This window comes from Thunnus albacares, chromosome 21, assembly GCF_914725855.1.
Source record: "Thunnus albacares chromosome 21, fThuAlb1.1, whole genome shotgun sequence".
NCBI classification, from domain to species: domain Eukaryota; kingdom Metazoa; phylum Chordata; class Actinopteri; order Scombriformes; family Scombridae; genus Thunnus; species Thunnus albacares.
In genome coordinates this window covers 14,384,817-14,496,276 of record NC_058126.1, presented here as the reverse complement: position 1 = coordinate 14,496,276, position 111,460 = coordinate 14,384,817, and the positions used below count along the sequence as shown (strand labels likewise).

Here is a 111,460-nt window from a genome sequence, read left to right as displayed (position 1 = left end):
CTGACAATGGAGATAATATTTTCCCTTCACAAAGGCACCCAGTCTCTGCTCTGGGCGAAGGCTCAGTCGCTGTAAGTAGCCTGGGTTTTCCCATCCCTGTCAGACAGCGGCCCAGCCCAGTGGAGAAATGAGTCCCCAGGTTGCTTAAAGGCCCAACCTGTCAGCGGTCCAGAGGGATTAGCCATTCACAGCCTCCATATTGTTCTCCAGGCCACAATAGGCTGCATGGGGCCCAGCCCTTTGTCATCAACTCTGTTGTGAACTTCTGCTGGGGCAACAAAAGTGTAACACACCTGCAACTATGGATTAGAACTTTTTTTTGGCCTCTTTTTTCTTCTCTCTTGTCTTTTTCTCTTTCTTTTCTGACACATTGCCCATGGCAGTTTGGCCACATCAAAAGTAATCTTTAAGACAAAAAACAGGCTTTCCTTGTCAACACGCAGGGCAATGGCGGACAAGATATGCAGCACATACAATACTTACATTCAATAAAAGTATTACTGTTGTCTTTTTATCATAGTGATTTGATGAGGATTACCTGTGACAAAGTTCTTTAATTTAGGGTACTCTGTTGAAGTAATCTTTTACAGAAGTCCACTTCTTCAGTTTATTCAAGTAAAAGTACCAATTGTTGGACAAGCCCAAATAAATGTCAGGAAATCTATCTTTGCCAGGCATCAGTCTTATTTTGACGGCCCCGTATCACCTTTAACCTTGTGGAAAAAATATTCTGTCAAGCGTCTTCGACAGCCACATCCAAGCAACTAAATCCCAAATCCAACCTTTTTTTCTAAAAGGCTTGAACTTTTCATGACCACATCAGAAATCAAAGTGATTTCATGGTTATCATGTCGAACGTGATGTCCTAAAAAATCTCAGTGGAAGGGAGAAATTTATTGAGATGTGGTCTCTTTTCTTGTTTATTGCCTGGGAAGACTGTGTAGTCTGCACAGGTGCAACTAAAGACAATGCAGGCCTTTTAAATTTCGAAAAAAGGGAGATAACCGAATTTCTGGTTATTATGTTGGTATTAGTTTTTAATTCGTTGCTTTACAATGACTTCTTCATCGTTATAATATTTCCTGTTAAATTAATTAAACTTCTTGGATAACAGTCAAGATTCAGTCATCCCCGTTATTCATTTCAATGCTGTTGAACTTTTGTGCTGAGTTAAGGTGGAGTTCTGTAAGACAGGTGAACTCTCCTGTCTAATTTACACAGCAGCATAAATAACTTAGCAACACTACTCAAATGTTGGATTGTTGGGAAGCCTCACACACACACACACACACACACACACACATCTCATACACAGCATCAACATATTTCACAATTCAAATTACTGTTGAATCCATTTAGGAGATTTTATCATCAAATATTTCTCTTTTATTTCTCAGATAGGTTAGAAGAGCATGTGAGCTCCTTGGCAGACAGAAATATCACAGTTGGAGGGTTCTGGAGAGTTGTTTTTTTTTAACTGAATTTTCTCTTCTACTCACTCAAAGAAAGACACACTGATGCATTTTTGGTGTCTTTGTGTGCAGGCTTAAGGTAAAGGCTATGTTAATATTATAAATGAAATTACATGTCCTCATTTATTTGGTTGTTTGAGTCGTTAAGCTAATTGTTAACAAATTCAATTATATCAAAATACTCATCCACTTGTATTTCAGAAAGAATAGTTTAAAAAATGATGTAATTATTTGTATTTGTGTGAATTTGTGATTTTTTTTGTGAGGACATAAAAATCATTAAATTAATAGTACCCTACTGGTTGTGTCCCTAACTTAAAGCAGAACAGCTACTTGATCACACACAATAGAATCAGGCAAAATCTTCAAACTACACAAAGAGACATAAAACAATCCATGAGTTCTTCTGTCTGTAGAAAAAATACTAAAATCCCTTCCAAACAATTATCCCTTTAAGTGTAATACTAAGTGACCTTCAATCGGACATCATCTTTAGGATTAGTTTTATGATACATTCATTTTCAAATTGCCAAAGTGGGGATTGTCAGTATGGCCCATGAATGTCTGTGAGCTAACCTCAGGGTCACCATCATACACCAAGACACAGCTGACAACGACACTAGCCCAGTTAACAACGTTTGATGGATCACCTGTGCATGTAAGCGTGCAAGTGTTCACGCATTTGTGTGTGCATGTGCGTGTGAGATCATAGATGTACGTGTCCGTGCGTGCGCGTGTGTTCCCCTGGAGAGCCTCTATGGCCGGATGGTGTATCAGATGGCACGTTAATTACTCAGCCTTCAAAAGGGGTGGGGGGGGTGGCTGTCCTGGGTTGAAGTGGGTGGAGGGCTGATGGCTGTGTGGTGGTCAGAGAGGCTGCCTGTGGGGAAAAGGCGTGGAGATGAGGGACACATGTGGGGATCTACGTGCATACCCAGTGATCACACAGGTGAGCAATCAGAGTAGACTCATCACAAAGAGATAACAAGACTCACGCACTCTCTCTTTTCCTGTATGTGGTCCTTCATATTACTTTTCAAATTTGACATATTGGTGGCACAATCAGCAAATAATGAATAATTTACTGAGAAAACAAATTAAACCATAATCACTCTGAACACAAAATGATGCCACAAAATATTGGACATTTTTAGCGGATTAAAATTGCAATAACTGATTTTTTTTGCCACTTTTGGGCAGCAGAAGACAACATTGGCATATCACCTTTTATGATGATATTATAAACTTGTTAGCATACAATTTTATTATTTACAAGTTCAGCAAATATGTAGCAACACAAGCATTAATTTGGAGTGGTATTTTTGGCCATCTGATGTATATAGAGAATATAAGTAAAATATTCACTGTCCTTTTAGATCAGTTTTTTGGTCTCCACAGACACCTGATGGAAATATCTGGTTCTTTAAATGTTAAATGCTTCATTGTGTTCACCAGCTTGTCGCTAATTTGTCTGTCCGTCTGCTGTTTGCCACTGGTGAAGGTAGTGTAAAATGGGTTTTTAGAGCTCAACACTGAAAACAGACGCCTGCTGCAGCTGAAAATGACGCTATGAGGGCGTAGAGAGTGAACCAATACGGTAAAAGGCCAGAAAACCAAATACAATGAGCTGAAAAGTGCTGTGGCGCTAATGGAAACTGCAGAGTCAGGTGATAATTCTCTGGGCTCCTCACTACGAGTGATACCTTTTATTCTACACATGGTCATTTGATCCATTGCTATTTTATGGTGTCTTTTTTATATCTTTATGTGTATGATCGTGTGTGTGTGTGTGTGTGTGTGTGTGTGTGTGTGTGTGTGTGTGTGTGTGTGTGTGTGTGTGTGTGTGTTTGAGTGTGTGGCCAACAAACAGAAGGACAGGAGAGATGGACACCAGCCTTTGACCCCACCTGACCTGGACCATCCCCCTGCCTTTATGTCTGCTACCCCATCACACAGACAGAGACACACACACACACACACACACACACACACACACACACAGAGCTTAAAGTTCCCAAAGCCCTCTCAGACCCCCTTCTTCTGTCCATCAGATCAAAGCTTACCGGGGGTTGAGAGGGACCTGACCCGTGGGAGAAGCGGAGGACCCTGCTGTTTGGCTAGTCGGCGGTGTGGAAAGAGACAAACAGGCAGCTCCAAGGACAGCCAGAGAGCCCCTGGGCTGATGGAGCCCTAAATCCATAGAGGTTTCTCAAGGCCATGCATGACAGAGGAGGTCGTTTGTTCTGTCATCATAGAAAGACATACTCACACACACTTGAAAAGACACACGCACTGTGTTTCTCTCACTGTCTCTTCCTCTCTGCATCCTGCCTCTCTCCTCCACTATCACTACATCACGGATGCACAGACCCACTCTCTTGCTCTTTCTGCATCACATGGTTGCCATGCAGACATTTTTCATCCATCATCTTTCTCCCACTGTCTGGGCCTGTGACACTGATTAATTTGCGCTGTATAATGGAGACACAACTAATATCAGAGAAACTGCTCTGGAATCATTTAGACATTGTGATGCAGTGGAAGAAGATTATGAGACATGCAGATAAGACTACACAAACCTTTTCTCATATTCTAGATTTCTGATCAATATCAAAAAATTGGAAAACTAGATGTAGTTCAATATATATAATGTACAATTTCAACAAAAGCAATTTCTCATATTTATCATACCGACAAAATGCTTTCAAACATCAGTAATGGTTTCATCTGCTGCCAGAGACGGAGAGGGAAGCAGATTTCAAAGTTTTATTTGGCAAACTACACTCACCAGCCACTTCATTAGGAACACCTGTGCAATCTAACGCAATCCAATACAACAGCGCAGCCATAAATTCTACTTTAACGAAGCTCATACATTTTCAGTTTTTGTTGACATTGTCAGAAAGGCGATAATTCTACTTTATGTTTATTATTGAGGTCGTAGTGGGTGGTGGTGGTGTACTGGAGGGCATTATTTTTAAAAGTGTTCCTAATATTTTGCCCTACTCATGTATGTTAATGGAGTGGACAAAATATTAGGAACATTCAATATAATGCACCTCTAAATTATTGTATACTCACATGCACTCCGAGTATATTTTTTTGCTTTTCAATATACAAAGGTAAATGTATAAACTGTCTCAATATTGTGTTTGTAATTTTTTTATTATGGTGGTAATGGTGACCTCATTATGCATCCTTTTTGCACTGTGAATATTCCTCCAGCCTGCTGCCTCAGCCTGTGGCGTTGATTAATCTGCGTGGTAATGAAGACACGGCACAAACCCTGGTGGGTGTGTAATCACCATAATCATTTAATAATTATGTTGTATTCATAAAGAGCGAATGTTTAATGATCTGTTTACTCACTTCATCTCCACTTGATTAGATCTAATCACTGCTCAGTAATACAAAGATGTTTTTTTTTATAATAATTACTTATAGCTTCAGTGAATTTCTAATTAGGCCTTTCACTGAAGTGCAGGAGTGGTGATGGCTCATTTGCATCTATATTGCAAACAAAGAAAACTAAATAATATCTAATGTCAACAATCATTGGCTAGAATTTCACAATCTCTCTTAGCTGAGAACCATAAAATACAGTTTTGTAGCATGAAATTTCCTTTGAAATCCCAGAGACACCTGATGCTTGTTTGAGCTACTTCATGCGTCTCATACTTGCCTCCTCCACGTTTTTATTAAGTACCGTGCAATTTCAGACCCTGTCCCCTCTCTGCTCCCTCTGCCTCTGGTGTGCAACAAAAAGACGCACTGTAGCCACTCATTGACTTCCCGTAACTTCTCTCTCTCCTCTTTCGTTTACAAGGTGACAAAGCTCGCCGCAGTGTCTCAGTGCAGCTGGCATCCCCAGTAAACGGGGGGCTCCCATGTGATCTATCTGCATGGTGCTCATGTTATCTCCAGTGAGGGCATTTAAAGCTCTATGCCTTTTCCACATGGCCCAGGCCAGTTTAATTACCCTGCCCTGCCTCAGCATCGACTGAGAGCGCCCACCACTCTGTTTCACTATGTGGGAATCAGGATGGAGGAGGACAGGGACAGGAGGTCTGCTGCATATGCACTAATACTAATATGAACTAATACACACTAATACAATTTGTTGAAAGAGTTACAAAATTTGGAGCATTTCTATTCTGTTCTATTTTAAATGAACACATCTCCATACATGCACAGACAATGTGAAGGTCACTTAGACGTTTTTCTTTTATAGGTTTTTTTTTTTCATTTATCTTTTATGATTTCTATATATATATTTAATATTGCTAAATAAATATTTATAAAAAATATCTAATTGTCTAGCAAATCATGAAAAACAAAATAAAGATTAAAAAATCAAAACACAATGCACATACGCATATGCATTATGCCTGCATACATAATGTGCCTAATTACAAATATACGATAGGTGCAAACATGTACATTAACATATATATATACACATGCACAAAATGTATTACATTTACATTTTACAAATATTTACTGCCCTGTTTTCCATAAAGATTCTGCATAGATTATACTAATTGTCTTTCCATTTACCTTCAGTATAATCTGTACAGAATCCAACTTGTCCTACATTCTGTTTTGTTGCAGTAACACATTCATAGCGTTAATGTAGAGTTAGACTGTATAACAAAAATCCCTATCCTTCATTCTAATTTTTTTTTTTTAAATGAGGCAACCCTCTCTATCAGAATAATCAGTTCACAAAAACATGGTTCCCCTGGACTTTTCTTTGCCTCTTATGCTAGTCTGGATCATACCTGAAGCTTTCTGCTTTAATAAGTGGGACTCACTCATATATACTTCAGTCTATGATTGCAAACAAAATTATAACTTGAAAACTTCCTCTAAGAAGTCTGAAATAAAGAGCATTTCCAAAGCATATGCATGAATGTTAATCTCTGATGTTTTAACATTTCTTCTTTTGTATTCTATTGTATTCTGCTCTATTGTACTTCTATTCTACTCTACTCTAGGAGGCCTGCAATTACCTTCCTTAAAGATGAGATAACTGCTTAAAAGTACTCTCCCTACCCACAGCCACATTCCCAAATCCCCAAATTTCCTCCCAAACTCAACCATGAATTGTTTTGATTTTTAAAACATCAACCCTTAATTGGGGGGGAATTTTAGGATTTATGGGCACCATTGGACACATGAGTATTTATCTTTAATTTGCTAGGAATGCATCATATACACTACTTCATGAATCTGCAATGCTGACATGTGTAATAATGTAAACCAGTTGTTCCCAACCTCTTTGACTTGTGACTCTTTAAAACAATAGAAAATAAAGTCACAACCCCTAATAAAAGTTGCAGATTTCTATGAGCTATGAGAACTTGAAGCAAGCAAGGAGACACATTTTTTCCTTCTCAGATTATTTAATTTAATATCTTTTAAAAAGTAAAACTATCCAGTATTTTACAAGAAAGATAAGCAAAGACAAATTTCCTAAAAAACTAAACATAATTTTATGAAGCAGAAAAAATCTTTTTTTTTCTTCTTTCTTTAATCACAAGTCAAATCTCAATTCAAATCTATTCTATTCTGATGTGAGACCACACAGTGATACAATAAACCAATAAACTAAAACACTGTCAACACAAAAGCGTGGTTTAATGCATGTTTTGTTCATTGAAAAACATGATTTCTGTATGAGATTTAGAACATACAAGCACCTATGCATACAGTATATCTGCAAAAGCAACAGAAGAAACTTCAGACAAAAAAAAAGGTTGTTTGCCACAAGAACCACTGAGTGTTGAGTTCATTTGATACTGCAGGCTTGGCTCTGCCTGTGTCAGGTCTTCTTTGGCTCTGAGCAGTGTGAAAAGGTGAGACACTCTGATAGGATCAGCCAGAATGACCTTTTCACTCCTCGTCTCTCTCTCCACACCCCTGCCGTCCCCCTCCACTCCCTCCTGGCACTGTTGGCGCTGGGTGGCACCCAAGAGCCACTCGGCCGACGGGTAGGGTTACAGCAGCCAGGGCCTCAGCTCACATGTTTTAACAATTTCCTCCGTCCTCTGTGAAATTATGCAAATATTTTAGTCCAGTTTCCTTGAGTCTGGAACACCAATTAAGAGTGTCTGTTTGGTTTTCATGACAGCTGTTGAGGAGGCTTTCAGACAGGCAGGCCTCGCGCTGGAGGTAAAGGGCTCCCATCAAGCAGGCCTGGACCCAGTTTTAAGACGTGCAGATGCAGAAGAGGCTGTGGTGCACATAGAGAAGCACTACTGATGAGGTGATAAAGGGGAAAAATATTGGGATATAGAGGCTGAAAAATTAGGTTTATGAGATAAAGAAGTGATCCAGACAAAGAAAACATACTGATGACAACAAGGACAGAAGGATGAGGATAATGGAAAAGATGAAAGAATGAAACTGCTAAGAAATAGAGGAGGGAACTGGAAAGGGAATAATTACTTCCCATAGCTAACACAGCTTATAGAGAAATAACAGACACTTGACTTTGCGTTTATGTCAAGGAAATCTCCTGTGGGTGGTTTTCAACACAATGACAGAGCGGAGGCTTATCAATCTGCCTTGATGATGGTCCAACACTGCTCTTCCAGCAGCAGGTAAGGTCATATCTGCTATAACTGCCGTGTAAAACTTTCACAATAGCGGGAGGTCAAAAACCCAAACTGGCCCAGTGCTGGGAGTATGGGACTCTCCTGTCTTTCTAATCAGCTCCCCCTTATTCTCTGTCATACTTATTTTTATTCTCTCTCCGCCTTTCACTTTCTCCTTTCTCTATAAACACTAACTACTGGTCATGTCATGCAGAGTCCAGCTCAGGAAAACTTGATCTAAGGTCTAAGAAGGCTATGAAGTCCACTCAACCTCATTGGAAGACCATCTTTGCTTTAAAGACTTGCTGGCTCCAGAAATTCTCCATCATGTTGAAGAATTTGATCCAGGGATTGTGCTGTCTGGATAAAAGTTCACTTCGCTCTATAAGGGGAATTGATTGAGGTCACGGCACTAAAGCATCTCCCTCAGTTCAAAGGTGGGCATGAATGTGAGTCCTGAAGAGAGATTCATCTTGGTCAGGGGAAAACCTCTTGAAAGGAGGGCATGTAATCGTGCTATGGAGCGTGACGGACCATATCGTTATTAAACGGTATTGTTAAAAGAAATAGGAGAAAGAGGTCAAATTTGATGTAAGCCGCAGTATTGTGACATTTGAGACGAGTCCTTCACTGATGCTGGTGATAGATATAGGGTTAACTTTGATGAGCTTATCACCATAAATAATACCACAGAGGTACATGTCACTTAGGGGAAAAAAGGGGTATTTTACTAGTATTTATGCTGACATTACTTATATTTTTATACTTGTGTAATTAGTACATTTCTACATTTACTATCTAAAAATGTTAAACTCTACTATAATAATTTCAGAGAAAGAGTCCTAGTTCATAATAATGCAACAATTTTAACAATGCAGTTCTGAACTTTGGTGTGCAGCTTCTTTGCAGCTGTTATTGTCTAAGACTGACTTATCAGTTAAAGTAATAGTTTGACATTTTGGGAAATACGCTTATTTGCTTGCTTGGCTAGATAAAAAGGTCGACACCACTCTGGTATCTGGGAGTTAAAAATGAAGGTACACTAACAACAACAACAACAACCCATTAGCTTACCATAAGGACTAAACAGCTTGCATGGTTATGTCAAAAGGTAAGTTTTTTTTTGTCATTGTGGGGTTGCCTGACAACCAGCACAGACCCCAGGAAGTAGCACATAGCCCTCCTAAATTAACAATTTGCATTTTTCAAATTTATTTTTTGTAAGAATTACTTCAGAGATGATGGTAGGTAGGACTTTGTTACCTTCAAACAGAGCTCAGCTAGCTGTTTCACCCTGTTTCCAGTATGTGCTATGCTAAGATAGGCTAAGCTAAATGTCTCCTGGAATTAGCTTTATATTTAACAGACTTGCTATACCTCCTTTGTTTGTCTTTTTCCTCATCCTACTCTTCACTCTGTCTACCCCCCCCCCCCCCCCCCCCCCCCACACACACACACACACACACACATTTCCCAACTCTCCTCTCCTGTGTTGTCTCCCAGAGGTCTTAGTGTGGCTGGGCTTTTCTGCTCCAGGTGGTCTGCAGCCAGCCACCTGTGTTGTCTTTGTGGCGCTGTCATCTGTCTCCGGGCAGGCTTTGTGGGGTTGCCAGTGTGAGGACAGGCCTGGTGAGCACCGATGATGGAGATAGTGCTTTCTGCTGCTGCTTCTCCCAGACTCTCACAGGACTCCAGTGTTGCCGGACACAAGGAGCGAAGTTTACACCCCCAACCAGTCCCGAAGAGGAATCCTGGGAAGATTTTTCACTGGTCTTCATGCCTCATTGTTGCATTGTATAAGTTCATAGTGTGATGTTCTGTTTAAGGACACATATGTGAACATGTTATCCTTTATTCATGGTATAGAATTATTGCAGTAAATGTTAATTTACACACTAAATTGTGAATTACCAATGTATAGCTTCAACAGGAATAGTATTTTCAATGAGGCAAGTGTCTAAAAATAATACACACAAGAGGTAAAAGTTAAAAGCAGAGTTCAAAGGTATCACCTCAGAAGATACACCTCAAATAGCTCTGGAGTAATCTCACTCAGTGCTTGTGTGTATGTATTTGTTCAATTATATGTACTGTACATCTGTCTACAACTTTATTTGGTCCCTAACCACTCAGAAGAACATTAAAAGAGGAAAAGAGTTTCTCCCCTGGTTTTGAGCAGAATAACACCTTTCTGGCTGACAGGCACTTGTCAGAGGGGGACAGAGGAGGTGAAGACTGATCGGGTGCAGGCAGGAGGTGGTAAGATGAAAAAGCAGAGAAACTCATCCATGCTCAAAGTATGAGATCTTCCCTCTTTTCATGTGTTATACTATCATTATCATTATATTATACCATGCTATGCTACATGTAAATATACAGAAATTTCAATTTTGAGAGTATTGTGACAAAAAAGGAATAAAACGATAAAACTTGTCAGATGAGCTCTGTGATTGCTGACATCCAGATATATTGTATAAAATCTATTGCACATGATTAGAAGCTAAAGAAACACTTGACACTGGAGACACATGCTCAGGATCAAGCTAATGCATTTTTCTTAATCTCCACTTGAGGGAAACATTATGCAGCTATGACACCCATTTATCTCTCTGCCACGCAGATTGGAGCACATGTGATTGCAAGGAGGCCAGTAGCACTGCAGGCTTTACAAAGATGCTATATTCCTATTCCAGCAAAGCTTTCCACAGCTGTTATTAGTCATGACTTACAGAAAATGCTGCAGTGGAAAATACCTTCAAATAGGCTTCAGCAAAGTCATTAAAACATCAGCAGATTCGTATTTTTCTGTTCCGTCAATTTGGGAAATTAACAAAATGAAAAATAAATGATAAATAAGTAAAATAAGTTGATTTCTGCTTGGAGGTCATACTTTAGGCACTTCTTTATTTACCATTACACCATTGGATATGCTCAACATCCCAGGACACCCCCCTCCTTCCCCCTCCGTTACATATTCAGAGTTTTATTTACTCCTCATCCGGAGGGGAGAGTGTTGATAAATGACGGCGCTGCGCCCTGGGACTCTCCTGTTTAAGGAGCGGCGAGGCGATTTATGAGCGCGCTCTCGCAGGCAACACTGTGATTAATCGACGCCGTCCTCCGCGGCCACAGGCGGGGCAGGGGCCGCCGGCCTTCCACTGTTTGGATAGGGAGATAACATCAAAGCAGCCTGCTGCTTGTGTTAAGAAAATACTGCATTCTGGGTCAGCGCAAATGAATCCAGGAGGAGCTTGAAACTGTTTTTAATGGCATTGCCATCGATATATTATCACTCTGCAGAATTTGAGAGGTCACAGATGACATCTGCAACCCCGGAGCTTCCCTGAGGCTATGGTTGACTTTGATGATTTAGCTGTTTATGTTAGGCTACATTTATGAATGGAGTGGAACACATAATGTGTCATCAGTGAGAGTTAATAAATGATGAGGCACTAAAAATATTACTTACCGTTAAATACTTTGGCATAAAATTGTGTTTTCCAGACCTAAACACTCCACTTCATGGTTGAGGGTTTGGATTTAAGATTGAGGTTTGAAGGTAAACATATAATGATCCCATCTGTCAAAGTTCATACAAATTTGTACCTAATGAGTAGTTAAAGGTGTTAGCCTCTGAGATATTTACCTGCCCTGGTATACTCCTCCACACCTGCACCATTGATCACAGGTCACATTGATGGGCTCGATGCTCCAGGGCTGACATTGCTGCTCTTTTGATCTCTCTCCAAAGTGGCCTGCTCCAGCAATGGGACCAAAATCCCTCTTGTTTCATGTCAGCTTTTTGGTTTAAAAAAAAAAAAAAGTTTGTTGTAATGTTGAAATGTTCATTGTTTACCTCTCTTCACTGAAAATGTGTCTGTAGTAAAATTCATCGAGTGCAAATTCACACAAATTTAAAACGTATTTGTATTGAATTGTGTAGGGGTTTTTTTGTACTGAATGCATGATCAGTACTATTAAGCTCTTCTATAAAGCATGCTACAAAGTAAAGCGGGCCTGGCCAAAGTCTCTTTTTCTTATCTCATTTACACATCAAAATAGTTTCTCTCCTTTCCCATTGTGAGAACACCATACTCCTCAAGCCAACTGGGAATCGTTGGGCAAATTTCCGTTCTTTATTTTCTACTTCCAACTGCTTCCCGTGGTTCCTAAAAGGATGCCAATTTAGCTGAATTCAGGCTCAGTTGAAAGGCGCACTGTTACCTGTCCGCTGGGGTAGAACCTCTGCGGTGGCTGCCCTTTCCCATGCTTCCACTACGGGACCTCGACCACAGGCAGACAGAGGGGACACCTGTTCCCTTGGAGAGGTTGGCCAGCATCTGAAATCTTAGTGTCGGCCCTGCCTATTGAGAGTGAGCAGCACGATAAGGCCTCGCACTGTGATGGGGTGGAGGAAACCTGAGGAGAAAGCAGGAAAGGGGATGCCTATAGCCAGATGAATCTGGTGCAATTTGCCAAAACACAGTGCCTCCCTCCACAAGACGATTACCTACACTTGCAATAGAAAAGCCATTGTCTGGTATGAGTCTCCACTTATCTGCATATTCTTTATCGTTATGCAGAGATATAAAGGTCTGCCTGTGCTGCAGTAAAGGACAAAGTTTAGTGCTGAAAGGAGGAGGTGAAATTAAGTGTTTCTGTAGCCATTGGTGTAAATCAGCACAATTATAGTCTGGTAGGAAAAACATTGGCCTCTCCTGGAAATACCTTTGACTCAAAATCATAAATTATTGGTGCAAAAAACCCCATCAAACTCGACACTCTTTGAACTATTTGTGTGTTTTTGGCTCCACTCTGCCGCTATTCATCTCCTAAAGAAACAACAGAGCAGAGAAGTTGATTTGAGACCCAAAAGTGATGCATGCCCCATTGAAAACGCTAACTTTTTAAACATGTTGTTAAAACAGTAGAAGACTGAACGATGAACATGATCCTTGGCTTTTTTTTCTTTTTTTTTTTTTTTTTTTATCCAAGCCCATTGCCACTGCCTGTCCTTGTTCTGACTACAGCTTCTGAGCATCTTTTGTAAAGAAAAAGCAACAATATTTCAGAAACATGGGTCACAAGGGCAAACTTGCTGCAGTGAGAGTTTGTCCAAGAGGTTTCCACATGAGCCCCTAAATGAGCCTCATACTGTCTCCCTCCTCGTGACATATATCAGCCTTCCCCGCAGAGGGTGAGTCACCTTCCCCATACCACCTTTGATGTCCTAAAGATTCCAGACAACAATTTGTAAGCACTGTTGGACCAAACTATGGTGGAGCCTCATGGAGGCCCCAGTTGACAAACACTGTGATCTATAAGATTGTTTTAATCCTTCCAACTTTTTTATGGTTCCTCCCTCACTTCCTTTATTGTAACGTCTTAAAATTGCACCCTTGCTGATATGGTTGAGCTGCACAAGTTAAAGCTTAAAATGTCATGCGCCTCAGTACTCAGCTATGCTGAAGATGGACATTGCAAGACAGGATGGCCACCAAGGGGCCATTACTGAGGCCTAGGTCAATGTCTTTTGCTGCCTTCAGAAGCCATGGGGAAATAACTAGCAGCTCTGGTGGAGGGAGTCAGGAGTCTGAGAGGAGCCCAGATGCACACTCCTGAAATCTTCAAAGATTCCTTCCTCTGACTTTCACTATCAAACATATGTGCAATAAGAATGCTTTATATGATGGTCAGATCTGTAAGGGAGGAAAACTTGGAGGCAGTGTGTGATTTACACAACAGCAGGGCTAGGCTTTAAACAACAGGATGCCATTTCTTGAATGTGTGTCTCTAGGAATATAACAGTGGTGATTTTCAAAAAAAAGAAAAAAAAAAAGAGTGGTTTTGTTGTTTCCTGTGTTGCAGTCTCTCCAGTGGCTGTGGTCAATGTGAGCACAGATATTTGAACAATATATACCTAAGCAATGACAAAAATCATATTAAAGTAAACCTCATGCTTTTTTATGTAATATTCTCTAAAAATGAATATGTCCATAACTCCTAAAAAGCAAGAAAACAATCCAGTATTATAAAACAGTCTTAAAAGTCCACTATTGTTTGCCTTAATGTTTTTTATTTATGAATATGGCTTCAATCTGGACCAGTTCCTCACTGTGGTTTCTGAAAAGCACAATCACATGTTAAATGTCAGTCTGTGTTGTTCAAAGTCCTGTGTGACAGCTTAATGTGCCTTCCTAATTTATTCCCCCACCCATCCTTTGACTCAGGACTGAAGAAAAAAAATCTCTTTTGTAGAAGCAATAGAAGAGGGTATTATTGGGGACAGTCCGTTAAGCTGTCCTCACCTTTCCGCCTGACCTGAGCTTGGTTGAGATGTTTTCTAGCTGAGGCATCCTTCCTGCCGGAGAAGCAGATGGGTGATTTATGGCCCAACATGTTGACAGGGAAATGTTAGGGCACCCGCCGAGAATTATCGATCCTGGGAATCTGCAGTGAGAAAGACGTGGTGAGGAGGCATAGAAAGAGTGGAATGAGAAGGTAAAATAGAGACAGAGAAAGCCAGTCAGACAGGAGACTGATTCAGAAAGGGAGCAGAGGGCTGTGTGCAGCAGAGGCCATTAGCCTCTATACCACTTGCAGGAGAGACAGAGGAATGATGGGTGCTCTCCTGCAGAAAGAGGAGGAGTGGAGCAGAGGAGGGGCTCTAATAGGATAAACTCCCCCATTAACCCAGGGGAGCTGCCTTTCAGAGATGCTATCAATCCGAGCACACGTCTCCATCATGCCTACCACACTGTCGTCACGCAACTGCAATACACAAACTCCAGGAAACATCTGTCTATCTTCCAGTCAGTAAGTCAAATCTGCTGGAGAGGACACACTATGATGTAATAAAATTAGGTTCACTTGCATTCTGGGAAAGAAGTTTTATTGTTAATCTTCAGCATTATAAATAAAGAGACTAAGTAGTAGAGGTGGTAATAGACTACAGAAGTTTGGAGTACAGCTTTATTTCTGGGTTTACATCATTCTAATATTCACTATATGTTTACAGTACAAACATCTGCACAGAGTCGCTGAGCACTTAAGGAATTGTGCCTCTAACAGGCAAAACGTACACTTGTTTTCTTAAAGTAAACATCATCTCCATGGCAAGTGTGTTATTTAAAAGGTAACTGACAGTGCTCATAAAACTCCACGTGATGCCATTCTAGCCCCCGATTCAAAATATGATGTAATCAGTGTCTAATTTAGTGTGTTTACTCTTCGCTCGCACACAGTATAGCTCCTTTTTGCCAGACATTTAACTGCTGAAAAGGGGATACTTTGATTGCAGCGAAAGAGAAAAAATCAGGGAGAGACAGAGTGAGAGAGTGAAATTGTTAAATCCAATTTACTGTATCAGTATATTTAAGTATTTAGGAAATATGAATTTTTGAGGACATATACCTTTTTAAAAGCCAAGTTATGAAGAAAATACCAGTTGTTGTTTTTTTATTTTACTTAGGCAAACAGGTTCTTTGCTTCTTAAACGGAGCACCCACTTTGATTGAATAAGCCCCTTACTCTATTGTTTATTGGAAATGTATGAAGAACGAGTGTCTCTGGACACCTTGAGTGGATAACCATATGCCGTCACAGTAGACCAGACGCGCCTCATATTGAGAGCTCTGTTGACCTGGGAATTGTGTGGGAGGTGCAGAGCGGGGGTGGAGGGGCACAGGGGACTTGTGAGAGTTTCGAGAGGTACAAATCAAGGATTTAACTACTCCAGCGTCTCTCTCCTACTCAAAATGTGTAGGCCCGTGTTTCGACTGTGTTTTTGACTGTGTGTGGTGTTGGAGGCTTACAAATTACTACAGAAAAGAAACAAGTTATCACAAAGTGCTGAGCTGTGTGGTGGTAATGATGCTATTTGAATCGTTAAAAGTCAAATATATGGGACATTTGAATCCTGTGTGAGAGGAAAAGTGAGAACTAGTTTGAGAGACAGACAGATAGACAGAGACGGAGAGAAAGACAGATATTGCACCCGTGCCAAGGGTCTTTATTGGGCCACACATTAAATCAAAGGCAGATGTTCATCCCTTTTGACCAAACCACATCAGCTGTCGCTCTCCTTGTTTCCTTCAGCCTCCCCAATTATTTCTCAAAAGGGACAAACCATAACCAACTATCAGTAAACATGCAGACTCCTCAAATTCCATAAACGTCAAGCTACAGACAACAAGCCAACCAGCCTCTGTTTGTATAACTGGGAAACCCCTTTCTGGTTCTGACACAGTGCTACAGCTATAGCACGCTAGTTTGGGGGAAGTGTTATTATGGTTTTACATGCCAGCAGTTCTCCCTCATCATGAAACAAACCCACCAGCCTGTCAAACAACTGCTGCCCTCTTAGGGAAGCACATTGTTATTTGCTCCGTTGAAGTCTTACTTGTGGTCGAATGTTGGTACCACAGAAGAGTCAGTTTGTGAACTATCAATGCAACTGGACAAAATACAAATGTTCCTTTGTGATTCAAAGTGAACTGAGAATACACAGCAGCGAGGATCTGGGAGATTTTTACATAATGTGCTCTTGCAGTGATCAAACATTTGCAACTTGGAAATGTGTCAGTCTAAACTAAGGCAAGTGTGGGCCGATAGAGCTCACATAAAGCTGGCAGCAGACTAAAGCTGTTAGATTAGAGGTGAACCTAAAAATCATAAAGTAAAAACCTTCGCAAATCCATTTCTACTTATATTTTCATGGGAGATAGAACTTGTTCTCTTCCATTACTTTGATTGCATTTTGGGCTGTATGAAAATGTAACATTTTGAGTGTGCTGCATATTTAGCTCTTGCTGGCCCTAATGGTGCCCAATCAGTTCCACCAGGTCCGTTCCAATGGGGTAGGCGGCCTCTACCCTGATTACACTGAATTGTGGGTATTTCCTGCCTCTAAGCCTCGCATATGGATTGAGTAAGGCAGTGGCTGAGGGACTACCGTTTCTCTCCACTACATCTTCATTTCTTTCTCTCTCACTTTTTTCAACGGAAAAGCAAAACACTTTTGTTTTTTCTGGCTCTGCTGTCAAAATACTGAGCTGGGCTTTGGCTCAGTGTCTGCTTGCATGTAGCCAAGGAAAATCCCATGAGACAAGTGTGGCTAAATGCAGTTTAATCCACATGATCACTATCCGTCTGCGGACTCAACCACACCTATTGCTGACCTATTGCTATGAGGCAAACACATTTTCATTCAACCTCTCTCCTTGCGTGTTTCTCTCTTTAGGATTTAGATGTTTTCAATAGATGCAATGAATGTGTTTGAAAGTCCTGGTGAAGGTATATGTGTTATGATTAGATCAGATTCACCGTATGGGTTGTGGCTTGTTTTTACGGCAGAGGTCATTTTGTCTTCATTAAAAAAACAGCAGGGTGGATGCTTTACAAATCCAATAACACTTTTCCCCTAACAAGAAAATTATACCGTCATCATGAAATATAACGTTGTATATAATGCCATGGTAGCACCTGTAAGTGACAATGTGCTTTTAAAGCAAATACCTAGCCTGCCAGCACTATTTTTATTTGTATAATGTTTTTTTAAGTAAGAACCCTAGTATAGAAGTCTAGTAGTGATTATATTATTTTATATACCCAAAGAAAATGGCTTTTCTAAAAAAGAAAGAAGTGAATTTAGTTGGGTATGGCCATCAGTTGAATCATGTTATATCCAAGAAGAATGAATAAGGCAACCCCACTTTGGTATTCTTTATGGCATCTTGAGTTTTTAACCTTCACATGCATTACTCCACCAAAAAGGATTTTCTATTAAGGGGCAAAAAGATTCTGGCAGGGTGATGATTTAAAAAGCTGACATCTCTCTCTGCAGTGGGGGAAAAGCTCTATATAAAAACAGAAAATTCACTGCAAACCTTGGCAAAGTTTAGAGGATGCCTGTTTTATTTAGACACTACAGCTCATAAACTATGAAGACTGGGTAAAAGGGGAAGAAGAGGTCTCACATTTGGTGCCAGTTCTCTTCATGACATATTAAAAAAATCTCCACACATACCGAATAATTGTACTGAGCAGTTTTGGAGGACTTCTCCCAACTGCAGATTTCCCATACTTTATGCTATCCCACTGGACCGGGGCTTCATAAGCTCTTTTTGTGGGAGATTTTGGCATTTGATGCCGGTGCTTGTATGTTTGTATTAAACATTTTTTGGAATGGGCGGCTCATTATTTTGCGCTCCATTCTCAAACATTGGCCATACTTCCTCTCCAATATAACCACTGATAGAGGACAGATTGAACTGCATTTTTCAGGGTTTTACATACCTGCTGAAGTATTTGATTTGGCAACTGGACAGCTTTCACCTCAAGGCCATATAATGCAGGAGCAATGAATCAGAATATTTTGGTTGTTATTGTATTTGTATATTTGGGCAGATGGTCAAGCAAGTCAAACATACAAAAGTCCACCCATGAAAATTAATTACCAAAGGGCACATATGGCATGTAGAAATAAGTAAATTAGTATTTCATGTAGTTTATTAAGCATTATTATTAGATCAACAGTGCAAATTGTTTTTTTATCCATCATATTATAGCTTGTGAGTAATAGTTTGCAGGGTCTAATGGTTATAGAGCCACACATTTTAAGGAAAAAGTCTTGATCCAAATGTAAACGAGAGGGAAATCTCCCTCCCAAACTCAAAACACAGGTTTTAAACCTATCACTCTCATACACAGCAGTTTAACAAATCTATATCTAATATTATAATCAGTTAAAGAACATGAAAATTGTTATTTGTCATGAGAAATCAAAGTCAAATGATATATGTGATTATACTTTTTAATTAAACATGGAATATTGGACCTTTAATTGACTGACACGGAGTATGATATTAATGTCTTCATGTTGACTAGCATACATCCACTGTGCCACTAAGCAAGTAACTGAATACTTTTTCTTTCCTTTCCTTTCCTTTCCTTTCCTTTCCTTTCCCAGCTTCACCATTCATAAGTATTTAAGTCTGGGACACAAATGTTAAGGAAGCTTCTCTGTAATCAGAATTATGTTTCAATTCCTGTTCTCACTTTCAACAAATATAAATTTGTTATTATCTTAAATTGCTTGCTTCATAATTGGAAGGCAAAGTTGACTGCATAAAATTCTTAATACTCGGGGTTGGCATCTGTTTTGCCTTTTGTGTGTCCTCAGCTGTTTGAAAAACATTTTGTTGTCTTACTTCCTTCTCTGACTCCCACTGCTGTCCTGTGTCTAACAAAAGAGATACTGTGACACCTACTAAATTACTGGTGTACAGAATGTGATTGATTGACTAGTTGTTGGCCTGCCATGACCACTGGAATGCACCTCATGTGAAAGGTGCCTCCAACAAACACACTGGTGCATACCTACTCAGGTTACCTGAGCGGCACACCAGGTATTATAAATCTCATTGTGTGATAAAAAAAAGAGGGCAAGGAGGAGAAAAAAACAAGTCATATTTGAATAAAAACATTTTCTCCTCCCTTTTATGTATCAAAGAAAATATGTACTTTTCTCCAGGTGTGGGTTATTTCACTTTGCTTGTAATGTGATAGAAGACTAATGCAAAACACCTGAGCTCAAAATGAAATGCAGCATATAATGTAATAAAGTGCATTGTCTGATTGGTTATGGTAATTTTTCATTTAGCCACAATAACCTTAAGCTCAGCCGCCTCAAATCCAGTAAAATTACTTGAAACAGATGTGGCTCCGAGGTTCCAGATAGATCTATGAAAAATGTGTCTCGCAGCAGAGGTACCACCAAGCCTGGTCTTCATATGCGTACTGTAGGAGAGTGTCTCAAAACAGAGAAAGCATTGGTGCATTGCTATATTTTACTGTATGGCATAAATCAAAAATTATAGAGGTGCTGAGAATAAAAAGCATCTGACATTTTTAGCGTGACAGTTCCGCCGTTCCCGTGTTTAAGTGGTGGTGGGAGCTTTGTGACGCTAGGCCGAGATCTCCTCCTGTTAAGCACACATCCTGTAGGCTTTGTCCCCTGGCAGTGACCTGATCCAGCAGGAGGAAGCAACCAATCAGGAAGATATTAGATCAGCTCCGGGAAAAATTAATAAAAATTCTCTCAAGTCTGCCTCACCTACTGTACTGAACCATGAGATTCATACACAAGAGTAAAGGCGTACACTTTATATGCTTTCATCAGAGTGACTCCATTAAACTCCCCCCTCTCCAGGTTCAAATGATCTATGGGCATTATGATACGCTTGTGGAAGGTGTTGTGTTCCTTACAGCCGACGTCCAGACAAGGGTGGTCTGTGCAACCGGATCCTTTGACATCACAGAGAACATGAAAACATGAAACAGTTATTGATCACAGAGTCCACACTAATCAAATAGCACCCTGCTTTGTTTGAAGTTAAAAATGGTTACAGTGGGTGTTTACCGTTGCACTTCAGGACTCTCAAGCCGCACCCCTCTTAAACATACACAGACAGAAGTGTTATTTGTATTGTTAAATTTACATTAAGTCCATTTTAATTGCATCAACCCACTAAACAGATCTTACAATAATGGGCCTGACAGAGAAAATTGCAATCATCTGTGAAGAGCCTGCGGCAGAGTAATGGACAAACCTGATTAATTTAATCTTGTTGCACTCCATTATGGCTGCACTTTATCATTTCAACAGATGGAGCACCAAGAAATTAAAAAAATGCTCTCAAGGATATGTGGCGCTCTCCATCCGCTTGCATCCCTTTATCTGAAGGTGTGTGGGCTGCTGTGCTGTGCTGTGCTGTGCTGTGCTGAAATGAAGGCTTGGACTTGAACCTTTGGATGAGTGCATTTTCAAACCCAAATGAGATTATGTGAACAGCCAATTGATGCAACAAATCATCAGAATTGTCTTGTGATGTATTGCTGAAGGCTATTAAGGGCTGTCCATCCAATCATCTCTTCCAATAAGTTGATATTATCAAAGGAGTAGGATGACAATTGCTTTATTATATGGAGCCTCTTCACATAAGTATAAATGTTGCATTCATTCATCATTCACATTGAAACTGTTACAATTCTGGAGGTACATCTTTCCATACTGTATACTGTTGTGTAATAGTAATAGAAAAGTATGCAACCATTAAAGTTGTGGTTCCCAACCTTTTTTTGCTTGTGACCCTTTAATACGGAGCAATATTTCTTTGCTACCCCTTGTCAAAGGCTGCATAAGTTATGAGCAGTTCAATTGAAGAGTGGTTTTCCCATCTCATATTGTTTAATTTGAATACTTAGAGGCCTGAAAGAGTACATCTGATACAGCATTTTGCAAAAAAACAAGCAGATATTAAAGGACAAAAAAACAAGAAATAACACTCCATCCATCCATTTTCTGCTGCTTACCTGGCACCAATTCGCCTGTCGACCTCACACTCCATCTTACCTTCACTCATGAACAAGATCCCAAAATACTTGAACTCCTTCACTTGGGGCAGCAACTCACTCCCAACCTAAGGGGAGCAGTCCACCTTTCTCCGGCAGAGCACCATGGCCTCAGACTTGGAGGTGCTCATCCTGACCGCTTCACATTTGGCTGCAAACCGTCACAGTGCCTGCTGGAGGTCACAATGCCATCCTGGCCATGGAACAGTGGTCCAGCTCTTCACCCTTGCAGAGATACTTGAAGGGTCATGAGAGTTTGCACATCCAGTCTATATGTGCTTTGTAGACTTGGAGTAGGCTTATGACTGTGTCCCTTGGGGCACCTTGTGGGGGGTGCAAGTTGAGAATCACTGAATGAAAGCATCAAACGTCTAATATTTTGATAAATTCCTGCCCACAACTCAACAAGAAGCACCCACGTACGTTTGAAAACCATGGAACAATCTTGATAATTATGTGGAGACCTATAGGTGGCGCTCTAATTCATATCTATAACTGGGAAATAGAGCTTTGTGGGCAATGCATCACAATAGGGTTTACTACAGCAAACGCCACTTTTTAATATTTGGGCACCCTCCAAGACATTTAAAGTTATTGAAGTAGACCAATATAAAAATCACAAAGGCATATTATAAAAATTAATCTGCATTAGAACTAATTACAGTAGAACAAATTACCTAAACGTACCCATAGCCTATTAATTGAGTTTAAGCAGACTGTGTATGTCACAAGTAAAAACAACCAGACATAATTAACGAAGTGAACTGTAATACAGTGTGTGTAAAGTTTCCCTCGTGCCTGCTACATTTGATACCAGTGGGCAGCGCGCGCACAGACGCATTGGATATCATGTCAATTCACTGTAACTCTCCGACTCTGCTGCCATGAAACGTTTTTTAACAACACTACGCGTTTTATGCGGGTTTTCCGAAGTACTGTCGCGTTAGTCTGTGAAATATCTACCAGCGGACTGGGAGAGAAGCAGTCGCTGACGGGTTAGAAGACGTAAAATTCATGGTTATGGACAGGGAGACTTGTTGCATGTGGTGACAGCGGTGATACATAAGGTAGGCAGCCACGAGACGACTCAGTTTGGGGTTAGCTTGCTTTCCTGACACTTGTTTTGCTTCTTCAAATCACAAATGTTATAAATATCTATTTGTTTTCCTTGTGTGTTGAGATGACAGCGTGGTGTTGAGCCATTTCCAACATGGGCGGGGACAGCAGCAGTTGATTTGAGTCCCATGAATCCGCAGCTGTGTGCAGGTTTAAAGTAAAGATGGGTGAACGAAAGATGTGACTTTTATCTGAAAAACAACTAGTGTAATTTCAATAAAATGTGTGTTTTGTTTATTTATGTTTTATAGACCTATTTCAAATTTTTATTTATTAGGCTATTTGTTACCTGTGGGGTAAAGCATTAGGGCAGTTTACTTGGTTGTTGTGCAAACTAGTATCAGTTACTGTAAAGTAGCTACTTTACAGTAACTGATATTAGTCTCAAAAAAGTGATTAACACCATTTCAACACAATGGACTAAGTGTTATATACCTCAGTAAGCCTTATCATACAGTAGACTTGAGTGTACATGCTGTGTAACTTCAAAAGCATATACTGTAAGAATAGCATGCTTTCACTCTCAGACATGGGGGTAGGGTAGTGCAGGTACAAGTTGCATACGGGGCATTTATCAAAATATCATTTGCCTTAAGTTAACAGCAGTTGTACCTAGGTTTTACTCTCATTCATTCTGCCCCAGGCTGCAGTCATTTTTCTGTCTAATTATTTCCTTTTTTACTGTGCACCACATTTGACAGTGATGGATAACAGGTTAAAAATGGACATTTTCTCCTCCGTGTATGTTGGATTAACTCAAGCACACATGGTGTTCTTCCCTCAGACCAAAGGACCTTGGAAAGATTGTGTTCCCCTCTGCTTTTCCCATTCAAATATTATACAGTTTGTCTTCATTTTCTTCTGACTTGGAGTCCTTTCTATGATATATAGCTAAAGCACATCATCAAGACAGAAGTGTAGGTTATGTCAAAGTTATGCCATTATGATTACAGTCTAGGTTGCAGAAGCAGGCCCTCTACCAGTCCAGCTGTACTGATTGAATACGCATCTCAGTGATGGAGTGTATAAAGATGGTGGTTCCCTGATTGGATGTTTTTCTTTGTCTAACCGGAGCAAGTTGTCAAATATCAGTAGTACTTCAGTGTCTAAATGTCAATTTGAGGAGCTGCCATATTTATGCACCTGGTTAAATGTTATGATGCGGTTACTGCTGAATACTGGCTCACTTCTGGCTAGAGGTCACATGCGTGGGTCCATGGTTGCACAAACCATGCGCTGCTGTCATTACAGTACTAGAAAAATGGAACAGGGTGCACATATGATGTTTTCTTTGCCTGCTACCAGGAAGCTGAAAGTGTTGGCGATCAGATCAGATAGCATTTCATAATGCATAAGCTGAAAAGTCCAGGCTGTTGTGCATTGTTTATCATGTTTTACCCTTCAGTGTACAGACATGCACCATGCATGATCAATTGACAGTTAGGATTATCTACAATCAGTCATTTGTATAATATTGTACTACTTTTTTCACTGTGATGAAATCATCATCTGACAAGGCCACAGTTTTGTGTTCCTTGCCTGGGATTGTCTTGCAGAAATATCATCCATTTTATGAAAGATCGGGAACATGGTCAAAATCCACAATACTATAGATGACATATCTATTGTGACTTATGGCCATTACATTTTAAAGCTTTTTCTCTTTCTTAGGGTGATCTCACATCCGTTGAATGATTTATTTTATGGACATCTTTATTGACATTGCAGAATATGTTGTTTTGGTTTGACCCAGTTTCTTTTTGGTGCATTTTGTATTTTCACTCATTGAGATGGAACAGCTGTGACCTAAAGATTCAAGATCAGAATTCATTCAATTTTTTAAAAGTGTGGTAGCTCAGCAGGAATACTGCAATGTATCATGTCTGCAGCAATGAATAGGACAATTTTCATTCACACATGTACCAGATTCCCTACTGTACTGTACATGTGCTTCACATTTTCTTTAAGACTTGACTTCAGAAGAAAGTTCTCCAGTCTGTTCTCCTTACTTTTGAAGTTACATGCTCCTCCAATTACTGGGGCCATGCAGTCTCCCCTATGGTGTCCTTGGACAGCTCTTTGAGTGCCTGAAAATGTTGCGGACCATTAATTCTGGATTGTCTTCATCTGTTTGCATAATTTTCCCTCCGTAACCATTTTCCTCCCCCATTTTCACAGTCTGTGCTTTCAGGTTTATTTTTTTCTCTTTCATAAATGTTTGAGTCTTACAGAGATTTCAGTTTTATGTCATTTTTTTCAATCCCACTGACAGTTGTTAAACTTTTACATCAGCCTGTTTTATGGTATAGAGCCTGTCAGTTGTGTACTGTACACAGCATGTGTATTTTACAGCCTATGTGCTGATGTTGCCTATTGAAACTGCTCACCTGCCAGAAGATAGGTTTACAGATTGTATTCCACAATATTTTTTATTCTCTTATCAATATTTACAAAAATATATAAAATCATAAACACTAGTAAATTATCAAAACAGAAAATCAATTTTATGTTTAAAAAAAAGGGTGGGGAGTGAGGGGGTGTGTTTCCTTTAACGTTATGCATTTTTTTAGGTTTTTCAGTTAGACTAATTTGCTGTCAGGCAGGAGGTTGTTTTTGCAACTCAGGCAGACTCCAGAAATTAATTTATCCAAATAACCAAGTCCTCCTGGGCCATGGAGGTTGGGACACTGAAATGGCCCTGGTAGGCAAAGCTGCCTTTTGAAGTCTGGAATGTTTTGGCTGACTTTGAGCAGGCGACTGGAGTGGAGGGATCATTTTCACTGACCCATGGGATTTTTAACCATTTTCATATACTGAGAACAAAACAAAGTGAGGAAAAATGCCTGAGCTGATTTGCATCGACTTTGCTATCAAAAACTGAGGGGGGGAAATGAAGTGAAACTGATTTAGGGGATGCGTAGTTTTCTTCTTTGCTGGTTTGTGGACTGTGTTGGTGAAGGTATATCATACTCAGCTGCTGAAAAAATCTGAAATATCAGTGATCCACTCCAAAAGGCTGAAATTGGCATTAATTGTTAACTATGTTGTTCCCTCTTCATAAGTTTTTCCAAGTTGTTGCTATTGGCTTTATGGCTTATCTTAAAGAATCCAGCCATACAATAAAAAATCAACATTATTAATGCGGTTTGAGTGCTAATTAGGTGGTCATTTGGACTGCAGGCAAAGTAAATACAAGGGCCATCCTAATAATACAAACACGTTGATTGTACACTTCCATTGTAAAAATGCCCTCATTACGTATAATTCTTTAGATCCAGTATAAAAAAATCACCATAGTACTTACATTAATGAAATTAATTCCTATTCAGACTTGAATTACTACGACTAAATGATATGCTTTTATTAAACAAGCCAAGGAAAGGGAAGTACAGGAAACCAGGCAGTCTTGAGTAACAGGCCACTTGAGTTTCCAGTGTAATAAATAATTCACAAGTCCTGTGTGATGAGCTGCTGAGGACAGAAATCCCTAATGACAGCTTTTTATAACCTATGACTCAGCTGGCCATTATGCTTCTGACATCCCTACACAGACCACATCCCCTCTGCATGCTCAGTGCTCACTCTTCTCTCCCTCCGCACTGCTTCGCCTACCGCATGGACAAAAAGGAGTTACATTACAAAGTACTGTATACATTCACTTAATGAAAGAAACTGAAATTGAAAACATAGTAAAATTAAATTATTACATATTAAATATTTTAAAAAAACAACACATCCATTTTGTGAAAGTTTTTTAAATTTTGTTAAGAAACAACCTACTATCTTGTAAAAGGTGTGTTACGCTTTGGTTGTATAGAGACAGTCATTTGCAGTCTTGAAACAGATTATATAATGCACATTAACTATCAACAATAACCCTAGTATTAACATTTTATTAAGTAATAATTCATAGCACTGTTATATCAGTCTTTTTTAGTTAATTCTAACATGTGGTCCTTTTACAAAATTGTTTTTTCAATCAGCTTCTTCATCTCATTTGTTGTTAGAAATGTGAGAAATACAGGAAATGTGAAAATTGCAGTGAAAGCAGTAAAATGTTTTTTTGTGAATGTGTAAGTTTTCTTTCACAAAATGTATGTTATAACGGTATAATTGTGGCTATTAACTTCTTTCTTTCTATTGCATTTTCCAGCTTTAGGTCCACGCAGGAGGGATTGGGCTAACCTTAACGCCTGTTGCTACTGCTGTGTATGTGTGAGGTAAGAGACTGAATAATTGAGTTTCTCCAGTCTGCTTTAGGCCTGTGACTGATCAAGTGTTACAGTGTTTGATTGGCATAATGGCACCATACCCCCCCAGGTAAGGTCATTCCGAGCAACATCTGGGTCTATTATGCATTATGCAACTCCCAGTATGAAAGGCAAGGCCTCATATGGTATTGGTTGATATCATTATTGTTATCATTTCCAAACCCCAGCTCTCACTAAGAATAGGTGGTTAATTTTAGATGCAAAAAAAGATCCAATTACTCAGGCCTCTGCTTGTGGTTGTCCCCGGAGTTAGTGCAGGGAAATAAATCTGGTGGCCTTGATTAAGTACCTGACAATAGAGTTAGCACAGCACTAGTGGTTTATAGTAATACAGCGGACATGGGCAATTAGGCCCACCAAGTAATTTACAGTACTGCATGCAGGTGGTGACCTGGTATGAGCTGGGGACCACCTTAGTAACAAATTAGATCGTATAGGCAAGCAGAGTAGCAGCTCTGTACGACTTCCAAATAAAGCAAAGTAATCAAAGAATATAAAAAGCTTGGCGCATATTTCAAATTTGTTATGGTTTTGTTTTTGTGAAAGGAATAACATATGGCTCCGGGTTTTTCAATCCGTAATTTTCTGGAGAATGAATGATCACTTTTATACGTTGTTGATCTTTTTACGTCAGCGTGGACTGTTCTCCTCTCACTGCTACCTATTAATTATGAAATACTGTAGGTCTTGCCCATTTCATTTTACTACTTCTTCCTGCTGAACTTGGTGTGAAAGGCTGCTGTTCTTAAATAGGTGTATAAAAGTAAGAGTGGGGAAAGTTACCCCAGCACCAACTCTCTCTAGCATTATGTCATCAGAGTCAAAAAGGCACAGCTGAAGAAAAATAGCTTGTTTCGCACATGATAGACACCTCAACACATGGAGCAAATGGGAGTGGGCTATTTGGCTGCTTTTTTTACTATAGCAGAACACACAGCAGCCTTGTTAAGAAAATTCATGCGGTATTATAATCCTTGGAAGGACCTAATAGTTAACCTTTTAGAGAGAATAGGTTTCTCTCTTATCTTAAAATGTGAACTTGTGCATTTTCTTAGTAATTGATGGATGATTAGCCACAATGAAATAATAGTCCACGTGCTAGAATATGCTCTCTACATATCTCTACATATTTAATACACAGAAAGATCTGTTTATACATGCATCATGCTGTGTGTACAGTGAAGAAAAACAGTGCCCTCTTTTGCCTGCCAGCCTGCCTCTGTCTTATCCCCCCACAGATTGAAGCATTATTTCAGGTTTTGCTGTAGTTTACAGTGTGGAGACTGGCAATCTGTGTCTGTGGCTTGTCAGCCTCTTGTACAGGGTCAGGCACTAGGCTGTAGAGTGGCAGGACCCCTGGAATAACTCTGACTGCCTTGATCCCCACTGTCAACACAATGGCCTTAGTGTAAGCTGATTTCATCAAGGCCACCACAGTACGGTGGTTGCCCTGCTCCCCATGATGGACCACTGCTGGGCTGGTTTCCTCAGCAAGCCTGTTTCATTTAACAGGAACATGTTCTGTTCAGTCAATGCAGTTTCTTCCTGTGGCGCTCTAGGTGTTTGACTTAGTTTCTTGATTCTGTTTGTGGTCGAATCAGAAACAGAAACACACAAGAGCAAAAATATAGAACATACTAGGTGAGATGAATTAAACTCATTCCAAAATTAAAAGTTGTATAGTATAAAAAAAATGAAATCTCTCCAATCACAAATAAGTCATGAAGTTTAATACATCAGTGTACTGCTATTGCTTACTCCTTTCAAGCATTGGTTACCAAGTGGGTTCTTTCATTAAGACCATTATTACGCTACATGTCTGTGCAGGGAGGTCCATCTATTTTTGTGTGTGTGTCATTCATTCATGACAAACGCCCTGCAAATAGGGAGAAAAGCTAATTGGCATAAACTCCAATGATGTAAGCAGCACCACACCACTAACAGCTGTGTGTGGTCCAGCGATGCTTGCACAGCTATTTTAAAACTCACATCCAAAAGACATACACTGTGTAATTGTGCTACACCTGCAATACAACTTGGTCTTGAAGACAGATGGTGTAAGCAGCAGAACATTTTGCTTTTTTCCCTTGACAGAGAAGAGATTAGTTTTGTTGAGCTCAGTCATAATTTATGTGACCTCCTGTCAAAGCTAATATACGTGCGTTTATTAATATAAAAAGTCTGTCTTGCCTGGGATGATTTTTGATAGATTATGTAAATGAGCATTGGTGAGGACAGTTATCACACGTGTTATTCCTCTGTCTGTTAATTTAAATTCATAGAAGTACTCTAAGACAAAAAAAGAAAATGCTTGGAAAACAGTCTAATTATGATAGCTATTTCCATTCATCCAATAATTAAATTTTGCCCTGGTTATTTCTACAGATGCAAGTGTGAACTCATTGCTGGACTACTGTAACAATATTTTGCATTTCTGCTACTGATGTTTAATCTCTCATTAGCCTTTAGGTGACATGAAACAGCATCAGCCTCAATCTTGCGTTTGCCAGTCAGAAGCAGGTTGAGTGACAGGCACAGAACAGCACATCCCTTATGTAAACCCCTTCCTCTACCACCACGAAATTAGAGTGGCTGTTGCTACACACTGCCGCCTCCTGCTTCTACACAGATGAGAAAGTAAGCACTCCGGTTCAGAAGTTCACATTTTGGATGCGTGCCGGAACTACTTAAGGCCAGTGACGTTTTTCAGAGGAACAGGTGGTCAGAGTGACATAATTCTGGCTCACTGTTTAGATCCTTAGAAATTAGGCTCTGGTGCTCTAGAAGAGTTATTACTCTGTCAATATGTATAAGCGCAAGTTTATCTGACCTGTTATTAATTTAAACTGATAAAAAGGGAAAGACAAAATTACCATACTTCTTTACAGCTCCCTGTATACCATACTAGCATATATGTCCGCAAACAAACAAATCATATACATATGCACCCATCTTTGACGTGTCTCAAGGCTTGGCTGAGAAAGCTATTTATTCACATACACTGTTAACTACTGGCATGTATGTGTTCGAATGGAATGCCATTCAGAATGCAGAAAATATATTTAGTTCTCGCCAACAGACAGCAAAAGGCACCAGTGGGTCTAGCCCCTGTGTGAGAACAGTTATTTCTGTCGCAGTATGGACTTTCAATTACTGTAATCCGTTGCTTGACTCCTTCAAGAACATCAGGGCTGATTAACTATTTAGATACATCTGATGTGTCACCTACAGTGCATATCATAAAGGGACATAGCTGTATTTTTGACAATAAATTCATTTATTTTCTTTATATTTTTCTTTTTATTTAGAAAGTGCCAAATGAAGGTTTTAGGTTGGAATAAAGTATAACTTGTATGGATTTATTCTAGTCTTGTCCTCTGCCTCTTGACCTCCATCCACAATTTATATGTGAGTTATAAAAGGAAACAGGAAATGTAATATAGAATATCTGCTCACCTTTGTATTGATAAGAAATGGTTGCATCTTAGAGTTATTAAGAATGAAACATAGTGCAGCAGCTGTTTGACAGATTGTAGGTATTATGAGTTTCTTTAAGCCCATTAATAGGTAGGTGCTTATAGACAGTGGAAATACCCCACAGCTGCAGTGTAGCTGTTGCTCCATATGTGATCCTCCTGTCAGACGCTCAGAAAACACTCAAACTTCACTACCATGCAGACATACAGTACAGCACTCTCCACTGCAGCCATGCGGACATCAGCTGTCCAATGTATAATAAATCCACAGATGTTCTGCTTTTACTTACAATTACATTTATTTAAAACCTTTTTGACACCCTATTAGTGATTACCTTGCAAATATGTAATGTATGCTAGTGATGCATGGTGTAACAATGCATGTCTTTAAACAATTTCATTGACATGTAGGGTCACATGTAACTCCCTGGTAACACTAAACATTTTGGATGCTTTAATTTGGGAAACCCTGTGAGGTCTGTGCTTATATTTGGTGGAGGTTTTACCTAAAGCTGGGAAAATCTAATGGCAAAGCCATGTGATTCAACAGGGATGAACTGAGAACAATGCCCAGATAAGTGAATTACCTACATGGTAGGAACACACAAGGGCTGTGTCCTGAAGCTATAGGCAACTGGCAGGCATACTGTTTGTATTAGGAAACAGTTGAGCAGCTCCTGCAAACACAACTTATCCTGTTTAATTGGTGTGTAATTCCTGCAGTTGTCATATATGTCTGTTTTACTTGCCCTATACAAACAATAGAGGGTAGTGTGAATGGCCATTGAGTGGTTAAGTGGAGGCTTCTCTAGGAGGGCAAATAATTGGTTGTAGGGACTGTGTAAACATTTCTAAACCTTTAGTTGACAAAGTTGCATTGTTCATTTTGGAACTGGCTGAATTACAGTCAAGTCTACTTAATTGTGTTTGAGGTATAATGCCTACATATTTTTGATTACTCACAAAATGTTGAATGAAATGTTGAAATGAATTGTAAAATTGCAGTTAAACAACGTATTTGGTGTGAGCCAGCCAACTAATTTGTCAACCAGTGCTGCACAAATACAGCCTTATCAGCTGTAAAAAACAACAACAACAAAAAAACCCTAAAACAAAACATGGACTATGTACTCACCCAATAAACAAATAGTTATCAGTTTAATGTTTGACTTTTTTAAATTTTATGAATAATGTCACACCAAATTATGACCACCTGACTAGTCAGTAAGCATAATGATTAGATTAGGCAATAGGCATTAATAATTATGATTAAGTAAATAATCTTGCACAACATAACACAGAAAACAACAGCAGGAGTCACTTAACTTGTAAAAACACTAAATTAAAATTATACTAAATAAAACATTATTGTAGAATAGTATAAAGATTTATTTTAGCATCCTCCAAATTATTTTAGCCTTATATAAAAGTTAATAACATATTGGAGAAATTGAGAAATGTGAGGAAAAACTTAGTACTCACAGCACTTAAGATCTAATACTAATTCTTGGCTGTGGAAGCTAAATTGAAAGGACAGCACTAATCAAAGCTTAGATATCATCCAGTTAATGGAGTAGTCACACAGGGTTGATGCTATAACATGTTAAAAGCTTAAAAAATAATTATGTACTCTATGGTCAAAGTGACCACCACAATGTATCAGACTTTCACACATTTAATTATGTGTATTAAATAACTTTCACTGAGATGCTATATTGGTGTCTGTGGTGCTGCGTTTATGAAGTGATTCATTGAAGATATTGTAAGTGAGCATGCTATTTTAAGAGAAAGGATACATTGACTTGGCTGATGTATGTTGAGCACAATTTGATTTGGAATTAAATATGAATATAGATTAAAACAATCAGAAATTTTACATATGCAGCATTTCTCATGGCAGGTATCTATGCTGTCAGCCCAGGAACAAAATCCAGCTGGTCTGATTAAAATGATCAAAAACAGATTTAAGTCATATAGTATCTCTAATCTGCTGACGTGAGTGAACAATACCTTTACCTTCTCTCAGTACTCAAACTTTTTAAATGTCCTAGAGGAGTTCTTGTTCGAGTCCCAAACCTACTGAGATCTCTAATGAAGGCTTTACCTTCCAGGCAAGCATATTTCTCCAAATGACAGTAATTTACATATGATGTATTTAGAGAAGAGGAGGGCAGGCTAATTCTATTTAGAGATTTTCCTTTGTTTTAGGAGTCATTAGCAGCTAGCTCAAATCTAATTTTTACAATTTCATCAGGCCATCTTGGAAAGCCTCTGTGAGCTCATCAGAGAGGAGCATTTATTGCTAAGTGTTCTCTATTGCATTAGCACACAATAAAGCGGCCAGGGACTGCTACAGACGTTTATGTGGAATCCAGTTAACACTCCGCCAATTCGTTTTTTATTGGGACACAATCAATTTTTATTCATTTTAAAGCCAGAATGCTTTCTTTCATTGTGTGCCTACCCCAGCTTATTATGCCCTAAACTAATTACTCAGTTGTTTTCACAAAATGCTAATGTTTATGTTAAAGATTTCCTCTTTGAAATGCAGACACGACATATGCATAATGTGAGATTTTGTATTCAAATATAAGTCTGTCACATATGTTCTTCATTACCACACACTTTACACAACACTTTGAGCATAATAATTGCATTCATTTAATTTATAAAACAGTGAACACATTGATTTTGAAGAACTGCAATCACAATAATCAAATAGCAGCCCTTCAGTCAAATTTGGCCCTGGACCAAAATTATTTGACCCCCCTTTTGGAAACTGTTTTTTTTCCACATTGGGTTACAACATTACTTAGTAAGCACCAATCAAAGAAAAAAAAATGCAAAAAGCAAAATGTGCCACACTTTGTGTCATGCACAAGGCTTCCATGGTGCTGAAAAGAAGTCAAATAAACCAGAATCTCTTAAATTCCAACAGGAATAAAATTAATCAGTATAATTTTAGTTAAAGAGATTTCAGTTTCTTTGTAAATAAGATACACTGGCCTGACATTTATATATGAGTAAACACATACTTCTCCAATTATTCACCATTAAAACTCCCATTTTCATGATCTATTATTCTTTTGCATCAAACAAGTTTAGTAAAAGTGACACAATGTGTTGCATCTGAAGTAGAGGTGATGGCTTTAACTGAAGCTTAATGGTATTATTATTTAGAACAGCACCCCTAAATATAGGTTAGAATGCAGAATTGGTCAACCTTTGAACTATAGGTCATTCATGATCCGAGGACAGGAATTATTATTATTGCAACAAGGGCAAACAGAGGGCCAGAATGAGATAAACATAATGTATTTTTGAGAGTTTGTTACATTTCTTAACCCAGTAGATATGCATGATAGAGTGTATTTATCATGATTATCTTTTTTTATATATCATTATAATCAAAACTTAAAGCTGCTATTTATTTGAGGTTTGTGTGAATAGCTGAAAATTGATCCATGTGTGGCGAAAAGTAGCTCAAGCCGTCTCAATGTGAACTAGATGTGTGCATCTTCACTGCGGTGTGATAATTAGAGTGCTTAAGTGCTCCTGGAGACAAGACAAACCCAGATACCCTCTTCCTCTTCAGCCCCTCCTCTCATTCACTAAGAAGGTCTTTAATGGCTCCCATTTGACTCTGATATCATTTATTGTTTGGTATCAGATGTACACCTCGTACCCTTCACCATTTGCGCTGAAGCACATTTGACCTGAAGTGTAATGTAGGCAACAGGCGTCAAGTCTTACTCTTTTCTCTTCTTCCTCCAACCTCTAGCCCTCCGCTGCCTTCCCATCAGTAAAATGCGCCGGCATCCTCTCTTTGGTATTGCATTTCAGTATGCACGAACAAAGAATATTCAAAGTTGCATCCTCAAATGACCATCAGTGACATTGCTCGGTGTACAGTATGTACACACATACAGTGAGTGTGTGGGTTTTCCATATGTGCATACAGATATTTTTCTATTCCAGTTTTGGGATTTGTCCTGTAGTGGGCTCTGGAATGCTTTCAACACATTGATGGGATGACAAGTTATCATTGATCTGTTCTTACTTAGTGGGATCCATTAAATAATGTATGGGCTCCTGTGCATTACCAGGGCACTCTCCTGTCCTCTACCCATTAGAAGAGTAGGGCGCTAGTGGCTCCAGGCCCTCAGAGGTCCTCAGGGTTTCATTTAATTAAATTATCCTATAATGAAAACTTCCATAATGAGATTAATTTTAATTATTTATCGGCAGACGATTTGAGGGAGAGGCAGCATTAATTATGCATGAAAGGGCTAAACATTTTTCAATTCATCACCTTTTCCTTTTGTTAAAGGTGCAATTTATTAAGTGCTCTGCAGCTGCTAGAGGTGATGGTGGTGGAGATATGGACGACCAGGCCCAGGGGTCAGTCAGAAGGGCTGTTGAGGTGCTTGACTGTCATTTGATAATGTACATTATATTGATAAATAAACATCCCCACAATATGTGAGGTATTATGCGTTCCCCTGATGTGTTACAATAAATTATTGAATGTCTTTCAGACGATTTATCCACGTTGTGAAAAAAGAGCATGTCACATCTTTCCCATTACTCAAAAATAATGTTCTCTTTTTAATACTTGATGGATTTTATATTAATACCTAAAGGCAGAGAGGTAATCAGAATTATGCCAGTAATTCTCCTCTGATGTTTGTATATCTCCATCAGGTTGGCATGTTGATTCCCCCTGTGTGTGCACATTAGAAGATTTTGGTGGCTGGCCAACAGAATAGGGGAAGATTGTCGACTGTCACACAGTGTGAAACTGTAATTAGTTGGCATGGAAGTGTGCTTGTTTCAGTTCCCGGGCAGGAGAGATAGTAGTACAATTATGATGTGTAAGCCGATACATTGTTGAATACAACTCTCTTTTGTGATTTAAATTAGCACTTTTCAGATCTTTGTGACTTTTGTATTAACTGACAGGAAATCAGCAGGCAGAGTGGCAGAAGTGGCTCAGGGCAGGAGACAAGAATGTCATTGGGATGGTGAGCCGAGTGCATTTATCAGGCCTTCATCAATAGTTGATTAATAATTCAGGCAGAGTCTGGGGCTTCTTTGGGGCAGGGTTTCAGCTAGCTTGTAATTTTGTAAATTGCATAGTCATCATGCAATTGATGCAGGCTTCTTTGAGAGTCACAGCTGTGACTGCTGGGCTGCCTAAGAGATTTTATCAGCAGGTACAGGAGGAGTTTAATCCAGATGTGGTAGAATTGTACTCAGCCATCCACAAACAATATAAAGACAGTTGGAAGCACCTTGCTTGCCAGAAAAAACAAAATATAAAAGCTTCTGATGCACACAAATGATTGAAAGCAGACCCAGAGCAAGAGATGAACATAAACGGATGTTGTAAAATATGCAGCAAGCCAACACATTTGGAACTCAGTACTTTGGGCACAATTGTAGTCAGAGCACATCCATTGCTTTCCACTTTAACTTGGCAATAGAATGAACAGCTATAGAATACCCAAGTCTAAAATGGAAATCAATATTCAAGTACAGCTTTTTGTGAAACCACCAGTCTCATCCTTTGACAAATTTCCACCAGATACTTCCCCTGGCTTACAGAAAACAAACAGCCGTCTCTTTCCATTGTTAAGTTGTTCAAGGTGCCTTGGCCCAGGTGCAGTTTTAGCAGAACAGTCTGTGGCCAGTGAATGAGCAAACCCCTCAATTACTCCAAGCTAGCTCTCTGATAACTCCCATTCAACAAAATGGGCCCTCTAATTGCCCTGACCAGTATTACCTGTTCTGTGCACTATTCTTCCACATTGTTTCCTAGGCAACTGGAAGTTTTTGTGACCTATAAAAAGTTGCTACTCCTGTAACTGATCCGAGGCTAGGCGGTTGGTTGTTTCCATGGCAGGCTGCTGAGCTATTTATAGGTCTATCTACTGTAGCTGGTACTAGTAGGCACAGAAAACATTACTAACAATTTGATTCATTGATTTAGAAGAAAGAAGTTCTCTTTTGCTTTTGGTAGACTAAAAGTCAACTAGAGAACTGACTGCATGTTTTGAGAACCAAAAACACCTGGGGCTTCAGCAATTGAGTCACAAAGACAAGAGGAAGAGGGCTTCACACTCTCTCCCTTGTTTTCCCACTTTCTTTTCCCCCCTTAATGCAGAAGCGGATCCTTGTAACAAAACGTAATGTTTATTTTGGAGTCAGAGGCAATACCCTGGATGACTGGAATTTCTTTGTTGTGGTTTCGTTTGTGTTTTCAGGAAAGACGCGCAGAGCTGCTGGTATTGATGAATCATATGTTCATCATCAGAGGTCCTTGGCAGTTCAACACGTCTCTCTTCACTGTGTGTGTCTTTATCAAAAGGTTAATCAGGGGAATCTTCTACATTAAAGTGATAATTTACCTCTGATTCACAGGGTGGAAAAGGTGTATTAATTATCAAAGGTGTCATGAAGAGATATCCCTTAGGGCAATTGGCAGTGGTTGGAAACTTAACTCTAAATCTCTAACTTTTAGCTTACTGTCTTTATACACTACACATATAATACATTTTAATATTAATACCTCTATCTTGTCTGTTCCATAGTTGTTGACTTAATATACATGTTGCTGCAATTGTTTCATATTGTCCACCCCCCAAAAAAAAAAAAAAATCAAATTTCAGGTCAGGACCTGTAGCCGTTGGCAAATAAAATATGAGCTGCTTGTTTTATAACCAAACATGGATACAGTAAGAAAGTTTTGAGTCCACAGAGAAGATTTAAAGAGGCTATGCAATAGATGGAATGAGATGGACCCTTAAAAGAGGTGAGATATCAATGAGAATCCATTTAGTTTATGGAGCAGATACATTAACCTAACTAACAATCAATCATTTCTGCCTTTAAAGCTTTTTAAAGCACATAAATCTGACCTGTCAATACATTTTCAGCTTCATGCTCACTCTTAACACCATTGTTGTGGTTACTTATCTAAGACAGTCCGTTTGTTACTTCCCCCTTTGAAATGCACCTTTTACTGTGCTGTCTACCTCGTGATCACAGTTAAATTTCATTAATGCTGCTTTGCAACATATATAATTCTACAGTATCAGAAGATGAAAAGTTTCCCAGAAAAACTTATAGCAGAGGACTATTAATAGAAAGAGCACTCTCAAGAGCAAGGCAGACAACAGGATTATTGTTGCACTCAATTTTTGAGTTTGTCTCTTGTTGTTCAGCGTCTCTTTTTTGGTGCAGTAAAAAAGGCACATTTAAGTTAAATTATTCTAGGGTATCATGCATTAGCCTGTTAAATTATGTTAACAGAGAAATACTGTACCCCGACATGCAGTTTACTGCCATAGAAAACTAAAATATGAGAGTGTTTTTCCTCAAATCACTTGTAAGCAGTTCTAGCTAGATGAGATAGAACATATTTTTGCACAAGTACAAAGGGAGAGTGTGCTGTAAGGAGTGCATTGCAAATTCCATTTCCTCATAGAGGAAGTCACCTTTTAGCGGGGCCACTGCTGTTCCGAACACATCGAGGGGAAACAAACATGGAAAGTTGGCATATCATTTAGTTCAGTCGGTTCTATTGATGTCTTCCACAATGATATGTTTGTCCAAATGAACTGCATTAGGAGGCTGCAAAGCCTGAGATTTCAGGGAGGTGGACTAGCATTACAATTAGACAGAATTGGATAGAGTGAATTGGTGTTTACATTCAATGAATTACTGTTGTATTTGTTATTTCCTCCCATTAGTAGTCTCCTCACTTGGATAATGCGATCTTTGTTTTATCATATGTAAAGTAACTAAGACAGCTCTTCCTGTTCAATGGATATTGATAGTGCAGCAGTAGTGCTCTAGTAAAAACAATAAATGAAAGGCTGTCTCCCTCACTCGTAATGACTCCAGTGACAAGTACCAGACACATGTACAGAAGTCACCAAGAGGTACTTTGCAGTAAGGTATTAGCATATACATCAGCACTCTTCTCTCATAGTCCTAAACTGCGATTATCTCATTAGCTATTTTAGAACTTCATGTCATGCTTCATGTCCCTCTGACACCAGCATGACTGGGGGAAGCTACTAGTTGGGCAAGCTGCTGATAGTTCACACTGTCCTCAAGGCTGTAAAAAATTGTGCAGCTCAGCACGTTTCCCGCTGTCCTATAAAATGAGTGACATTTGGTGCCTAGATAATCCAAGCTTCTGCTTTTTTAAGTGCACACGCAGAAGGAGGCAAGGAAGACAGATAAGCCCAGCTGTTAAGTCTGCCCAGGAGTTAAAAATTACTGAAAACTGGTGTCCAATGGCAATGCACATTCATCACTGCAAATACCCCCGTTGTGTTTGCTTGCACTTGCTTCTTAGAGAACAAATGTGGATGTAGGTTAAATATAAGTTATTTTCCGGTGTGTAGTATTTCTGTTTTATTTATGTGGGATAGCTAGCTGATTGTTAATACCCCTGGCTTAAATAGCCTTGTCTGTGCTCTTGTACCGTCCCTTGGCACACACAGCACCATAACTTGAATGTGGAAGCATATTCTGTCAGTGAGACAAACCACTGGCTCATACAGCACTCCCTCTTTTGTAACTGTATTTAGTCACTAAGCAGAATGGCACAGACCCAATCTAAGTGGCTTTCATCTGGCCAATTCAAACAGACGTTTGACCCCAGACATTTGCCTAATGTGTTTTTGTTATGTGGACTCCTGGCTTCACAAATGTCACAGTGGCTGGACTAGTGGGGGTTTGGCGAGTGACTCAGGGGTTGGTGGAAGGGGGGTACAGGAACAGGGAGTAAGCCTTAGGGGAAGGGGGTTGCAAGCAACTTATGTCTATAACCTCTGCATTTTGTACTCTAACCCATTGGGAGTTGGTGGTGTGGTGAACATAAGTTCCCAGTGATGGCCAACAACCCCCCCCCTTCCACTGCAAGCCTGCTGATCAGCGGCCGGCCCCGGCACTCTGCTGACCTGGGCCCAACTGGGCAGGCAGCTGTGGAGGAGACGGGGAGTGCCACATTTCTGGCCGCCCGGGTTGCACAAGTCAGAAGCCAGTCCCAGACAGTTGGGGCAGCCCTGACAAATGCTGCCATTAGAGGGGTGCTGACAATTTATTACCAAACATATTGGTATTTTAGGGTGCAGCTGATTTAGATTTAGTGGCATTGCTGGTTGAGGCTCTGTGACTTAAGAACTAGCACCAGTAATCCTGGCCTTCAGGTTTAATGACACAGCTGACTCACTGCCCCTCCTCCACTTACTTACAATCACTGATATTTGCTCATCTTGCCAGATTATAGTTTTCATCAGATTCCTTAGTAGTTGTATTCACAATCAAAATATGCTGCTAAGCTATGGAATCTGGGCAGAGAAGCACGAGAAGGCTTGTTGTAGAACAGTTTTAAGAAGAAAGAACTGTTCTATCAGGTTTAAATGTGAGAAGTTGAACTCAAGTGTATAGAAAAAAAAGTATTTTTTCTGCTTTTTTGTCCTACAAACCTGCACCAGTGAGGTGAAGCTTTATCCAACACTGAGTACAGTGCATTTACGGGAAATTCATATGAGATCATTTATCCACTGGTGTGAGGAGAGTAGCTGAGAGATACAGAATGGAAGCTTTGTCGTTTTGTTGAAAACTGGTGGAGGCAAAGGGCCATACAACTTTCAACTAGATGACACAATACTGAGGACCGGCAAAGGCAGCTCAATAGAACAACAATGACCAGAGAGAAACTGAACATTTGCCTGCGATTTAAATGAAGCAAATCTAAATATGAGTATATTAATACATTTGCCTTGTGGATATGTTCATATCACAAAGACAAGCCAAATTAGGATTATTAAGTCCATATGGTGTTAAAAATGCTGTCATATTGATAATAATCTCTGGTATAAATTAAACAGTATGTTGTTTAATATTGTGATGCCGATAACAATACGGCTCAAATTTGGTCTGTTTTTATTTAAAACATTACAAAATCACGCAAGCTCAGTTTTTGCCACACAGTTTTCATCTATTGAGAATTACATAAGCCAAGCAGTTGGTAGCCAGAACAATCACTGAACTAAAGGAAATTTTAGATGACATTAAACTGCCTCTAAAAACCATTTGACATGAGATGTAAAATTGAGCATATTTTGCAACTGCATGCACTATTTATTCTCCTCAAATTTATTCAAAAAATGATTTTGTTGGAATGTTTGGGAGAAAACGTATCTGTATCAGAACTGTCCCTGTGTTTTTCCAGTTTATAAATTGTAAGCAAAGATCAGTGACAGCTTCACAAGCGATGCGGACTACGGTGTAAAAAGGGAATTGCATAAAGTGTTGATATCTTAGTTAAGCTAAAAACATTTGTTTTTAAATGATGCTTCATGCAAATGCATATTAAGCCTTACTTTATGGTGAAAGTTGAATCACATATTAATGAAGAAATTCAGATTCTAAGGATGACATGAATCTCTGTATATATATGAAACAAACCTCATTCATGTGCCTTATTAAGCTGCATTTACTCTTCTCACTTGCTTTATCTTTTAACGGGCTATATATTCTAAGTGTAATGCCCGTGGTGATACTTCCAGCTGTAGCGATGTCTCATTCTGAGTAATAGGTCTCTAAAGTGTGCTTGTTTGGCTTTTTTGGGGCCATTGGAGAGCAATAAAGTGTCTGTCTGAGGATTTTCGGGGTCCTCATAGACTTTCCCCAGGTGTGCCTCACTGGTCATAAAGTATAACTTGTCTCTCATAGTATATGGATAAATGTGTCAGGTTAGTGTTCTTTAGCTAAATACTATTTAGCATGCACTGTTATTTTTAGCACAACAAATACAAAATATAGACACTTGGAAACCCTGGGACTTTTTTCTACTTCTTTCATTCATCATACAAATGAGTATTTAACTTAATTCAAAACATGTTCTCTTTGTTTTGTTTGGAACCAAGATGGCTGCAACAATAAGGTCACTCTGTTAATTTAAGTTTGTGACGTCCACTGAGGTTAACCATTTCCTTTGTTCCTCTCTTGCCGTAGAGGAAAGCTCCCATGTATTTTCATGTTGAGGTATGCACAGTGTTTACTTTTATCACTGCTCCTCGGCGAGGCAGGCCAACCTGATGTTTATGTTTATAAGGAATTCTGGCTTCACTCGGAACTTTCATTCACCACTTGAAAGCACTTGACTTGCTACTAATTTACCTTAAGAGACTTCAAAATTATCTGTCTGCACTGTCAAAATCTTTTTTGTGGTGACAACTTATCATCAAAGATTTTCTTTAGAATTTAATGAAAGCCTGGTAGATAGATGGGTTAATGTTATATTGTATATGTTTGAATCCTACATGCAGAAAGACATCTTAAACTCAAGATAACTTGTTTTGGGGCCTCAAAATGTGGGTTGCTTTTTGTTTTTGCTTTGATTGGTTTAGCTGTCTTAAGTTAGTATTACAGACTTCACATGAAAATACAAGCAGTTGGAATGGAGGAGGAATGGAATAGTATTGAAAATGATCTTGAATTTCCCTTGGTCATCAGTGCTGCTTTGCTTTACCAAGGATATGTCACTCTGTGCAGCTCAGTTATTTTCAACAGGAAACTATGCACATTAAATAACTCAGGAATATCCAGTACCTGCACTTACAGAGCTCTTTGACAAATTGCCATCCAGCAACTTTAATGTCCCACTTGTGTCAGGGGCAAGCCTAGGGGTTGGGAGGTTTGTATTTTCTCCTTAGTCAATAGGTGAACACTTCACCTGGTAATGCCTGTATAAATATATAAAAAACTGTTATTTTATCCCAAGTTATCCCAAGTTTAGATTTCCCGTCTTGGGGGACGGACTTGAGTGTAATGCTCTGTGGAGATGTATGTCAAAAAAGGAACTTGATCCTCCCCAATGTGTGACATTGTATAAACACTGTAGTAGCTCTACCCAAACAAATTTGCAGCATATGCATATGAAAATATTGCAACTGTGTCACCAGGGTGTTAGCATTTCGTTTCATCTGTACCATTTGATCCCTTGTCACACCGGTTATGCTGCTCTCACACTGTTTATGTAATCTTTGTCAAGATAAGTAAACTCTTAAACACCAACATGTTCTTCTTTGTGGAACAACAGGAGGAAAAACTCACCACAGTTTAGGATCTAAAACTTTCCAAGTACTAGGGTTCCAGTTTGATGTACATTAACTCTCCATTCCTTATCTCAAAAACCAAATCAGCCATTTGGAAGTGAGTCTATTTTCATGTGTGTGAGAAGTTGAGTGGATAACCTGTTGGCAGTGGAGGACAGTGGAGATCTCTCTTCACTCTAAATTGCAGGCAGGCATCCCTGCAACCCCACATGAAGACCATTGAGTCCCATCAAGATAATCCTTAATAAAGAACGGCTTCACATTTAATCTTAGCAAACCTCTCAAATTTCTTACTTGATATAGTTTTTGGCAAGTGGCGTTTTAGCACTGATGTCAGTTGAACAGTATCAGTGCATCTTTTGTTAAGCTTCCATTTGGCAGATGTAGATTGTTCTATTAGGTTTTTAGGTTTTTATAGTTGCAGAATAGACTATTTTATTGTTCTAATGTGCGCATCAAATTAGGTTTTCTTTAACTGAATATGTCCTCTTAAACTGTAGTGTTTTGTACATATGAATATTTCTTATCAAATGTTAAACGAAAAGCGTTCAGCAATTTGTGCGAATGCATAATTCTAAAACTCAGCAACTCAGCTTCTTGTAAATATACATTTTCAGTTAAACCTACTTTTCATGAGATCGTTTGCATTTAACAGCATTGCATTCAATCCTGTGGAACATGAAAATAGCAATCACGAAACATCCCCAGTAAAACTACTGGGTTGATTGGAGCCTTGATTCAAAACATACCATACAGCACTGCATGCAGCTGAGGAGTGCGAGGAAAATCTGAGTTTTGTCGTTGAGACATAAACAACTCTGGATAATTATACTGTGCAATTTGAAAATAACTCACTTGCAAAATGACATCTCAAGCTAATTTTATACAGCTGCTTATTGAAATAGAGAGCGACAGAGTAAATGCAGTAACTCAATTGGCATGTGTACCCCTCCGCTATTAGAAATAGTTACTTGAGATTCCCCAAGCATCTATTAGTCACTTGAGTTATAAAGAATCTGTTCAATGTGCAATATATTTCATGCACAGATATTGAAACATGATCCTATGGATTTACCTGTGGGCAGTTGATTTGGAAACGGAGGTAGCACTTGCATTTCCAGCAGTCCACATCATTACTGCAGTGTATTTAAATCAGGAGCAGTGCAGCTCGATTCTATTTCTGTCAGCTCCTTGTTGACTGCTGCTGCAGAGGTTGGGTTTGTGTTGACCTGCTTTCAGTACGGGTTGTGAACTCTGCAGCTATTAGAGATTGAGAAATGTAGTAGTTCAGTAGTTGGTTGACCTCATGCCATACAACAAAATTATTTGAATGTGCTCTGTTAGTGCAACACACAATCATTTTTTATTTCTTATAATCACCCACTGACCAGCTGGTAACAGAGACATACAAGCACTGCATACACAGGCCAACAACTAACACAGTATACTATTCTTCTAGCCGTGTGTGTTCTTCTTCTTTCACCACTTCTTTACCATAGCAAACGTATGATTTCCTCTTTCTTGGTAATCATTTTTCAGTATTGCCATTGGTATTTCACGCACAGTTTTTATCCTGAGGAAATTAAACAAATTAGAAATGGTCCATTGACCTTTCAACCATTCATTACACAGAATTGATATTCTTTTAAAAAAAAAAGGTATGACAGATTGATGTAAAAGCTGTACAAGCCTCATCACCAGCTTGAATAAGTCACCAGTTTAAGCTCATCAGTAGCAGCATGGCCTTGTGTAGCAGCTTCGCACAGTTGAAATAATAACCTGGAGCAGACAGAAGGCAGTCATTACCTTGCACACAGACGCGGTGTGTATGTGTTGACGGAAGACTTCCACTAGACTGCTGTTGAGACAGAGAGAGCTGAGCCGCTCGGCCGCTGTTAAACCTCCAGCTCCCCATCACCTAAGCTAATGAGCTAAACCCTTGTTTACCCTCAGAAGTCCCTCTATGACAGAGAGAAATCCAGCAATGACCTAAGACACAGAAGAGAGAGCAAAAAACGCGGTTTGTGGCGAAAAAAGGAACATAACAAAAACAAGGGAGAACGAGGGGGAGAAGAGAAGTGTGGGCCCTCGGGGTGTGTGAGCAGAGCCTGGTGTTCCAGTGGACAGGCAGGCCGGTGGAGAGATCTGCTATTTCATTGTCTTAGTCTCCACTGATACAATCTGGAGAGGACTCTATTGCTTAAAGCTGTGAGTGAATGACATATGGGGAGCTAGTGTGAGGCACAACTCCCCCGTGCCTCCTCCAGACCCAAAGTCTTCCTGTGAGAGAGCACCAAGCAACTTTTCTGCTTTTTCAAACGGCAGCAGCCTCCCTCTCCCTCCCTCATTCACTGCCTTTCCCTCCCTCCCTCCCTCCCTCCCTCCCTCCCTTGCTCTCTCTCTCTCTCTCTCTCACTCTCTCTCTTTTTTTCCCTCTTCCTCAGACACTCACAAGTCACTGCCTGAAGCAGTAATCGGACAACTCTCTTTCTCACTAGGACTGGGTCTCCTGAGATACCGCGCGGGGCTCCATGGCTTCCAACACCTAAAATGAAAAAGAAAAAAGTAGTCTTGTAGTTTTCATTTATTGTGCTACAGACTCTACCAGCACCTGAAGAACTGTTTTAGAAAGTTTGCTGTCCATTCGGCTGGACTGCCCAATCTTTCTGCAGCAGATTTTTTTTTTCAAATAGAAGATATAAGAAGGGATAAACACACAGGGGATTCAACCATAATTGTAGTGAGTATGACTTTGATTTCTATGTGGCGATTAATGCGTTGGTTTACAAATCTTGTCTTACTTTTTCTAATTTTTGAATATGTCAGTATGTGTGTGTGTGTGTATGTGTGTGTGTGAAATTGTCTCTTATTTCATAAATGTGCATCAGCATAAAATTTAGGACAGAATTAAAAGCATTATTGTCAAACAGAGCAGGTGATGAATTAATTTCTGAGCTCAGCTTTTCATTAATTGTTATGGTTTGAAAGAGTACCTACTGAATTTTTATTTTGATAAGAATTATTGTAATTCTTTGGAGTTATTCAAAAAAGTAATTAAAATGGAAATAATATCACCTAAATGTGATGGTTTTAATCTTCATAGGAGTTTTAATTAATTTATCATGAGTGATAAAGAAAGGAATTGGTCAGGCGTTTTAATTTAAGTAAAAGTAAATACAACTCATGTCCTTATAAAGATGTCATTTTAAAAATGTAATATGACTTCATTTCAATAATAATTTAGAGCCATATATTTGATAATTGCTACAAATCATATTATAAAATGTTCTGTTTTTATAACACATGCACTATGTCATATAGGATTAGAAATTTAAATGTCCAGTTTGTCTACAAAAATCTCCATCAGTAACTATAGATGACATTTGTACAAAAATCTTTTTATTTGCTACAGATATAAATTGGCATCCTAAAAATGATAACCTAAAAATTTTCCTTGTTTGTAATTAAAAAAACCCTTTTGATTTGCAAAAAAAGTCAACTTTATTCATATGAGAAAATAATACTGTAGCTGCACATATATCTAAATTTCTGTTTGAAGTGTGGGATCCTTTTCTGTTTAGCCCCGTTTACATTTTTGATCAGGAAAGGAAAACATGCTGGAGCCTGCAGGAGTCCTTTTCGACTGGCAGAACAAACAAAACCAACACAGTTAAAGCAGTTGACATCTAATGCCATCTGCTGAGGCCAGGAATGCTATGAGGAGACCTGAGAGGCTCTCAGCGTCTGACCAAGACAACAGGCCCGACTCCCGGCCGTGCTGCGTCTCCACTCGCCAGTATTTCACGTGTAGTGCAGATGAGTCACTCGCTGTAATCACTAGCCTCTTTAATTGAAGGATGTTCTGGTTTAATGTTCTGTGTAGGATCACAGACTTACATCACAAGTCAGGGAATTATTGTGTGCGCGTCTGTGCACTTCATCCCTCTGAAATTTGGCTCTTTTTTCTCCTTTCCTTTTTCATCCTCTAATTCCTATCATTTTCAAACGCCTGCCCTTTTCGGTGTTTAGAGAGGTGTGTGTTAGTAGATGAAAGCGTGGAAATAGAGAGGTTAGGATAGGCTAGTGGGCCAGACTGCTTGCAGAGTGGCCTCCGTCCTGTGTAGACAAGCATGACAGTGTGTGTGACCGCCTGCTGCAACCATTCACTCACACAATAACCTTATTTATTCAATTAGCAGATAATGAGCAGACTGATTTGGGGCTGTTTACACTGTGTATTTGCTTTACACAGAGGGAGAGATCAGAGTCTCTCTGCCTGGCTGCGTATCTCCATGCATGTGTTGCAGCAGTGTGTACAAGCAGGAGTAGTCGGCGATGACGGTGGCATTGTTTGCCCAAGGCCTGATGCCTTCCGTATGGATGTGTCTAGCCGGCCGAGCCCAAGCCCTCTTCTCTCAGAGTGCAGATTGAAAATGGTGAAAGACACAGAGGGCTAATTGATCCTGCCTCAATCGGCTATTTGTAAGGAAGAAGGAAAGGGAGAGGGGGGAGAGAGCGCGAGAGAAAGAAGAAGGAAATGGGGGACCTGCTATTAAGTAGCCTGATTAGTGGGCAGGGGTTGTTTACTAAATACTGCAGGGTGTTATTTTGTTAACACATCACTGTTTGGATCTGAAATATGTGACTGAAAGAGCAGGAAATGAGCTTTAAAGATTCTGGTGATTGCATTACAGGTCTTCAATCACTAATACCCACTCGTGTGTTTGTTTGTAAATGGCAATATGTTTACGTCGTGCAAGAAAATATGGAAGCTACTGAGTTGTACGTCTAAACAGAAACCGTAGGGATCGTTGTATTGAAAACATGTCTTCAGTACAACATACTTCTGTACAGATCATTCAAAAATGTTCACTTTTTGAATTTAAAAAAATACAGTCTTTTGGATAGCTTCTGCAAATTTTACAATATCTTCTGTTTCCCATCCAGGGCAGGTAATAATTCGATTAACGTAATAGAGGACTGTGTCAGATTTGAGAGAATTAGAGTAACAAGACACAAGCATTAAAGTGATAAAATCGTTAAGATTTGTCATTGGACTTGCTTTCATCTTTGTGCTGTAAAGTCTCCCTCGTTCTGAGGTGGTCATGGTGGTAGGCAGGTTGTGATAAAATGTGCACCTTAAATCTTGTTTGATGGCCTCTCAAAGGCGAACTAGCCTTCTGGAAATAATTTTGAAGGTTGAAGAGCACAGTATTAACAGATTTAATGTAGCTATTGAGTGAATTGCCGGAGCACCATGTCAGATTGCACCAAATGAGAGAGACAAATTGCACATCAACAAACACTGCAGCTGTTAATAATTGTGCTTTTAAATACAGACGAATTTTTTAATTGTCTGTGAAGCACTATATGTTTCCATAATTTGTCGCCTAAACTCTCATTTATTTGCTAAAAAGTGTTGAATAGTCTGGTACAGTACATCCACTCTAATAAATGTGAATGGAATATAAACATAAAAAGCAACATTTAATTTTTTTTATCTAAAAGTTTTTTTTAATAAAGTCTTTTATTAGTTTTATTGTGTGTAAGAACAAACTCCTTCACACTCAGAAATCAAAGTTCAGAAAAGTGCTTTCATTGTTCAAAATGACATCACAATGTAATTTCAAATGTTTGTTTGTTTTTTGTTTTTTTTTAACATGCAGCTGTTTTCTTAAATACTTGATTTTCGAGGATTAAAACACACCAAGCTATTTAATGTTACATTTGTTGGCAGCGGTCATTTTTTCGGCCACGTAAAGAGACACAAGTGAAGTGTAGCATTTTGTAAACTGTGCCTAATTCCACTCACATCTGTGTCCAATTGTTGTCTGCATCTACATTCTTTGCGAGTGGATTTATTTTTCCTGGGCCACCATGTGGATTCAGCTGACCAGCTTAAGTAGGGATTAGTTGTTTTAAAGTTAGATTTTGATTAAAGCATTGTTTTTCAAAAGTTGTAACTCACAACACATGCCTTACATAGTCCGTAAAATTCAAACTTTGCCCTATAAAATTAATATCCATTAAAGATGACACAGGGAGTGGAGAACGGGAAGGATCCAAAGATATTAAGTGAAAATTAATATTTCTTTTTCAGTGTCATCTCTATTTTATTATTTTTATTTGCAACAGAATCGTAACTATGTGAAATAAACAAACATGTTAAAATTTTGTGCGGTGAGATAACACTTCCCTTGAGAAAAGGTAGAGCCCTCACCTGTGTGGTGACATAGGTATATGTAGCAAATGAGAAGAAACCATTTGTGCCAGGTCAGACAGCCTGCATACTGAGATGATCTATGCTAAAAGCTTGGCTGTGGCTATGTTTACCTTTGGAAATGCAGGTCTTGAAATAAGTAAAGCGAAACAAAGGGGCCAGCAAACAACCATGAGTGAAGCGTGTTGTGGCACTTCTTCTTCTTTTTTTCTTTCTCTTGATGACACTTCCAGCGCTTCATCTAGCCTGGCTTTGTTCTTGTTAGCTTCAAAGACCTGGCAGTTCAGGTTGAACTAAGAAGCACATCAAAGATGCTGAATGCAGCCCTTTTTTTTAAAAAAAATAAATATTTAGCGGCACAGAAGAAAGACTTGTTTTTGCTTTTAAATCCCTGCCCCCTCCCTTCTCCACTCCCATCCTCCTCGCTCCCCCCTCTCTCTCTTCACCTGGCTGGTTTCACCTGCTGGCAATAGCTAAGACACCAGCATGGTAATGGCTTCATAGGCCTGCACTGCTGAACAGAGAAACCAGCTACCACACACACACACACACACACACACACACACGCACACACACACTATACCACATCACTCCACCACAACACTCTCTCTCCACAATTTCCCCCAACTCTGTGATCGCTGTTAATGTGCTGTGGCAAAATGTGTTTCTCTTTCGTCTTTATGGCTTTTACCTCTGCGGACTTTCTTTTTCATTGATATAACTGTGTTTTTTTTTTACATCCCCTCAGCATATTTTAATCTTGCCTAATCTAAAATGCCAGGAGGAGGCACCATTGTTGTCTATAGGTCCTAAAGAGAGGATGAAATGTAATGGTTATTTTTTCTTAGATGGCTGTACCATAAGCAGTAGGAGAGAAGGCAAATTGTAAAGCCGGAATGGTATTCATGAAGGCTTTGCCTTGGTGTGAAGAGCAAAGCCTGTTGGAAAAAAAAGGAGAAAAAAAAACTTAAGACCATGCATCTCATGTTACTTTGGCTCATGTAAACAGTCAGCCATTAAAAAAATCATGCCAGGATTTTTGAAAAAAAAGATGATGTATGTCTTTTTGTTTTTTCCTGACCAGTTGAATACCTTTGACCTTTTTTGGACCCTGTATTCCCATGGTGGGCTGGAGTCAAGTCTAATATAGTGTTATAGCCATGCAAGTATATGGCTCTTCTTGATGTTTGCAGAGAGACGAGCAGAGCGGGAGTGGACAGCAAAATGTAACTGTCAGCTAAAGGAGAGTAATAGAGGCATTCGTAGCGTCATAGGAAACATATGTGGCTCCATATGCTCTCCGTGTTCTTGTTTCCAGTCTCTTTCATTGTCTGAGATGCACCACTGATCTGGGGGCCTCTAAAGTGCCCTGCGTGTGTTATGTGTGAGTGTGCATTTGCACCACTGGTCTGGGGGCCTCTGAAGTGCCCGGTGCATGAGTGTGTGTGTGTGTACACATGCAGACATACAGGCATGAGTTATGTGCCTCTGTGTGCTAAAGAAAAAGTCATAAGCATGGGTTTTTGTGTTGCCACGGAGAAAGACAAGATTTATATAATGTCTGTGTAAGTGTATATATTGTTCTCTTTCTGCCTCTCTGCCCTCTGTGAATAGGCTGTGAAGTTGTGTATTTCTGTGCTGTGGCATGGCCCCAGGCTGAGGCAGGCCCGCGGGAAGCAGCCCTGACGGTCATTAGGACCTGTCAGTAGGCCGGGAGGGGGAGTGCTGATAAATTTCAGATAGTGTCAATTGCAGATGAAAGATCTGCTGAAGATGCTAGGGGTGTCACGCTTGACTTGTCTCTGCTCAACAAGTCCCATCTCCCTTCCAGCAGCAGGCTACCTCAAGCAGGAAAGCAAGCAGGCCTTTCTCCCACCCTCGGTTACCCCTCAGACCCCGCTATCCCCAACCCCTCACCCCTTTGCCTACCTTCACTCATTCACCCCCACAACCCCCACACCCCTTCCTGCTTACCTTGGCTAAGCCGCTTTGCATGTTGATTGGGGGAGGGCTAATCCAGTTTGCAGCTGTCGTAGACCAATGATGAATCACCTTTCCGTCATTTGGCCATGCTCCCCTTGCTCAGGGAGGAGGGAGGACCTGTAGGAGGAAACAACATTGGAGCAGGGCTGCGGCTCGGAGAGAGACAATGTGCGCCTCTATTCCCCCGCTAGCCCTCTCTTCCCATTCTGCTGCAGAATAACAATAATGTTTTCTCAGACAAGGCTTTTTGTGTCATGGATGGTTTTGGACTGTGACATCGAGCTGCAATAACAAGGAGTGACATTGTTTCTGCTGGGGCAGGTGGAGGCAGAAGAAGGAAAAGGGAGTGTGGTTTGAGAGGACTGAAAGCCGTCTAGGTCCAGGTAAGAGCACAGCTGAGCCAGTGCCAGCTGCATCAGAGACATGTAGCTTTCTGCGTGGCATCAGAGATCGGCTTAGACTCTCTTCTAACAACTGTCAACTTCTCTCAGCCTTCTGCGTTGTCTGGCTGGAGATAGTGAAGGCTTTTTAGCCATCAGCTAATGAGAAAAAAGTTTTGGAAGAGGAGAAAAACATTGGAACATTGGATTAGGTAGTGTGTGATATGTGGAAATAAGGTTATTTTATTCTGTATGATCCTTAATGTGCTTATATTTATACATCATTGTTGTTGTTGTATGCTTGGAGGGTGTGATATTTTTAGGTGAGGAGTAAATTAATATACCTTTGGGAAAAGGACAATGCAGCTGCCATTATTGGAGTTTGTGTGAAGAAGACTGACTTGGCCTTTTGTTGTACTGTTTTATATTATTTCTTGTCTATTTGGTTTGTAATATAATGCATAAAAATATCGTTTTTTCAGTTAATTTAAATTGGACTTAAACCACCATGAAAAAAATGACATTTTAGTTAAACTATACTGCAAAGTATCACAATATCATAACATTATAGTAATATCATCTTAAACGCAGTAAATACATATCATAATTTAATCTTTTTATCTCATAATTCTGGTGTGTTTGTGCCATCTGATAGCACTCAAACTACTCAGAGTTACTTGAGCATTTATCTTTGTGGCCTTGTGTAAAAGGCCAATGTTTATTGATAGAAGAGATACACAGAACCCTGAAATATAATTGGAAATGGCAGTATAATGTACAAAACATTTTGTCCTAATTTCATTAACTCACTATTGCAACGGGAACGGTGACAGAGACAAATGGGGTCTAGAGTTTGTGGCCGTATTTTTTCAAATCACTCATGCCTTCTTTATACTCCATTGTCTATACTCGATCAAATCCTTTGAGCGCTCGAATGAGAAGATAGAATAATGTTTTCAGTGGCGTGGTCTTTTGTATAAACACAGAAACAATTAGTGAGCTTGCCAGAGCAAACACATGCCTCATGATCTTCTCATCTGCCCATCACTGAGGCATGGCCTCTTATAATCAAGCAGAGTGCTGCACTTTTAACAGGCACATTAACTATTGCCTCAAACCAGCAAACATCTGTTAACAGTCTTCGATACCACACAATACGATATACACTTAAGGGCATTTTTGCTTCAAGATACATCAGAGCAAATTGACAGTAAACATTCTGTGTTCATTTAAAGCATTGACTCGTAGTGATATTGTTGTAATAAGAGAAATCGGAAGTTATCTTGTCAAAATGTTTACTATTCATAGCTTCAAATTCCACACAGTTTTTCTTTGTGCATATGTGTGTGAGAGAGAGAGAGAGAGAGAGAGAGAAAGAGAGAGAGAGTGTGTGTGTGTGTGTAACATTTTCCCTTGTGTACTTTTTAGTTTTCACAAGGAAAATTTTTACTCATCATGTGCTGTCACATTAAATTTTCAGTATTTTACATTTAATAGTAAATATCATGTTACCAGTAAAATTGTGGTGAATTGTATTTTTCAAATGTAATTTTGATGAAAATTTTTTTTATCTTACAAAGCATCTATAATTCTTTTATTTACTCCGCAGTATCATTATGATGTTATTTACTTGTCTAAACTGGGACTTCTGGATTATGCATAATGTGTACACTGCATTGTGTATCAAGCTGCGTGTCTTTCCTGAAACCAGAGTGATATGTGTAATTTGATTTGGTATGTGTGTATGTGTGTGTGTGCATTTGTGTGTTTGCATGTGTGTGTGTGTGTGTGTGTGTGTGTGTCTCATTAGGTCTATGGAAATGCAGGATCTAGCCAGTCCTCACAGCCGAGTAAGTGGAAGCAGTGAATCTCCTAATGGTCCCAACCTCGACAACTCCCACATCAATAACAATTCCATGACACCCAATGGCACTGAAGGTATGTGTGCGGTGCTGCTGCTTTTTAGTTGTTCACTCTGTTTTTGTCTCTGAATTAGAAAAAAGGCTGAAAATGGTGATAAGAACTATGCAGTAACATTCGATGTGAGATAGAGTAAGATTTGAATGAATCTGAATTGAAGGTTTGTGTAGGGTTTATCCTTTTTTAATGTCACATAGGTCCTGATTAGCAGCAAGGCTAATGCATGTGTTACTACATCAAAAATTTAGGTAGTTATTATTTTTTTAACGTGAATTAACAGTACATAGCCTATTTACAGTTATATAATGTTCAGAAACCAGTGCAACAATAGACAAAGTGCGCATATACAAATTATATTTTCAGTTTTTGAATGTAGATTATTTTGGACCTTACAGTGTGTTTGCTGTCGTAGCATTTACAGCTTTTACAATTGAGCGCTACTAGTGGTTGTTTCCCGGCGACTATTAGCTGTTTATTTAAGTAACCATGTAATTATTCAAAGGCCACAGCATGCAAATGATGGAGTTTTGCATAAGGTTTCTACTGTACATAGTTATTTACTCAGGTGATTCACCTGTGCGTAAATCTGAGCCTTTGTTTAGTGAAGCAGTCATGCCCATGTCACAAACCAAAACATCCTGCCTGTCATGAAATCTTCAGGTTAGTGTGTGTTTTGAGCGCAGGGCTTTTTTTTTTTTTTGTTGTGTGTGTGCATTCATGACACAGGACCCGTAGACATGGTGCAGACTGTCATATGTCCCTTTGCCGTTCTTTCTTTTCCATAGGTGATAACATCACAATGCTTACCACTGCAGACTGGTTGTTAGGTTCTAACTCACAGTCCGCTGCAGGTTTGTCTTCTCTTGGTGACACAATGAAAGGACAATACTTGGTGTTCTCTTCAACTTTACTTTTTAGAAAGAGAGTGAGAAACTCTTTGCAGTTTGAACCACCTGCTTCGCTTAAAGAAGAAAATAAATTTGTACCTTTTTTTCAAAGTTCTGAAAAGATGCAATTTATCTGCTGCAAAATTTTAACATTGCTTCAACTATTGTACCTTTCATTCAGAAACTCTTTGGTATTTAATTGTTGTGTTATTCTTTTTTAAGCATGGTTTGGCACTGAATGGATTTGAGTCCGTTGTTAATGAATGGTCAGATTGTGAAGTTGCATAGAGAATAGAGTACTGTGCATTTTGTTTTAATGTGGATATTTCATGCTTTTTCCTGAATATGGTGGTTATTGTGTGCTCTGTGACCTGAGTGTGCGCTACTTTATGCATGCACCTTACCAGTATTTTTTCATCGGTGTGTTGTTCAAAAGAATTGCCCCTTGTCAACATATGTTTCCGCACAGAACGAGCATAGCAGAAACATGTAAAACATGACAGCAAATGGCTTCTTCAACCATGAGGGATTCCACTGAGCATGACTTCCTTGCCCACATTGTCAATTTGTTTTGCCAAAAAAGAAAAAAAAAATTCCTCCAGCCTGCCTGAAGTGAAATGGATTGATTTCAAAGATTCCTGAGCTGTCAGATAGCTGTGAAATTGTCTTTGCAGATCTATCACTGAGTTGTATAATGGAGCCAAGGTCAAACAGCGTTCGCTACACTCTTAAAAAAGATTTTATACACCATACTTTTCCTTGATGTTTCAATTTTACTTGCACATCCCTGCGGAGCTCTTTTTTATCTGTAACTCTAACTGTGAAAAGAACCAGAAAATCCTGCACACTGTTGACTTGTACTCAATTTATTAATGCGCTTTCAGCCCTCAGACATTCATTAGACTATAAAATAATAAGATTTTTATTTTACACTACATTTAATTATGGATAAGCTGGTATATTAATCAGTGTATGTGAATGATAATATTAGACTGCAAAAAGTTAAATTTGTATTGCTCTTTTAAACTAGTTAAAATGCATTGAAAAAGGTCTTAAGCACATTTCTAAATATAAGATAAAACTAACTCTCTTGGACCATCAGATATATCCCAGCAAAAAGAATAAAAGATGATAATAAAATAAAAATATCTAAAAAAAAAACATGAACTCATACAGATATAAAGTTGATAATTATAGTGCATTTACATTTGCTGATATTATTGTTGGAAAGTTGTTTGACCACTCCCTTCTCCCTGGCGGTTCTGTTTTTACTTGAGTAACTTTTTGATGTTTTTTCAAAACATAATTTGTTGAATGTGAAAATGTGAAAGCCTTGAGTCGTTAGACATTAATCATATCTTTTTTTATTTTTCTTTTTTTTTCCAGACATTGATTTGGTGCATTTCGTGACAATGTGGCTTCTTTGTTTGCAGTTAAAACCGAGCCAATGAGCAGCAGCGAAATCGCCACCTCCGTAGCAGACACCTCTCTAGACAGCTTCTCAGGATCAGGTGAGGTGGGAGGAGGGAGGACTGTTTTTCATGTGGAGAGTTGTGTGAGAGGCGACCAGACACATGAGTACACACACACACACACACACACACACACACACACACACACACACACACACACACACACACAGCTGCAGAACTGATTAGTGAGAGATGAGCCCAGAGATGGGTGACTGATAAGCTGGGCCCCAGGAAGTGTCCATGCAGCTAAAACACCGATATAGTGTGTGTGTGTGTGTGTGTGTGTGTGTGTGTGTGTGTGTGTGTGTGTGTGTGTGTGTGTGTGTGTGTCTATGTTTAAGAACAAGAGTCTCTACCTTACCTTTGTCAGCACATTTATATGCTGTGCTTGCTTGCATATGTGTATTGTGTGTGTGTGTGTGTGTGTGTTCACTCTGTCGGTTCCCATGCCAGTGAGGACTGAATTATGACCTGTTATGCACTAAGCTTGTCTGTCCAGTGGAGTGACATGGCATCCCAGTGGCACTCACTCTCCATGGGCTGTTATCCTATCACCCTGTCAGAAGCAGGGTTTTCACACCTTCCTCCCAGAAAGGGAACATCACACAGACACATACACAGGGCCTTCACTAAATAACAAAAAGGCCTTAGAGTATAATGAGCATTGTAGGAATTGTAAAAGAAATAAATCTCTAATGTGATAATTTTTTAGGTTATTTTTTCCCACCCTCACCAGTGTCTGACATTTTCTATAAACATGTATTACTATCACTGCATCCAACTGTGCATGGTATTATCTTGCTGCTAATTTTCCTGTATTTCCTTAACTGTTTAACTAAGTACTTGATACTTTAACTCTAGAAGCGCATAAATCGCTGCTATGACTTTTTGTCTCTGACAATATTAATGAAATTTAGTAATCTTATACCCCATATCCTCCACGGGGAAACCCAAAGCTCCGTTCAGAAGAGCAGGTTTTGTCCAGTGGCAGTTGCTGCTGATGTGGGAAAAGTGTTCAATATTAATAACGTGTGTGAGGGGTTACAGCATACAGTTACATAGAGTTAGCACTCCCCCGCAACCAAATCCCTTATTTTACATGTCACGACCAATTAAACAGATGTTCCAAGACTGTGCCACTCTGCCGCAGTTAATGCAAGTAATGTTGGAGAACTTTGATTATTGCCTGAATTGTTCAGATTTTTAACTAACAGTGAATTTTATCAAACGTACATTACTAATCAAACACTAAAAATGTTACAGTTTAAACCGACATATGTTGTATTTTACTTCAAATTTAGATATTAATTTGCAAATTATGTATATTTTTTTTAAATGATTGATTTAATTAAAACTAATAATGGCAAAAGTGTTAAGTATCAAGTTGGTAACTGAAGTCTTGCAGCTGACAGACTGGATCTCTTGTGTTGAATTTTGTTTTTCCTTTTTTTCCCCAAATTGATATTTACAGTTTTGGAAATGAAGTCTGCTGGTAACATTTGTGACTGTAATATGAATTTTTATATTCATACTAATAAGAGTTTGTTTGAGGTTTTACTTTACTAAAACTAGTGGTCGGAAAAGTCAGTGTGTATTAGTTCATTCTTACTGCCGAAAACAAGCGTACTGCTGTGAGATATATGTGATTGAACTTCCACAAGTTAACATCACTGTGGAACCACATAGTCGCTCACTTAATGAAGGAATGATTATGCAGTAGCACTCATTACCTGCAATCAGTGATGTCACTTCCAATGTGGTTGTGGCTTTAAAGGCCCAAGGCAACTGAAGCCACAGGCCGAGACTGATTCAGACCATCCTGTGTGTGTTTACACCAGTGGTCGTCATAGCAGCTTGGAAGTATCTCAGAGATACGCAGGTCAGCAGAAAAATCTGATGTTCTTACCTGATTATTTTACTTCATTATTGCTCTCCGGTTTTCAACCTTAAATAAGGTTACCGAAATAAATAGAGTAATGCAATGTAATTACTCTTTCCTCGGAATCCAGAAGTTCTGTTGGCAAAAGATAATATTTACCTTATTTCTTAGTGTTTAAATATGTGCTTGCCTCTTTTCTTTTTAACTCTCCTCAGCTATTGGAACCAGTGGCTTCAGCCCAAGACAAACTCACCAGTTCTCTCCACAGATTTACCCTTCCAAGTAAGGCTTCTTTTATTTTTCTTTAAAAAATAAGCAGCATCCAACTTCATTTGGATCTTTAATTAGATCCTTCTGCTAGATCGAGAGGTTTCGACTGGCTTTGTTTGCCTGGATGTCTGCAGCTTGCGTACTCTGAAATCTGTTGTAATTATTATCTTGCAAAAATTTCCTTTGCCATTTATTGTTCTTTCACTATGTATATGAGCTGCGCGATGCTATCTGCCTCACAGCTTGGCTCAGTGTTTAAAATGAAGTAGCACAATCACAAAGAATTTGTCAGTTAGCAAAGTTTGTGTTATGGTTTTGGGGGTAAAACGCGGCCCTCTTTCTTCCTGCCTTCCTTTCTCACTTTTGTCTTTTATTTCTTTTCTCAAATAGCAGAACATATCCACATATTCTTCCTACCCCTTCATCCCAAAATATGGCTGCGTATGGGCAGACGCAGTACACCACAGGAATGCAGCAGGCCGCAGCTTATGCTAGCTACCCCCAGCCTGGCCAGCCCTATGGCATTCCAGCCTATGGTAAGATCTGTCTAACACAAATCTTAACCTCCTCTTGTCTTTTTAAAAAGTGCCTGTTAATATTGTGTCTTTACTTTGCATGCATGCATGAGTAGATGAGAAAAGTACAACTAAATAATAAAACTAAGGAATTTTCCTTCCTGAAGGTCAGCACCAAGACCTTGCTAATAACAAACTATGTTCCCACAATTCCTCCTGTGAAGCAGCAGCAGCAGATATGCTGAGTTGTTGTTTAGTGCCTGCATATTCTCCTTCAATGCAATAAAACCAAATTTGCTTGTCAAGCTGTTCAGATAGGTCTGACAGATTAGTGATATGAATCTGAAAACAAAAACTGGTTCCCTCTGGCATTGCAAGAAAAAGCATGGAGTACATGGCTCACTGTAGGCTTTATTTGTCCAAAGTCTGGAGTGTTTTGAGCCCAGAAGACTCTTCAATATGAGGAGGAATTTACACTGTTTATTTGAATGGAGTCTGTAACCTACCGTTGCATAGAAACTGCATCGTGACTGATTCAATCTAAGCAGTGGCCAGTTTAATTCACAAACACAAGCAAAATGTTTTATTACTTGTGCAACGCTTCACAGATGACAGATCTTAGATAATAATAATAATGATGATGATGATAACATTAAATCAAACAATCATAGTCTAAACAGGGTTTTTGGTTTTAGATCCAAGTAGACAACTCTGGCAGTGACAGATAATATTTCTAAACAACCAATAATAGTAAAAATCAGTAAACAGATAATCAGCGGTAGTCCATTGTGATTAGTTTGTTATGGTAAGTGACAGAGCCTGTCTATGTGTCCCTTTGCTGTGTCCAGTGTAATTTAAACCTGTGTGTTGACTGTTGTCTGTGCATCAAACCGATCTGGTGTCACTAACTGATTTAGGTCCATTGTGGGCAGGCATAAAGACAGAGGGGGGTCTGAGCCAGTCCCAATCCCCGGGACAGACGGGCTTCCTAAGCTACAGCTCTGGCTTCACCACGCCGCAGACAGGACAGGCGCCCTACAGCTACCAGATGCAGGGTGAGGACATCTTTGTGAATTTTTCATCTTTTTCTATGTACATGCTCACAAGTCATGCTGGGTGTCTGTATGGTGTCCAAATTCAGCCTGAGATGCCATCACTCTCTCTTCAAGCTGGCAGTATGCCCAATCTGACAAGTGTTAAATGTTCACAGCAAAATATATGAGCTGAAATTTTCTTCAGAGTTTTTTTTTTAACTTTGATTCCCCAACAATCTAAAAAATGTGGTTGCTGGAATGTTTTTTTTTCCTGTTTTGTTTGGGGTTTTTTTCCTTCTCACTCAGACCCGTCTCTGGCTTTGTTTCTATTCCTGTGCTGCACCACATTGTCAACTCAGTACTCATCCACTCTGTCCTCTCTTTACATTATTTCGCCAATATCACATATTCTCCTTTGACTTCCTCATATGTCTGTCTAATTACAGTATCGCTGCCACGTGTTCCCTCTGCTTGTCCAATTATTCTACTCTTTTCATAAAATATTAGAGAAATATGTCTCTGTCCCTGATTTAATAGCATGCAGAGCCAGACTGATTCACAACACGGCCCTTGATTGCCCTCACCCTAGAAGATGGTTGCATCTCAGCAGTCGTTATGTGCGGCCAGGACGGCTGCTTCCTTCTCCTCTTAAAAGAATCAACACAGATGGAAAAATGGCAGGCACTTAGGAGGCACCAGCCATGTCGCTCCCCGCTCCTCAGCCTTTGTTTTTTTTCTCCCTGTGATCATATTTGTATTTGTTTAAGAGCTAAGACTGTAGAGATTTATGGCCTTGAAACCGATAAAGATGAGTTGTTGTCCCCTGCACTCCCCCTCTTTTGCTCTTTCTTTCCAGTCATTCATTCAGTTTAAGTGTAGATCAGGCCTGCTGTCATGTACTGTTTCTTTTACTCTCTCTTTAGTATTAGTTGAAAAAGTCTCAGTTCCACCTGCAGTAGGCAAGGACATTTAACTAACTACTAGCATAGTCTTTGTCTTCTGTCCTGTAATATCTAATGTGTGACAGTAGAAACATCTCCACATGTTGTTGAAAAGCCTCCAGAGCATCTCACAATAAATAATGCCAGCTCAGCAGCAGATGTGGCGCGGGGAAGCCTCTTTTCCACGCCTCTTAACCAAATACAGTCGGCCACAGCCGGAGTTTTGCAGCGCGCAGCCAAGAGCCTGAAAAAGGAAAGGCAGAGAGAGAGAGAGAGAGAGAGAGGAAGAAAGGGAACAAGAGACGGAGCATGTGAGGCAGAATGCACAAGCTGCTATCCTGCCCTTAGTGGTTTAACTCACGATGACAGTATTATGTGCCCATTCATCTTCTAAGTATTATGCTCTTACACTGTCTTTTTCTTTCCCTCTGTCTATCTCTGTCTCTCCCTCACTCTCTCCTGCTATCTCTGGCTATCGGATGCCACACGTAACGTTAAGTGCGTTAGTAATTGACAGCCATGTTAGATGACAGATTGACCACTATTTTGGCCTCTTACTCTAACTGTGGCTCTGGCCCTCAGCCGTACCATCATCATTACTCTCTCTGGCCTATTGATCTGCCTGGGCGAGGTGCCTCAGGCCTGGGTGTCCCAACCAAAGACTCTTTTTCCACATCTGATACTCCTCCTCTCTGTCGGTGTCCCTGCCACCAGCCTGTGGCCAGCTGTCAGGACAGAGTACGATTAAATTAATGTTTTTGCTCCTTGCTTTCATGCCTGATGTCATGGAGCTTTGTGTGGGTGCTAAAGTCGTGGCACCAAATCGTAAAGGGGACAAAGGCATTTGTGTGTGCCACAGTTCTGCAATCCCATGTGGCGGTTTATATAGTGCATCTCATGGATTGTCAGAAAAAGCCTTAAACATCAGAGGTGTGCAAAGATACTGAGATTGTGCTGATGGTGGGATTGAGCAGATGCTAATTAGGTGAATAATTGGATTCAAGCTCTCTGTCCCAGTGGCAGTGCAAGCTGAAGAAGCTGAAGCCTCGGTTGCCTTTTTAAAAGGAGAGCCCATCTGGACTTGATAGCCTATTCCCAAGTGGGGCATACAAACTTCTGCTACAAATATTGTGCACTGATGATAGACATAGCCCATGGCAAGGCGACTGATCAAGCAAAGCAAATGGACTTCCAATGTGTGGAGCCAGAAGGCAGGAGGGAAGGAGGAGAGGAGGGAGGGACGATGTCTGGTCTTGAGTGAGTGAACTAACTGGAGCAGGACAGGGGGAGGGAGAGAAAACATGGCCCCCCCGGGGGAACCACAAGACCCCCTCTTTCTCCCCCAACCATAACCAGCACCACCACTCCCAACAGCATGGGTCCATTCTCACTGGACTAGCAGGGGTCCCCTCGGCTTTTATGTGGCTCCTTGTTCTCCACAGAGCAACCCTCAAACCCTGCCAATGAGAGCTTTTATGACTGTTTGAACTGTGCATTAGGCTAATTTGTTGTCCTTTGTAGCCTTACTCTTCCTTGTCTCTGTCTTATTGTTCTGTCAGACTTTCACTTGATTTTGAACTTTCTGCGGAGAACACAAAAGTTTTAAAATTCCCCTCGCAGCCTTGAAATATCAAACAAACCAACAAAGAAAGAACAGTTCTGAAGGAAAATAACCAGTAGAGGCCAGGATGAAAAACAAGGTAAAAATCTGCTGTGTGTGTGATTGCTGGAAGCAGAGAGTGAGAAACTGCACAAATAATTAGTGGATCCTGGTAATCTTTGGAGCTCGAGAGGAATTTGTTTCTCTTCTTTAGCCACTGTGCTGGGTACTTAGTGAACAGACAAGGCTAAACAGTGAACTACTTCGTCTCTCTTCCATGCTTTCCTCCATACACAACCTTCTTGCCCCCACTTCCCTGATCTTTCCCCCTTTTCTGAAAGCTGCTTCATGTTTGTCACGGTGTGGGAGGGCCCTCCTAATGGGGCCAATGACCAGAGGATGAAAGGAACTCCCTCTGTTTGTCTCTGGGAACAAAGGTGTAATTACGCCCCCATTTAGGAACAGTAAATTTATCTCCCCCTTCGTTTTCACTGAAGCTATGGGATATTTTTTTGGGCTATGGGAGGATCACTGCAGTGATAAGTGAAGAAGCTGCTTTAAAGAATGCAATAGTTGCGCTCATTAATGTCCCCTGCGGATGTATAAAGAAGCGATTTGCCTTTGTATGACAGACAAGCGAATTTCCACTCGAAAGGAAACCTGCTTGTGGAATATGTCTACATATTATTTTTCTATACTGTATGCTGTGGTGCCATTATTACATTTTCTGAGTTCAGTTTAAAAATGTTTAGCTTTTAGATATTTTGATTTGTCGATTTTTAGAAGATTTGTAATGATGTTTTCAGTAGGTTTACGGAATACAACATACAAGAAAAGATTTCTGTCAATTAAAAATCTCAAAGCGCAAGAAAAAACATTTTTTTCTGTAAGATTAATGAATAATTGTGATCTTAAAAATTAGCAAAATAATGGGATAATTTTAGCTTTAATACACATACAAATCACACACAACAACATTTTTTTAGCTCTCCACCCTCCCAACTTAATCTGCCTGTCTCTGCCAGTCTGTGATCCCCTTCAAGCTGCTCCTCCTGCTGCTCTCTTTCCTGACATGACAGTACAGGTGGACTGTGACTGAAGAGAGAAGTCATGGCCTCAGGGGCAGCCGCTTCTCTTCTCCTCTATAACTCATGTCATGTATATTATTAAGCCATTAGATGCTATCAACCCCCTTGAATTATTTAATTACCCAGGAGGACCATCCTTTGAGAAAGTGAAAAGAGGAACATACATATTCATTCAGGCAACCCCCCCAGTGTAACTCACCCAGACCTTCCCCTTCCGTATATATCTCTCACTGCACTGACCCTGCTCCATCCCACTGCATCCACCATTCCCTCCCCCCACGCCCCCTCCTTTCACCCCACGCCACCCTTCAGTAGCTTGCACACAACAGTCTCTTGTGTTCCTCACATTGTGCGGGCTTGGACGGCTTTGGAAGCAGGTTCAGTCCGCCCCTCACCCTCCTCTGCCCCCCCTCCTGTCACTCATCAAGCCTGATCCAATCACTGATAAGGGAGGAAAAGGAGAAAGATAAGGCCACTGTTGGGAACTCTCCCTCAGGCCTCCCTCTGTTCACCACCTCAAATAGTTGTTTCACAAAAGGCTAATCTTTTCTTTTCTATTAACAATGAGTCATTTCAATTCTGTCACAGCAGAATTTATAATGTTTTCTGACATACTATTTTGTATACATAACTCAAAATTCTTTTACTTTTCCCTCAAGGTGGTACTTTCACGACAACGTCAGGATTGTATGCAGGAAACAACTCCCTGACAAACTCAACTGGTTTCAATACCGCACAACAGGTAATTGGATTTCTATCTTTTCCTTCTATTTCTATGAAGTTGTGTCAGTGTACAGTGATCAGTTTATGTTCGTTTGAATCACAGACTTCTTCTCAACCTGGAAATCTTTAAGAAACATGCATACTCAATATGTTACATTTCATCCGTGACACATTCAAACATAAATCACTCAGGATGTCAAAAGCTTTGTATGCAGGATTATCTACTGTACCTCCTCCAACACATGTATTATGCCACAGAGGAAAGGGAGAAGAAAAAAAAAAACAAGACAGATCGTTGTCCAGATGTAGGACAGAACAGACATGTGTTTGCATTTATGTTTTGGAATCTGCACTGTAAAGTAGCAACACTGGTGAAGGGCATATCTCACATTACTCTGCCAAACCTCATACTTCTCTTCTTCAACTCTGCTACCTTTTGTCTCTCATTGCCTCCACCATTTTGATCGAAATCTTCCCTCTTTCACCACTATGCACCTATCTTTTATCTATATCTCGTTTTTTTTCTCTACTTGCCTTATCTTTACCCGAATGTAAACTACCTTTTCACCATTTCCCTGTGTCTTTCTCTCCACAGGAGTACCCCAGTTATCCAACCTTTGGACAGGGCCAGTATGCTCAGTATTACAACAGCTCACCCTACACTTCACCCTACATGACAAGTAACAACACCAGTCCCAGCACGCCCTCCACCACCACCACCTACACCCTCCAGGAGCCACCTGCTGGCATCACCAGCCAGGCCCTCACAGAAAACCCTGCAGGTATGAATCATATGACAGGTAGCAGGGTTTCCATGTGTAACATGAATATCAGGAGTTTGATCCTGGTTTCAGCCATGTTTCTTTTTAAAATCAACAAGCGAGACACTGAACCCCCTCCTTCTCACATAATGGAGGTTTCTCTTTATATGACCATGAGTTAATGCCAAAAATCCTTGCTATTCCTAACCCAAATGCACAATATAAGTGGAAAATCTATTCAGCCAACAGATCCAGTGTACTGCAATGTGGCAAGAAGGACAAGTTGAGACTAAAATCAGATCAAGAATTTTCTGTAATGTCTTGTGACATTAATGCATCATCTGGCATTCGTACACTGATTATATCTTTTGTAACTTGCTGAAATGTTGTGCAATGAATACATTTCAAATAGTCATCAATCAACAGAAAAGACAACAGGCTTTAACCAAACATAATTTCATACAGAGTCATTTAGTTTAGATACAATGACATCTTTACTACTTTAAATTGATATCTCCTCTGTTATCTCTTGTTTATTAAATCAAAGAGCTTTTAGTATGTGCTCCTCCACTGATTTATGATATGTTTGTTACCTGTAGGATTGCATAATCACTAAAAATGTCCCAGGAAGCTGCCTGTCCTGCATCAAGACAAATGATCATTCAAACTTCCTTGCTAAAAGCAAATAATAGCTCATCTTCGATACACTCTTTTTTATACGCTCCTTCTTCCTTCTTTCCTTCCCTTCAGCAGAGTACAGTACCATCCACAGTCCATCAACCCCCATTAAAGATTCAGATTCGGATCGATTGCGCCGGGCCTCAGATGGAAAGTCACGTGGCCGGGGAAGAAGGAACAACAACCCATCACCGCCGCCCGACTCCGACCTTGAGGTAGGGTGAGCCCGCTACCTTGGCGACAGACAGCCTCGCCCTGTCTGAGGCACATGGACACTAATCCACTTACTATATGGCTGCCACACCAGGTTTAACACTTGATGGGCATTAATTCTTAAACATTTGATTCCTTATTTAAAAGTGCATTATTGATGCATTATGGAATATATGACATCATGAAACACATATCTTATATAAGGTTCTCATGTATACCTCATAAATAAATAAGGAATGTGATTAAGTAAGTCATCACTGAAGTAAATAATATATATATTCTGGTAATTAATGACTGGACACTAGCTGTGACTAACTGATACAATTGCACCATAAGCCTTGAAACACTTCAATAGTGACTATATGTCAAAATATACTTGTGATAATTCATAGGACTCTTCATTAATATGATATGAATTTCAACAAGCTTAATAGCACCTATTATAGTGCTGACATCATGGCATGTTAACATATCTAGTTAATTAGTTTGTCACTATTGATTACTCTAATGTAAAGGGCAAGGAGTGGAAAGCATGTGGTGGAGTGATGGGAGGAGTGTTGCGGTGACCAACTCAAGCAAATGGATTCTGGTCCCTGTGGCGCATAAATACACGCTCCTGGCCTATTGACCAGGAGGATCACCTTGCAGCCCTACAGAGTGCACCATTGATTTTGCCTCTTTTCTCTCTGTTTTTCTTTGTTTCTTTCTTCCCCCTCCACCCCCATCTCTCCAGCGAGTTTTCATCTGGGACCTGGATGAAACAATCATCGTTTTCCATTCCTTGCTCACGGGTTCTTATGCCAACAGATATGGACGGGTGAGTGACATCAGACTGTGGCAGTAGCGGTGCACTTTATCAGCGAAACACATAAATATTAAAAGGCAAAAAAAAGAGAGAATCAGAGGGGGGGGGGGTTGCAATTGAGCGGAGTATAGATTACACTGTGCCTTAAGTCCATAGTGAGAAGATAGAGCAGAACTCAATGTACAGATAATTGTTTCTTTTTTTAATAGGTCCAATGAGGCTTGGCAAGTATTTGACTGCTCTTTGCAGCTGTTGGAGCTATGCATGGCTGGATGGGGCTCGGCTGTAGGGGCTCACAACAGTTGCACTCTGGATGTCTATTGACACATCTTAAGTGTTCCTTTCTCCTTCAGAAATGCCACATTGTTAGTTTAATTAAGTGCTTCTCAATCCATCCTTTTCAGGCAAGGATCTCCCTGGAGACCCTGGCAGGAGACTGAGTCTACCAAATGTAGTTCAGTCAAAACTCAAACTAGAACACAGAGCTTCTCTTAAACCTGCCTTAATTATATATACATATGTATATATAAATCTTAACAAACAGATATTATTATACTGAAAGGTCGTTTTCTATCCCATGTCCCTGTGTATGCTCATAAGATGAAGAGTTTACTTTTCTAGGCTTTGCTTGTTGTTCCATGTAAATTGCTTCTCTAAATTTAAACTTTCAAAACAAACAATTTGGGAAATAAAGCAGAATCCTATTCTCATGGCTTTGTTGAGGTCATAGGTTCTATATAGCTTTCAAAGTGCATCATTCACTCACTTTTTTCCCATTTAGATATAGTATACATGAATTAAAATTAATCTTGGCATCAATTCATGACTAATTCACAGTTTTTTAATGCTAAATTAATCTATATTTTATTTTGTTTTGCCTGAGAGCAGTATTTCTAATCACCAGTTGTTTTGGCTACGGAGGTGTCTGGTTTTGAAGTCCAAAATGACATATTGCTCCTCATATGTCAAAGAGCTTAGTGTCTGCAGCCCGTTCTCTGTGCCTTTGTTCTGGTATGAGGGGGTGTTTGATGGGGGCAGTGTTTTGTTTTTGGGGTGAAAGAGGGCTGCCCCACGACCCTCCACTGTTTATTTACTTTATTCTGAGCCCTGCATGCTGGGTAAAGAGAGAGCTAAGGCTTAGCCCAGGGAGCTGTGGCTCAGTGATGAGGGACTCTCCAACCACACACACACACCAGCCCGTCCTCACAAGAAAAACGGCAGTATAGGTTGAAATTTCAGCCGGCAAAAATGACCTATTTTGCGGCCGTAGTAATTATGAACCAGGGAAGTGACGCAGTTCAGATGACGTAAATATAAGGTGACAAATTTTCATATTAGGAAGAGGCAGGTTGCGTAGATGGCTAGATAGATAGATGGAAAAAGTGGACTTAGCTCCAGGAGGCCCTAACCCTAACTTTAAGGAAGTAACTGTAAACCACATTTATAGTGATCATTTTAACCTTAACCATGATCTTTCCCTAACCCTGACCAAGTGGTTTTTGTGCCTAAACCTAACCAGACCTAAACCACAGCGTTGTCACACCATAAAATAGAATTATTTTTTACGATTACTGCCGACAGAGGCAGCATATTAGAAAACGCTGCTATGGGTTGTTCTGGAGTGCAGGTACAATCGTCCTATGTGGGCGTTTCATTATGAGGATGTGTTGCACACACGGGCATGCACACACACACACACACACACACACACACACACACACACACACACGGGCATACACAGGGTTCTAGTGTGCTCTTCTGAAACAGGAAACACTGCCCATTTCAGTCCCTTTTTAGCATTTTTTCTCATACTCCAACTAGCTGACATTACCCCTTAAAATTATATTATAAAAGAGAGACACGCTTACTCACGGCAACCACAGAGGGCTCTCCCTCAAAGCCTATCAGAAATGCAGATCTGTAAACTACCTCAGAAAAAAAAGTGAAGCACTACAACAACCCATCTACCACAACCACCACCCTGTCTCTCCCCCTTCTCCACCTGTCTGTCATACATGTCATCCCTATCTCTGTGGCATATACAAAAAAGTTACAAAACAGTTTTACCTCCTAGCTGCTCCGAGCTTACTATAAATAGATGTGTATCTGAGTGAGCGCACATCCACACTTTCTCTCACTCACTGTGACCTCCCACCCACTCTCTCTGACTCTCTTTTTCTCTCTCTCTCTCGCTCTCTCTCTCAAACACACTGCTGTTCTTATCAGCTCTTTTAATTGGCATCAAGGCAGCTCACCCCCATAAAGCTGATGGCTAAGGCCAGCTGTGCTGCTATTGGGCTGGCCAGGGCTAGAGCTTAAAGTGGGTGGGGATGGGGGGGTGTTATTGGTAAGGGTCTCAGAGGGAGGGGAGGACTTGGCGCCCCAGTGGATGGCACTGACATCTTGGGACAGGTGGTGCTGGAGCAATGACAGCAGCAGCACTTTGGCCTTCTGGCCTGCTTGTATTCTTAACTCCCTCACTGACTGATTGTTTAGATTTAATCGGAAAGGATTCACTTGCGCTGGGGAAGACTGCCTTTTCCCACCAAACTAACCCATAATGTTAAATCACCCTACAGAGGTTGGAAAGAGGGAGTTAGCAACCTGTTGATGTGGGAGGCTAATTATTTTTGATGAATTCTGACTGAAAGATTGATTCAAACTGGGGGGTTAAGAGAAAGGACAAAGCCTTTAGAAGTGGGGATTGAGCTCTACTTGTGTGGTTTGTCCTCTGTCATTTTAGTGAAAACATAAGCATTGTGGGGTGTGACAGCTAATCAGTAGAAAGCTCAGGTGTGTCTTCAGGTGGTTTAACTCTGTAATCCCTGCTCTGCTCCTGCCTGGCCTGTCGTTAATGCAGCCTCACCCAGCTGCAGAAAAATCCTCTTCTTACAGCCTGATATTGTCTGTCTTCATCCTCTGCCTGCTAAAGACAATCCGCTGATTAGAGATTTAAGATAACAACAAATTCAATTTGTGCAACAATTTAAAAAAATGAAGCACTTCTCTCCAGTTAGTTAATTCAGTCTTTTGATAGTTAAGTATATTGTGTTTTGTATGTTGTTTTTTGTTGTATAAAGGGATGGACAAGTGAATTTCATAAAAAAAACTAACTAAATGTGCAATTTTGTTAACTTGTAAAAACTAATTGCACAAGGATTATCTATCCATATTCATGTGAAATGCACTGAAGACTTTTTGCCTATTCATTATCTTTTTAAAGGGAAAATAACACACATTGTCACAGGCTCATTAACTATTTACAGTGTAGTTCACTTCTCTCGAGGTATTATCTTACAGACAGTGCAACCGTATCACCATTACAGCACGTGTCACATTACTGACAGAGATTATGATTTAAGGGAAAAATTACAGTTCTGCTTAATACAAGGAACTATTAGCATTTATTCTGCCTGTGAATGATTTTTAATATTAATAAACACCTCGGAGTTGCTGCCAGTGATCTTGGGAAACTTCAGGGTGAATTGTGTTGTATTACCTAGAGAGCAGTCAGATGATGCATTACCACAACTATGTGGAGAATGGACTATTTACGATGAGGCAGTGACCTCAACTCTTCTAAACCTTCTAAACTCTTCTCGACCACCCTTCTTGAGAAGAGACAAGCTTTTACTGCATTCATTCAAGTCTGTGGCATTTCTGATGACTATTCTGGTTCCTTTTGGAGGGTCGTAAACAGAGGCTGAAACTTTCAAGTCTGTCTAATGTCTTCTTTTATGAGAAAGGCCTGCTGAGGAATTTAAAAGGATTCTGTGTTAATTGAGTGACTTACATGGAACAGCATTATTCACTGTATTACCTTATCTCTTTCAAAAAGGGGGAAAAACTTAGAATTTAAAAAGTTTTATTTAATTGTTTTTGTCTGTTTTTCAGGACCCTCCGACATCTGTATCATTAGGCCTGAGGATGGAAGAAATGATCTTCAACTTGGCCGACACACACCTATTCTTTAACGACTTAGAGGTGCGTCTATTTGTGTTTTACTTTTTTCATTAAGCTTTCTCTAACTTGTTGCTACGTCCCTATTCTGCACAAATGCTTTCTGTTCACCTTGTGATGATTTTAGTGGTCAGAGTGTATACTGTATCCTCTTACGGGAGCGTAAGAACAGTCCACAGGATTTTTAGTAAAAGCAGCAACAACTGTTTCATAGCGTGGAGCTTGTTTCTCAGTTATCAGTCTCATAGTGGTGAAGTATTACCTCGGAGCCCAAGGGATACCATGAATTTTGCATGTGCTGTCAGTCTCCATCGTTCCTGGGTCACCAGCCCTGCCCCCACCCCCCACCTCCTTCCCACTCCCATAGCGGCTAGCGCAATTTGTCAGGCTCTAGTGTTTCTGTGGCCGCTCTGTCTGTCTGTATGTCATGCTGTGTGCTTGGTGTCGCTGTCCACCTACACCACAGACCCCTCTGTCACAGCATGAAATCCCCCGCCGTCTCCCCTTCCACGCCTCTTTGCCCCCCTGATTCATGTACGGCTAGTGTAAAATCTGCCCCTGGGACACAGGAATAGAGGGATCAGGGGTAGGGAGGTTGTGTGTGTGTCTGTGTATGTGTGTGTGTGTGTGTGTGTGTGTGTGTGTGTGTGTGGGATGTCTGAGTGTGTGCTTCACTCTTGGGAGAGTTGAAGCAAAGACTAGAGGGTCAGAGATGCCTAGATCAGACTGTATGTACAGATACATGTTTGCTACATTCATATATACAGTATACACACAGTCACAGATATGAAGAGACACCCACTACTGACCCGATCCAGATGTCAGACCCAGCTAACGATCAGTGTTCATCACATTATAGTGATAAACAAAGCAACTTATCTCCATTGTATTTCTAGCTCTTTCCAACTCACTGTCTATGTTTTTTATTGCGTTTTTTTATTCCTCGATTTTTGCCCCAGCCTCCTCCTCTCAGTCTGTTTCTCCCGGTGAATCCGATCCCACTGACCCAGCGCTTTTCCTCAGTGTCCTGCTTTATGCTGACCTCACAGGAGAGGAAATGTTTTGTTTGATACTTAAGTGTGAAGAGATCTGTGGCTAGTCTGCCAAGTCTCATTACTCACCACCATGTTCGACTGTGTTACATGAAGCAAACCCAAGAAGGAGGAAAAAACGGGGGAGAGACAGGGAAAGAAAATGTTCATACTCCCCCAGACAGACTAGTGACTGAGATTCCAAATGCAGTCATCGTGATCAAAGTTAATTGGCTGCAATTGGCTGGTTAAATATTTCCTTATGCCCTGGCCATGTAGAATCCATTGTAGCTGCACTTTATTTAATAGATGTGCCCCAATCATTTGAAAAAATGGCAGTTTGTGACAACTCTTAAATGTGGTTTTGCTCAACATCTGTCCTGTGTTTTGATTTCTTTTCATGTGTAATGAAACTGTTCACAGATGAATTGGCAGCTCAGACTTCTTATAAAATTATTTAAAAATGCACTGCGTATATTTCTTCTGCTCTATCTCAGTAACGAAATTATTAGATTTTGTTTTGACACTTAAAAGCTTTAGATTTTTTTCCAGCTCAAACTAGAGTATAGTATTATGACTAAAATAGCAGTCTGTGGTCTGCTGAAAGAATGCTTTTTAGAATGTCCAACATAAAGACCTCTCTGTAGACATCGCACTGATTGTCATTAACAATCATACCAGAGGAGGAGTGACATTCTGTTGAAGCCGTATTGATCTCTCCTCCTAAACTGAGCTGCACCACTCTGAGTGTTAAGTGCCAGTTCTCAGCAATGCCTAACCAGTTGTGTTTCCTCTCTGCTGATTTACAGTCCTCCATCTCAGATAGAGCTAAATAGAGTCCAACTATAAATACCACAGCCAGCAGCAGTTATGTATTTAAGCATGTGCAGAAATGCATATGGTCCATCTAATTTAGTCTAAGCCATAAAGGGAGACCCCAGAGGCTGTGCAGAAACACAGGTGCAGAGTTAGTGGCCTAGCGGTGTGTGCGAGTGGTCCATCTAAGTCTTAACACTGGTGTCCTGCCAGCCTCTCCACAAGAACATTAAATGTGGACTCAGCTTTCTTAAAACCTACAATGCATGCACTCATGGATTTTTTTTTATTTATTAAAATGTTGATTTTTAAGCATTAATTTGATCCAAACATTTGAAACGTATTTAAGTTGTTTACAGGGCTTCTAAACGTCACAATCAAGCATAATATTCTGTTCTGCCTGCCAAAGCTACAGCAAAGACTCTAGTCTTAGCTGGTGTATTATGTGCGTTCCAAGTGTGTGTGTGAATGGAGGCTGGACCATGTTGATAGAGCTGGTGAGTGACGATTCAGAGGAAAGTCATAAAAAGAAAGAGGGCATGCCGAAGAGGTCAACAGGGATCAGTTTCACCCTTACGTCTCTCTCTCCCTCTCTTTCTCCTCTAACCTTTTTCTGGATCAGCGCTCTCTTTTCTCATTCACTGTTAGATAGTATTGAAGGTGGGTCCCAGAAATACTGCACCGCCCCCCCCCCCCAAAAGACTCCCCCCCCCCCCCACCCACCCACACACACACACACACACACACACACACACAAATCTCTGTATTGATCGTCCCACAAAAACCATTTGCTACTCAGTCCTTTAAAGGACGGGTGTAGTATTGTATGAACAGCACAATCTGTTTTTATCATCAAAAATGCTCTCACCAAAGGCAGTATTACGAAAGTAATTCAAGGCAATATGATCCCTATTGATGTGATTTCCACTGTATTAATTTTCCTTATAGAAGAAGTTGTATTTTAATAGCTACAGAGATAAACATATGATCAATATTTTAGATTAATCTAATATAAAATATAAGTTTTAGTACAACATCTATTATTTTCTTAATTTGTGAATTAACAGCAAACCCATACTGGTAATGTAATATCAATAATTTAATTATTTTATTTTATGAATTACACTCTACAATAACATTTTATTATTTTTCATGATAATATAATTTTATGAGTAAATTACTCTCTTATATATAGCTTATATTTACTATAAGATAGTAAATTCACTGGATGTCATTTTTACTCTAGCGCTGTGGCATGGGCTTGAGAGTTAATTGATGGTCTAAAGTGATGTGTATAATGAAGCCCACTGAGACTGAGCTCACTGCAAAGACTTGACAGCTCTGCTGTGACTCAGGGTGTGAGTTTACTGTAGGTGCGCTGCTGCAGCCCAAATGCTAACGCCGAGCGGTATGTGGGAACCAGGGGCCTCTCTCTCGCTGGCCGAGCCCCCTGTGTTCCTCTCGCAGTGGGGTACAGGGGCTGCCATCTCCCCCCTCCCTGGGTGAGAAAACAATCCTCCCTGTCTGGAGAATAAAGGGCATGGGGGCAAACCACTCACAGAGAGAGAGGGGGGAGAGGTCTCTAAAGGTGGGAACATTTTAAATTAGTCCACTGATGCCTCCATGCTGTGTGCAACACTCTTTCACACTCTCATGCACGTGCACTCTAAACATGTTGTGCTCCATAGTTTTAACACGCACAGACAAACATACATACTGTACGTACACTCATGAAAATACCCACAAACTCTTTCACACACGCATACTGTATCTGTGGAACAACCCTGTGACACTGCGAGCTGACTGCTTTTTATAGCTCCCAGCCTGCAGTCGCAGGGTTGAAACCTCCACTGTCACTCTCACCCAGGGGCTGCCTGTTAATGAGAGATGCTGTGAAACGCACGGTTACCTTTTCCTACAGGCTGAAATGGCCCTCCAGAGCCTCTTAGTGTGGACCCATTCTGTTGGTTTTATGTCTCGCAGTAGAGAGTTAGATCCTGTACTTGCCGTTCCATATGATTGGTAGCTTTATGATATTTTCCTTGACTATTTTTTGTGATTTTATTCCCAGTAAGAACGAACATAACACCAACTGTGCTATTCATTGAATCATGAAATTAAGTCATTCAGTTCATTGCTTACCTATTAACACTGTAGCTCTATATCACAGTTTTTTTTTTATATTTTAAATAATTAACACCGTCATAAATAAATCCATATATAGTATGTAGTATGTTTTTTCATATGGGCTTGTTTAGGTCTATACACACTGATGTGGGTATTTCATCATTTGTCTGGCCACTGATGCAGCAGTTCTGTCAGGCTCCTCGACAGAACTCCATCAGGTCTCAAGGCGAGGCCACTGATGTGTTTTGGAAAGACTACAGAGAGAAAGTGGAGGTTTCAAAGCCACCCTGTCAATCTTCGCTCCGCAGAGCTCCACCTCACCCCCACCCTTTACCCGCTATTCTAACACAGCCGATTCATGCACCAATACGGGTTGAGGGTGCACTGAAAATATAACATTACTGTCTGGTGATAAATGATGATATTTAAAAATAGATTTCTTGTCCTGCATTAAAATGGGAGACATAACACCTGCCCAGGATTGTCGGTGGAGAAAGAGAACAGAAATTGCATAGATTTGTCCAGACAACAGTCCACTTGGCAGGAATAAACTGTTTCTCTATGGATACGTTTGTTGCGAGGGGAAAATGCTGAAGTGCCTGAGATTTGATATTGTATTTAATGTCGCTCTCCTTGAGGTGTGGTTTGGACGTGCAATGCCTAAAAAAGGAAATAATGAGAAGCAGCTCATCCATCACACCCAACTAATTTATACTTTTCACTACCTGTGGGGTCGTTTCTTTTTTTTCTTTTCTTTTTTTTTTTACAGCTTTTCCAATTATTACAACAAGTGTTTATAGACCACTTTGTTAAAATTCAGTCAGTTCTGGAGCAAAACTCCTTCTGGATCCCTTCTCCTGATCGTGTGAATTTTTGTAAAACCAGCATGGACTTCTCTATACCTGTGCTTTGTTTGGCGCCGCTGTTTGAATTCCATGACTGTTCAAGCACAGATTGTGGATTGGAATGAAGTGGGTTCGAAGAACTCTCCCTTTGTTACCCACATCCTGTGTTTGACCCCCAGGTAATCACAGCGCCCCCTCCCCTCTGCACCCTCCCTCCTTTCCCCCCAGACAGGGGTGCCTGTGGTGGGAACAGAGAAGGAAGTTGCTGGGGGTCACAGACCGCAGGGGGGATGACAGCCTCTGCCGGTGGAGTGGCGGTATTGAGAACCTGCGAACCATGGATGAGTCTTTTTCACATGGTTTTAGCCTGTAGGGTCACAAGGGATGCTGTGATGATGGCTGTTATCGCTCACACTGTGGTTTTGACCACCCACCCCCACCCAACGCACACACAGCTCACCTGAGAGAGAAGATGAGAGAGGAGGCGAGTGGGGGCAGCTTGTATCCAGAAAGTGGACAGTGTCTATGTCGCAGTGAACTAGACCTTCATGGGAAAAACAGGTCTAAGAGTTAGTTTAGATAGTGTGGCCATTTCTGTGTTTTGGTAACATTGCTGAGCAGCCCCCTCTTTCGTCTCCCTGCCTCTGACGGTTGCAGTCACCACTCTGAGCTCTTTCCAGGGCTACAGGAAGACTCAGGCCGTCATTGCTGATTGCTTAATGACAGATGCCAAGGGAACAAAGAGGGCTCTGATAGCTTCCTCCCCGGTGAAAAGTTTTCAGCAGACAGAAAGACAGAGATAGGGAGAGGAAGAGAGAGTGAATGATGTAGAGATGGATTCCTTCTGAGGCAGAAGCATCCTGTCTTCAATTGTTGCACATATTTTGGTGTTTTCATCTTTCTGTTACAGATAAGGATTATCTGGTAGCTGAATGGACTGAGATAAAAGAAAATATGTTGCTGATGAATTTAACAGAAAGACATAGTGTTTGCATAAGGAGTAATTGCGATGGCTTCTGGTGGAGGCTCTTCACTCTTGAGTACAGTAGGAACATCTGGTGTGAGTTAGCGGTGATTGTAGGTTTTAGAGAGACCACTGTTTGCTCGGTGAGGGGAGAATGGGGGGATTCGATGGAAAAGAGATGTTCAAAAGGTTCTAAGAAATTCTCAGACTGCCTCTCAACTGCCACCATCATAAAGATTTGTCAGTCTATCAGTAGTGTTCTACAAACAACATAATAGCAGTGTTATTTTTTTTTTCGTTTTGAGCTTTTGAAAGACTCAATGACACTAACTTTCTGTGCTTATGAATTCTTTCCATCAAGTCCTGCAAGTGAGCTGTTTAATCATAACACTAATAAATCTTAACACTAATTAAGCTGAAAATTATATCAAAACTTTTGAGACACATTACTTTTTATTTTCTTTTATTTGTATTTTATTTGTATTTTGTATACTCAGTATGCATTTTCAGAGCAATTCTATTTCTTTGGCAATTCAGCATTCACCCATGCAAATATGCTAGAATGCCACTGAGTTTGTCAGCAAGTCCGTCAGTTAGTAAAATTCACCGCCCCACCGTGTTTCTTTCCATCTTGTCCATGTCAACTATACGACTGTACTAAACCGACTTGAACCTGCACCATCTATGGCTCCGTGGTGTTTACGTGGCCTTCAGAAGTGGCTCCTAATGAGTATGTGTAAGGGTTACTGCACGACATTACCCACAGCCACCTCCTCTGTTAGCTTTCCCAGTCCTCCCAGGGAGCCAGCGCAGAGGTTTATGCCAGCCCCAGCTGGGAACAGTAACTGTTGGGGTCTGTGCATTCTTCCAGCAACCCCCTAATTCTCAGTCAATGCACACACACACATACACACACACACACACACACACACACACACACACACACACACACACACACACACATCCAAACTTCTGTGAGCCCTGTTTAGCTGTTAATTAATTGTCGAAATATCTACATAATTACAAAGCTATGTAAACATAGTGCATTCAAACTGCAAATAAGCAGCTTGGTGAGATGGACCCAACCCCTGTATTTTTTCAGGCCTTTTGAATTTTATCACTTTACATTCATTGAGGTTTGATGTGTTTGTTAGTTTTGAGGATCTGGACAAGTCCATAAAAAATCATTCATAATCAGGCAGCAGTTATAATGGCCTCTGTTAGGCCTAATTACTGAGACATATTTATGTGTTTAGAGTCATGTTGGAGTTTGGATCTGGCAGACCCATAATTAACATGCTGAGTAATATTGTTCTCAAATATCTGCTTTGATCCCTGCTGGCTGTCAGACTCTGAAAGAAACACATTACATGGGAAGAACAAATATGAGGAACTATTGTTATTTAACAAGGTACCAGGGGACAGCATACAATTAAGCAATGGTATACCAAATGAGTGGAACTGAATGGATCTGTGCCCAAAGTAAAAGAGGTGGCAGGAGCTTTTGCAGTTAGCTGATTGTGTCTGATTTATTAGTGGGTAATTAAAGGATAATAGAAGCATTCCAGTCACTTGCACCAGAATGGGAGGTCTCTGAATGGAGGCTTTATGAGGTACTTAACCCAGGGAGCTGTTTTTGTTTTCCTAAACAAACAGACATGCCACCACTACTAAAGGAATTACGCACACTAATACTTCTGGCTTGGGTTTTCTTCTGAGGAAAATTTTTGGATAATTTGTGAACATAAATTATCCACAAGTCTGTTGGCAGCAAATCCTCAAGCTGGGACAAATTGCTGCTTTCTTCAACTATTAAAGATCTGCTGGTGAGTGTCTGGAAACAGATTAGGCCAACAGAGCTATGAGCCCCCGCCTACACCCCATCTCCAATTGGCAGTCCATCTTCTGGAACGCAGGGCTCAGAGCCCGCTCCATGTGAGGTCAGTTTGGGCTGTCTCCCCCAGCCTTTACCCGCTGCTCTCCTCCGTCTCCACCTCTCTTCCCTTCCACCCCCTTATCGGGGTGCAGGAGCCCCGGAGAGGAGGGGAAAGGGTCACGGGGTCAAAGTCTTTTCCTCTTTGGATCTCAGTGCTTGCTGGGAGAGGCTTGGCGAGAGAATGGCTGCATTAGAGCAGGGGTTGGGGGTCAAGATTTTAATTCTGTTAAAGAACAGCTGGTTTGAGTTTTTCCTCACGTCGCTCTCCCCTCCCTCTCCCCACAAATCCAGGGAGATGAAAAATTTGTTCAGAGGGGAACCAGTAAAATAAAAAAGGTTTACGGTCCAAAGCCCTTACCCTTACCCTGCTCTAGCATTAGAGAGGAATGCAATAACGTCAGCATTTGGCCTCAGTTAGATTGACTTAAAACAAGGAAGTCCTTTCTGTGTTTGGGTGTCTTAACAGCCGGATGAAACTTAATTAAAAAGCTTAAAAATTCGGGAAGGATTTTTCATACTTGAAACCGGGGGGGAATTCTCTCACTCAAGTTTCAATTTCCATGTGAAATTATTATTTTTCACATAACTTTAAACAGGTGAGAACCTTTTTGGCAGTTATGCGACCAATTTCAAACCAGAGAAATTCTTTAAACTACTTCATAGAGATATCAGATAGTCTCTGTGTTATTAATTCTAGATTAGGAATGACTGAAACAAATTAAGAGGTTGATGTCTCATTCATTTCAAAGCCTTTTGCTCTTAACAAGACTATTGCTCAACCTCCTTTTGGCAAAATTGCTAGCTGTCCCAAGTTTTAGTCAAAAGAGGCTCAGCTAGCCTGTCTCTCCTGTGCCCCATATGAAATGTGTTGATCTGAATGCCAAGGCAGGAGTCCCTCACATTTCAAGTTGGCTGAGGGGGCGGGGAGAGGGGAGGAAGGGGGAGGCACTAGAGCGCTCCTATAAATGGAAAACTAATAACAGATTTTTAGTCTGCTTTCTCCTGCACTCTTTTGCCGGCTGGCTGGCTGACTGGCCCCGGGGCTGTGTTGGTGTGTGGCGCAGCAGCAATCAGAGGTCATAATTTCATTGGCGGTTAGCATCAGGTTCAATTTTTCTAGTAGGTTACATTTACCAGAAAGTCTGGATTGTGTTACTGTGTACCGGTGGAATCAGTGCAGAGCTGTAGAATCCCTCTACCTTTCCAAGAGGAGCCAGGCACCCTAAAGGGGAAGAGTAGTCTGCACATATGTTTAGAGATGCACACTCGTATATACATACACATGCACAGACCATTAGTGCCAAGGCTCTTTATACACTCAGCAAGCCTACATACATTCTTCTACTGTATGTATATATATCTGTACTCTCAGACATAGCAGTTCAAATGCCAACCTGGGGAGTGTTTAGAGTTGCTGGATTGGGACCTAATTGGTTATGTCTGTTGCTATGAATATCTTTAGACCCCTCTAGTGGTAACAACTTTGTGGGCCACAGGTCCATCCAGACTAATGATAAGGTTTGTTTTTGTTTGGACAGGGCTGGTGAGGGCACAAGGGAAGAAAAACGTTGTGAGCTGATTCAAAGGGATATAGATAGAAAGTCAAGGAGAAGGTGTTTAAGAACGAGGTGTCCAGCCAAAGCTCTATTTCCTAAATAAATATGTTTTTTCTAGTGAAAAATTACCTAGAACATGTGGGGAGTGACGCTTTTCTTCCACCAAAGAAACCTCTAGTTCTAAAATAGTCTTGTTAGGTGTGTCTTTAAGAGTATGTGAATCCCACATTATTCAAAGAGCATGTTTTGTGTATTTCAGGAATGTGACCAGGTACATATTGACGATGTGTCCTCCGATGACAACGGCCAGGACCTAAGGTACAACATTGGTACACTTTGATTCTTTGTTCATAGGTCAAAATAAAATGTGTCATATACTCTACTACCATCAATGGTGAAGCTGCTGGTCCTAACAAATTCTTCCTTTGTCTTTCTCAGTACGTATAACTTCAGCGCTGATGGTTTCCACGCAGCAGCGACCAGTGCCAACCTATGTCTGGCCACAGGTGTGAGGGGGGGAGTGGACTGGATGAGAAAGTTGGCCTTCCGCTACAGACGAGTAAAAGAAATCTACACCACCTACAAAAATAACGTCGGAGGTAATCCCCAACAAGCAGCGCCACTCTGCAGAAATTTGTCATGTAGAAACGGGTTTGCAGATGTACGTGCCCTCATTATGTGGGCGTTTGTGTGAGTGTCCACGTGTGTTCGCGTTACTGTGTTTTAAAAAGCACACATGCCATACCACTTGGTCAGGGTAAATTTTGAAAATTTCAGTGGTATTTGGAGGGCTGGTCCAACCCAAACAATGTTACCCTGCGTTTCAGGTCTGCTGGGCCCAGCCAAAAGGGAAGCCTGGTTGCAATTGCGAGCAGAAATTGAAGCCTTGACGGACTCCTGGTTAACACTGGCACTGAAAGCACTAACATTAATCCACTCAAGGTAGGACTCCAGTGAGGAAAATTGTACCCAGTCCCATACCACACATATATAAACTCACATGTGGTGTAAATAAGTCAGCTCCATACTCCCAAGCCATTAAAGAAAACACAGCGCTTCGATTTGTCTTTTGGACAGGATTTGTGTTCTGATTTTGAAAGATAAGTGTGCGAAGAGATCTAACTTTAAAAAGGAGCTGAGGTCCAATCCATCATTGCAGGACATGTTTTAAACAACTGATACATTGCCGTGTCTTTATTTTCTGCACCCTGTGTTTTCTTTTGTCCTCCTTCACAGTGATTTAGAATGATGTAATCCCTTTGCTTTACTCCTCTGTCTCTCTAATACAGGTCAAACTGTGTGAATATCCTGGTGACCACCACGCAGCTAATCCCTGCCCTGGCTAAGGTCCTGCTCTACGGCCTGGGCATAGTCTTTCCTATCGAGAATATTTATAGTGCAACCAAAATAGGTAAATACGGAATTTTGTATGTCATGCTTGAAATGTGTGATTTGAATCCTCTTGGACTTTCACTTAGCAATGTGAGTGTAAACATTAGCCTTTTACACAGCCTATTCAAGGCGGGGTTTGGTGTGCCGTTATTCCACTTCGTTGTTCTGTATAAAAGGTACGAACGCGTGATGGGGGGCATTGTTGTTCCGCCATTAAGTCAGCAGCAGAGGTAGTCACATTGCCAGGTCAATGTCTGTGTAATAGGGACAGCCAGCATGGCAGGACTACATACACTAGACGCCAATGCTGTTGTGTTACACGTCACGCCTCTGATTCTGGAACGCTATGCTAACACATGTTATCCAAAATCACACACAGGAGCAGCATGCCGGCTTTGTTTGGTTCAGTATAACAAAGCAAAGCCGGCATAATGAGGAGTCTTCTTTACAGTAATATTTTTTATTCTTTATTATTTATATATCTCTGTATGAAAGGGGCTAGCTAAGACACATGTGCTACCTAAATGATGGGACAGAGGCGTGGATGGGGTGGGAGATTCAGTCAGCGGAGAGGATTGATGTTCTTCTATGAAGGAATAGGCCTAATCAGCCTGGGATTATTTTCTTGGAGCTGGGCCTGTGCTGGGCCTCCCCAGGCCTCTCCTGCTCAGTCTCTGCATATGAAACCACTTCTGCACATTTATGTCATTCCACAGAAACAGCAACCCCCCCCCCCCCTCCCATCTCCCCCCTTTTCCTCCAGTCCTTCCCCTTCACTGTTTCAAATGCAAAATAAACATCAAGCTTCACTCCTGCGCCATTTTCAGGCCCATCAGCACAGAGTTGGAGCAGCATAGCTCAGGGTTCTTCAGAGCGTTAAGCGTACTGGTTCTTCTAACCAGGTCCATACAAGAGTGATTTAGCTGATTTAAGTCCATTTGTCCCAGGTTTGGGGGGGGGGGGGGGGGGGGGGGGGCGGCAGAGTTAATGCTTTTCAGATTGTCTTTATCTGAAGGCTGATCTTATCACATCTCCGTGCTGAGCTCAAAGTGTTTACACTCTGGCCTATTTTGTGTGCGTGTGGTGTTTTTAAAAGGGCTCTTGTCACCCTGTGCCTCTGAATCAACTTGATGGTGTTTAGTGTGGGTCAAAAGTGTGTGTGTGCCTGTGTATCTGTTTGCATCCATGCAACGCTCCACTAACATTCTGCTGTCAACTCCTCCACAGGGAAGGAGAGCTGCTTTGAGAGAGTAATTCAAAGGTTCGGGAGGAAAGTTGTTTACATTGTTGTTGGCGATGGTGTGGAAGAGGAGCAAGGCTCAAAAAAGGTAAGAGTTCTGAGAATAATAGACAGCACATACTGTATGCACAGTAGTGAAAACATTGACTAGAAATACACAGAGTTAGGAGAAAAGATAATGTTTGGACTGGTAATTACTTTCCGTAAGGTCGAGAGTTCATTATGAATGCCTTCAGAACACAAAACATACCTGCCATACCTTCCCAAAGAAAGGAAACAGCGCTCGAGCTCTCCTCCTTAACAGTCTTGCTTTACTTTCGTTTGTTGATCCTCTTATAGGGCATCCAAGTACAAGAGAGAAAGTCTGTGGTGTGTAATCAGCGCTCTTCCTCCGCCATCTCAGGTTTACAGAGCAGGGGAGGGGAGAGATGGCATAATTATATATTCCTGCTTGGTGCCCTGAGCAGCGTGAATGCTGTATGTGTAATGCTAGACAGGCCCTTTCAGGCATGTTGAAGGCGCACCGTAAATAGAGCACGCATAAAAGAGACTTAAATCATTGTTGATGAAATTAGAATATTTACTGCAATGACAAGCCTGTTAGCACAAGATGGATAAAGAAAGGCCAAAAGCTGAAATCTCCCGTAGTGTTTCAGGAAACATGACGGTGTCTGTTCAGATGAATCTGACATCTGATTTACCCTTTTTATGCTACCTGTTGGCTCTTGCTCCACAGTTTGTGTATTCAGCATTTCTGCCAAGTTTGGGTGTAAACCGCGTGCAAGCCGCACGCAGCAAACATATTCATTAGCAAATTAATCAGCGGTCCAGGAGCATATTTCACTGACAGCAACAGTGAGCTGCAGTGTGTCAGGGTGAAGACGCAGAGTTTCCCTTTGAAAAGCCTCCAGCTCCTTTTTCACCTGTTTCTCAGTAAACAATGAGTAGAAGCATGAGGACAGATGAAGAGTGATTAGGAAGAAGTAGCAACCTTTACCCTGGATAAATGTGTAAAGCAATAGCTCTGTATTATGAAAAGCGAGCACGCCCTGGGAATAAGGTCTTGAGGGATGATTGTGGAAAAAGATGCAAATATTTTTACTCAGTCTTGAGTTGTTGGAGTGTGACATTGATGGAAGGATAAGGCGTTTTTTTTCCCCCCGTCTGAGTGCAGCGAGTCCCACGACACGCCATGCGGTAAAAGGTTTCTGTGTCAACATCAGAGAGGACGTGAAATAACACAACAATTTCACCCGTCAGGAGGCCTCATATCAGACGTGACACTGTGTGGAACTACAAAAGCAAATGTCTGAAAGTTCTCTCGGCCCTCATTCCTTCACCCTAACCTGAGAAAAATCCACAATCCCTGAAACAATTCTGCCTTCAGTTATTACCATCGCCTGGGAGAGACGGCAGAGATAACATCTCCAGCTTTTAAACTTAAAAGCAAAGACAATTTACAAAACAAAAAGCAAAGAGCTTTTTAAGGGTCAGTGCAGGCTCTCCTAAGCGGAACATATGCCTGGGAGAGGCCATACCTTTGATAAGGGGAGGGTAATGGGCTCCGCACACTGAGGAGCTGAGGACTCTACCTGACAAGCTCCTTTCATTCTCTGCGACTCAGGTTTCTCCTCTGTCCTCTTCTTGGGAACAACAGCTCATTTGCACTGTCCTAAACACACACTCACAGGCAGGAGATTCATTCAAAAACACTGTGGGGAGTTTATTTCTGTTGAGGTTGAAGACAGCTATTGGATTGGTTTGGTGGTATAAAGCTACAACTTGATGCAGCAGAGAAATTAGTTAGAGGTACAGATGTGCTATTTGGCTGCATAGACTTATGCACAAGGGAGCAAGAGGAGCAGTCGGGGTGTATTGTTGAAATGATTGCTTTTCCTTGTGAATGAACCAGACTTTCTTTATTTATTGTATGTATTAGCTGCAGTATAAAGCAGAAAATCTTCTCAGCGCTTCTTGCAAGCACAAGAAAATAATGCAGGACCACAACTCGCTATTATTTTAATTATAGATTATTTTTCAGATTAATCAGATTAATAATTAGCTGTTAAAACATCATAAAATAGTGAAAAGGCTCTGGGAAATTGATGACTGCTTGTTTTGTCCAACCAACAGTAAAGTTAAAGATATGGAATTTACAATAATATAAAACAGAGAAAAGCACATTTGAGAAGCTTACAAGTTTGGCATTTTGGTTCCATAAATAAATGAAAAAAGAAATGATAAATTAAAGGTTTTCAACTGACTAGTTGATTAATTGACTCATTATTTTAGCGCTAAAATAATGTAGAGAATGTTTTTCTATGTTTTAAATAAAATTTGATATAATATGATTCCACTTTTTTTTTTACTCTTCCTACAGCACAACATGCCCTTCTGGAGGATCTCCAGCCATTCAGACCTCATGGCCCTCCACCATGCTCTAGACCTGGAGTACTTGTAGCACTACACTACCACCGTACACCCTGCTCCGCCTCAGCACACCCTGCAACCTTTCACCTCCACCCTCCAGCCCTGTCCCACGCTTGCCACAGACCCCACAGCTCAGAAAAGGCCCCCCTGTGCTACCTGGCGTCTGTCTTCCACTACACGGGAAGAAAAGAAGAGGAGAATGGAGAGAAAAAAAAAGGCTGAGCACACGGTTAATGTGCTGACATACGGTCACACTTTGTCTTAACCCTAAACTTTTTTTTTTTTTTTTTTTTTTTCTGGAAGCGAAGGAGAGAGGTGAATTTACGGCGCTGCAGCTGCTTGCCCTGGTTACTGTGAATTGGCTGCTTTCTGAAGCTGTCAGAGTGTTTTACGGCCCCCCTGTTTGTGCCGGGACTCTGTCAGGGTTCACACCTGTGAGGAGAGCAGAGCTACTGATGGCCTCGCCCGCCTCACCTCACCTCGCCACAGAACTCAGCTACAGTAAACCCCAGGCCCACAACTACTGGTGGTGACATTTCTTCGTCCGTCTAGCTCTTTGCCCCTTCTGCCCCTCACCTCCCCTTTATTGCTGTTCCTTATCTGTCAACCTACTTTTCTCTCGGCCTCCCCCTCCGTCATGGGACAGAAAGACAAAGCGACTGCTCCTCTGTTAACCGTCGGCCTGGGAGTCCTGTGCTTCTTATTTATGAACGAAGACTTTGTGAGTGGCACCGTGCCACTGAGAAGGTACCTCGATGACAAAAGACTCGTGCCTTTTACAAAGTACTATTGATTTCCACCACAGCAAGAGGAAGGCGTTTATGGAAGAAACAAAAAAAAAGGGGTTTTCTAATAATTTAAGAAAATTACAAAAAACTTTATTTACAATGCTGAGACAATCGTGTACAGAGGAAATCTTTTTTTTGTGTGTGTAAGTTTGTAATCACTGGACTATTCCTTCCTATATTCATTTAGGTACGTGCTCTTGAAAGGTGGCAATGCTTTTTCATTGAAGTAAAAAAAAAAAAAAAAGGCATCCCATCGCACATACGTAAGCTTGTGCAACGCCTTAAAGTGTTGATGTGTTCAAGTTTTGTTCAGTAAACAAATATGTAGATAATGGGATTTTGTGATAAATTGTTTTGTCAAGACCAAAAGCATGGATGTCAAGTGTCAATGACCTTTCATTTGATTCTGTGATGTTTCTCGTCCTTACAGGAAACTTCATTCACATCTTTATATAGCATAACAGGTCTCCTCTATTGCAAGTCCTTTTTAGACTCATATTTCAAAGGGAAAGAGGTATTTGTTTTTTTAGTTATTCAGAAAGGTAGCTCACAACTTGTGTCCTTATGTCATTTCACCAGCTTGCAGCCCTGACCCCACATATTTGGAAGTAAACTTAATTCTGATAAGGGTTTTGGATTCGGCATGGAAGTGAGAAAACTCACAAATTTCCTGTCTCCCAAGAGCCATTTTAACAACAAATTTGAATAAATCTGATATTTAAAAAAGCAGACTTGAATAGGTTTTATTATCTTTTATACAAGCACTATAACAAAACTCTTGTACAGCAAGCGTAATTTTGTATGATGTAGTGTTTTTATTTGACGTTGAAAATACATTCTGTGCCCCTCTTTGAAATAGCTGAAACACATGAAGCCCTTTTCTTAGTGCTTCTACATCTGTGGATGGGGAAACCATAATTAACGTTGAGAGAAAAGCCACTAACTTCGAGGGGTTTGTGAACATACAGGACATGTGCTATCGACTGTGAATTTCTTAAACAGAAACCAACTTGTTGTGTTTCTGATTTTCCCTCCTTTGCACATGATCACTGTTGGCCTTTACATTTCAATTCGGATCCCTGTCCTCCCTATCCCCCGCACCCCAACCCCCACTCCACCCCCACCCACCCTCCAACCCCCGTCCCCCCCTCCTTTGACCACATTATGTGATCTTTTCAAAACAACTTCTCCCCTGCACTCCGGGGTATCTACATATTGCTGCTAGGTCAAGGTAATGGTAGGTAAATAGAGGAAATGTTTTATAGATTCATACAGCACGCTTTTTTTTATTACGTTGCAATCATTAATGCAAACTGGAAATACTTTACAGTACATGGGCCTCATTGTGAAATGCAAAAGATTGTTGTGTCTGCAAAATATGTGTACAGATGTTTTTGACATTATTATTTGATTGTGTTTAAATTAATAAAACTGATTTGTGAACTAGTACATGTTGCTCTCTTTTTGTTTTAAACTATAATACAGTACTTTTCACAAAATATCATCATAAATAGAGAAAATACTTGTGGTTAATACCTGATTGGATATTTGAGGAATTAAATTATGTCAAATTTGTGTCTCAAATGTAGAATTTAGGTGTAAAACAATTGAAACAATTAAAGATTGATATTTTTTTATCAGTGGAAAAAAGTTTTGAGGTCCGGTTAAACTTTTTTAACGTCCCATTGTGTTATTAATAATAACACCATTATCTGCCCCCAGTGTCCTGAGACTGACACTGATGTCACAGGCCTTGACCACTAATCCTACCAGGAAGCAAATAGAAACCGGAGCTGGCACAAGTCTTGGCCAAACAACATCACATACCCACATGCTAATCACATTCTTTAAATCCTCACAATAGCTGCAATAAAATACTTTTTACATCATGGCTACATCTGAATTACAGGCATGCTTTTGTGACTCTTCTGGAATAACTAACGTGACTTCTTAAAATAATGCAAAGGTTCAGTATTTTTGTGGTTGCATTTCTATTAATTGGATGTTTTTTTCTCAGAAGAGTCTCATAAATTTCAATTTTCATTTTATCGTGAGACAATACTGGATTTTCATGACAGCGAACTACATGCGTCATACATTCTTGAGGCTCCTGAAGCTGAGCCGACGCTCAGCCCAACATTTGTAATAGTCCTATCTTTATACCGTAGTGTATGTTTGTAGGAGAGTCCATGCATAATTTACAGATATCAAAAGACTCCCAAGTCATAGAGAGCTGAGTTAGTTTAAATAACACATGAAAAATATTTATGAGGCTGATTTTATGAGGTGGTCACAGCTAAGACAGTCCAGCATGTACCACTAGCCTGGATAGGGAAGAAAGTGTCCGGCGTCCAAAACCACATTGGAGCATTAAGCATGCATGGAATTTTATTTAGAGCCGCACGAACCGTTTAATATCCAGATCAATTATGTTTTCAGATGGAGTAGGAGCGATGGCCAGGGTGAGGCGTGTATGTCTGCCAGACTGGACAAAGCAGTCGGGCTGCTACCGCCGGAATGCACCGGCACAATGACCCTTAATGTGCTTTTCCCACTTCCGAACAGCTGAAAGACTAAGTACTGTCTGAGGTTCTGACTGGCTGTCGCTCTAGCAGAAAAGTGCTGCTCTCTCTGCAGTGTAGAATAGACGTCTGTTCTCTTTGATAAGTTTTCCCGATGCTCTGAGACCTGGCAGAAAAAGTCAGTCGCAACCAGACCAGACATTTCGTGAAAGAAAGAGTGGGTGTTGTGGCATGTCGGCCAGCCGCTCTGGCTTCTCGCACAAAACAGAAAGGAATAAAAATACGAGCAAGATTGTGTCTGTTTGGCCTGTTTCATTCACCTGACTCACAGTCCTGACGGATTTTCTGCGAGATCTATCATCTTTTGATGCGGCGGCTGCTTGATGAGCATGTCATGTGCTTGCATTTGTTAGATATAGGTGTTCCTGTGCTTTAATCAGGCTTTACAGTAACCGTGTAATTCTCAAGAGGCCTGCTCTTCACTGAACTCCCATCAACCCCCCCCCCCGGCAATAAAGGCACCATTACCTAGCAGGTCCTCTGTTGGGCATTCCTCACCAGGACGTCCCAGCAAAGCACCCGCCCTCCATAAAACTGTACTGCAATAATAAACAACGCCATTGGTGATTTACGACCTTGCCCAGACAGTGATTTCATGCAGATTTCCATAGAGGGGGCCTCTGACGGTGCATCACAATTGAACTAATATTGTATTACATGCATATCAAACTCCCCCAAAAAACCTGATCTGCCACATCTCTTTTACGAGCAGGAAGCCTATTAATAGGCCTGTGTTCTCCTCTTGGTGGCTAGTGTGTCTCAAGTTAGGGGAATTTGTCTCTGTAGCGAGCAGATGTCCACAGATTGAGACAATAAGGGAGAAAAGGGGAGGGGGATTAGACACAAAGCCTCCATCCTTAGCAGAGCTGCAAGGAGTTTCTGCTCAATCAAAGAACCAGAACGGCACGCTATTAGGTTGTTTCAGTCTGTGTTTCCTTATTCTTGGTTTGGCTGATGCTGTTTGTCTTGAGGCAGGGTAGACAAACCCGCTGTCGCTGATTGCAGCTCCTCCTCCAGTGGTTTTAAGATGAAGAAGGCCTCTGCTGGGCTCAGTTTCCCCCTGGCAGGCAGCGAGAGTGACAAACCTGTTGTCATGCTGTGGCGGGTGATGGTGCTAAACTAGGCCCTTTGTTTACTGTTTGTTTATTTCTCAGTTACTGGGATTTGACAGGCAGAGTAGGGTAGGGACAGCTGGTAATCAGGAAGCTGTGGATGCCAGGGATCCCAGCCAGGAGTGTCAACTCCGAGGGGCCGGGCGTCCACAACTATGCTGGTCCCACACAGATGAGGCATTCCCAAGTGATTCTAGACTGTGACACTGCTATTCATGTGCATTGGTGGGGAGTTTGAGTATGATTGGTCTAAATAAGATTTGGTCAACGGTGTTAATGGACTTACAGAGCAGGTTGTGTCTTTTAGAGGTCAGCGAGGGTTAGCTACACACATACATACACACATTCAGGCACCCACAGGACGAGGAAAGGGTTTGTTCTATTTGCCATGTATTGTATTAGGGTCTTCTGGCATCTAGTATTGCAAATTATGTTATTTTACCAGAAGTAGTTTTGACAAACCCCATGCTGTTTCAATAAAGCAATGATATACAGTGGAAGCCATTGCAGGAGTCTCTCATCATGCATCTATCCTACACTAGCTCAGCAGTAGTACGCAATCTATTCTTGATTAAATATCATAAACCAGAAACATCTTGAAACTTAACTCTTATGTCTGCCAGTCATACATGAGGTATTAGTCTTTTTGTGTTCTGATTCCAGAACAATTTGAAAATTTTCTAAATCGCTTTTTTTTTGGAAGTTGATGTAGTGCAGTACTTCCCTGCTGTGTGCCTCCTACAAAGAAAAAAAAAATCTTGTACCAGCTTGTAACAGCTGCTGGTTCTGAAGTTCATTCGCTGAGCAAATTCGGCAACAAAGGCACACTTTCACATAACCTTTCACCACAGCTCATAACCACTGCAGGGCTGTAGTGTTTGAGTCGTTACGGGAGTGACGGCGTTGCCAGGGCTGGAGCTGGAACGATGCTCACTGTCTGCCCGACCACACCGCAGCTCCACCTGCATCTGTGGTCAAACACACACACACTCCCTCATATTTACTGGGCCCACCACACCACTCCATATGAAGGTGAGTGGCAGAGATTTATATGGCAAGCTAAGGCCACCCCACGACAGTGAGCGTAAGTGTGCACGTGCATGACTGCTTAGCTAACTCAGAGCTGCAAACTACTGTGTCCCTGAGGGTTTATTTGGCTGCTGTGGCCCCTTCAGACCTCCCTGTATGCTGGGTGTGTGAGTATGTGCATGGTGTTTACGTATATGTGTGTTTGTGTGTGTTCAGTAAGTGTGTGTGTGTGTGTGTGTGTGTGTGTGTGTGTGTGTGTGTGTGTGTGTAAGGACCTCCCTCTCGGGTGTTAATTGGGCCGGCTCTCCCCAGTTAGGTCTCGGACCCGGGCCAAGCTCCCTCTCGTCTGGCAGGAGAAGGAGCCTCTCAGCCAGTTTAATAAACTCGATGTCATCCGGTTAATAAAACAGCCTCGCGTCCCACCTTGGCTTGTTTTTGCTCGATAAGTCATGGGTGATGTTTTCTTTCTCCTCGCATATTTTTTCTATAAGTAGAAATGAAGGAAAGGTGAACCCCGTTTCATAGGTAGGCTGTATGTTCTCGCTCATTAGATTTTTTTTTCCCTCCTTGTCCTGATACTCTACTCTCTTTGCATAGGCCCTGAAATATTATGGTGAAGATCACTCATTCAGATGATGACTGAAGCTAAGACTACAAATATATCATGCTTTTACCACTTTTACCTATGACCTTCTACTTAAGGAAATCATTTCAATTTGGAGAGAAAATTACAAATATTACATCAACATTTTTTGATCATGGTCAAATTAAAGTCCTTTATCAGTGTAGAGTCCAGTTCCATGGGCCAACGTATATTTACTTTTAGTCTAGATCCACTTCATCAAAGCCCTGAACCACAGGCCAGACTGTGACGTGAATGTATTATAAATGTGTGTTCATATGCACAGGCATATTTTCAGCAAACTTTCCCTAGATATAACAAATGATGTGACAACATCCTCATATATTCGTATGGTTGTTTCACCGAAAAACATGTTTTCTCACTTACCCCTAGCGGCATCTAGGCTTGCAGATTTTTTTTTTTCTTAACCAGGTTTGGAAGGGCCAGGCCCTGAGATTTCTGCTCCCTCCAAAAGGAGAGAGTCGAATTTTAAAAACCATTGTAAAAATTATATTTGTAAAAAATTAACAACGACACTTTCCAAAAATAGTGTTCTCATTAGTCTGGATAATCCACAGAGCATGCTGTCAACAGGTTTCAGGTAGAAAGTAGAAAAGAGGTCTGTGGATTGTCCAGAATACCCTGACATGTTGCTTTTGAAATTTTAAAATGTATCTTCAAATCTCTGACAAATGAAAATCCATTAGCTTCCATTATATTGTGGTGACAGAAATCTCAGAGATGGGTACCTCAAAACCTGGTCACATAAAACCAAAGCTATTTGCATAGCTAGATAACAAGGTACAGGGTTGATTTAAAAAAAAAATGTCAATTTAGTAATCAACCCTTTAAACAATGCAGGAACCAAGAGACCCATGTGAGTGTTGTTTAATGCCACTGTTCTATTGCTCTTTTGGCATTTTCTCTATGGTCTGACTCTGTCTCTTGAGCCAACACTGCCCCTGTAGGAATGTTAATGTCTCGTTCCAGTTGGCTGAAATGGTTTCTTTGCTCTGCCTCTGTCCGGGCAGGGGACACAGAGGGGATGGAGGGGCAGCGCAGGGCAAGGAGCCACTGGGACAGGAGAAAATATTCTATATCCTGGGTGACTCCGCTCTTCTGGGGGATTACAAAGGGTTTAACTGGCGGATGAAGGAGAGCAAAGTGGTAAGTGACATTTCTGGTCTGGGAATATGGCAATCAGCAGCGTGGAGCCCCGCCAAGTCTCCTGGCCTGGCCAGAAAATGCTAAAAAGGCTTGGGAGAATGTAAACAAACGCAGCGCTGGCTAGCAGTGCGGGAGGGGAAGGGAAGGGAAGGGAAAGAGGGGGGCGTCCAGGGGGACAGATCTGTTAACCATCAGTGGCTGCGTTTCATCCTGCCGCCCCTCTCCAAACCCTTCAAGGGAGGCTTTGTGTACCTGCTCCGCAGACAGGAGCTGGGAATTTGGGGAACAGGAAACCGAGGCTTCCCCCCCCCCCTTCGCTCCTTCCCCACACCTCACCCTTCCCCTATGCCCCCAGCTGCCCCCAACACACACACACACACCCCACATTCACCCCCTGCTATGCCCTCTCTCCTTCACCACCCCCTGCTCACTCTCTGCCCTCTGATTGCTCATACCTCTTCCCTGAATAGGCATGTTGTACAGTATCTAAACACACATTCACACACATCAGAGCTACTGCCAGGTAAAGTTGATAAGGGGACATTGGCTTGTCTCACTGCTGTTCTCCCAGTTTCAAAGCGGGCTGAATATGTTGTTTTATGATCTCACTTTGAGCTTAATGCTTTGAGTTGCACCGCAGCCAACTGTAGTTGCCACTCAGCTCAGATATGAATGTACAAAGCTCACATATAGGCCTAATAGAACAGGTGCAGGGGTATTTAAACCTTAATCCATAATTCATGATTCTTCCTCTGAACCTCAAGCCCTGAGAATTAGAGCATTGACAGAGTTCACTGTGTTAATTGTTTCAGTTAGTTCATGAGCTGCACAGGACTGTTCAGCCAAGCAGCCTACGCCAATTCACATCAGCACGTAGCATACTAGAAGGATATTATTCTTGACAAAAAGCTGCTAGGCCGATTAGTGTTACAGTAGAAAGGTTAGCATGAGAGAATGAAAGAAAGTTCAGTGGAGGTATGCACAGTATGGATGTGCAGCAAAATGAAAGTTTGAAATGATGACATAATGAAGATGTTACAAAATCTGACAGTACAACTGCCAAACCCCTCCCCTGAACAGTGATCTAATAGTGAACAGTCTAATCTAATAGTTTAGCAACTGTTACTAGGCACAGCAGACCTAACCTGTGTGTTGCTTGTCCAAGTATGTTTTTCCAACAGTATGCATCCCAATGGGATTATTTTACAACAAAAAAACATTTCACCTGTTTTTACTGGTTTACATGATGACTTTTTGTATGGGACATGATGGTTTAACCTCAGTCTTTTAGTATGGCATCATTATACACACATTTAAGCTCCCTTTACTGGGTTTTCATTTTAAAACAAATCAACTGGAAAAATCAAAAAGTCAGTTGGAGACAAAGTTTTCAACTAACTCATAGAGTTACCATGAGCTAATTAGCTAACACTAGCTAGTAACAATCATCATTTCAGCTGCCAAAATCAATAGTTGTTGGCTAGAAAAGAGAATCCTGCTTTTTGTATACTTCTATGTGAAGTTGAAAACCTGTTGTTTCAAAAATTACAACAAATTTAAAATAGGAAATCTGCAACTATTATCCCTTAAAACTGCATATTTGGCGTACCACAATGGAAAGCTTGACAGGCGTAGCAACAGGGAGCAGCTCTTATTGATGGGTCAATTGCCCTGGAATATCAAGAAATCCAAATATGTTGAACAAATCTTCTATACATATAATGTGCATTATCATCAACTAAAGCCTCATAAATTAGGTTAAAGTTAAATCAACACCCCAGTGATAGTTTCTTATGAAAAATGTAACATTATTAGCTTTAAGTAGCATCTTTTGCAAGGCTACTGTAATGTCCTTATTAGTCCAAGCCAAAGAAGCTGGCCTGCTGTCTGTTCGTTTATGCGCAGAGAGATGAAGAGCAATACTCATCCCCTGGCACTGAGTTGACACAGATCATAAAGGCTTCATTGTGAATGCTGACTTGTCTCCCACTATGCTAAATTAAAAAATGGATGTAACCTAATACGGGATGGTAGCGGCGATAAGATCTGGAGTCGGCCCGTGTCCCTGCAGGCCCTTCTCCTCCTCGCTACACCACAAGGGAAGGCAGCACAGTGACAAGAGGTGTTCAGGAAGCAGTGAACACCCTGCAGATCGACAGATAATATTTTTTTGGCAAATAAATTCATTCCTGAACCTTAAATTACATTTACACCTCCCAAAAAGATGTCTGCGCTTGAAGCCTGAGGCAGTGTTGGTCTGACATGGAGGGTGGGGGGAAGGAGGACGTGCAAGGTGTTAGCTGACGGCAGTCCCGGGCAGTAAGCTGTCTATATGTGTGCGTGTGTGTGTTTGCGTATGGATGCATAAGTGTTTGCAGCATTGCATACATGCATGTTTGTGTTTTGTATGTGATTAAAGAACGTGTGAGTGATTGTAATCAGCGGTTAGCGTGTGTATAATTCATGTACTGTATCACTCTACTTATTTGTGGACATATATGTGTGTGTGTGTGTGTGTTTGTGTGTGTGTGTGTGTGCGTGTGTGTGTGTGCGTGCAGATAGAGACTCACTCTGCAGCACCATGACAACAGTGGGGCTGTCTGATCCTCTCTCTCTAATTGTCTGTGACCTCGTAACTGGAGACGCACTCTCAAGGCAGGAGGAGGGCCTTTCACACGGCAATCACTTTTGGATTTGTCTTCTATGCGACTCCTGAATACCACTGCCAAATAGAGGTGTGTGTGTTTGTGTGTGTCTGTGTGTGTGTGTGTGTGTGTATGTGTGTGGATGTATATGCAGGTGTGACCGCTTCTTTAAATTCAAACTGCTTCCGATTGGCAGTGAGGTACAATACATGAGAGTTGAACAGGTATGTGTGGATTTGACGCTGAGGTCACATCATCATTGTTTGTTAGCATTTGATGTTCTTTAATAAAGGACACACATACCATTATTACATACTTGATTCATACCTATGCCATAGTTTATATTTATAACACCATCATGTGACATGTAAAATTAGCAAATACAAATAAATTGAGAGAGAATAAGGAAAAGTAAGACAATAGAAGTCACTTTCCATTCCATTCATGCCCCCATCCACAGGTGAATTAAGGTGAAAGTTGTGATTTCACCTAATAAATCAATTACATCAACTTCATTTTTTGCTATTGGAGATTTAATTAGCTTTTATTTCTTTTACCAGCTGTGTATAACAAGATTTAACTGAAAATATACCACAAAGTTTTTACTTTTTTGGCGCAGTGACTTCTAAATGTACAAAATGTCCATGAAAAATTGATTTCTCTTCAAATTTTAATGTGAATACCTGAAACCAATCCACAGTGGTAACAAACAATAAGGCTTCTGTATGCTTAGATAGTGGAAGTAATTGATTCCTACATTATACTTTGCAGGCATGCTTTCCAGGGAATCCACTCTCTTCCATCTCTTCACTGTCTGTCTGTCTGTCTTTCCTCCATCTGTCTGCAGAAACCGGGCTGTTCTGATGTCTCTGTTGTGTTCCACCATAAAGGGGCCTCAGTAATGGCCCCTGTCACACACAAAGGTATTAAGGCCTAAAGCCTCTCTCTCTCCGACGCCACTGGCAGATGGGCCAGGGGAATAATTTGATTTGGTATTTTATGCTGGAAAAGAGCCTTTCTTCCCAAGCCACATTTGCACTTGGCTTCTCCTCAGCTCCGCAGCCCCCTGAAAGACTTTACATGACATTAACACATTTCAGAGAGCATTACGGCTTGAAAAGAGATTTGTCTAGACAAAGACATGGTTTATTTGTAGTTAAAGCTTCATTTCCTGCCTGTTCCTTCTCCTGCACTCTCTCCCTGCACCTTTACCCTCCCCGCTGCCGCCCCTCCTCCCTGCGTGACTCCTGCCGGCGCACAATGGTTGGCGCCCTGACAGGTAAGAGGATTTCAATTAGTTTACCTCGGAGAGGGCCCTGCAAAACGTGATTAATGAAAGCAATTAGTCTCTGTCATGTCTTCAGCACACTCCTGCTAAATCACCGGTCTGCTCCTCACTGACGCTAAGAGCAAATTACATCACCCAGATCCTCTCCCTCTCTGCCTCTTTATGAGCTCCCCACGTCTCTATGAAGAGAGTAGCGGAAAGGAGAAAAAAGAGAGAAATGAAATCCAGCTGATACCCATGTGTGTATTTTTTTTTCTTTTTACTCTTTATGAGTGTATCCCATAAACAATCACAGTTTCTAAAGAACTGTGATAAATTTTAAAGAAGAGTAATACTCATCTTTTTGACAAATGCTATTCAAAGACTTTTTGGCCACTGCTACCTAAAAATGAACTATGTTAAAGTGAGAAAAACAAATGCTCTGTCTGTCTGTGTGTGTCCTGGACTGACTAATAATATTCAGCAGTGAGTGTGTGTGTGTGCGTGTGTGTGTGTTTGTTAATGAGCAGTTAATTAATCAGGGGCCTGGGTTTTGCTCCCTTGATTACAGCAGCATGATATACAGCATCACCCATATGTTTACGCTTCGTAAATGTACTTTCCCCTCCTTAACATCATAAAAGTACATACACATTTATAAACTATAGTGGGATTTATGAAGACATGTTTTAAACTTTTGGGCTTCAAAGTGTGCATATGTTATGGGCTTCTGTCACGGAACTACAGAAAGTCTCAACCTGAGGAAAAAAAATCAAATCAAATAAAAGGGAATTTACTGAGCCATAGATAACGTTCTGCTAGCTGCAGGCTGGGTGGACCTCAGCCAACAGCAATCACTGCCCACCAGGAGGGATTCAGCCCCACCTGCTTCAAAACCATTGCATGCAAGCTTCTTCTTCTTCTTGCAGTTTTTGCTCGTGTTATATATTTATGTCACTATCTCACCGCTCCCACCCACTATCTCTCATACTCTTTTACTGTCTCTCTTTCTCTGGCGATTTGACTTTGTCTGTATCCTGATTTATCAAGATTTCTCAACTTTTAAAGTGTCAGTATAATTAATATAATATCTCCATTTGTGTTTTATTTTCTATATATCAGCTTGACTTTGGAGGTATTTCCAACTATTTTTTCATCACAGCAGCAACACCTTTGGCTGCTGTGCTGTAAGTTCTTTCCCAGTATGTTGACATGGGATCGGCTGTCTTGCATCAGTGTTGAATTTACATAGATGTGTTTTCTTCTTATGTGTCACTTGTCTTCCATGTGTCCATTCTCAAGAAAATGTCTTTGTTATGTTGTTAATTGTGGCAAAGGAATAGTTTAATATTTATGGAATTTTGATTATTTCATAGACTTTATATGAAAATGGACGTAGCAGGAAGAGTGATGTCACCCATTGGTTTGCATTGGAGCTGGTTTAAAGATTTGCAGCTTATGGTCAGTAAAATCTTTTCCTTTTGGAGCCACGACGTTCCAAATAAGAGCATGCCCTTCACCCTCTGAAAACACGCCCCACTACCTTGGACTGAAGCAAACGTAGTGTACTGGGAACACTAAGCGGTGCACGCTTTAGCTAAATTATGCCAACAGGGCAGGTATCGTAATCAAGTCACATTAAACTTACCAAAGTATAGAAATGGTTGAGAAAATCAATACCACTCTCATATCTGTATGGTCAATATGAAGATGGAGCTAGTAGACGGTTAGCATAGCTTAGCATAAAGACTGGAATCAGGGGGAAACAGCAAGCCTGGCTCTGTCCAAAGATAAAAACATTTGAAGCTCAAGAATGAACACATTATATCTTTGTTTCATCTGTACAAAAACCAAAGTGTAAATACAACAAGTTACAGTTTTGCAGGAGTTATGTGCTTGAGACTCCAGGAAGTCACTGCTCCCAGCCAAGAAATAGTCCAATTTATAACCCCAAATCTGTAACTTGCTGTTTTTACACTTTAGTTTTTGTACAGATTAAACAAACAAGATGAGTTAATTAGTGACGTCTATCCTACAAAATGAAAGTGAAGTGAAGTAACTTCCTTGAAAAGAATAAGGAACATGAAAAGACAAAATAGCACATTTCAAACTGTCAAATTTAACAGAACTAAAAAATCTCTTTTACAAGCCAGTGATAGTATATACCAGCGTGTGTTTTCATCTCCAGACTCTTTACTACTTCAGTAGAAACTCCAAGTAAGGCCTTGTACGCATTGTTCCCTTCACCTCATCAGTGCTGAAATCATACAAAAACAGCCTTTGCTCTTCTCTGGTTTGATTGTTTCATTATCGCTTCGTAATCTCTTTAAAGGGGAGTTTTGTATTGGTTGGCATGACTCGCAGACAGACTGCTCTAGAGGTTGGGCTTATTTTATCATCAGTGCAATTTTGCTCATCATTAAAACACATTTCTTAATAATCTCCATAGAATTGTTTCATCTGGCAAAAGGTTAATCTCTTAAATCCTATGTTGGCTTGTTTGAAGCCTTTGGAAAGGTGTGCTGGGGATGATCGGGCTTGCATATTTTGATGTGATCCTATTTCTTCATTTCCTGCGCTGGCTGGGAACAGAGGAGCAGCACAGGCTGTAGCTAGACCAGACGTTCTCCTTTTCTCGCTCTCTTCCTTTCCCGTTCGTTCTCTTCCTCTCTCGCTCTGTCAGTCAGATGGAGGATACCAATTTCGCAGGCTTGTTCTGATTGGAAATGGGATGATTGGAGGTCTGGCATCCATCCCGGCCTGTCTGCTCTGCTGTTTTACGCACTGAGGCCGAGTCCACCTTTTTACACTGTGTTTTCAGACTGATACACATTCCTGAGCATGTCTATATGCGTGTGTGTGTGTGTGTGTGTCTGTGTGTCTACACTGCATGTTTGCATGTCTATCTGTAGCAGTTCTCTCATGTGCCAGGGCTTGTGAGCAGCCTGCTCCTTCCTGTAAAGCTTGAAATGGAGGCTGCCTTGTCAAGCTGTCATGCTTCAGGACAGTAATATCTGAGGTCCCCCCCCCCCCCCAGCCTCTCGCCCCATCAGTCAGAAATGCCAGAAATCACCGCACACACACTCGACTCTTTCCCTCTCTATCTGTCAGTCTTTTTCTCTCTCACTCCATCTCTCTCTCGTTGTCTAAGGTTTTCCTGTCACACAGCCAAAATCTAATTGTTCTAAGCTCTGTCAGCCTCCAACACTTTGATATTTTTCCCAGGCTTCAAAAGAGCACGGCAACAATAGGCTTGTGACTGCAGGGCACGTCGAGGTAGCCAAGGCTATATTAGTTATCACGTCTTTATGTCTTTATGTCGCTGGCATGGCTCGGAGACTTTTACTGAGCGGAGGAGGGTGTTTCGGAAGGAAGCAGACTTGTTAGTGGTTTCTCAGGCGACTTGTTCGATGCCCCGGGATATTTTTTGGTTTACGACAGACTTTCCGATACCAGCTCAGGTAAATATCAGGGCGTGTATGGTATCAAAGCTCAAAACGTTGCCGTGTCTGCTCTGTGTTAATGGAAATGTTGAGGTTTCTGTAATTGGCACTGTCTTAATGCGTGTAATTTTTACACATTGTTACACACCTAACCACAAGGCCCAGCCTGTATTTAAGGGTCTGGGATGATTAAGCCTGTAAAGGAGAGACGGGATCAGATAATTTGTTACAGATTTAACCTTGGCAGCAGTTTAGTAGAACTGTATGATACAGCATCAGAGAGACGTTTACCTTTTAATTTCTTTTAACAAAACCTCCAGTCAAACCCTGTTTCCTTGCTCAGTAAAAACTGCCAATTTACAGCATTTTGAATGAAAGACTGCATCAAAAACTGAACCTAATCTGAATGCCCTGATTCCCCCCCCCCCCCCATGTTTCTACATCAAAACTGAACTTGAGCTCCACTGTATGTGTTGGAAACTTTCCAACATGGATGAAAATGAAAACAGGAAACACTCAAAATATTCACTTTTTTCTGGATTTTTTTTCTTTTTGACTGAAAAAGAACATTTAAAATGTGTTTTTAACAGTACCAACCTAATTTTGAATCAGATATATCACACTTTACAATCTAGATACATCCCTGTTGTTATTCAATTACTTGTAATGTAATTCTGTCAAGGGAACTAGCTCTTGACAACAATAAGCATTAGATTGTGTTACACTTTCCAGTGTTTTACTCCACATAACATTAGTTCACTTTTCACACAACAGTGATCCAATTTCTATGTTTCTCTGTAACAAGTATTGTTTAGTGTGGAGGTTGCCAGCAGCAGGTTAGCACCTACTCAGCCCTGCTAACATGATATGCATTCACCTCCATGGGGGATATGCTCCACACGTTCTATTTATGGATGCTGAGTAAAATGACACCTCAAACCCCTCTGTCTGAAAAAAAAAAAAGACAGAGACCATTATCATATATTACATGCAGGACAGATTGGGAGAAGAGATGGAGAAGCAGGCGTCAGACATGCAATAGTCCTACCTGATGTAACAACACTGATGGTCCAATACATCAACCAGTTAAGTATGTTGATTGAGATTTATCTCTGAGGACAATAAGGAGGAAACGTCTCAGCTAATAAGGGTTAATCTGAAACATACACATTGTCTTAAAATGGTTACATTTTTGGTACTCAGCAGTACATACAGCTGCTCCTGCTTGTGGACGCAGTACAAGCTTTACTTCCTGCTGGATGGCGAGAACAACAAATGAAAAAGCTTTCGTGAACTCAGTAGACACAACTGGCATTAGAAAAAAGCAAAACAGAAATTTAAAGGAAAACTTTGACACATTTGGAAAAAATACTTATTCGCCTCCTCGCCTGCTGGCTTTAGCTTCATATTTAGCATACTTTCATGATATCGCTATCAATCTTTTCATCTTACTCTCAGCAAGAAAGCTGTTTTACCTAAAATGTCAGACTATGCTTTTAAAGAAATATTAGTATTTATTGCATTTTATGTCTTATTTTTATAGTTTGACCATCATTTGGTTATGATAACATCAAAACTGTGATGGGGCAAGAAACACTAGTGTTCAGACAGACCAGTTGTAAATAAGGCAACAGTTAACCACTTTATTTGGAGTTTAACCAAAAGTGAAAATATCCGAAAAGTTGGTATTAATCCCAAATGAACAGGAAAACTGTGAGTGCACAATTATGGTGAGCACAGTAAAAGTTGAGCAGAGAAGTCAAACAGTAAATTGTGATGGATGTTTACAACTGAAACTTTACTGTTTGCCTTTGTTTTGTTTTGTTTTTCACATAAGTGTTCCCTGTCCTGTCAGACTTCTCTTTAGCAAAGAGAAGCAATAAACTTTGTGAGTACAATCTTTTTTTCTAACCACCAGTAGAAATAACAACCCAAACTGCATTGTAGTAAAACTGAAATTTTCTTTAAAAATATAAAAATATTGCGGGTTTTTATATGAGACTGACTAAGTCTCGTCTCCAGCCATCCATGTAATAAGTAAAGTGACTGCAAACACCTTTACCAGGTAGAACAATGTGTGAAAATGGTTGTGGGCTCTGGCCCTGACAGAAGCCTTTGTTTTGACTGAGTCTCTTTTCAACTCTGTGGGATTTCCTCCAACATCCCAGAGCTCTCGTTGAATGAGGAGTGGGTGAAGAGAGAGCAGCCTAACAAGCTGCCTTCTCCGTCTGAAACCAGACTTTCACTCACTCTTGCAGAAAATGGCACTCTCCGCTGGGAGCGAGGGGGTTTGGCCCGTGCTTCAGACGCAGATCGCGGTGAGTCTGCTGGCAGTAGCTGCCGGTCGGTCCCCAGCTCCTCTTCCCCGGCAGCTGGGAACAGTGGGAGTTAACGGACTGTGATTGCTGGCCAGGACGGAGCTGAGGTGAGCTCAGACTAGCTGCTTTTCACTCACTCACCAGGAGCTCTGTTTTTACAAGTCTCCAAACGTGACAGGAAATGGGCAGCAAATGAGTTATGATGCCTTTCATCAAAACACATTTGAGCCCTATTTTATCATACAATTACATATATCCTTATATTCCAAGCTACATAATACCGACATATTATAGAAATGTAAATCAAGACATAAAAGAACCCACTCATATTTGTCAGGTATCAAATATCAAATCTGCATTTATGTTCAGGAAACAGTGGAGACAGTATTTACACAATAGCTGGCCTTCATAGACATTACCATAAAATCAGGTGTACAGGTTACAGGAAACAGTATAGATCTACGTGTTTAGATCACTCCTTTTCTTTAGGAACACAACTCCTTTCTCTTTTCTTTGTCTTTTCCTTTTTGCCCTGCATTTGGCTGTGAGGGAAGAAAAACTTGTGGGTGTTTTGTGTTTGAGTCTTATCAAAAGAAAAGTGTATTTCTGCATTCTGCCTTTCTTGTCTCTCTGCCCTTCTACTACTCGGAGCATCTCTGCTTCTCATCAGACACTCACATTTCAAGCCAGCTGAAGCAATTGAGAAAAAACATATGCGAAATTTAACATGCTGGGCAATTTCCTTTGATAAGCAATCAGTGTCTGGTGTATGTGTTATGGAATCAGACATTGCTCCAAAGCAGATTCGCTCCCAAACGCAAAATGATCCTTTCATCATGTCAGTGGAAACACAAAGGGAAACAGAGAGAGAGAGTGACGAGATGGCCTACTTCTCCCTTACATGAAGTTCATCCCAGTTCTCCAAACTGAGAAAGGAACGTGGTGTCTATGAACTGTATTGACACAGATATATACTATTCATTGTTAAAAGTCTAGATTAAGACTGGAAGAAATTCATTGTCAGCCCAGAGGTTTCTTATTTGTCCTTGTATATTTTTGCAGTAGTTGCAGTACATAATACGCTTTTTGGTTTTTTTTTAAAGAAGATGGGAAAAAAGCTGAATTCGTCGTCATCACCTGGCTTTTCATGTGCTTTCACATGCCGCTATAAAACTACATCGACTCGACTGTAAATTGTAGCTGTCATGTTTAAAAAAAAACAGCATGTAAAGTTTGATGATTTTCATGCTTTTGTTTATGAAGTTACTTCATACACTCAGGAAATTTACGACCCTAAAACACATGTAACCATCACCAAAGGCCTTTATAGTTTTAAAAAATCGATTACTGTCAGTGTGAAAGATAGCTGTTTTCCTTCAAAATGTGATTTTTCTTTTTTAGAGTACAAGTCCTTATGCCACGCTCTCACTGTGCCATTTTAGTCCTCTTCCTCCAGTGACAGCGAGTGGATTTATGTGTATGTGATTGCCCAGAAGACCCTCTACTGTACCCTCCCTGCAGAGCCTGTCACACAGGCTGATGTATTCCCCTCCTCCCCCTCTCTCTTGCCAAGCTTTATGATGGAAACTGATACAAACACTGTGATAGGGTTTCGGGATAAATTATTCATGCTTCCAGTGCTCTCTGCCGCTGTTTCGGTTCTTAGAGGACATCCATTTTACAAATGGCCCTTTTTTTAGACCTGATCCTTTTAATTGATCCGTGGCAAAGACAATACATGTGTGATTGAGAGCGCAGGATTGCACAGTAAAAGTTTAGCCTGGCGCATAACACTTTGGCCAGGCTGGTGTGTGTTGTCGGGTGCTGGCGGCCTGTGCTGCGGGGCATTAGGTGCCTTAAGATTTACTGCCTGGTAAATGAAATGGCTGTCCATTGGTTGCAGGGGCGGCACATCAACAGAGCGCTGTCCTAATGTCTCTACCATCTGGTAGGATAGGCCTTTAATTGAAAAGAATTTCTGGACTGAAGGGGAAGAGCTGGACCAAGTCTCCCAGTCCCCCAAGAGAGAGAAGTAATGAAAAGAAAATAACTTCTCTCCTCTTTAGTGCCTATGGAAGCCATAAAGAATAACAGGACATGGTGATATAACAGACACACTGCAGTAGTGAGTGGGTGAATAACTTTCATATTACAGCCTACCATCTGCTAAGACAGTTTTGGAGCAAGGAAGCCAATTGGATTAAACGTTATGGCCACTTTGCTCACCACGGCTTTTAGGACTACCTTCAGGTGGCAGTTCATAAAGCATTTCTTTGTCAGATTTATTTAGACATGAAAGATGTGTTTTTACTTTTGTGTCAGACGCACCCACTCCATACTCCCACTTTGAGAGTGGGATTTTTCTTAAAACAAACAGGAGGAGGGAGGGGATGGCAGACATCCTGGAGGCCATAGAGGATAACTGATGAGTCTAGCAGGACTGAAGGCAGAATAACAACACTCACCTTTAATGTGGCTTTCACTGTTGGGATTCACCGAGTCCCAGGCACAGCCGGTGTGTGAGTCTTGTGTGTGTTTGTATGTGACGTGGATAGTAATCATACAGCGTCAATTCATCAGTTAAATGTATCGTGAATCTGTTTGTTTGATGTGTTTGGTTTGGTGCGGAGAAGATGATGGGATGTAGCGTACATCACAACTTTGGTATGCTCATGTGGCACACAGACACCCTTCCACTTGACAGTATTACCTTCTGTGATGAGCACAATGCCAGTATACGTGTCTTCTAGCAGGGTCAGTTGAGCTGAGCTGGCTACCTCTATGACAACCCTCCCGGCTCCCAGACTATTCAACTATGTGAGAAAATATATCATTTGCATCCACTTAAAAAAATGAAAGCCCCACCAAAATGTGCTGTATGAACCAATTCCACGCTTACTTCTAAGTTGACAAGTGCGTATACTGGATGAGGTCATGGGCTAAATCATTTCAAGCACCCCAAGGAATCACCCACACCCAAGGTAAACAGATATAGATACTAAAGGTAAACAATAAAAAAGTCAAATGTCGGCAACATCAATGGCAGATACTGTACTGCAACAGATGAAATAAAAACAAGCGGTAATAATGATGATTTTCAACATCTATTTTTCCAAGTCTTTGTAAATGTCGGCGGTGTTGAAAATACGCAGACATACACTGTCTCATGTGTGTTTTGGCATTTGTTGCTTTTCACAGCGGTGTCCACACATTTGCACACATAAATGAAAACACACTGTACACAGACATGCAGGGCGTAAATGCACACACACACACACACACACACACACACACACAAATTTTAGACCAGTATTACCAAATCCGTCTAGAGTTGATGTGTTCCAAGACCGCTCAATGAATACATGTTGCGTAGAAAACACGACAAGAAAAGACTGGCAAGGCTGTAAAACATTTTGCTTTCTGGCCTTGATTTTGACTTGAAAGAATAAGAACGATGTCACTGAATCTGCAAATACGAAGGAAAATGTTCCTGTCAACAGGGCTTTGGCGCCCAAGTAAGCCATGGTCCTACAGTATGGCAGGAAAAATGTAATCAGATATATCTCCAGTCACAAATGCAGCATTGAACAAATTGCACATGGGTAAACCATTTTGTTAAAACAATAGCCAGGAATAGGCCTGGTGACAAAGGCTGTGTCCCTGTGTGTGTGTGTGTGCGCGGGCATGGGTCACAGCTTGTCCACTGACATGGACTCCATTAGATCAGATGACAGCACTTCATAATATTGACACATTCACAGCATGAAGTGTGCTATTCAAGAGGTCACTGCACTGATGATATACTGTACGCACCTGACATGTCACAGGCTAATTTTGAATCAGTGAACTACCTCGGTCACGAGACAAAACGAGCGAAAGCTGAGCCTTATAGAAATATAATATTCAAATGTAACGCAGAGAGATAACACACACATGCAAACATAAAGTATGTACATGTCTGCCGGTGCGCATACATATACTCTATATAGTTTTATAAATATTACAATTTTAAAAATATAACTATTTAAAAACTAAAATATATTTATGTAATCATCAATTCATGATCCAAGTACTGTTTAAGATATTTTGGTACATGCAGTATTTAAACATGAGATTTTTCTTTAGAGATTAGAGATGTTTGTTGGTGGAATCATGAAAAAAAAGAAAGCCACATAAATATTGGATCAGCTGACAGATTTTCATCCAAGCCACATGTTTTTAGGGTAAACCAAATTTAAATGTGTACTTAATGTTTTATTCAACCTCTGGTGCCATTTTGGTCACATCCAAAACATTTGACTGTGACAAAAAAAGTTAGAAGTTATGTTGATTTTTAAATTTACATTTAGCTGATAGTAAAATTGTGTAAACATTCTTTAGGAGTAACTGCTGACATACAGTTTTTGATGATTCAAGCTAATTTTCAACACTATTGTTCGATTATTATTCTATGTCTTTGTAAGTGTTTGAAATCACTGAATCAACCAGACTTGGACTTGCAGAGAAGGTTTGGTTACCTCAGAATAATTTGTCAGTGTTTGGAGGGCAAATGGGATAATTATGATGTTGATGGCCCGAAGATGATTCAAACTTATTCTGAAACCTCCCAATTATGTGTGTGAGGTAAAGTGGCCTCAGCCAAAGCCAATGAGAGTGGCTGTGGCTCTCCTCGCCTCCTTGCTCTTAAACAAACACACCAGTCAGACATCAATAGGAAGCGTCTCTGTTTTAGCACGCCTGACCTTTAGCCGGTGTCCCAGCCTGTACCCACCAAGACCAGACCTGCACGTCCCAGACATTTAGCAGTAATCACTAACACCCATGTAGCTCGTCCACACGAATTACATCGTAAACCTGGTGTGACCCTCTCCTCCGCCACCAGTGGCTGTACGCAGCTGATCTGCAAAGCATGATGGACAGATGCATTGCTTGAGAGAGCAGCAGAAGACTAAAATAAATAAAACAGTGCTGCTGGATAACAGCGAGGGGCCTTTAAATGGTGGGCGATGGAGGGTGGGAAAGGGGGAGGAGAGGAAAAAGAGTGAGAAGGCGTGATTGAGAGGGTATGTCTGTGTGTTAGAGCGAGAGAGGATAGCATAGGCGGGGGCCCTTGTGAGGCTAACATGGTCTGTGTTATGCCATGCCACAGGGCCAGCTGGCAGGGCCCAAAGCTGGCATGACAGAATGTGACAGAAGATCCGGAGAGCAGGGACTCGGGGAATCCCGACACAATAATGCTGATGGCAGGGGCTAAAGCCCAGATTTAATCATAGCCATCACCCACCTGCCAATAGAAAATTACACAACGGATATCAATGGCAGCCTCCCCATAGTGTTGAGCCCCCAGCAGAGTTTCCAGGCAGGGCCCAGCTGTCAATCATTGGGCTTTAATGGTGGAGCTCCCCGCTCGCAAACAACACAATGGCAAAGTTATGTACTATAGTGAGCACCATAGTGACAGCAGAAGATTACAACTTCTCCAAAGGGACTTGGCGTGATAAGATTTGAGGATCTACTCAGTGTGACTTTAAGATTTCAAATCTGAGGAGGAAATAAAAACCTCAATTGAATTCCATCAACACTTATTAACTTACACAAATGATGTCATTGTTGCTGTTTTTTTAATACCAATTATTACCAAGACAACTTTCCAAACATCTGAATACTTTATTTTCTAGTCAACACAGAGATTTACCTGTGAAGTGTAAAAAAAAAACAAACACACTTTTATTATTTTAAATATGATTTTATCACTAGTTTACACTATAATTTTAGTCAATTTAGTCTATAAAATTTCAAAAATGATGAATAATGTCTATAACATTCCAAATCAAAGCCCCAAGTTATGTCTTCAGTGATATAAAGAGGAGAAAGGCAGGAAATCTTCACATTAAAAACAAATAGTTTTATGACAGAAAAAAACAAGCCAAACCAAATTAATTTGCCTTTTACCAAAAACGTCAGCGTGACGTCTGTTTCATTTGACAAATTGTTTCAGTGGTTTAAGAGGTTAGATATTTATATGAATTTATGTTTTTGTATAATCACTTTTTCACAAATTATTCATGCCAATTTAGAAGAAATGAACCAACATGCAATGAATGTCTGAATGTTGTCATTTAAAATATATATTTACAGTTCTCAGTTGTATATATATTTCAGTATTCAGTTCCAAATGTCAGCTGCCAAGTGTTGACCATCGAAAACCATCTGGTTAATCACGGCTCACTTTCTCTACAGACTTACTTTTTTTTTTTTAGTGTTGCCAGAAATCAAATCAAGGAGAATTTAGATTATATGATGGCGTTGTCAGTCTGGAGCGAAGCAGACTCTCTCTGATTTTAACCAGAGCTTTTTTTTAGTGTCTCAAGCAGGCCTCGGTTTCAATCATACTTAATCATGTACATACACACAAATTTACACACACACACACACACACACATCTCATCAAGTTAGTAAGCGCTGCTCAGACTTGACAGGTAACGGTCCTGTGGTTTGGATACCAATCAGTCTCAGAAAATGTTTACATTTCAACTGTGCTGCATGCTTTGACTTTCAGGTGCCCCTATATAGATTGCTCTACCACAATTAAGATCTATCAAAATGAGAGCACTTTTACATACAGAACACACACATCTATACAGACATATAGTATATATTACCTTTGTGTTAGCTTAGGTCATTGTGTTTTTTCTGTTAGATGGAGTAGTTATTTTTTTGTAAGGTGCAAAAAACTTATGTTACATATTTGGACGTTTCAGATTTTTAAATACTTCATTATTTTTGTTTGTTGAAGGTGTTCAATCGTGTTGTTTCCCTTTTAGAAATTGCGTCTTTGTCTCGTTAGCAGCTTTGTTCATCAGATTAGATTGACCAAAAGCTGACTCAAGCTCATCCATTCACATATGCTCCATTTCAGTCCTTCTTTTATGTCGGTTTGGTTGGACTGCATGTGTTTATGTGTGTGCGTGCGTGTTTATGCTTCTGTGTGTTGGATCCTGACAGCTATCACTTCTGACACAAAGTGGTTGTTTTCTGAAGGCTTTGCTCCGTTTCATGTTGTAATAGCTTCCCTGTGATGGTGGAGAGGACCTCTGCTCCACGCCGCTCTCAGCCATGACTCCTGCAATATTTACATGTTTACGCTCACAATTTCCATCTGTTGTTTCTGGAACAATCAGCAGCAGGGGCCTGGAGAGAAGCATGAGGTGGGGGGGGGGTGGGGGGGGGGAATGGCTGTAAGTCGCGCTTAACTTGGGTTTCATGATTGGGAGGCTGGGCCTGATTATGCTCGACTCTGCGGAGGGGAGGAGGGAGAGGGGTTCGTTTTCTTTTCCTCAAGGCCCTCTCAAGGTTTCTGACGGAGGGCTGGAAGAAAGCAGGGGCTCTTGGGATCTGTACGAGCTTGCCCTCAGAGAGAAGCTTCACCATGGTGAGATCAGTCACTGCGGGCCTGTAACCCCGTTCACCCTGATCCAATTGGCCAGGGCCGAACTCACTAATGGATTTCAGATACAAAATCAATCTTAAGGTCAAAGTGTGGTCACAAACATTTTAATGTGGCCAATTACGATAGAAATTGGAATGTTTATCTGCCATGAAGTTACAAGGAAAAGAAAGGAAAACTTCAGTCATGGTTGATAATAAGTTTGATTTTGTCGAAGGGTTGTCAGGATATAAATATTCCTTTTCAACTTTTACATTTAGAAGACAAAAAAAATGGTTCAGTAATCAGTCTTATCGTGTTGACTTTCAAAAAAATAATGTAGGGAATTTAGGAAGAAGACTGACATCACCCACATTGGAAAATTGTGTTTCTCACAGTAGTAGATTTTTGTGTATTACCCAGACCATATCCTTAAATGGAGAAAAAACACTTACAGAGTAATTAGATCTTATCAAAGTATCAGCAACACTGTTATGTGTTACAAAATGGAATGCTAAATAATCATTTGGAAGTCAAAAGAAAACTATTACTACTGAGAAGTAAAGTTAAACCCCCTGAGGACAAATGGGAGCTCTAAAAGAAAGGGTGATACTGATGACTGTGTGGATAGAGGGAGAAAGAAAGCAAAGAAACACAGGCAGGATGAAAGGGTGTGTTGGTCCCTTGTGATGTGGCTGCAGACGTAGAGGGTCCAAGCGTTGGGCCTGGTCCAGCGTCGGGTTTCCCCATGCCGGAAGTGGCGCGTTTCCCTTGGCGACAAGCTCTTCCTGCAAAATAAAGAAATCATTAGAAAGATGACAGCTGGGCCAGCCAACAGAAAGCCCAGGGGGCCCGGCCTCAGAGAGCTGCCACCCAGCATTAGCTCGCTGCGTTTTGCTCCACCATCACCTCCTTCAAAAGGTAAACAACGCTGCTGAAACACGCCTCCCTCGGTAAGATCGCTGTTCTCTATGACACACTCTCTTTTCTAATTTTTCTTTCTCTATCTCTGATCTGAATGTGCTTATCTGACACTTCTCGCCTCCACACATCCTTTAACTTCTTGCAGTCCCTGAGGATGAGGGGTGGAGGAATAATGTGGGGGTGTTAGCCATCGAGGGGAGAAATATTCTGACACGTTAACCCCCAAAAATCACACGTAGAGAGTCTGGAGCTGAAGGGTCCGGGCTCGGTGGTGACCCCTGGCAATCACGGCGTGTGGCAGCCACACTGGGGCCTCTGCAGTGTGGCCTTTTGGGAGCGTACTGCACCGCATTCCAGCCCAAAGTCCTACTCAAGCATTTCCTCCACAAGCCATCGCTTACTTCTGTCTGCCAGACGAGCATAGCCAAAGAGCCAGAGGACTTAAGGGTGCATTAAGAGAGCTCTCCCGAAAACCATCAGTACTTGACCTCAGCTGAAATGATTACACTATAAGGAAGATATTTTGAAGTTGATCCCAAAAGATAGACTCATCTTGTGCTTAAGGGCCTACAGGGGATGAAGTGATGCTGTCCTTGGAGAAAATGATGCTGTCTTTGCATTTAGTTGCTTATTATTTCAGGAGAAGCCTGACTCATTCAGAAATGTGTTTTATTTATGACCTTTTATTTTGTTGTTTTACTTAATTAATACTATTGAAATGATCTGTAAACACTGAATTATGAAAATATCATCATCAAATGTTAAGGGGATAGTTTCATATTTTTGAGTAAAGGTGAGAAGATTGTTACCACTGTCAGATGAGAGTGATATCGATCTTCTCATCTCACAATCTGCAAGTAAGTGAATATTTCCTTTTAAAAAAAAGTGGAACTATTCCTTTAATCAGCAATAATATACAGTCATAGACACAAATGTTCATACACACTCATTTGAATCCTCATGTTGTGTGTGTAAGTGTTTGTGTGTGCGTGTCTTGGGGTAGGGGGTGATGATCAAAACATGACACAGCCTCACAGACACCTCCAGGTGCCACGACTCTGTTGCCATGGCGATTAGGAGTGACATAGGTTAACACCTGCTAGCGCTCACTCATGGAGATTAATGTGGCTGCTCAAGCAAGACACACGCATACACACACACACACACACACACACACACATACACACAGTAGACCCCTGTCCCCTCTAATGGGGACTGATAAAAGACAGGCTCCATCTCTCACAAACAGGACTGACTGGGCACCTCGGGGTCAGCTCCACTGCAACCATTTCCATGTGCTGCTGCATTTAGACATACAGGCCCATGACTAGGAAGCAGGGCACAGTTTCTCTGGACTCACTTGGCTTCACTATGCTCCCCGCTACAGTGTGACAGAAGGCTGGTGGCTACGTTTTCTCTGCAATATTAAGTTACAAAAACTCGTGTCAGCAGGTCATCGCAACTGACAGGTAGACAAATGTTAGCTGCTTTTTACCATCGCTCCAAAAGCAAAATGAGGAGAAAAATAAGCTACAGAATCATCAATCCGAGAGAGAGAGAGAGAGGGGCTGACAGACAGCCGTCAAGTCAACTAGTCGGCATTGTCACCACGGCAAAGCAAATCCTAAATGAAGCAAGGATGAGCAAGTTGATTTAAATTGCTTTGAGGCTGTTGACACACTGTGGCTGATTTTCATTGCTGATGCTTGCGCCAGAGCCCAGTGTGGTCGTGGCTCCGGCTTATTTACACACACAAATGAGACTGACAGCAGAGGCAGACGTTGCCCTTATGGGAAGATTGCCAGTATCTGCATTTGACAGGACAATCACTGTTGAATGCCCTGTCTATTTTTTTAACATGATATATGTGAAAAAAAACTCCTTTTAGTGGTATCTAGGCATGCAGAAAGTTTCATTTGTCCAGGTTTTAAATTATGCATCTGGAATTGTGTTTGTGGTTCTCCCAGTATTGACAAATTGGAAA

General features: G+C 40.8%; 1 protein-coding gene and 1 long non-coding RNA gene across 18 annotated transcripts in view; one reads left to right on the top strand and one right to left on the bottom strand.

Moving 5' to 3' along the window:
* Positions 1–22,251: 22,251 nt before the first annotated feature.
* eya1 (EYA transcriptional coactivator and phosphatase 1) lies at positions 22,252–86,387 on the top strand. Of its 17 annotated transcripts, none has more exons than XM_044340271.1 (20): positions 22,252–22,551; positions 26,760–26,820; positions 44,932–45,227; positions 52,881–53,008; positions 53,776–53,841; positions 55,311–55,388; positions 57,444–57,510; positions 57,892–58,034; positions 58,931–59,068; positions 63,336–63,418; positions 63,995–64,181; positions 64,914–65,053; positions 65,785–65,868; positions 69,751–69,840; positions 79,351–79,409; positions 79,530–79,690; positions 79,919–80,033; positions 80,381–80,502; positions 81,711–81,811; positions 84,104–86,387. In XM_044340271.1, exons 4-20 carry the CDS (start codon positions 52,885–52,887, stop codon positions 84,182–84,184), a joined length of 1,839 nt encoding a protein of 612 aa, XP_044196206.1. In that variant the 5' UTR covers positions 22,252–22,551; positions 26,760–26,820; positions 44,932–45,227; positions 52,881–52,884; the 3' UTR covers positions 84,185–86,387. The 17 variants fall into 17 exon arrangements, with proteins under 17 accessions (XP_044196206.1, XP_044196195.1, XP_044196204.1 ...); XM_044340260.1 differs by having other exon boundaries at positions 22,253–22,551; positions 64,911–65,053; XM_044340262.1 differs by having other exon boundaries at positions 22,255–22,551; positions 57,889–58,034; positions 58,946–59,068.
* A 22,277-nt stretch (positions 86,388–108,664) lies between these two features.
* Positions 108,665–111,460, bottom strand: part of LOC122972946 — a 9,317-nt gene continuing 6,521 nt past the window's right edge. The window contains exon 2 of the long non-coding RNA XR_006399880.1: positions 108,665–109,340. This is a non-coding gene — a long non-coding RNA (uncharacterized LOC122972946). The remainder of the gene's footprint in view (positions 109,341–111,460) is intronic.

What these genes read in the sequence shown, in the direction of transcription:
- eya1 (XM_044340256.1), top strand. Translation starts at nt 52,885, where the DNA reads ATGGAAATGCAGGATCTAGCCAGTCCTCACAGCCGAGTAAGTGGAAGC. An exon ending in CCACAGATTTACCCTTCCAA is followed by an intron (nt 57,511 to 57,888) that starts GTAAGGCTTCTT and finishes TTTCTCAAATAG; the next exon opens with CAGAACATATCCACATATTC. An exon ending in TTATAGTGCAACCAAAATAG is followed by an intron (nt 80,503 to 81,710) that starts GTAAATACGGAA and finishes ACTCCTCCACAG; the next exon opens with GGAAGGAGAGCTGCTTTGAG.